We start from the raw sequence: 101,610 nt of genomic DNA on the forward strand, positions 1-101,610 counted from the left end.
GGAATCGTGTCAGTGCCTTTTTGTGGCCAGTGGTCATCAACCCAGGCACAGCAGAGCCACAGGGAAAAGGAAACAGCAGCAGGAATGGGTTTCTTTGTTCTTTTGTTTGTTTTATTGTTTTCATAAAAAAAAAACTTGTCTTTTTACCACTCACGTTTAATTTTTTTGCCAGGCTCTCTGTGCAAAATGTTCCTGAACTTCCAGGGTCCAGAGAAGCGTATGTCCATAGAGTTTTGTTATTGTTGGGGCTCCTAACTTTAGCTGCCACAACAGAAAAGATAGAATCATCTTCAGCACCGGCCCCAATGTGACCACAGGTATGAGACGTTACAGTACAACCCCTGGCAAAAATGATGGAATCACCGGCCTCGGAGGATGTTCATTCAGTTGCTTCATTCTGTAGAAAAAAAGCAGATCACAGACATGACACAAAATTAAAGTCATTTCAAATGGCAACTTTCTGGCTTTAAGAAACACTAAAAGAAATCAAGAAAAAAAATTGCAGCAGTCAGTAACGGTTACTTTTTTAGACCAAGCAGAGGAAAAAAAATATGGAATCACTCAATTCTGAGGAAAAAATGATGGAATCACCCTGTAAACACCCTGTAGACATCAAAGCGTCAAGACAGAAAACTTAAAGCAATATGTCTCAAAAACCGAAAATGCACAACAAAACAACTGGGACCGAACTGTAAGAAACCGCCTAAAGGAAATGGGATTTACATACAGAAAAGCTAAACGAAAGCCATCATTAACACCAAAACAGCAAAAGACAAGGTTACAATGGGCTAAGGAAAAGCAATCGTGGACTGTGGATGACTGGATGAAGGTCATATTCAGTGATGAATCTGGAATCTGCATTGGGCAAGGTGATGATGCTGGAACTTTTGTTAGTAGTCCGGATCTTAATCCAATTGAAAATCTTTGGTGGAAGTTGAAGAAAATGGTCCATGACAACGCTCCAACCTGCAAAGCTGATCTGGCAACAGCAATCAGAGAAAGTTGGAGCCAGATTGATGAAGAGTACTGTTTGTCACTCATTAAAGTATTACGATGTAACTTCTCAAAAAGCCCATTATGGAGCTCCCCCTACAGGCTTGGAGGTAATGTACGGTTAAGACACTGTCGTAAATCTCTTTCTCTTCCTTGCTTCATCAGTCAACGTCTTCTTCTGTTTCTTCGGTGCTTCTGCCATGATGATCGTACTGACAATGTTGCGCTAGCTTAGCCTTATACCTGGGAGCGTGAGAGGGGTCTATTTGTTTTTGCGGTAGGTGTGCCAGAAAGCAAGTCGAAGTACTTCTGCTCAGCTCCCGGGCCGGTCCAGCAAAGTTACATAGCGCAGTTTTTCCAACTCAGACCCCCGAAGGGCATAGGAGACAGGCTAATCGTAATATTAAAACTCATTCTAGCCGCACAATTTTTTTCAAGCTGTTATTTTAAGGTAGAAATGTTACATAGTATTATTTTAAGTCCATGCCTCAGAGACTGCAAGCTGTTATAAAAGCCAGAGGTGGTGCAACAAAATACTATTGATGTGTTGGAGCGTTCTTTTGTTTTTCACGATTCCATATTTTTTTTCCCTCTGTTTGGTCTAAAAAAGTAACCGTTACTGACTGCCTAAATTTTTTTTCTTGATTTCTTTTAGTGTTTCTTAAAGCCAGAAAGTTGCCATTTGAAATGACTTTAGTTTTGTGTCATGTCTGTGATCTGCTTTTTTTCTACAAAATGAAACAACTGAATGAACATCCTCGGAGGCCGGTGATTCCATCATTTTTGCCAGGGGTTGTAGAAACACTTGGAGGGCTCACAGTCTGTTGTGATTGTTTGGAGAATTTACCTTTATCCTGCCGCTCAATATGAAGGATTCCTGGGTGCTTTTGGGTACACACACTGCAATGCAAGCGACTGCGACATATTTTTTGCTCATGTGGCCTACTTTTAGGAAATCAAAACATATTCCCTTTTCCTTGATGAAATTAATCTTATCCCGATGTAATTTCATTCTAAACTGAGAGCAGTTATCCAGTAAGTGACTACTTTGTGAACAAAACAGACAACTTTGAATTGAGGAGGGCTTGATTTTATTTCCTGTACATTGAGTCATGTCTCCTTCCTTTATTGTGGTTACATTGGTAGCAAAACTGCTTTCCTTCTTCCTTTGCATGAAATGGCTGGTCTTGAAGGACCTGGATTTGGTAGGTGGCGAGTCTTGAGTGTTGCCAAAAAGCGGATCTGAGGCAATTTTGACTTCCTCTCAATAAAAGTGACAATATGGACAAATAGTGCTCTCTGACCTTTTTTCTCAAATAGGTTACAAGCAACATTCCTCCATCTTTCCCTTAGCTTGTATGGAAGTTTCATGATGATGCTTCTCATGTTAGAGGGCAAGTCCAGCTCTTTCATTTGTGTCATTTGCTCTGTTAAATTCGAACATCCTCGCAGAAACAGAGAAAACGACTGTAATGCTTTAACATCCAGTTTGAAATGAGTTGTTTTGGCTCCTGTCTCTTTAAAAGCAGACTTTCTTCTGATTGGCCAACTTCTGAAAGGCTTCTAAGGAGCTGCACAGCTAACAGATAGCAGCTAGCAGAAGAAACGTGATGCCAAAGAGTTGCTCAAATAGTTCTGCTGGAGTCAGCACCAAATACGAATGTCCGTGATGGTAAATCTGATGATCCCAGTTTGCACATCACAGCCGCAGCTGTTGACACAATCGGATTTAAAGGGATAGTTCGCCTCTTTTGAGATGAAGCTGTATGACATCCCATATTAGCAATATCATTTATGACCATTATTGAACATTGAGCCTCGCAGCTTGCTCTTTAAGGAAGAGAAACGTTTGGTTTCAGGGGGTTTATTTCTGACAGCATTAAAAAGGTTTCGGTAATTACGGCTCTCGCTGGCCTACTTGTTTTTAATAATCTAAACCGCATCGAGGCCAATGAAAAGACGGCCTTCCTGTAATCTGGGAAAACCACATTTTCGTACCTCAAATACAGTGTCTCACGGGCGGGCTGATGTTTTATTGTTTTGTACTCTTTACACTTTAACAGATATTCTCATATTTGCTTTGGAACCACAATCATGTGGTGTTTACGTCCCTTGAGAAACAGAAATATACTCCAAATATCCAGTGGTTTACTGCACCCACGTGTCTGCTATGGTTTAGAGCATTTTAGAGCACATTTAAATGGAGTCTGATGGAAACTGCTGCTTGTTATTCCGAAAGAAAACGGTTTGAGTCACGTAAACGGATATAATTTATTAATAAAATAAAGAAAGGCTGGAAACAATGTGCATTTCTCTGCACCCATTACATCTACTGTAACTCACTGAAATGCCCAAAGCCTGTGCTGATGATAAAATTAATCGTTTTTTTAAAACGATTAATTTTTTGGCAGTGAGAAAGGGAAGCAAAAACTGGCCTAGGACTGAAATAACACGAGGTCACGAGAATTCACAAGTTGAAGGTTGATTTTGTGATGCAAATGTATTACTCTTTTGAAAGCATATTGTTTTGAGAACCAGATCACTTTATTTTTTAAACCCCAGCCAAGTAGCCGGACTACCTTCATCAACACCAAAACGAGGCTGGAACTCGGCTCACAGGACGCAGCAGGGGGTAAGAAAATGTTCATAAAAGATATTGCTAATATGAGATGTCATACAGCTTCATGTCAAAAGAGGCGAACTATCCCTTTAATATTGTGTCACAAAAATAAATGAGAAACCGTAAAAAAAAAAAAACACTCGCTGATCACTAAGGTTTTAATACAAAGTCTGACATCGACGATATATTGTACATATTTACACACAAATATAGTTAAAAAAGGTCTGTAAACACTTCAGCTGCAGATGCCAGATCAGATGGTCCGTAATCTGGCAACGTAAACTCATTCGGTCCAAACTGCTGCCTCGTCACTTTGTTATTTGTCCCTGAATAAAGAAGAGAAGAATCCTCTCCCTCTCTCTCCCTTCACTTTCAAAGACTTGCTTCTGTGGAGTCCAACAGAGCCGTTGTTCTCCGGCCGGTTCTCCGCCTGCCTCGCCTCCTCCCTCTGCTGCACCTGTTGGCTGATGACCAAACGCATGTCCTCCTGTGCCCAGACACCAGTTCAGATGGAAGGAAATGATCGACCTGTTCAAACCTGACTGTTTTATATACACCTGAATATACAGACTCACCTGCCAGGCTTCGAGCTCCTGAGACAGCGCCACCTTGTGTTTGATGGTGTTGAGAAGCTGCTGAGTGAGAGACTCTTTCTCCTGCCGAACTGTGACCAGTTCGTTCTCTAGAAAACTGGATTTTCAAGTGAAAATGAGTAAAACACTTATATCTGGGGGTAGAAAAAAAGTCGGTTCAAATTTAAAGCAACATTAGGGAACATTTATGAACCATAAAACTGTGTTTCTGAAGAAAACTGACGTTTGAGGCACCGAGAGGCTGAAATTCCTCCCTGAGTTGCTTTAAGCGGTGGAGATTTGATGGAGATTTGTTGTCACGACAACCTATAACGTGGTTGTTACATCCCACAACTGTAGGGAGGGCCAAAAAAAGGAACAAAAAAATTCCAAATTCTCCTATTTGTGTGCGAGTGCACGACATTACCTGTAACTCGGCTTTTCAGGATCGCTTCTGAAAGGCTCAATTCCTTTCCTCAGAGCTTCGAGCTCTTCTCGTTGAGTTTGGAGCTGCAAAGTGAGGAAAAATAAAGAGTTTTAACTAGGGCTGGGCGAGTTAACTCGTTATTTAACGCCGATCAATATTTTTATCGCACATTAACGCAGGTTTTATTATTGTAAAAGTCTGTTGAATGCATCACATTCACACAGTTACAGCAAACACCACGAAGCATGGAGTGATAAAATAAAGATAAACCAGCAGGTAACATCACCGCTACAGGTGCTCCTCGGTCTCTGTGTGAAGCTCACGGAGCTAACCGGCGCTACTTCCTGTTTTACTTGTTTCAACATAAAAGCACGTATTTCAAAATAAATAATAATAAAAAAAACTGCTGCATTTACAGCCAAGTTGAATTGTCTTGTCAGCGTAGTAGTTCCAGTCTAAAATATCACTTAAAGGCAAAACACACAACTGATAGCAGCAAGTCATTCAAGGAAACAGACAGTGGAGCGAGGCTTCTACATAAAAACTACAGAAAGATGCTCATGTTAAAAGTGTGTTTGCGCAACAAATGTTATGGCACTTTCATTCATATGGCAGCACATTTAAAATAAAACTAAATGTTAAAAGCTATATACTACTTTTGAATTCATTTTTGGATTTTGCGTACAAATGCGATTAATCGTGATTAATTAGATTAAAAATGTTAATCGTTGCCCAGCCCTAGTTTTAAGATCTGAAATTCAAACCAACAACATGATAAACTGTAAAGAGGAGACGTCTTCTAATGATGTAAAGGTGGCATAAGGATGTCTTACACCAAAAGGAGTAGAAACCTGAGTATGCTCATATAATGTAACCATAGAAACAATAAAATAAGGATGTATGAATCCATTACTCTGACACAATTGCTTTATATGAGAAAATAAGTTATTCTGAGTGCTTTTATGCAGCCTTTTTTGTATAAATCCAAAAGCACTAACACTTGATATTGAGGACAGGATCCCAAATGATGCCATGAGGAAATCCATCTCAAACTTCTTTCCAGAAGTGAGTGAGAGTGGACAATGCTGGGGACTAACTGCGTCTCACATGTCCTTGTATAACCTACTTTAGTCCATTGAGCTCTATGAATAATATTACTTTGGATGAGACCATAACAGGCACAAATAGATGAGGTGTGTTCCCTCCCGAAGGGCAAACTTCACGAGGCATCTCCTTACCGACATCCGCCTCCCATGAGGAATAACACTGTGTGACGACACCTGCCTATACATTACAGTCAAGCACCTCCCAGGTCATGAAGAGTGGTGATAAATATGCATTTACCTTGGAAGAGCTGCAAAACCAGGTTCAATGCTGCAAATATAACTATGAACCAAAAGAAGTGACGTTTGGGAAGATGTTCAGCAGTCAGCTGATCCTTCAGCTTTTTAAAAACCATTAAATTAAACCAGGCCAGATAGAAAAGGCGCCGCTGGTTATAAACAGGTGAAATACTGGGTAAAATAAACCGAGAATGATGTCCCAGTTTAATCAATTTGAAGTAAAAGGTGAGGTAAATCTATCAGATGATGTCTGAAGCAACTAAATACACTCACCGGCCACTTTATCAGGCACACAATGATGATGACACTTTTATCTTTTTTCTTTTTTTGTCTTATTCGATTTTGTTGCATTTTATTGCTTTCACTGTTCTTTTATTGTTTTTATTTGTTTTTACTTATTCTTCTCTTTATTTATTACCTGCTGTAAAGCACTTTGGTTCATCGTAATGATTGTCTGTAAAGGGCTGTATAAATAAAATACATTTACATTTACACCTTAAAGCAATACAATGTAACTTCTCAAAAAACCCACTATGGAGCTCCCCCTACAGGCTTGGAGGTAATGTACGGTTACACTGTCGTAAATACAACACCCTTTCACTTTCACGTTTCACGTTTGTTGACGAACCGGCGAGGAGTCAGAAGGTGCAAGCTATGTCGACCGAGAAGGTAAGAGTAATCAAACGTACCTGGGAGCGTGAGAGGGGTCTATTTGTTTTTGCGGTAGGTGTGCCAGAAAGCAAGTCGAAGTACTTCCGCTCAACTACCGGGCCGCTCCAGCAAAGTTACATAGCGCAGCTATTACAACTCAGACCCCCGAAGGGCTAGCCTGGCGATGCCATCCTACGTACTTCCGCCCAAAGATTTTTGCTCCGCACATAGTCTGGCCAAATCCCCCTACCTCGGTTCGCTCAGTGTTTTGCCAATCAGCAAACAGTTGCGAGTGGTGACGCAGAACTCACGCGCGGAGTCCATTGTAGTCCATATAATTGTAGTTCAACCGCAGCGGAAATAAACATGGCGACAGAAGAACGCTAGAAGCTATCCATGAAGTTGTCTCAACTCTGGAGAGCATTACACAATTAAAACAAGAGCAAGAGGAATGCCTCGTCAATTTTGTTAGTGGCAAGGATGTCGTAGCTCTCCTTCCAACTGGCTTTGGGAAAAGTTTGATTTATCAAATGGTACCGGTATAATGAAAGCGGATGTGGGAAGCGTGATTCGCGAGCTAGAGCCTCGCGAGAGTAAGCATGAACCTCGGCGCATAACCTACGTCCTTTCTAAACATTACTGATTGGTTAAGGGAACTCCAATGAATTTAAGTTGCTGAGTAAGGTCCCACCCTCCATGGAAACGGATTCCTCTTGGGTTTCCCAGACTGTTTGACGGAGTCAACAGTCGGCTTTCGCCCAGGCTACCGAAGGGCATAGGAGACAGGCCAATCGTAATATTAAAACTCATTCTAGCCGCACAATTTTTTTCAAGTTGTTATTTTAAGGTAGAAATGTTACATAGTATTGCTTTAAAAGGTTGGACCCCCTTTTGACTTCAGAACTGCCTTAATTCTTCGTGGCATACTTTCCACAAGGTGTTGGAAACATTCCTCAGAGGTTTGGCTCCATTTTGACACGATAGCATCAGGCAGCTGCTGCAGATGTGTGAAAATCCCAGCAGATCAGCTGTTTCTGACACACTCAGACCAGCCACCAACAGCCATGCCACGTTCAAACCCCCTTTCTTCCCCGTTCTGATGCTCGGTTTGAGCTTCAGCAGGTTGTTTTGTAAATGTAAATGTAAATGTACTTTATCTATACTAGCCTGGGTGTCAGCCGAACTTAGCCCCGCCCATAAAAGTTTTGGTCGGGAAGTTCGTTCTGGCTCTGCTCAGTTGGGAAATCATTATGCCCGACCAAGAATCGGTCGACCCAATCAGATTGCCAGGGCGGGCTTTATACGATGATAGACAGATGATCAACAGGGACATTATCGACTACGTCACTAAAGAGCGCTTGGTTTGACTTCATTTGAAACAAACATGGCTGCCGCTGGAGAGCTAGGGTGTGTAGATTCTGCCATTGAGTCTGTTCTACAGGATCTCCACATTGCATTCATTTTGAAAGACGAACAGAGGAACGCGATAAAGGCTTTTATCGATAGAAAAGATGTTTTTGGCGTCCTTCCTACAACAAGTGTGTGTCGCTTAATCTACGTCACATACCACGTTGCTCTGATTGGTTGTAGGTCTATCCAATTGAGCGAAGAGGCATTTTTTCTCCTGGTTCGGTTGAAACACGCCCCATACCCAAAACTCTATTGAGCGGTATCAGACTCACATTCTGACTAGAATCGTGAGTATGACGTAGTCAGGCTATATCTATACAGCCTTTACAGACAATCCTTACGATGTACCAAAGTGCTTTACAGCAGGTAATAAATTAAGAGAAGAATAAGTCAAAACAAATAAAAACAATAAAAGAACAGTGAAAGCAATAAAATATAACAAAATCGATTAAGATAAAATAAGATAAAAGTGTCATCATACTACTGGGTATTAAAAGCAATCCTAAATAAGTAGGTTTTTAGCCTAGATCTGAAGAGGCCCAGGTCAGAAATAAGATGCAGCTGGGCGGGGAGCTTATTCCAGAGCCTGGGGGCAGCGGCGGAAAAGGCTCGCTCACCCCAGGGTTTGTATTCTGACCTGGGCACTTCCAGCAGAAACTGATCTGTTGACCTCAGAGCTCTACCAGGACTGTTAAAAGCTCAGATAAATACGATGGGGCAAGGCCGTTATTGAGCTGCAGCCATGCGATTGGCTGATTATCCTCGCTTTAATGAGGGCAACAAACTGATACTTTTTTTTAATCAAAACCAAGCTCCATTTCCTTGTTAAAACAGCAGCTAATGCTGTTATTATTTCCCCAGAAGGAGACTGCCTGTTGCTCTGTCGGCTTCTTTATGAATGAAATGTGTGTGTTAACGCAGAGTTTAACGAACCTCTTCCTTCAGTTGGTGTATTTCTTGGTCCCTCGCCTGCAGGACCGTGGAGTGAGCCAGCAGAGCCTCTTTAGCCTGGTGAGCAGCAGAGATCAGAGGGGTTAAAGCATCTTATCCCTGATCTTTGGGTCTGTTTGTGCAACCAGCGCACGTGTTGCTGCAGAGATGCTCGCATCTGTGGAAACTGGTTTGTATGGGTCGGCACGGGTTTTTGTTTTGGTTTGTTTGTTTGTTTGTTTTATTCAGTCACACAGTAAACAACAAATGTGTTCAGTACAATCATAGCATTTTTTTTTTTAAGTGACTGAAAAGGCCTACAGGCTGAAGCGTAATGCTTACATTTAAGCCTGTCCTGTTGAACAAAATTAAGCTACCCATCAACCTGTATTTTTACAAATACTAGAGTAAGAAGAAAAGTAATAGTAAAAAAAAATAGAAGAACAATGAAGCCCTCAAATGATTTAAGTAATTTAATGCTGCAATATCAAGTAAATTTTACTTACCATAAACATAACAGTTGTGAAGATATTAAGTAACATTTACTTAATTACATCTAAGTTTTAAGTTATATTTATTTAAACAAATTAAGTAAAGTCTACTTGTTTTTCATAGGGTAAACGACTAAATCTTACTCTTCCCCCATAATTCATGTATTACTTTAATAAAATGTTTAATTTTACTAAAGAAACTCAGAAACTCTTATGACAGTTACTCTAATAGAGTTTACTTCACCAAAAAGTCACTTTTTTCAGTGTAACTTTGAATTAGCTCTACACATTATTTGCAATATTTTGTAATATACCAGATCATTGAACTTCATAAACAGTGGGGGGAGTATGTGCATAGTAATGAACCTTATTAATAATCCGTATGGCTCGTTTCTGTAGGAGAACTGTTGCGTTAACAGTTGTTTTATGTGTGGAGCCTGGGGTCACAGTTAGTGTGAAGTTACTGTGCATGCGTGCTGCTGTGAGTACCTGCGATTGCTGAATTTCACTAAGAAGGGACAGAGGTTGTGTGTGTGTGCTATCCAGGATGCTCTCCTCTCCGGGGCACAGAGCTTTTTGCTGGAGAGAGCGATTCAAGGTGCGTAACTCAAACACCAGCCCCTGCTCCTGCTCTATCTAGGTGCACACACACACACTCACGTTAGTCATTTCTGTTAGTGATGATCCCCTGAGTCCTGACCCCGCCCCTCCAGTCAGTTCATTGTACAAATCCTCACCTCCGCCTCCTTCTCGCTCAGTTTCAGCTGCAGCTCCGACAGTCTGCCCCTCACTCTATCTCTGTCCAGGCGCAGCCTCTGGCTGCCGTCCTGGGAGGCTCTGAGTTGGGTTTCCATGTGCGACAGCCGCTCCACCAAAACCCTGTTCTGCACGAGAGGGAGGAAGAGAAGAAAACACTTAACCGTGCATCACTCCTCTGCAGGACAGTGACTGTCATTCATTTCAGGCTCAGAGTGTGATCAGTTTCACTTGATTTTGTATTGATCAAATCAAATCAAATTTATGTGTTGCACATTTCATGTACAAAACAATTCAAAGTGCATCACATAAAATAAAAGCATTTCAGCAGGGAGTGGAAGAACCATTAAAAATACATAAAAGAATATAAAGAGAAAGAAATAAAATAATTTAAATGAATTTAAAAACAAGCAACAGTCCAGATAAATTCAAAGATATCGTGCAGATTTCATGCATAGACACATGAGAAAAGAAATGTTTTTAACCTGGATTTAAAAATGTCTCCATTTGGTGAAAGTTTAAAGGGATAGTTCGCCTCTTTTGACATGAAGCTGTATGACATCCCATATTATCAATATCATTTATGAACATTGACTTACCCCCTGCTGCGTCCTGTGAGCAGAGTTCCAGCCTCGTTTTGGCGTTGACGAAGGTAGTCCGGCTACTTGGCTAGGGTCCCGAAAATAAAGCATTTTGCTTCTCAAAACAATATGCGTTCAACAGAGTAATACATTTGCATCACAAAATCATTCACCCAGAAAAAGTCAGACCTCACAATCGCTTGACCCTATTTTCTTTCCCTTCGTAACACTGCCTGCTGTGCAGACCGAGCAGCAAACACCGTAACAGGCGCGGCTGGCAGCAGCACGCAGTGATACGAAGGGAGAGAAAATAGTACCAAGCGATTGTGAGGTCTGACTTTTTCCTGGAGAACGATTTTGTGATGCAACTGTATTACTCTTTTGAACGCATATTGTTTTGAGAAGCAAGACGCTTTATTTTTGGGACCCTAGCCAAGTAGCCGGACTACCTTCGTCAACGCCAAAACGAGGCTGGAACTCTGCTCACAGGACGCAACAAGGGGTAAGAAAATGTTCATAAATGATATTGCTAATATGGGATGTCATACAGCTTCATGTCAAAAGAGGCGAACTATCTCTTTAATCTCCACTGGCAGTTTGTTCCACTTGTTTGCAGCATAACAGCTAAATGCTGCTTCTCCATGTTTAGTTTGGACTCTGGACTGGACCAGCTGACCTGAGTCCTTGGATCTAAGAGCTCTGCTGGCTTTATATTCTCTGAACATATCACAGATTGTAAACCATCAGCAGGCTTTTAAAATCTATTCTGTGACTGACTGGAAGCCAGAGTAAAGATTTTAAAGCTGATGTGATGTGTTCAGATCTCTTAGTCCGGGTTAAAACTCCAGCAGCAGTGTTCTGGATGAGCTGCTGCTCATTGGTGGCAGAGGTTGGGTCTCGTGGACCGTTTGGTCATCATTCTTTCTGCAGAAATGGTTGCAGACTGCTCCACATTTGCATTGGGAGTGTTATATGAATAACACTCCATCAAAACACACAACAAACTAAATTAAAAATTAATTTGACCAAGTATATTATTCCTATTATCTTTTGTAAAGCGTTGGCAATAAGATTGTTGACATAAAATGTTTTGGCAACAGTAATTACGGCTTGAGTTTCAAAAATTAATCACATTTTAACTACTGATTTTATCTATTGTTCTTATTTCTTTCTTTTTTGTTTAAAATTTAAATCATGCTTTTTATTTCTACTGTTTTAATGTATCTGTAAAGCACTTTGAATCACCTTGTTGAATTGTTCTGTACGGATAAACTTGCCTTGCCTTACGGAGGAAAGCTATGACTATCCCTAGCTACATATTTGAATAGATTCATAACCTGATACTGATACTAAGGGATGAGTTTCTAGACCTAAAATGTATTTGAAGCCTGTTTTATTTCAGCAGTTGGTGAATGCATCTGGAATACCTCTGCTTGCATGTTCTCCAGCTGTGTGAGGCTGATGGTTCGGCTGAAAGACGAATCTTCCATCTCTTCTCTGAGGGAACGGAGTTCAGTCCTCAACGAGTGCTCCAGTGTCACAGCCTAGAGGATGTGTGGGTGAAGAAAAGCTGAGAAACCTGTTTGTCTGCATCGTTGCCTGACTCAAAGCAGTCAGAAAAACAAAGGTTGCTCACCCACAGCGTGAACTAACCTCTGCGAGCTGCTCCACCAGTCGCTGGTTATGATTGGCTAAGTGAGCCAACTGTTCGCTCTCATCTTTCCGCCGGTCGCGCCCCTGATTGTGGTTTTTCTCCAGCTCAGCCCTTAAGGAAGCCAAATCTGAGGTGAGCTCTGCCTCCCTCTGCCCGGAGTCAAGTTCATTCATCTCCAGCTTCCTCTGGAGAATGTGCTTCTCCTGCCGTAAAGCCTGAGACATTAAACACCACGTCAACTGGTAAAGTGTCTATAAATATCAGATTCACCCATTTTTCTGTGTGTGTGTAAAAATGATGTCAAATTTCGTTCTTTTTGGACCAGAAATCCCCGGAAGTCTCCACAGGAGGAGGTTGTTTTGTGCTATCACATTTAAAGTCAAGTCAACTCTGCTTCACGTAGAAGACATGTTGAAGACATAAAGAAGAACCAAAATGGCGTCGCAAACATTGGAATAAATATGAAAGCAGAACAATAGAAGTAGAAATAAAAGAGGTAAACACAAGATGAAACGAGCAGCTTGTATATAAAGTATAAAGTTGTATTACTTTCATACTCATAACATTCAGAACTTCTGTTGTTTTCAATAGTCTAACCTAATAGGTTATGTCACACCGCGGTGAGGTCAAGTGGGTTTTTGTCTCGTCTCCATGTCATGTCTCAGCACCTGTTTTATTTTGAAATATTAACTCTCCCTCTCGTTTAAGGTCACTTGCCCTTCCTCTCGTGTTCCAATCTGATTGTCGTGTAAATGATTCCACCTGTTCCCTGTTATTATCCCTGTGTGCATAAGAGTCTGCGTCTCCCCTTGTCTTGTGCCAGTGTGTCGTATCTGTTGGTCTTACGTGCATCACTCTCGCCTGTTCCAAGCCTGTTCCAAGCCTGTTCCAAGCCTGTTCCAAGCCTGTTTCAAGCCTGTTCCAAGCCTGTTCTAAGCCTGTTCTAAGCCTGTTCCAAGCCTGTTCCAAGCCTGTTCCAAGCCTGTTCCCAGTCTAGTTCTAAGCCTGTTTCCAAGCCTGTTTCCAAGCCTGTTCCAAGCCTGTTCCAAGCCTGTTCCAAGCCTGTTCCAAGCCTAGTTCCAAGCCTGTTCCAAGCCTAGTTCCAAGCCTGTTCCAAGCCTGTTCCAAGCCTGTTCCCAGTCTAGTTCTAAGCCTGTTTCCAAGCCTGTTTCCAAGCCTGTTCCAAGCCTGTTCCAAGCCTGTTCCAAGCCTGTTCCAAGCCTAGTTCCAAGCCTGTTCCAAGCCTAGTTCCAAGCCTTTTCCAAGCCTAGTTCCAAGCCTACTTCCAAGCTTTGTTCCAAGCCTAGTTCCAAGCCTTTTCCAAGCCTAGTTCCAAGCCTACTTCCAAGCTTTGTTCCAAGCCTAGTTCCAAGCCTTTTCCAAGCCCGTTCTAAGCCTACTTCCAAGCTTTGTTCCAAGCCTAGTTCCAAGCCTTTTCCAAGCCTAGTTCCAAGCCTACTTCCAAGCTTTGTTCCAAGCCTAGTTCCAAGCCTTTTCCAAGCCTGTTCCAAGCCTACTTCCAAGCTTTGTTCCAAGCCTAGTTCCAAGCCTTTTCCAAGCCTACTTCCAAGCCTGTTCCAAGCCTGTTCCAAGCCTGTTCCAAGCCTGTTCCAAGCCTGTTCCAAGCCTAGTTCCAAGCCTGTTCCAAGCCTAGTTCCAAGCCTTTTCCAAGCCCGTTCTAAGCCTACTTCCAAGCTTTGTTCCAAGCCTAGTTCCAAGCCTTTTCCAAGCCTAGTTCCAAGCCTACTTCTAAGCTTTGTTCCAAGCCTAGTTCCAAGCCTTTTCCAAGCCTGTTCCAAGCCTACTTCCAAGCTTTGTTCCAAGCCTAGTTCCAAGCCTGTTCCAAGTTTACCTTTTTGTTGAATCCTTGCCATGAGAGTATTTTTGTTCTTGTTAACTTTGATAAAATAGTTGTGCTAAAGTACCACTTTAAGTTTTTCATAGCATTCTTGTTTTTCCTCGCAGTGGAGTAAGTTTTTGTTCTTTAAATTTTCATATTGTAGTGCCTTTTTTTTTTCAGGAGAGATTTTTGTTTTTCCTCCATAGCAGGAGTGATATTACGTTAAAGCTAAATTTTGACAGTCCTTTTGTTTCTTCCTCCTTATAGTGGAGTGATTTTGATTTTGATAAATTTTCATAGATATACTTCTCTCATTTTGGGAGAAGTATATATATATATAATACTTAATAACCTCCATAGCCTGTTTTGTTTCTCTCTGGAGAGACTTGAGAACTTTTGCTCCTCAAATAAAAGCTTTTTGGATATATTATCTCCTGCTCCTGCGTCCTCCACTCTTGGGCCTGACAGGTTAGCTTTATCCACCAGAACTACTCAGCAAAGCTGAGAAAAAACTGTGGTTTTGGTTCAATCTGACACTTTTTCAATGATCATCATGTGCTACCATATTCCATGTTATACCGTAGACAAGTACAGCTCATAACAGGCTCAAAATAAAACTGAGGAAAAGTTGAAAAGTGGGTTTATGTTTTAGAATATTTATTATTAGGGCTGGGCGAGTTAACGCGATAATAAGGAGTTAACACGATAATTATTAAATGGCGATAAATATTTTATGGCGCTTTAATGCTGTTTTTTTTTTTATTACTATTTTTATTTTGGGTTTTTTTTGTGCCTTTAATGGATTGAAAGTTCAGAGAGACAGGAAGCAGAGAGAGGGGGAGCGACACGCAGCACAGGGTCGTCTGATACGAGACTCGAACCAGGGTCAGCTGCAGCGAGGACTATAGCCACTTGTACATGGGGCGCCTACTCAACCACGGACCACCCCTGTTTTATTATTTATTTTATTATTGTAGAAGTCTGTTATTCCCAGGCTTTTATTCTGTAAAAGTCTGTTGCTCACAGGCTTTTATTTTTTAAAAGTCTGTTGCTGTCTGCTGCGAAACCGGAAAAGAAAGTAATCGGCGGATCCACCAAACATGGAGAAGGGTACGGAACTTTTACTCGGCCATTTTCATTTTAAAGTTCTTCCAGACAGCGGAGTCGACAGAACCAAAGTCATCTGTAAACACGGCCAAGTTGAATTGTCTTCTCACCATAGTAGTTCCAGTCTAAAATATCACTTAAAGGCAAAACACACAACTGATAGCAGCAAGTCATTCAAGGAAACAGACAGTGGAGCGAGGCTTCTACATAAAAACTACAGAAAGATGCTGATGTTAAAAGTGTGTTTGCACAACAAATGTTATGGCACTTTCATTCATATGGCAGCACATTTCAAATAAAACTAAATGCTAAAGGCTATACACTACTTTTGGATTAATTTTTAGATTTTGCGTACAAATGCGATTAATCGCGATTAATCAGGGAAATCATGTGATTAATTAGATTAAAAATGTTAATCGTTGCCCAGCCCTACTTATTATATTATACGGTTTGGTTGTCATTATTGGTGGATTAGCAGCCATAACTTCCACTGTCCTAAATGCCATAAACTGAGCGGTATTTAGTATTACTATGAGGATTATTCTAAGGAAGGCAGGTGAGAACAGTTCCTTACCTCCGTCTCCCTCTCCTTCTGCTCCAGAGACGCTGCCATCTCCTCGTTTTTCTCCAATAAAGCCCGGCCCAGCTCTGCAGCCAGTATCAGATCGGTCTCTATCCCTCCCTCACTGTCACCAGGAGACGATGAGGACGGAGGAAGGGCAAAGGAGAGAGAAACAGCCGAAGATGAAGAGAGGGGAAAGAAGGAGTCCTCCATGCTGGGTGAGGGGAGGCTGTTTTTCCGAGGGGTGAACATGTTGGAATCGGTTAGAAAGCGTCCATCCAGGCGCTTGAACTTGTGATCAACACTGAAATTAAAAATCCTTTGATATTTGCTGCCAGTCTGATATCGAGCGGTCGAGGAAGTTTCTGTGTTTTCCTCCCAGTGACGTTTGGATAGTTCAGCTCTTCTCTTCTCTTCTTAACCGATGAATCTGTAGGAAAGGGTTAAGTGACAGTGAGAATAGTTGGTTTTCTGCTGATATAATCTAACAAAGCCCATAAAAAAGGCCTTTTGTCTCACAGGTACTTCGGTTACTCTGACCGAAAAACCAGCTCGGCCATCATCATTGTTCGGCTCCCCTCCCTGAATTCCACAGACGCTTTACTTCTTAAAAATAGAACAAACGTGTTTAATGTTCCTTTAAACATTGTAGATGCTAAAAGTTTAGAATAAGGCCTAAATGAGGCTTAATAAGTTGAAGCTTCTACACATTATTCCCACACAGGACAGCAGGTGCAGCTCTGTTTCAGTAAACTAAATTAAGTCACTAAACAGTCGCCCTGTGAAGAATCACGAGTCTTCTCTGTAACTTATTTTACTGTAACTTCATCCACAGACAGACACATTTATTCCTCTCACTGTGGTGAAATCACGCCTTGATCTTATTTAAACAGAGAGCAAACAGAGCCCATTTAAATCAGACTGACTCTGAGGAAGCAAGAATTAAGCCCGTCTTACCTGACAGCTCCCGGCCAACTCAGGCCAACAGGTTCTTCTTCCTGTTTGGGGAGTGTGTTCGTGTGTCTGCGCATGTGTCTTTGTGTTTGGAAGTGTTTGCACAAGAGAGGCCCAGCTGGTTTCCTTGGATGAGGAAACATACAGCATGTAAATACAATCAATGGCCCCACCTCTTCCTGAGCCAAAAAGGTGGAGGGAAAAAAAGGGAGGAACAGGAAGATGAGAGCAGTGGATGAGCTGCTCAGACATCAGAACCAGAATAACTCTCACAAAGTAGGAACACGCTGCTGTTTTTGCTGGCCGTAACTCATGGTGAGAGATGGAAAGAGTGGAGAACACCCTCCTCTTCCTCATCCCCCCATCCTGTTTACCTGCTCGGAGGGCGACAAAGAGCCCTGTGTTCGTTTATGAGGACGGGGGTGGGGGAGTAGAAAAGGGGGCTGCTGTCACTGTACCTCCTCCTGCGACTCAGCAAACAGACCAAAGGGAACAAAAAGCCAAGCAGGACCTTCCCCAAGCACAGAAAAAGACTTGTGTTGGTGTATTTGTGCGTTTTACAGGCTGACATGGCTCGCAAATCCCTTTTTGCTCTTTCAGTGTGGCTTTTGCTGGTGGGCTGTGAAGCTGGGAGGCAGATGCCTAAACTCTCCAACAGGAAACTCTGCGCTGACTCTGAATGCAGCCGTAAGTAGCAACAGCTTCTCTTAGCAGCCAAGTTATTGACCTGCACACGCTGAGCCTTTTAATGTGCAGATATAACAAATATTACAAACTGCAAAGGCGTGATGCCATAATTCCATCCGTCTTCCTCCATATTCCTGCACAGACCCTATCTTAATTGCCCGTGCGCTGCAGGATTACTACCCCGGAGACTGCAGGTTCATCCCCATTCGACAGGGGCAGCTTGTGTATGTCTATGCGATGCTAAAAGACAAAGGGAACCTCTTCTGGGCTGGAAGCGTAAGTATGCATCTCATTAGCTGTGGGATATGGGTCTCAGATATAAAATCTCAGAGAGAATCAAGTTTTTTTGAGCATTTGCATCTTGAAGATGCAGATACACCGGCCACATTTAATGTAACTTTGGAGAATTTGGCAGTTTATTCGCTCTTTAGCTCCCCCTACATTTGTGGGATGTCACAATGTCGTCACGAGAACAGAATCTCCACGTGAGCCCTGCACATGGACAGGAATTTATCGTCATGGTGAAAGGACAAAAGAAAAGATGCCACCAAAGGCCCATGAAGATGTAAAACCACCATAAAGAGTTATGCAACCTGAGAACTAGCCATTTATATTAACAGATATCAAAAGTCCTCCTCTGTAGAGTGCTTAAAGGGATAGTTCGCCTCTTTTGACATGAAGTGGTATGACATCCCATATTAGTAATATCATTTATGAACATTTTCTTACCCCCTGCTGCGTCCTGTGAGCCGAGTTCCAGCCTCGTTTTGGTGTTGATGAAGGTAGTCCCGCTAGTTGGCTGGGGTTTAAAAAATAAAGCGTTTTGCTTCTCAAAACAATATGCGTTCAAAAGAGTAAAACATTTGCATCACAAAATCGTTCACCCAGAAAAAGTCAGACCTCACATCGCTTGGCCCTATTTTCTCTCCTTTCGTATCACTGCCTGCTGTGTAGACTGTGCAGACTGAAGTGCAGTCCGAGCAGTAAACACCGTAACAGGCGCGGCTGTCGACAGCAGGCAGTGATACGAATGGAGAGAAAATAGGGCCACGCGAAAAACAGCAACAGAACGATGAAGATAAAAAGTTAAGTTATAAGGCAACAAACATCAATGAAACTGAAAAATATAAAAAGTGGAATTATCCAAAACAAAATTCAACTTTTGTAAATAAATATAAATAAAAACAGAATTTAATGATTTAAAATCTAACAAACCAACATTTTATTCACATCAGATCATAGAAAAATGCTTTACTCTTTTATTCAAATGATCTGATGGCAGCAACATGTCTCATAAATGTTGGGACAGCTCCATGTTTCCCACTGTGCAGCATCCCCTCTTCTTTTAAAGGGACAGTTTGCCTCTTTTGACATGAAGCTGTATGACATCCCATATTAGCAATATTATTTATGAACATACGCAGGGAGAGAAAATAGGGCCAACCGATTGTGAGGTCTGACTTTTTCCTGGAGAACGATTTTGTGACGCAAATGTATTACTCTTTTGAACGCATATTGTTTTGAGAAGCAAAACACTTTATCCTTTAAACCCCAGCCAACTACCTTCGTCAACGCCTAAACGAGGCTGGAACTCGGCTCACAGGACGCAGCAGGGGGTAAGAAAATGTTCATAAATGATGTTGCTAATATGGGATGTCATTCAGATTCATGTCAAAAGACGCGAACTATCCCTTTAAAGGTTCTACAGCACACTAAGCACAGCCACTCTGACATGCTTTGAGAAGACGGTGAGGCACATATGCAATCATTAAACTCTCACACTTTGAGCAAGAGTGGGCGACAAGAATGAAAGAGGTTTGTAAAATGAAGACCAGATAAAGTAAACACACAGTTACATCTAAGACTTAGAAATCAGAATTTTACTGAGTGCCCAGAGAAGGCCGGTCCACATGCAGCACTGATGACCAAAGTTCATCACCTTCATCATCTGTTTCCAGGTCCAAGACTCTTACTATGGAGAACAGGAGGCTCGCATTGGCCACTTCCCCAGCAGCGTAGTGGAGGAGACACAAGTACTCATGCCAGCCACCACTGAAGTTAAAACAACGGTGGGTGCACCTAAACATTCACCCTGTGCACATGTACAGACTGCACATGCATTACCTAATGCCTTCTCCTCTGATTTATTCCAGAAATGGGACTTCTACTGCAACTGAAAGGACGGCAGCCTTTTTTTTTGGTCAGACATTACTCAGCAGCTTTTAGGATTTCATGTGAACTTCTGTTATTATGAAATGATGCACATGATATGATAGCTAACGGACAAACAATCAGCTTTTATCTTCCACAGATTAGTCTGTGTCCAACACCTTAAAAAGCATAAAACTTCAGACTATTTATATTCTGCTCATTTTGTCTGAGAGGTGCTTTGATTTCTCCAATATGAATGCCTGCTCTGTTGTTATCATTATTCTGCTCCCTTCCCAAAAACCCAGTGGCACTGCACTCTACTATTATAATACATACATATTCTGATTATACATGTGCATCCCCCTGGTGTTCTTTATCTTTGCAAAGCAATAAATTACTATAAAAAGAAATTGGGCCCATCTCTCTTTTGTGTGTCTCAGAATTCTCAGAGAATCATTGATCAATTAAAGAAAATTAAGGCGAGTTAACTCGTTATTATCGCGTTAACTTGTTAATGATTTAACCCCTATAAATATTTTTATCACGCATTAACGCAGGTTTTATTATCAACTGTGTGAATGCATCACATTCACACAGTTACAGCAAACACCACGAAGCATGGAGTAATAAAATAAAAATAAACTAGCACGTAACATCACCGTTGCAGTGCACCTCGGTTTCTGTGTGAAGCTCACGGAGCTAACCGGCGCTACTTCCTGTTTTACTTGTTTCAACATAAAAGCACGTATTTCAAAATAAATTTTTTTTAAAAACTCCTGCATTTACAGCCAAGTTGAATTATCTTCTCAGCGTAGTAGTTCCAGTCTAAAATATCACTTAAAGGCAAAACACACAACTGATAGCAGCAAGTCATTCAAGGAAACAGACAGTGGAGCGAGGCTTCTACATAAAAACTACAGAAAGATGTTGATGTTAAAAGTGTGTTTGCACAAACAAATGTTATGGCACTTTCATTCATATGGCAGCACATTTAAAATAAAACTAAATGCTAAAAGGTATACACTACTTTTGAATTCATTTTTGGATTTTGCGTACAAATGCGATCAATCGTGATTAATCAGGGAAATCATGTGATTAATTAGATTTAAAAAATGTAATCGTTGCCCCATGTACAAGACGCTACAGTCCTCGCTGCAGCTGGCCCCGGTTCGAGTCCCGCATCGGACGGCCCTGTGCTGCATGTCGTTCCCCCTCTCTCTGCCCCCTGCTTCCTGTCTCTCTAAACTTTTCTATCCTTTACAGGCACAAAAGCCCCCAAAAATTATATTAAAACAAAAAAAACCTGCGTTAATGCGCGATAAAAATATTTATCTGCGTTAAATAACGAGTTAATGCGATGATAATGAGTTAAGTCGCCCAGCCCTAGTTTTTTACCAATATTACCAAAATGTATGAGACACGTAATTTTCAGCTTCTCGTCAGATGTGCAGCATCCCGCAGAAGTCTTTGAAAAGTAAAAGAAGCACAAAACACCTTGAATTAGATCTTTCAACATTTATTCTATTTATTGTTTTCTTTGTTAGTGGTCAGCAGAGTAAAGTGAGATTCCTGCATCTACAAGTACAAATGCACTTACTATCACTGACAGGACAGTCGTACAGCTAACCCTCAGCAGCTCAGAAGTTCCCCACTTAGAAAGGAGCCCGGTGACAAAAAGCCATTGCAAAACATCAGTTCCTGTGCTCATCCATTATTATATCCCTCGTGCTCATCTGTGATCTGTCCCCTCTGCAGCAGAGCACACACCCTGGTCCCAAGTCCTTCTTTTAAATGATTAAAAACAATTGTAAATGCCCTCTCTGAACCCTCCTCACACATGCAGAAACCAAAGCTGTTCTCACAGGCTTTAATAGGGTTTGCAGTCTTGTTTGGGTTCTTAAATGCAGGGAGCATGGTGCAGACACCGTTTAACAAATGCCTCATAAAGGAACTACATAGATATGGATAAATTAGCGGTTATGTTTAGAACAGCTTATGATCTCAGCAGCTCCCGAATTTAGCAAATCATCTTAATAAGTCTGTAATAAGCTCAGATGTACTCAGTCAGATATTCAGACAGTGGTTGTAAAATCATCAGAATGATCTGAAGTAAGAAGTTAGCTGGTTTATTAGAAGGAATTGGGACTTTCGGACACAGAGGCCTGCCCTTTATATGCACTGTAATGCAAAGATAAGTACGACAGGTTAAATATAAAAACAGGTAGCACTGGCAGTTAGTAGCAGAACAGTGTCAAGGCTGTGGGCTCTCTGCTCTACATTTTCTGTTTCTGCGTCGCGTCCTCGTAGGAAATAGGGATGGCGCGCTCTGGTCCAGAAGATGACCGAGGAGCCGTGATTGTCAGCACACCATCAGCTGACAGATTGGAGGTGAATTCAGCCGCTGACGCACCAGACGGAAGCTTGTACTTCCTCAGAAACTCTCTTGACACGAAGCCGTGATCGTCCTGAAAACAGAGTTAGTCAGCAAATCAGTGTCAAGTGTCACCAATTGAAATCGTGTCTGCTTTTCCCGCTCATGTCATCGGGCCCTTTCCAACCTGTCTGTCTTCGTGTTTGGCGTGCACTGTGATCAGCTCGTCGCTGACGCTGACAGACAACTCATCGGGGGAGAAATGCTTCACATCCAGGTAAATGACGTAGCGATCCTTTTCCAAGCGCATCTGCACAGAGAACACAGCTGTGATCGAGGAGCAGTGCAACAGCAACAGCTGTTTTGCAAACAGCTCGTTGTTGTAAAAACTCTCTGAAGTGAATCAGTACTGGCTTCAGAGGGGCACGATAGTGTTTAGTGGCATTTATGATAGAGCTGGGCAACGATTAAAATCTTTAATCTAATTAATCACATGATTTCCCTGATTAATCACGATTAATCGCATTTGTACGCAAAATCCAAAAGTGAATCAGTTAATGCAGATTAACTGTACTCTACCTCACTGTGTCCATTATCCGGAAAGTTGGTCCAGCGCATCAAAGACGGGCGCATGAAGGGGAAGGAGAAGGAGTAGGGCATCATCATCTGCCAGTCAGTGAGAGATTCTGCCAGGGAGAGGTCAGAGAGGCGGTTTGGGAAGGCCCTGCGGTACCGGGGGTACTGGATGGGAATATCCATGGTGAGAAAACGATGGGAGCGAGTGAAGCTGAGTCCTGGTCTGACTTGGTTTTAGATGGGTGCAGCTATGCTTTCCCGCACCACATTTATACGCCTTTCCCTCCCGTCCCATCCCATCCAGCCCGTCTCTGTACATGTACTCATCCACCCTCCAAGTCTCCGTAACCTCCCATCCTCACTTGCACAGGGACTCTGCCAACAGGCTGATCTTTCTGGAACAATGATGTCAACTGTTTATCCCTCCATCTCCCCCATTTGTTTTGTCTGTCTGACTGCCACCAGTTGTCTGTCTCGCTCCCTCTCTCCACAACCCCGTGTCCTTCCCTGTCCTCTCGGCCGTGAGGTGACGCTGGCTGTGAATACTGCTGATGCCCCCATACTAATTCCCCAGGAAATGCCCCTGTCCGCTGTGTTTGTGTGTGTGTGATTTCGTCTGCGAAAGAGCAGACAGAGTATTAGCCTGCTGAGCTTTGAGTGCCAGAAGCTTTAGTCCTGCTTGTGGAGTGGATGTGTGCTTGAATAGGAATTGATGAGTTTGTCTGGGACAGCATTAGATGACACTGTGTGTGTATCATTTTGCTATGAGCTCAGATTTGAAACACGAAGTCCTTTCCAACGCTTTTTTTTTTTTTTTACCAACCATCTTCTTTCATTTTCTGCCTCATTCTACCAGTTATGTAGTCTCAAAAGTAGATGACACGACAAAATCTGCGTTCATTAAATCCAATAATCTTTAGAAACTTTTTAAATCATCGTGCCAAAAACTACTGTTCACTGTTTAAGTTTTCTCCACCGTCTATCCATTAAGAACTGCTCTTTTAAAACCACCATTAGAATAAAAGTGTAAGCGTGGCTTAAAGTCTGACAGTAATATAAAGTCACTCCTCAGTCTTTGCCTAAAAAAAACCATGGTTTGTAAAATGTGGGTTTGGGAAGTATCCTCATTTCTCTACATGTTTTTAATGATCTTTTTATTTTATGTTGCCGAGTTAACAAGGGCCCTCTCAGTTTCTTCTTCTTCCTCTTCACCAATGATAAAGATATTTAATTTATTTTACGTTTGTAGGCTGTGTGTTGTCTGCAGCTGTGTTTCACCCAGCCTGCCATTAAAGTGCTTTAAAGAGGGGATAGAGCCTTTTCCGCTGCTGGTTCTAAACTGTGGAACGATCTCCCATTTCACATCAGACAAGCCCCATCACTGTCCATTTTTAAAACTCGTCTTAACACCCATTTTTATTCCCTGGCTTTTAACCCAGCATGATACTCTGTTTCTGTTATTGTTTTATTGTTTAAATATTGGTATTGTTTATTATTGTTTTTACATTGTTCTTGTGTTTTATTAGCGTGGTGTTTTATGCCTTAGACTTCGTGTTGTTATTCATGTACAGCACTTTGCTTCAGCCACGGCTGTTTTAAAGGGCTTTATAAATAAAGTTGAGTTGAGTTGAGTTAAAGAGGAATACTTTGTTTACATTTATGTGTTGATATGTTCAAAATGAATAACATCATTTTATTTATATATATTTTTTTTATTCTTGTCAATCCACTAACAATGATCTACCAATAAAGGAGTATTTCATATCCTATTAGGTCTGTTTTGAACGTTTTTCTCCTACTTCCTGTCTACGCAGCTCCGTTGCCATGGTGATGTGACAACCGTTAGTTGTGACAGAAATTCAGGTTTTCAGTTGAGTCCGCAGAAATGGACTTACCGGCTACTTATTATGGTAAACTCAACAAAAGGAATCCGGTTATTTCAGCCTTCAAACAAGACGTGAACTCGTTTTTCACACTGATGAAAAAAGCGGCCTCTTCCGCCGAGCAAAACGGCGGCTGTTTGGCTAAAGGGTAATGACAACGTAAATGTTAGCTTATCGCTGTCACTGTGACGTCAGGAAATAAAAGAAGCTATAAATGATAATTAGCAAATGGTATTTAGCACTGCTAATTGTGGGCCACAAAAGAAAAGAATGCAGCTGTGGACTGGATATCATCTAAAAAAAATATATCCATCTAAAAAGCCTCTTCTTTTCTTCAGGACAGTGAACCAGGGGCACCTTAACTTCTCTGATGTGTCCAGGGTCTCAGTACTTTTCTGTTCTCCTTCCTGTTTGTTCTGTTCACCTTTAAAATGATTGTGTTTTTAGGATGAAAATTCTCCTGGAGGTACGGAAAAAGTACAAACACCGACTGCCTGAAAAGTTTTACCAGGAGCAGGTGTTGCAGATTGCAGATTTTCTCTTTGGATTAAAGGTAAGCGACAAATGCTGATAAAAGTGGGTTTCCACAGCTTTGCATCAGTATCATTTCAATAAGGGCTTTGTTATTTTATCAGTCAACATAAACAGGGTGGTGATTTTACTCCTGCAGAACTATCTCATCCACAGTTTGACCTCTGCTCTTTATCTTTAGCTGTACCAGCTGGCCCGGTGGCAGGGCTACTGTCTCCACCTGTCACATTTCAGCTCAGTGAAAATAAATGACATCAGAGACGTGGTCCACTTCATGGCCTGCTTCTTCCCTGAGGGTTTTGATACAGACCAAGACGTCGTGGCCATGAAGGTACTGCACTAAGCTGTGCTACTTGTGAGCTTGTTTTGCCATATGGAGAAATGTCATAGATGTTTTTAGGTATCTGGACCAAAATCCTGTCATAACTACAGTATAATATAATGCATATAATGTGTGTTTAGGTCCGTGCGATGCTTGGCTGTGCCCTTTGTGTGTTTGAGGAGGAGAAAAAGCTCAACGGTCTCAGCCGGAGGGGACTCGGTAAACTGCTGGGTGTGCTGAATTTCATACGAATCATGATGCAGGCGTTTCAGCAGCACGACCGCTTCTTTTGGCAGATACTTAACGGTATGTTAGAACAACTCGAATAACTCTGTTATTAGAGAGAAAATACACACAAGTAAGTTCTTCTGTTTGCACACTACTGGGAAACGTTTCAGTTTTTGTCCAGATATATTTAAAGAACAATTTAAAACATTAAAAATCTACTTTTCACTCAGAGGACTTTCTCTGAGTGCAAACTGCTCCCTGAAAAACGATTTCAGACGTTGGATATTAGTGACCTCACTCATTTAAATGCCTCAAAAAACTCGTAAAATATGATCAAGATGGTTTTGTTACCAAACATCATCAGGAAAAATCAGCCGTCAGTGCTGAGGCTGAGGATTCCTGTTTTTAATCTACCGAGCACAGCCCAAAGTCTCAGGACAGTGAGGTTACACAGCTCCTGTAGAAACAAATCCTGGCTGCATCCTTGGGGCGGCTGTGCGCCTCGTGTGAGGAACAGGTGAAGTCAGAAGCTATTAAGCTACAGGTAGAGAGGTAGAGATTCTTCTTTTTATGGCTGTGAATACAACCAGTTTCTCTGAGCTTCCTGTCTCATCCGCAGGTGTTAAACTACTACACTTCAGTTTCCCATCATAAACACAACAGAGGTTTTCATTTTTCAAGCGACTTCTTTGCAAATTTGACCCACGAGCAGCTGATACTAAACCAATTACAAAGTTTGATGCTTTTCCAACCAGGAGGCAGCGGGAGTACGAGCAGGCATGCTTTTAATGTGTTTAATCTTTCCTGCACTCCCACTGTGAGTCCGGGCTCTAAAGACCTGCCTCTCTGCCCTGGTTTCACCACTTCAGACGCCTGCTGGAGCACAAGCAGGTGTTTTATGTTTATGAGTTGTCCCTGATCATCATTTTTGGCCTCATCTCTGTTTGTTCTCTACAGTGTAAGCACAGCAGAGTGAATTGATCTGAGTTGAGACTTCTCTGAGATGTGGGCTGAGCTAGATTAGCACATTCACTACGAACAAGCATGTTTTATTGTTGATGCTGAAAGAAATCCATTGCACAGCCTTATTATTAGAGCTGGGCGAGTTAACTCGTTAATTATTTATTCATTTTATTATTATTTATTTATTTAAGACAGTGGAGCGAGGCTTCTACATAAAAACTACAGAAAGATGCTGATGTTAAAAGTGTGTTTGCACAACAAATGTCATGGCACTTTCGTTCATATGGCAGCACATTTAAAATAAAACTAAATGCTAAAAGCTATACACTACTTTTGGATTCACTTTTGGATTTTGCGTACAAATGCCATTAATCGTGATTAATTAGATTAAAGATTTTAATCGTTGCCCAGCCCTATTTATTATTATTCTCAAATATCTTCATTCTGTGTCATGTTAATTTTCTCTTTCTCATTTGACCAAGGCTCGTTACTCATCTACAACATCTGCCGTTACTTGATGATGATCGGATGCTGTGCACAGGTACCGTTAGAAAGCTGTTGCTTTTCTTGTTTAAACTTTCTTCCCAAGAGCTTTTTTGGGCGCTGTGATAAGCAGTGTGTGACACAAGATGTGAACTGCAAGAGTTTATTGAAGGAGATCTGCAGAGTCATGGCTGATTGCTGTAGGTCGGGTGGATTAAAGGGAGTTTGAACTGATTCGGTCTCTTAGGCACTTTGCAGGACACATGCTACTCTTGCTTAATTAACGCTGTATAAACTGCACCGCACCATCATTTTCTGTTGAATCCTTTATGACACGTAACGCCACCATTCATGCTCCCACCCAGGCGCTGGAATACCTCCTGTGGGCGAGCATCAGTGTTGAGCTGTCCGTCCCTCTGATGACGGCCAAATATCTGCCCTCCCTCGTCACGCTCTACTGCGCTGTCTGTCACTGTTACTATGACAACCAGGCTGAGGCGCAAGCAGAGGTGAAAGACGTGTGCATCCAGACAGAACACACAGTCACTAAAGAGTGTTCACAGGCTGATCTGATAAGTTAGAAATAGATTCCTTTGGATATGTGTGACAAAGAGGAATACTTTGTTTACATTTATGTGTTGATAGTGATCTATCTGCTGCTCAAAGACTTTACTGTTCCAACACGGGTTATCTCACTCTTAGCTTTTGTTTGGGGGTAATTATGGACCTTTCCATTTGAACTTAAATGTTGTTTTTTTGTATCTGGTTTCGATTTAAATGCCTTCAGAAATTTGCCCGAAGAGCCCTGGGAAAAATTAGTGAGATGGCAAAGCTGGAGGAGCAGAGTGAAGTTCCTGCCACCAGAGAGACTCAGAGAGCTTACAGAGAAGCCTCTATCAAGGCAGGACACTCTTGAACTGTTTCCATGGTTACTGTGGCTAATTCTTCATTTTTCACACCTCCGATTGACGCTGTTTTACCATCAAAAAGATGCAACTAAAATCTTTAAAATCCTACTGAAATATTTACAGTTAAATCACAAATTCTGAGTCTTTTCTTGTGTTTTTGTTTTTTTTTCAGCTGGGTGCGCTGATGTTCAAGGGAGCCGTGTTTGAGACCAGGACACACAAACATGCATTCAGAGTCAAAACCAAAAGTACCCTCAAAGACATCCCAAACGTACGAACATGCACTTAATTTGCTGTTAAATGTCATCCTTAACTGTACGATCACTTAAGACCGTTGTTAGAATTTAAACCAAAACACTGTTAACACTTTATAACTTATCTAATAACCGATACTTATTTTATTATTTTTAGGGCTGGGCCAGTTAACTCGTTATTATCACGTTAACTTGTTATATATTTAACACCGATAAATATTTTATCGCGCATTAACGCAGGTTTTATTATTGTAAAAGTCTGTTGAATGCATCACATTTACAGCAAATACCACGAAGCATGGAGTGATAAAATAAAAATAAACTAGCATCACCGCTACAGGTGCTCCTCGGTCTCTGTGTGAAGCTCACGGAGCTAACCGGCGCTACTTCCTGTTTGACTTTTTTCAACATAAAAGCACGTATTTCAAAATAAATAATAATAATAAAAAAAACTCCTTTATTTACAGCCAAGTTGAATTGTCTTCTCACCGTAGTAGTTCCAGTCTAAAATATCACTTAAAGGCAAAACACACGACTGATAGCAGCAAGTCATTCAAGGAAACAGACAGTGGAGCGAGGCTTCTACATAAAAACTACAGAAAGATGCTGATGTTAAAAGTGTGTTTGCACAACAAATGTTATGGCACTTTCATTCATATGGCAGCACATTTAAAATAAAACTAAATGCTAAAAGCTATACACTACTTTTGAATATTTTTTGGATTTTGCATACAAATGCGATTAATCGTGATTAATCAGGGAAATCATGTGATTAATTAGATTAAACATTTTAATCGTTGCCCAGCCCTAATTATTTTGGATTTTATAATCAGGTTAATTTAGCCATTTGTGATATTTTTTAACTTCATACTGCAAAAGCACATCTCACTACAGACACAAAGGTCTCTTACGGAAACTGGTTAAGCGTCTCGTGCACAGAGGCTTGAGGGCCGAGTCCCTTTGCTGCATGTCTTCACCCATCTCTGCGCTCCCCCTCCTGTTCACCTACTGTCAAATAAAAGCCGCAAGTGTCCAAAAAGCCTTTAAAAGATTTCATCAGGCTTTCTGTCAGCTTATTCTGTGAGTTCATGTTGTCCTTGTAACACAGTCTTATCTTTGAATGTGTGTCTGTGTGTGTCCTGCAGGGTCCTTGGCCTCACACCGCAACAGAACGCATGCTAACAGACCTGTTCGACTGCGGTGCAGGACAGTTCTTGGGCGTTTTGGAGGCACTTTGGCACAGCAGCACACGCCCTCTGCAAACGAGGATGCCAGATGACACGGAGCTGCAGGAGGTGGTCCTGGAACTACTGTCTGCTGGCATGAGCATCCTATCCGGTGAGTAGAAAAAAGATAAACCATACGGTCACAGTAGTAATGAGGTTGTTGGAGTCATGCTGTTGTTTGCTGATGTGTGTTAAGGAGTCGCAGGTACTGGTGAGAAAATGTCTGATGACCACCGATGCCTTTCTGCTGTTGTGCTGACACCGGCAGCGACTCTAATAGATTTAGCAATTACAGGTAAGTCCCAGTCAGTACGTTGAGCTGTGGAAAGGTGGTTTCTTTGCGCTGGTGTTCAGAAATCATTGTGCAGTGATGTGATGTGTGGTTTTACCAGGTGAGAAGAAAATTCCCATCCTGTCTGCAGTGAGGTTCATCAAACTGTTGTTCCAGTACAAGCAGCCAGATACGTTCAATGAGCTCACCGAAGAGATGCTGCCTTTACTGTGTGTGAGTGGCTCACATTGGAATCTGCTTTAATTCTCATCACCCAGAGAGGGGGGAAATATCTGCTGAAGTCTGAGTGTGAAAGCTTGTGCGTCTCTCTCTGCCAGGCTGTGGAAGGTCAGCCATTCAGGAAGGCCGAGCGGGAGCTGGCTTTACTTCAGCGCTTCAACAATCTGTTGCTTTCTCAAAGGAGACATCCCAGAGAGGACAGCACGAAGGAGGCTGACAACGGTAACAGTGACAATACAATTACATGTTGGAAAATGAGTACAGTTGTTTATTATTACAGCTGGTTATTATTTGATTACGTCAGGTTGTTTGTGGACTGCTGAATATTAGCTAATGCTAATTAAAACAAAGTGCATCCCTTTCTCCTTCTTTTTAATGTTTCCACAGACGAGTGTTTCTTCTTCGTGAGTGACGAGCTCACCTGTCTGGTGGACACCCTTCACATGTCTGTTTGTGGCTCCGCTCCTGTAGGTTTTGCACCCTTGTGTGTTGGTTTTTCTTACTGTTTCAGATTTTAAAAATGGGCAGGTGGAGGACCTTTTAACCCTTGTACATTCTTCACTTTTGGGACCCTCTGATGTCTCTCGGGTCAAATTGACCCGGGCCATATTTGGGGCTTTAAAAACATTTCTAACAAAAAATTTTACTTCATAAAAAACATTAACATATGTCTTTATCTCAATTTCAAACAGCTGAGATAACATATATGTTTAATGAATACAATCAGTCTCTACTAGAACACAGTTAACAATGGAAGTGTGACTACTCTTTTTGTCACAAGGTTATAATTGATGTAAAAAATCCACTATACTCAAGACTTGGGTGTCATAAATCATGCTTATCTTGGAGAATACATGGAATATATGGAAGCTCTCTCACTGGGGACGAAGACCATTTAATTTGTCCATTCTTAGACAAATATGTCTGTGAGGCTCTTCCAGCGGCCACCTGTGGTGCTCCTTGTGTGTGGCGCATATTCCGAGTGAAGGCAATCTTCAAATTCACTTTCAGAATCAGAACACTCTGAATTGACATCTAAATTATCCTCATATTCGGAGACATCTTCCTCTTCCACGTCGCTATGTGTCTGACTCTCTTCAAATATGAGCTCCAAAGCCCTCTGGCAGCTAAATCTTTTGGTCATACTGATGCTGGAAGACTGTAATTTAGAGGATAGTGCGAGAAAATAACATCTCAAGGAATAACATCTAAAAGAAGAAAGTGAGAACAAACAGCTTCTCTGTGCTTTGATGATAATAATGTAACATTGTGTGTCTGTGTATGCGGGTCAAACTGACCCGAAGACCATATGAAGGATGTAAATGTGTGGGGTCCAGTAGCATGTGTGTTTGTACATGTTTATCACAGAAAATAAGCTCAGGCTATTGAGTTTCAGGGAGAAAAAAATGTATACTTGTACCATTTTTCTTCTTTTGAAAATTTTAAACGGGTCAATTTGGCCCGAACACCATACAAGGGTTAAGTGTAGGGATGGGAATTGATAAGATTTTTACGATTCCAATTCCATTTTCGATTCTACTTAACGATTCGGTTTTTTATCGGTTCCCTTATCGATTCTCATTTGGAGAAAAAGGACAACAAACCGGTCGATTAGTATCAACTTTGTTTAGTTTAGAAGTAATACGAGTCATGACCTTACAAACCCAACAACGGTGAGGTCCACATTGGTCTATCATGGCCTGGGTAATTTAACTCTTCCCTGCTCTGGTGAAAGGAGAAGCTGGAGGTAGACGTGAACTGGGGGTAGTACCACCAGCCTCTGGCTCTGAGCCAGTCAGGCTCTGTCTCTCATGATTTCATCTAAATGTAATGCCTGAAAAGGCATTCATTTAACCTTAACCGTTACTAACAGCAGGTTTTACAATGAGGCAAATGGCGCTAACATGATAGGCAGTGTTTGTTAGTTAGTTAGTTACCTGCAGTGTTAGCCGAGGACATGCTAACGTTGCTAACGTTGCTGGGTTCAGATTCACCAACGTTAGTCCGGAGCGGATCGAAAACGCGACATTCATTCATAGTTATTGCATGTTGGTAGTATTTCCTCCCTTTGGTGAAATATTCACTTTGCAAGTTGCCCTGTTGTCGTCTTTTTTAGGGATGTGTAACCAAACTTTCGAGTGTTTGTACCGCTTGCGTGCCATGTTTACTGTTGACTGCTGGCTGCACTGGACTCGCCACGCAACGTTGCGTGGTGACGTCATTCGCGCCCACTGGAATCGATAAGGGAATCGTTTGCAAAATCGCCAAACGATTCCAAGGAATTGAAAAACTGGGAACCGGTTCTCAACAAGAACCGGTTTTCGATTCCCATCCCTAGCTAAGTGCGGAAATGCATCACATATACTGCATATCTGCATGTTTGTGCAGGAGCTGCAGCCAGACGGGGACTTGGTTTTGGACACCGTGTTATTTCTGTGGGATAAGGTGAAAGTGTTCATGCAGGATCGTCTGCAGAGTCTGGAGTTTACACGCTCCGTACAAACGGTAGATTATTATGACAAGGTACGTATTTAAAAAGGAAAGCATTGTCACAAATGCACATTGAGTTCATACTAGGGCTGGGCGAGTTAACTCGTTATTATCGCGTTAACTTGTTAATTATTTAACGCCGATAAATATTTTATCGCACATTAAGGCAGGTTTTATAATTGTAAAAGTCTGTTGAATGCATCACATTCACACAGTTACAGCAAACACCACGAAGCATGGAGTGATAAAATAAAGATAAACTAGCAGGTAACATCACCGCTACAGGTGCTCCTCGGTCTCTGTGTGAAGCTCACGGAGCTAACCGGCGCTACTTCCTGTTTTACTTGTTTCAACATAAAAGCACGTATTTCAAAATGAATTTATAAAAAAACTCCTGCATTTACAGCCAAGTTGAATTGTCTTCTCAGCGTAGTAGTTCCAGTCTAAAATATCACTTAAAGGCAAAACACACAACTGATAGCAGCAAGTCATTCAAAGAAGCAGACAGTGGAGCGAGGCTTCTACATAAAAACTACAGAAAGATGCTGATGTTAAAAGTGTGTTTGCACAACAAATGTTATGGCACTTTCATTCATATGGCAGCACATTTAAAATAAAACTAAATGCTAAAAGCTATACATTTTAATCGTTGCCCAGCCCTAGTTCATACGTATTGTGGAATACTGTATTTCTAACAGTGATGTTCATTTCTTCAGGGTAAAACCTGAATATGAACTGCTTTAACGGTATTACTCATGAACATGTTTGCAGTGGCTGTGGTGTCTGTCTGTGCTGTGTGAGGTGGCCCTCGTCTCTGAATCGGCCACTTCTGACTGCATCATGATGGCAGAGATGATCTACACATTGGGCATGCAGCTTGAGAGAGCATCTGAACCAGGTGGGAGCGTTTTCAATCATTAACACGACTGAAACTACCCTTTTTTTTTGCTTCTTTATCTCCATCAGTCACACAGACGTTAGCGGTGACAACATTATTATTGTCTTTTCCCAGCAGATTGGGAAGCAGGTGGCGACAATGTGAAGCTGAGCTCTTTCTCTGTTCTTGGGGTATTTGAGTGCACTATCAAATGAAGAGTCTTTATATATTGTGGAATATGGATCTGACTGAACAAATTACACACCAACAGTTTGGAAATGTGCATTTGTTTTGTCTGAGTTTTGTTTGTGTGTGTGTGCTTTGCAGAAGTCAAGCACAGAGCTGCTGAAGAAGGTGTGCCAGCTGGTAAAAACGGGTCTGGAAGCTTTAGCAAAAGGTGCAGCTTCACTACATCCTCACGGCTGCTCAGCAGTCACCGATTCTGCCTTCATGCAGGTTGGCAGCCAAGCCACTGTTGAGTTAGGATCTCTGGATTCATCTTTAATAAGTTGACCATAAATCCTCTTGCGGATAGAAATGGACCCCCTTTCATGCATCGAGTACCATAAAGAAGGGAAAGGAAACAGATGAAGCAGAATCAGACTGTCAGCTCGCTCCGTCTACATCTACGTTTCTGCTGGCTAAAGACCTCCACCTGGAGCTTGACATCCTTCACCACAGGGCTTCCCTCAAGTTACTGCAACTAAATGCAGGTCAGACTCCCTGCCACACTGACACACTGATTCTTGAAAAGAGTTTGTACTCATCACTATACTTCTGAGAACTGAAACGTCCTTATTTGTTTATTTTTTTTCTCACTATTTTATTGAATTTTTCACATTTTCACACACGCCCCATATAACCAAGGCAATCAACAAAAACAAGTGCCCTCTTTGGATACACATCTGCAGATATACATCTTAAATTGGCTCTATATGAATGAATTGGATTATTTCATAAATAATAATGATTACAATGAATTGAATTCCAATTGGCTTGAGTTGGACTTTATTATTTAAGTGCCTTGAGATGACATTTGTTGTATTTGGCGCTATATAAATAAAACTGAATTGAATTGAAATGTACAGGTGATAGTAGTTCAATATAGAGACTGTTGGCTCTTGGCATCCTTGCCCGGTCGTTCCTGTCCTTAGATAACCTCTTCCTCTTGAGACAAGTCCACCCCATCCACAAATGTCCAGAGGGGTCTCCATATGTTTTCGAATAGCTCACTTTTCCCTTTTAGGAGATATGTTATGCGTGCCAGGGGTAAGGTTTCCAGCATTTGTATGATCCATTGTTTGATACCTGGCGCTGTTGTTTTCTTCCAGAAGAGTGCAATCAGTCTTTTAGCTCGCAGTAGACACATGTCAATTAGTAACTGTTTACACTTGGTAAACAAAGTGTTTTTTGGGATACACACCTAGTATAAAAAACCCTGGATCCAGAGGAATGTCCTTCGAGACAAGATGTTCTATATTTTACTTAATTGTTTTCCAAAATGTTTGAATTTTCCTGCATTCCCAGAAGCAGTGAAATAAAATCCCTTTTTCTAATGAACATTTTGTGTATGTGTGAAATGTCCTTATTGATGCTGGAAATACGTGGCAGTGATTGTAGAAATGACAGAAAAAATTAGGTGTAAATGTGCCAGTTTGTCTCGAGACTTTTTGGTTTTGTTTTGTTTAGTCGCTGAGTCTGAACTGTTGGATCGGATCAAGAAGAACAAGTTGTCCAAAGCTCTTTTTCTGACCCAGAGGGCCTTGCTGGAGCACAAAAACAGCAGCAGCAGCAACACTCAAAGGCTCCTTGAGGTGACACAAACCAAACACACTTCCTGAGATACTCACACATTGTTTATGCATGCAATGGATAGTTACCTCACATCTCATGACTTTATGGTGCAGAAAACAGCAAAGTCTGTAAATTTACAAAGTGTTTAGCATCATTATTCTTTAAGAAGAAATACTGCATTACATGCTTAAAATAAACAGTGTTCTGTTGATAATGATTAAAGGGATAGTTCGCCTCTTTTGACATGAAGCTGTATGACATCCCATATTAGCAATATCATTTATGAACATTTTCTTACCCCCTGCTGCGTCCTGTGAGCTGAGTTCCAGCCTCGTTTTGGTGTTGACGAAGGTAGTCCGGCTAGTTGGCTGGGGTTTAAAAAATAAAGCGTTTTGCTTCTCAAAACAATATGCGTTCAAAAGAGTAATACATTTGCATCACAAAATGGTTCATCCAGAAAAAGTCAGACCTTACAATCGCTTGGCCCTATTTTCTCTCCCTTCATATCACTGCCTGCTGCCGCCTGCCGACAGCCGCGCCTGTTACGGTGTTTGCTGCTCGGAAGCAGGGGACTGCTCGGTCTGCACTTCAGTCTGCACAGCAGGCAGTGATACGAAGGGAGAGAAAATAGGGCCAAGCGATTGTGAGGTCTGACTTTTTCTGGAGAATGATTTTGTGATGCAAATGTATTACTCTTTAGAACGCATATTGTTTTGAGAAACAAAACGCTTTATTTTTTAAACACCAGCCAACTAGCCGGACTACCTTCGTCAACACCAAAACGAGGCTGAAACTCGGCTCACAGGACGCAGCAGGGGGTAAGTCTAATTTAATAAATGATATTACTAATATGGGATGTCATACAGCTTCATGTCAAAAGAGGCGAACTATCCCTTTAAATGTTCAGCTGCTAGTAACGATGATTTTCTGCATGCGTGGCAGAAACAGATATCCACGGTTAAAGTATAAAACAAAAACAACAGATCTTTTTCTTCCTGTGGGGATCTCCTTCTGTCACATATCTCTTGGTCTTCACAGGAGGCCTGGACCCTGATAGAAAAGGCATGTAAGGAGGAGAAAAAAGTGCATGTGACCGTTCCTAAGACTCCGGCTAAAAGGAGAGGTGAGGCAGCGAAGGGGGGAGGAGAAAACCCTCCGCCTCCTCCCATCCTGCTCTCACGCACTGACCACTCCTTAACCTTTGCCCCAGCCCCACATGGCACGGAGGAACAGGTGAGATTGGCTTTTAATTGTCATGATGATAAGACACAACCTAAATCGTTTTGATCTTTTCAGTTTTACCTTTGCTACCTCGCAGGTGTGTTGGTACCAGCTCTGCGGACGCGTCGTTGAAGTCGTTGACCGGAAAGTTCGCCTCGGTCACTGCAGCCTGCCTGGAACTGGGAACATGGTGCCTTTCAACTGTTCCACTAAAGAGTATAAGGTTTGGAGAGGCACGATTTCTCTCCTCATCATTTATCTGAATGCATATGAAACTGCGTCTCCAGGTGCCGGCCGTTTCTGGGGAGTGTGTGCTGACGGCGGAGGGTCTGCAGCCCAACCAGAAGTATGTGTTTGCAGTTGCAGCCTACAGCAGCCAGGGGAAGCTTCTGGGAAACGCTATAGGGGGGACAACGACCCCACTGCTGGCTTCCATGCCTGCCCCGCTGCTGGCCACATGGGCTCACCTGGCTCAGGTACACCGCTTACTATTCAATTCAATTCAGTTTTATTTATATAGCGCCAAATACAACAAATGTCATCTCAAAGCACTTAAATAATAAAGTCCAATTCAAGCCAATTGGAATTCAATTCATTTGTAATCATAATTATTTATAAAATGATCCAATTCATTCATATAGAGCCAATTCAAAAACACTTTCCTAGCTAAGGAAACCAACAGATTGCACTGAAACTTGTCTTTAGTCCAATCTCCCGGCCTTAGCGTGCCTGAGGAGACTGTGGAGAGGAACGACTCCCTTTGAACAGGAAGAAACCTCTGGCAGAATCAGAACCAGGAAGGGTGGCCATCCGCCTCGACCAGCTGGGGTTTGAGAGGACAGAAAAGAGGGGAAAAAACACTGTAACACCATTCAAAGGATACCTGTTGGAACAGGGAAACACCAGTTAATGACCACAATAATATCACATATACATTAAAGCTGCAGTCTGCAGGATTTGTTGTTGTCATACGTAAAGTCCTACTTTTTGGCATTTTAAGAGTTTACATGATCTATCAGAACGCTTGAAGTTGAAAACGGTGACCTCCGTAGTCGCAAAATGCAAGAAATGCTTATTTTTTAACCGAAAAATAAAAAGTTATTCAACTTCCTGTCCCGCCCCATCAAAACACGTGAGAACTCATGCACGTAGACGTGCACGCCAGATGCGCTTACACGACTCCTCATTCATCAACTCACCTGTCATTTGTGATCATGGAGACACAGTAAGTAGACTAGCCCGTAATGAAGTTCAATAGTCTAGATAAATAAGCGTGGGGACGAGCCTACCTTGTATCGCGCGTGCACAATCGGTGATTGACAGGCAGCAGAGCCCAGCTCGTAACCTGATTGGTTACCTTTTACCGGTCCGGTCTGCAATTTTGTAAACAAACCTGCTGGCTTTGGAGGGACCTAGCGGGACATATAGGGGACCTAGAGAACTCATTTTTTTTGTATTGGGGTATTTAATGTACTACTTTCAGAATCCCCGGACAGTTCCAGGCATTATGCTTGAAAAAGAGTTGCAGACTGCAGCTTTAAGAGAGTAAAGTGAGGAAAGGTGTGACAGATGAGGCCCCCCAGCAGTCTGGGCCTTTAGCAGCTTAACTATGGGATGTTTCAGGATCACCTGAGCCATCCCTAACTATAAGCTTTATCAGAAAGGAAAGTTTTAGGCCTGGTCTTAAAAGTGGAAAGGGTGTCTGCTTCCTGGACATTTACTGGCAGCTTATTCCACAAGAGAGGAGCCTGATAACTGATATTCTACACAAGCAGAAGCAGAGAAACGACAGGATTACATGTGCAGCTTTACTGGTTTCTTCCTCAGGTGGCGTTTCAAACGGAACAGTATGTCTTAGCTAAGAAAGCCTGCAGGGAACTTTGGAGCCATTTTACTGAGCCGGACTCTGGGTTCGGCAGCACACACGATGGAATCGCCGCCACAGGGTGAGAACAGAGACATTCCACACAGATCCATTCAAGGATTTGGTATTTTCTTAAATCTTCTTCCCGTTCTCCGTGTCTCAGGATGCATAAACGAACCCTCCAACACTCCTCTCCTCATCTATGCCAGTTGTTCCTGAGCTCCATCTTCATCGAGGCGGAGATCAACATTCAGCAGGGATCGCTGTACTGCAGCTCTTTCAGTGACGTTGGACCATTCTTTTGGGAAGAGGTAAAAACTGAGCTGAGCTGCACATGAAATGTATGTTTTCCAGATGAAGCCGCCCTCTACTTTCTTTTCTTCATTCACAAATGATCAACCTCAGGATTCTTTGCAGGAAGCCCGACTGGCAGAGTGTGAGCGGCTGCTGGTGGCCATGGACTTGGCCATGTTTTTGAATGATGGCCGCGCCGCTGTGCAAGCTGTAGTTACCTGCTACGGCCTGTTGGCGCCGCTAATCTTCCATCAGATCGCACACGACCCTGTGGTGCAGGTACGCAAAGTCCTCACACATACGAGTGTTGAGTACATACGATGGTAGATAATTACAGCTGTGTGCGTCTGTGTTCTCGTGTCCAGGTGCTGAAGAAATGTTTGGTGGTTTTGGAGGAAAATTCAGGTCTTCTCAAAGACAGATGGGCTGGGAACACCTCAGAATCCCTGATGCATATGATCGCCTGCATCACTTTCTACCTGTCAAAGGTGTGTGTGTGTGTGTTTACAGTTTTTAGAATCATTTCTATTAATCAAATCAAAATCAAATCAAATTTATTTGTATAGCACATTTCATGTACAAACAGTTCAAAGTGCTTTACATAAAATAAAAGCATTGCAGCAGGGAGTGCAAGAAGCATTAAAAATACATAAAATAATATAAAGAGAAACAAATAAAATCATTTAAATGAATTTAAAATCAGGCAACAGTCTAGATAAGTTAAAAGATATTTCATGCATAGACACATGAGAAAATAAATGTTTTTAACCTGGATTTAAAAATGTCTCCATTTGGTGAAAGTTTAATCTCCACTGGCAGTTTGTTCCACTTATTTGCAGCATAACAGCTAAATGCTGCTTCTCCATGTTTAGTCTGGACTCTGGACTGGACCAGCTGACCTGAGTCCTTGGATCTAAGAGCTCTGCTGGGTTTATATTCTCTGAACAGATCACAGATGCCTAAACCATCAGCAGGCTTTTAAAATCTATTCTGTGACTGACTGGAAGCCAGAGTAAAGATTTTAAAGCTGCTGTGATGTGTTCAGATCTCTTAGTCCGGGTTAAAACTCCAGCAGCAGCGTTCTGGATGAGCTGCAGATGTTTAATGCTCTTTTTGGGAAGTCCAGTTAAAAGAGCATTACAGTAATGGAGTCTACTGGAGATGAATGCATGGATGAGTTTCTCCTGGTCTTTTTGGGAGAGGAAACCTTTAATTCTGTTGATATTTCTGAGGTGGTAAAAAGCTGCCTTGGTGACAGCTTTGATGTGGCTGCTGAAAGTCAGATCTGAGTCTATCAACACTCCGAGGTTACGAACTTGGTCAGTGATTGTAAGGTTCCGAGTCTCAAGATATTTACCAACGCTGACCCTCTTCTCTTTGCTACCAAACAGAATGATCTCAGTTTTGTCTTCATTTAATTGTAGAAAATTATCTCTCATCCAGGTGTTTACTTCCTCCAGACACTGACACAGTACGTCAGCTGGGCTGCAGTCGTCCGGTGACACAGACACATAAAGTTGTGTATCGTCTGCATAACTGTGATAATTGATGTTAAAATTCTGCAATATCTGACCCAAAGGGAGCATATACAAGTTAAACAGAAGAGGTCCAAGAATTGACCCCTGGGGGACTCCACAAGTCATGGCCACTCGCTCAGATTCATAGCTGCCAATAGTAACAAAATAACTCCGGCCTTCTAAGTAGGACCTGAACCAGTTAAGGACCGCTCCAGAAAGTCCAACCCAGTTTTCCAGCCTGTGCAACAGGATTCTGTGATCTACAGTATCAAACGCAGCGCTGAGGTCCAACAGAACCAGGACTGAAACATTACCAGAATCAGTATTCAACCTAATGTCGTTTAACACTTTGACCAGAGCTGTTTCAGTGCTGTGATGACGTCTGAAGCCTGATTGAAACTTATCAAGACTTCCACTTTCATTCAGAAAGTCATTGAGCTGGTTAAATACAACTTTCTCAATAATCTTGGATATAAAAGAGAGGTTAGAGACAGGTCTGTAGTTGTTCATCATAGAGGCATCTAGAGTTCTCTTCTTTAGGAGTGGCTTAATGGCAGCTGTCTTTAGTGACTTGGGAAAAATGCCTGATGCCAGTGATCTGTTAACTATTCGTAGGAGATCGCTTTCTACTCTCTACTTTCTACCCTAATACTGTATCTGAGTTTTTTTCCCCAAAATTCTGCCTTGGTGCAGAATTACAGCCGGTCCCAAAAATGAGCTTTCCTTAGGATCCTCAGAATGAGCTGTTTAGTGGGGGTGTGGCCTTACTTACGCCCGTGGTACCATGCGCAAATGTTTTGTGAATCGCTATGGCACGTAGATGGCACGGCAGCCCTATGCCGTAAAACTAGTGAAACCTGTTGAAATGAGCTTACTTTGACAATATGAGGAACTGGTTGCTGAACAACTCTCCTAACACAGTCAAACATCAAGCAAGTGCTACACAAGACAGCAAAAAAGGCGTGCGTGAAGGGGAAAGCAGGAGTGAGGATTTTGACTTTCTCATCTGATTGCTGTGGTTTGCAAAGAAGCACGTAGCGCTAGTGCTGGAACCATGAATGAATCATTATCCTGATGAAATGCAGTGAATTTGCGGATTCATTGTTCTTCAGGAAGCTTGAAGTAGGGGGTTTTGGTCTAAAATGAGCGAGCTAACCATCTCATGGGCATGCAAACACCTCCCACAGCCCAGTTGGCAGAGATAAGTGCTTGCAGATGCTATTAGCTGCATAGCTAACGATACAGACACTTTCTTGTGGTAACAAGCTATATAACTATACTGTACATACAGGAAAGCAACACAATTATAGAGCGTTAAATTACTTACTCGGGAATGAGATCCTTCCCCAAGTGAGGGACGAATGGAGCAGGAGATTGACAGGCGGATCGGTGCGGTGTCTGCAGTGATGTGAGCTCTGCACCGGCCCGTCGTGGTGAAAAAAGAGCTGAGCCAGAAGGCGAATCTCTCGTTTTACCGGTCAATCTATGTTCCTACCCTCACCTATGGTCACGAGCTGTGGGTAGTGACCGAAAGAATGAGATCGCGAATACAAGCGGTCGAAATGAGTTTCCTCCGCAGGGTGTCTGGGCTCTCCCTTATTGGGCTCAGTATTGGCCCAAGTTCTGGAAACATTCGTCGGTGAAATGTTTGGCGCACACATACACAAATCTCTTCAGTTCTGTCGTCACTTTCCCAGAAAAAACAAAATCTGTCCACTGGCTCTTTAGAGGTTCTGATGCAGGAGCTCTAAACAGATTTTTTACATCCATGTACAGAGCAATGAGCTGGCCAAAGAGCTGTGGGCGGGGAAAGGCAGTTTTGGCAAAGCCATATATGGGCTCTGGGAGGAAACAACCTCCACGTCATAAGCGGCGGCTTTCCCGATCAGGCCATCTGCATGGTCACATTTCCAAAGGTGGAGAATAATTTCCAGTGCATGGTTTAGGTCTATCGTCATTTTTAGCCACTGGGGGACCGTAGGCAGGCTAGAGGAACTCATATTAATGTTAAACAACCTTAAAAAGTGAAAATTTCATGCCATGTCTCCTTTAAAGTCTTCATCTAATAGAAAGAAATAGATTTGGTTAGATTCCATATTTACATCCCATTTAACTGGATTTACAACTTAAGACACATGTATTTGTGATATATATCAACACAAATTAGCCAGAAAGTAAAGGCTCTGTAAAAAAGAACCTGCCACAGTATGCATTCATGCATATCTGCCTGTGTGCCTTTTTTGTGGTGACTTTGGTTTACCCAAAGAAATGGCTTGAGGAGGATAAGACTGACTCTTCAGTTCCTCCATGTAGGCCTTACGTGAGCTCAGGAAGCATCAGACGGCGGCTGCAGTGATGGACTGTGGTCGCAGGCTGCTTCAGGAGGTCCATGATGCACAGCTTCTCCTCCAAACTAAGGGTGTAAGAAACACTAAAAAAAAAATCACAATTATCTTCATTATTCACAGATATTAACGGTTTTAATTTGATATTATTTGCAGCTATATCTTCATACTCTTAAAATAAGAGTTTTATTTTCGGGTATCATTTAGTTTTAAATGACATTCTTAGTAATTTAGTGTGTTTCTGTGTTATTTAGTGGAAGAGAGTGGCTCACGCTGCAGTTCATGATCATACAAGCCTACAGCTGGAAGCTCTGCATAGGACAAATAAGGAAAAAGTCCCATCCAAGGCAGCTCTCAACACAGACAACGGTAATGCACATTGATCCAAACCGGGTTTCTTTCAGAGCTTTAAACTGAATCCAGATTTCTTTACGTCTGCAGAGATTCTGCAGCCACCGACGGGCTCTGAGGATCCCACCTCCCCGTACGATCTAATCTCCAGCGGCACGTTGCTGGACGCCTATCACAGCGGTAAGCTGCTTACCCTCGCATGCTTCATCTAATTCACTCCCTCCTGTCTTCTTCATGTTTGTGCGTTCTTGATAGTGATGAAGCTCAGACGCAAGCCCAAGTTTCTTGAGTTTGCTGCGCTGCTCCTCCAGAGGGCCACGGAAGAAGGCCAGCTGGACCTTGTGCTGACCTGGGGTCAAACCATGTTCCAGTTTCTCTCCAGGTCTCCTTTAACACACACAAGACAACGTAGATTAGAGATGTGTTGTTCCACACTCCTGATATGATGCATTTTGCTTTAAGATGTCTTTGTGTTACAGTAAATAAGTCATCTTTCCAATCCAATTGTATTTATAAAGCACTTTACAACAACCTCAGTTGATCGAAGTGCTGTACAGAAAAATAAAAACAAAAAATTAAAAGAATAAAATACAAGAATAAATTATAGATAAATTATGAAATGTATTTAATTTATAATTATAATAATTCTTTAAATGTATTTATATAGTTTAAATTATCTTTGTGTCAGGCGTGACGAGATGATGGGTTTATCCACAAAATATGGGAAAGCAAACAGCAAAAGTAGAAAGAAAGGTAGTTCCCAAGCTCCCAAAGGAAATGAAACGTCCCAGGTGAGGATAAAACCACACAAACACACACGATATTTAAATATCTGCAGGTTGCTATAGAGATACTGCTGATACCCGCCACATTTCTGAATGTAAAACACATAAATATCCTGAGGTGCTTTTTAAAGGAGAACCTGCTGAACCTGATGTCTGTTGTGCGACGCCACAAAAAGCATCTTCAGCTGAGGAGCATTTGCTCTGAGGAGAGCGTTTGGAGATCTCAGCTCAACCACTGCATGGCTCGGGCTCATCTGGCGCTGCTTTATCAGGACCAGCTGCACGGAGGACGCCTGCAGCACAGGTTCAAACTAGGGCTGGGCCAGTTAACTCGTTAATTATTTAACGCCGATAAATATTTTATTGCGCATCAACACAGGTTTTATTTATTTTTTTATTTAAAAAATTTTTTTTTTTAAATCTTTTGTGCCTTTAATTAATGGAAAGTTCAGAGAGACAGGAAGCAGGGGGAAGAGAGAGGGGGAACAACACGCTGCACAGGGCTGTCCAATGCGGTACTTGAACCGGGGCCAGCTGCAGCGAGGACTATAGCCTCTATACATGGGGCGCCTGCTTAACCCACTACCCCACGGACCATCCCTGTTTTATTATTGTAAAAGTCTGTTGCTGTCTACTGTGGAACCGGAAAAGAAAGTAATCGGCGAATCCACCAAACATGGAGAAGGGTACGGAACTTTTACTCGGCCATTTTCATTTTAAAGTTCTTCCAGACGGCGGAGTCGACAGAACCAAAGTCATCTGTAAACACTGCCAAGTTGAATTGTCTTCTCAGCGTAGTAGTTCCAGTCTAAAATATCACTTAAAGGCAAAACACACAACTGATAGCAGCAAGTCATTCAAGGAAACAGACAGTGGAGCGAGGCTTCTACATAAAAACTACAGAAAGATGCTGATGTTAAAAGTGTGTTTGCACAACAAATGTTATGGCACTTTCATTCATATGGCAGCACAGTTCAAATAAAACTAAATGCTAAAAGCTATACACTACTTTTGGATTCATTTTTGGATTTTTGCGTACAAAATGCGATTAATCAGGGAAATCATGTGATTAATTAGATTAATATTTTTCCTTGCCCAGCCCTAGTTCAAACACATGAAATACACACATATTAGCCGTTTCCAGCTGAATTTCCATTCATTTTGAGAGACAATATATTTCATGTGACTTTTGCTCAGGTACAGCCGGTGTAATCCCTTCATCTTCTCTTTGGCCTACTCTGGTGTCCTGGTGAGGAGGAACTCACATCGGCTGCACTCTGCTGACACCGTGTCAGAGAGGGCTTCCTCTCACTGTGGTCTTCGGGGCTATTCGATGACTCCGAACAAAGAGAGGAAGCAGGAGGGTGAGTCAAGTGGCTCACTCAAAAGGTTTGGGGGGAAAAAATCTGTAACTTTCATCACTTAACTGAGGCTTGTTTCCAGCAGTCGGAGTGGATGACTCTGTCAGTGAGGAGAATTGGAAGGAGGGAGAAAGCTCTGGTCACACTGTGGAACAGCAGATGCAGGCACAGAGATGCAATGGTGCCTCACAACTGGAGTCCCTCAACAAAGCTGCTTTACATGTTCAGAGAGCCATGGTACTGCAGATATGTACAAAAGACACAAATGGAGCCATATGAAAACCGTGAATCTTTTCAGCAATGCAAACATACTGCGCCACATGTAAAGCAGGTGTGACGTGTGTTCTTTGTGTGATCTTCTCAGGTGTTGGCTCATCGCGGCAGCCACTGGACGACTCTGCAGTGTGTGTGTCAGAGTCTGTGGGACCAAACCTGCAGAATCACCCTGATGATGCAGAGAGCTGCTCAGCCTGAAGCATCCTCCCTGGTCACAGCCGACCAGCTGCACGCCATCTTCACCCCTCTGCTGGTGCTGGCTACTGATCTCCTCATGGACATGCTGAACAGACTACAGGTCAGTGTCACACATACAGTAGCTACTTATTACCACAAATGTTTAATAAAAACTCATGCAGATCATGAATAGTAATCATAAGATAGTAATAAAAATATCCAGATGTTTTAAAGGTAAAAATAGTTAAGTGTTTATTGTTTAGTTTTCTTCTTCTTGGAATTAAAGCTGAAATTTTACAATAATCCAAAAGTCAAGGGTCTTAAAACAATACCCTAAATAAAACAAAAACTCCAAAACAAATAATTACATCTTAAAGTTAGAGAGTTAATTCAAAACTCAAAACAAAACCAAAACAAAATAAAACAAACCAAGAGGCTTCAAAACCAGTTTTAGTTAAAATAACATAAAACCAAAACACAGGATTCTTCAAAAACAACCCAGCTACAAACAGGTTCTAAAGTAGCCTTCAGAACATACAAAAAACATACGAAAAGTCACAGTCCAGCACAAGCTAATAAAGCTATCCAAATAATCAAACACAAAGGAACACAGCTGTGCCTTCTGGTAGGAAGTGGAGGTTTAAATAGGGAGGCCTCTTCAGCGATTGATTGAGTAGGACTCAACCAGGTAGTGGCAGGAGTAGAGCTGCATCCAGTTCCCTCAGTGGAGACGGCAGGCAGGAACCTACACTTATACAGGAAAAAGAAACATGCAAGGCCACGGGCCGTAACAGGAGTTCAGTGATTTTTCAACTAGAGACTGCCCGAGTCACATGACCTGCGGCTTTCATCTTCATTTTGCCCTCACCAGCTTTGGAGTTTGTATGATTCCGACTCGACCGAAGATGAACTGGAGTCCAGCCTCCACTTCTCGGCCCCCCTGGATGACAGCACCCGGGTGGACCTGCGCTGGGTTCGCACCTTGGTGTTGCACACTCTGGAGCGGCTGCATGACAGCAGCAAATGGGAGAGTCTGGCCCACTTCGCCTTACTCTTCAACTCATATACACGGTAAATAAGACCAGTTTTGTACAGAAATATTAAGATAGATGGGGATGATTAAAGAGGAGTTCAAAATCTCCAGAAGTTGGTGTGCTGTCAGGCTTTCTGTCGCCACCATGATATAAACACACACAAAAACAAAACACCCAAACTCTCAGCTGATGACACGGTTTCCCTTCTAAATGTCTGCCCCAGGGATCGTTACGCCCTGATCACAGTTCCTCTGCTGGTGCACGCTCAGAGGAGGCTGCTTGCAAGAGTTGGTTCTCTGGGAGGACCTGCGGTCCCACAACCACACCATGTGATGACCCAGAGAGTCACTGGCAAACAGGTAGCACAGACAGAACCCACACCCAGAAATGTAATCAGGTTTCATGTGATGCAGCACTGTGGTCAGAAGTCAAAATGCAGTCATTCAAACCAGCTATCACAATTGTTTCATAGAGATTTTTTTACCACACTGCAGGATAAATTCATCAATTTTTGTGTTTGATTTGTTTTTTCTTTCTTTCTAATATTTCAATAATTATTCAACGGAAGCTGTAAAAAAAAAACCCTAGTTGTCATTAAGCAGCACATAATCTCTTCTCTGTGTGTGTTTTTGGTGCTGCCTATCCTGCATTGCAGATAACGTACAGAAGTTACGCAGGCGTCCAGCTGCTCAGTGGGTGGACCCCTAACTCTGCAGAGCTGCAGTCCAGCCACAGAAAAGCAGCACGTACAGTCTCCACTCCCAGAGATGCTGGTTCGCTGAAAGGTTCGAACAGACAAGCAGATTCACTTATATAGAATTACATTTTAAACTCACACAAAAAGGTTTTTATTGTGGTCAAGTGTTGATCTCTGAAATAATTGGATGACACTGGATGATTTGAATGGTACGGAAGCCCAGAGCGACGTGGTACGTATAATTTTTTTTTTTATGGTTTTCTCGAGATAACGAGTTAATTTACCGATGGTTTTCGAGGCCACTTTTTCTCCCCAGTCCACCCCTGTTTATATGTGTTTATATGTGTTTCTGGCAAAGGAGTACCCATTTTTACCCCCTTTCATTGAAAACTGAATAAAGTAGCCAATGAATCAAGCATGGAATGTGGAGCGTTTGTGTAACATTTCTGCTGTGAAAAAGCACAAAGCAAATCCCGCTGGTGTGACAAGCATTTCGTTTTCTCAAGATAACGAGTTATTTATCTCGTTATCTCGAGAAAAAACAATAATGGCACCTCTGGTGCATCATTCGGTAACCATGGAGACGGCCTGGTTCCCTCAGCTGGTCACTGATGAAGTTGACTACATCAGCAGGATCACTGAGGTGTAAACGCCTGTTGAGCTGCAGTCGAGCCGGCCATGTCTTTAAATGAGGCGGGCTGATATGAAAGTTATCTCAACAAGACAAACAAACTGCAGTTTCAGCCTGTTAGACCTCGACAGAAATAAAATCTGATGCGTTGATCTATGTTCTCCAAAATCTGACATTTTCGGCTTGAGTCCGTTCTTGGAAAGGCTTTAAGAACACGGAGAAACTGATCATGAGCATTCAAGAAAAGATATCTCGTGATCTGTAAAAAGTTTATACGTACCACGTCCGCTCTGGGCTTCCGTAGAATGGTGCTGTTCTTGAATATAAAGACCAAACAAAGTGAAATGTTGTGTCTCTCAGGTGCAGAGACGCAGCGCTCTAAGACACTCGTGTGCGTTCCTCTTGATGTCGAAGACACGCTGAGTTGTTATCGTCAAGCTCTGGAGAAAAGACCGCATTGTCTTCAAGTTTTCCAACACAGTCGCTCATTATTGGTGCTGCTTCTGGCGTACACTCAGCCCTGTGAGTCCAATGCTGATTGACTAACACACACACACACACGCATGCAACCACAGTGAAAACTCTGCACTACTTGTGTCCCACTTCAGGCTTTGTGCCACATCACGGTCCGGCCAGAGGCCTCAGCCGCTCAGCAAGCCAGGTGGACTTCAGTCCCATGGTTGTACCCACTCCAAACATCCAACCCTGTGACCTCACTTTGGAGGACTTCAGTACTCCGAATGCCATCTATGGCCTTCCTATCAGCTCTGACCACATACCAACTGTTGCTGCCGCATACTCCAACTCAATCAGTAAGCACACAAAAATACTTTGTATAAATCAGGCATGTGCCTGAAAGTAGAATAGAAAAATACTTTATTCATCCCCCAATGGGGGAAATTCAAATTAGTTAAGAAGCTCAAAAAATTATTAATTTTTACAATGATTTTATATAAACAACAACAATAATAATAACAATTCTAATAAAAATACTACTACTGAATAATAATAATAATAATAATAATAAATGACTAAATAAATTTAAAACATTTATTTTAAAAGTAGGCAGCTGTTGGGATGGCGAATTATGAGTTTTACAGAGAAGTAGTTAAATGACAAAAGGTTCGAATTGGATTAATTATAGCTAATGATAGCTTATAAAAAACAACAAAATAAACTACCATAGCTATGCAGATGACACGCAGATATACATTACAATGTCACCAGGAGACCGAGGCCCCGTACAGGCTCTTGGTAAAAGCGTTGAGGAGATTAATGACTGGATATGCCACAACTTTCTCCGGCTAAACAAAAACAAAACTGAGGGAATTGTCTTTGGAGCCAAAGAGAAACGATTACACATCACCACAGAACTTCAATCTGTACACCCAGAAACTACCAACCAGGCCAGAAATCTGGGGGCAGTGATGGACTCAGACCTAAATTTGGAAAAACACATTAAGGCAGTAACAAAGTCAGCCTACTATCACCTTAAGAATATATCAATATATATATATATATATATATTACGTTAATGGAAAAGATTAGTACAATAAAAATGAATGTTTTACCACGATTTTTATTTTTATTTCAAAATATACCACTTTATATACCACATACAAGTTTTAAATACTGGGATAGCTTATTGAGAAGATTTTTATGGGATGAAAAGAAGCCAAGAGTTAAACTTAAAATTTTGCAACAGAGGAGAAGGGAAGGGGGGCTTGCGTTACCAAATTTAATTAACTACCACTATGCAGCACAGGTTAAATTAATTGTAACTATGTTGAACAAAGGACTGTGCCCAAAATGGAAAAAAATAGAGACATCCTTGGTTGGTAACTTAAACAAACTTTTCACCACAAAGCAGATGAAAACAAATAACTCTGTAGTAAATAATACTGTTAAAACTTGGAGAATAATATGTAAGAGTATAAAAATCAACGAAGGAGATCTGACTTGTTTAAGAGAAATACAGAATGACCCAGATTTTACTCCAAATAAACTGGATAATGCCTTTAAGAACTGGGGGAATAAAGGCCTCATTATGCATTGCCAAATGTTCAGTGACACTGGAGTAGATCCATTTGAAAATATAGCGAGAGTATATCAGCTTCAAAACAATCAATTCTATCGGTATCTGCAGCTCAGGAATTACCTTAATGAAAAAGTTCAGCTAAAAAGTTCTCAAGATTTACATTTACTAATACAATTCATGGCCAGAAAATGCCAGAGCGAGAACACTCAACGTGCAACTGGACAAATATATAACATTCTACAGGAATACGGGGCTGAAAAGTTAGATCACATTAAGGATAAGTGGGAGCAGGATTTGAACAAAACTATTAGTGAAGAGGAATGGAAAAGGTGTCTGAAAGATACCAACACCTATACAAGATCCCCCTACTGGCAGGAGTATGCCTGGAAGATAAATATTAGATACTTCTTAACACCATCAATAATAGGTAAATACGCACAAACCAATACCAGCTGCTGGAGGGAATGTGGTGTAAACTACGCTGATTATACACATATATTTTACTCTTGTGATAAACTTGACAAATATTGGCAAGCGGTTCAACATCTTATGCGAGAAAAATTAAGTAAGGAAGTGTCAATACAAGAACATTATGCTATTTTGGGCATAATACCAGAAGGATTGGAAAAGGAACACCTCTACCTGTTTTGGGTCTTTAGAATAACAGCACTTAAACAAATAACAAGAAATTGGAAAAAAATACAACCACCGAGTACAGATAAGTGGCTGGAAAGTATAGAAGAAATGAGAAATATGGAAAGAATAATGTATAGACTTAATAATAAAGAAAATGTATATGACAAAAAATGGGCCCTTTACAATGAGGAGCCATCTTAAACCACCCTCATGAGAAATTAATACTCAATACTCAATTCATATTTATGCATACCCTCTGCAGTGTATTTTGGTTAAATTGGTTACTTATTTAAGTTTTTCTTTTTTTTTTAGATTAATTGTTATTTTGTTTATGGGGGTTTAGACATGAGTGTGTTTGTATATAGATGGGCGAATGCATGTGTGTGAGTGTGTGTGTGTATGTGAGGGGGGGGGGGGTGCTAGAAAGAAGGGGAGGGATGGGGGATTGTGAGTGCATGTGGATGCATTTATGCTGATGAGAATGTGGGTGTAGGTGTGGATAGATGAACATATGCTGATGCATTTATATGGGTGTGAATGTGGGCGTATGCGTGGATGGATGGATGTATGCTTGGAGATGGGAGGGGAAGAGGGGTTAGAAGGGCGGGAGGGTTTAAGAGTGCATGTACATTAAAATGAAGAGGAATACTGCTAAGCACAGGTTAAATTGCATACATAGGTGCATGCATTGCATTGGTACATATTTATGTTTGGGTTTTTTTTTTTTTTTTGTGTTGTATTTAATGCATATTTTACTATTACTATGATTATTAGTATTTATTTTTTGTTTACTTATTTGTTTGTTTATCATGATTATGACTCATATTTTATTTAGTCTATTTCACGGGTGGGGAAGGTGGAATGCACATAAGGGGAGAAAAAAAAAAAAGAGAAAATGTGTTCACAAATGAATTATCATGACTGTTTGTGAAGTGATTGAGACCTGAATGAACACAATAAAGTATTAAAAAAAAAAAAAAAAGAATATATCAAGGTTAAAGGATCTGATGTGTCAGCAGGACCTGGAAAAACTAGTCCATGCATTCATCTTTACAGGTCTACCTAAAATCTGCAGCTCATTCAGAACTCTGCTGCTCGAGTCCTCACTGAGACCTCAGAGCTGGACCACATCAGTCCAGCTCTGAGGTCTTTACACCGGCTGCCTGTCCATCAGAGGATAGACTTTAAAGTTCTGATGCTGGTCTATAAAGCTCTGAATAGTCCAGGACCAAAATACATCAGTCACCTCCTGACCCAGTATGAACCTTCCAGACCCCTCAGGTCATCTGGATCCGGTCTTCTATCAGTTCCCAGAGTCAGGACCAGACATGGAGAAGCTGCATTCAGCTTCTATGCTCCACATGTCTGGAACAAACTCCCAGAAAGCCTCAGATCAGCTGAAACACTCAGTGTATTTAAGTCCAGGTTGAAGACACACCTATTTTCAGCTGCGTTTGAATAAAGCTCCAAATCTGAAGCTTGGTTTCACTGGAAAAAATGCCCCTCCAAAAATAAGTTAAAAAAACAACAAATACAAGACATTTTTGTCAAAAAAATCTGCCAATGAAACTAGTGAAAATCGGCTTGTCAAGATTTCTTGAAATAAGATGTGATATTTTAGCCTAGCAAGCCAGACCCGTACAGCAAAAAGCCCGGGAGCAAATTCAATTTGCGGTCGCTAGGGGCGTCTAGATTTCTAGGCTAGTGATATTTAGGACTTTTGAGATAAAAGTGATCTTGAAATTAGCTTAAAAACCTCTTCAAATGTGTTTCATATGATATGTGACTCAAAACAATTTGTTTTCAAGACTTTTTCATTTAACAAGATATTCCAGATGTATTGTCTTCAAACAAGTCCCTATATCTGTCTGAAATAGTACTTGTTAGGCATTTGTGTCTTATATTAAGTGTAATGAGATATTTTGACTAGAAATGAGACAAATATACTTGGTAAGACTTTGATTATTTTTCAGTGTTTCAAAACTTAATCAGATTTTAACTACTGATTACTGACTACTTATTTCTTTCTTTTTTGTTTAAAATTTAAATCATGCTTTTTATTTCTACTGTTTTAATATATCTGTAAAGCACTTTGAATCACCTCGTTGTTGAATAAACCTGCCTTGCCTAATCATGTGCTCAGTGATCTGACTTTTTCATCCAACTTTTCCTCAGAGTATCTCCAGGCCAATGGTCATGACTCCCTTCGAGTTCTGGCTCTGCATGAACTGGGGAACCTGCAGTTCTACACCGGAAACACACGGTTGGCAGAAACCTCTTTCCTGTGTGTGTTGGAGCGAGCCCGCAGCCTTTTTATTGGCTGAACGTGTAAACCGTGATCGTCCTTGTTTGTTTCTTCTCCAGGGCGGCGCACTCATGCTGGAGTAGAGCTGTAGATTGTGCCTTCCAGAGTTCAGGCGTTGTGGAGAAGTGGGACAGCGCGTCCTTTGGCTCCGTGCAGGAGACGGTAAAACAGGCTGGCGTTTGGGGGTGTCTGCAGGCTGCTGTGCTCACAGCAAAGATAGCGCAGTAGGTTCAGCTGACATGTGAAGGTGTGCGCTGCAAGCATGCGTCTCTTAAGCCAAACTGAGATATATTTTGATCTCCAGGTTCATTTTAACTTCTGATATCAGTCAGCGAACCAGGTGCTCTCTACTGTCTGCTCACCTCTTTAAGGTAATCCTTCCAACGGGTGCTGATATACGTTCTCACAGAGATGGTTTCTACCTGTGTTTGTGTCCATTTTCCAACTGTAAGCACTTTTAAATCCAGGTTAAAAACATTTCTCTTTCGGTGTGCTTATGGTTGAGTTTTGATTGCTTTTAACTGTGTTTTAATTTTTATTCTATTTTTTTCCTCTTTAAATTGCTTGTTTTTATGCTGTTCTTTTAAATGCCTCGTCTTTATGTAAAGCATATTGAGTTGCCTGAGGTATGAAATGCGCTGTATAAATAAAGATGCCTTGCCTTGGCTTGCCATTATGACATGTTTGTGTGTGTGTGACTAACCTCCTCAGAGCGTGCTGTGCTGCTCAGTGGCTCAGCCCCGAGCCGACCTCCATTATGCGTCCCACAACGTGGGCGATGAGCTCCTGCCTGGGGTCGACCTTTTCTCTGAGACCTGGAGGGTCCACCTCGGCACCACCGTAACGAGCCTCAGCTTCATTTGTAACTGGCTGTTCAATGCAGGCTACTGCGTCACGGTAAACGCGGTCTTTGTTTGAAGTTTCCGGTCTGAAGATAAACAAGTGGCCCAGTGTGAAGGTGTGTTTTTTTGTTGCAGCTTCTGCCCGTACTCGCCCTTTATCTTCACTTTGTGGGGCACGTGTGCAGAGATGTGCAGCGCACTGTTGAAGGCAGAATCCTCAAGGTCAGTATTTTCTTTCCACTGGCTTCCAGTCAGTCACAGAATAGATTTTAAAGGCCTGCTGATGTTCAGAGAATATAAAGCCAGCAGAGCTCTTAGATCCAAGGACTCAGGTCAGCTGGTCCAGTCCAGAGTCCAGACTAAACATGGAGAAGCAGCATTTAGCTGTTATGCTGCAAACAAGTGGAACAAACTGCCAGTGGAGATTAAACTTTCACCAAATGGAGACATTTTTAAATCCAGGTTAAAAACATTTCTGTTCTCATGTGTCTATGCATGAAATCTGCACGATATCTTTGAACTTATCTGGACTGTTGCTTGTTTTTAAATTCATTTCAATTATTTTATTTGTTTCTCTTTATATTCTTTTATGTATTTTAATGCTTCTTCCACTCCCTGCTGCAATGCTTTTATTTTATGTGAAGCACTTTGAATTGTTTTGGACATGAAATGTGCTACAAATAAATTTGATTTGATTTGAGTATTTGAGTTTTAGTCTGCCGGCTTTGTTCTGCAGGTTCGTGCTCTGACACAGCTGCGTCTGTTCACCGAAGCTCTGATGGAGGCAGTTCATCTCACACTGGGAACCGGTGTCTTTCTGCCTTATGGACCCTACATTCCCAAAACAAATCTCCACGTAGGTCTACCAGCGTTTTTAGGGTTCTTTTATTTTCCGTCCTTTTGTGTCCTGGTACTGGAGAAACTTCTGGACAGATTTGATTCCTTTAACTTGTGTTTATAATCTGTTGGTTTGTGTGTCTGCTTCTTTCTCTGAGGCATTCGTGCGCCCATCACTTTTGGATCTTTGTCTAAATTTGTCTTGTTCTGATATAAAAAATATTTCCATGCTGACTCTACCAAACTCTGCATACAAGCACAGGAAGCTTGCTTCTATATTCCATAATCGCAGCTTATTTTGTCGTTATGCAGCCTGTGAAGACATTCTACAGCAACAAGTCTCTTCTGGACAACATAGAGGTACTTTCTTCACGATTTCTTTAGATATAGAGACATTTCAGTGGGATTCTGTGAGGATATTCTCGGAAAAACGTCAAATTAAATCTAAATTAAGAATCAGAAATCCTCTTTGAAAGGAAGAAGCATTATGTGCCACTTTACAACCACCTGGTTTTAGTTTAGCAGATGTGCTGAGGTGGCTGCAGCTGGTAAGGTCCAGGCTCACTTATGTTACCTGCCCAGTAAATATCAGATCAGCTGACCACGTGGCCACAGAATTGGTTTCTTGTGGATGTAATTTGTGTGTTGTGTGTGTGTCAGGCTTTGGAAGAACTTGTGAGGTGTGACTTTACTCCAGAAGTGCGCACACTGTACGGTCCCACGCTGTGTGCCAGATTCAACCTCGCTCGCACTCAGCTCGTCCTGGCGCTCTCCAACTCCGTGCGTGGCTGTCCTGTGTCAGGTTTGTAAGGCAGAATAATTCTTCTATTCACATAATTAGGAGGATTTTATTGGTTGGATATTGTGACATTTCTGGAGTGAAACAAATGAGTTTGTGCATTAATAGACATAAATACTGCTCTACATCTGTGCACTGACTCTTCACATTCACCCTTAATATAACTCGTGCCCAGAGGTGGAAAGAGTGCTGACAATTTGTACTCAAGTACAAGTACTGTTACATTGCTTAAACTGTACTCAATTACAAGTAAAAGTACTAGTGTTAAAAAATACTTAAGTAAAAGTACAAATTTCACACAGGCTCACCAGAACTGGACAATAGAAGATTGGAAAAACGTTGCCTGGTCTGACGAGTCTCGATTTCAGTTGCAGTTGAATTATTGGCGGAACGGAAAATTTCCGCTTTCCGCGAACGCATCAATTTCCGCTAACGCGTAAACGGACCGGAAATTAAATTTCCGCTAGTGCTAGCCAATAGTAAGGCAAGGCCAGGCATCTTTATTGATATAGCGGATTTCATACCACAGGCAACTCAATGTGCTTTACATAAAGACAAGGCATTTAAAAGAACAGCATAAAGCAGCATAAAAACAAGCAATTTAAAGAGAATAGAAATAGAATAAAAATTAAAACACAGTTAAAAGCAATCAAAGAAGAGGGGAAAAAAGAAAAATATAAACTCAACCATAAGCACACGGAAAGAGAAATGTTTTTAACCTGGATTTAAAAGTGCTTACAGTTGTGGCTGATTTCAGTTCTGCTGGTAGTTTGTTCCAGTTGTGTGCAGCATAACAGCTAAAAGCTGCTTCACCGTGTCTAGTTTGAATTCTGGGCTCCACTATCTGACCTGAGTCAGCAGATCTCAGAGCTCTGCTGGGTTTATACTCTGCTAGCATGTCATTCATGTATTCTGGACCTAAACCATTCTGTGATTTGTAGACGAGCAGCAGAACTTTAAAATCTATTCTGTATCTGACCGGGAGCCAATGTAAAGACTTGAGAACTGGGGTGATGTGATCTGATCTCTTTGTTCTGGTTAAAACTCGGGCTGCAGCGTTCTGAATGAGCTGCAGCTGTTTGAGACTCTTTTGGGGGAGTCCAGTCAGAAGACCGTTACAGTAGTCGAGTCTGTTGGAGATGAAAGCATGAATCAGCTTCTCCTGATCTGTTTGGGACATGAAACCCTTCATTCTGGATATGTTCTTAAGTTGATAAAAGTCTGATTTGGTGACTAGTACCGGCTTAACTTGCCTTCAAAGCAAGAAATTTAACGTTTTAACGCAAAATTAGCTTTTTAGGAAAGATTAATGTTCTATACGTTCTATAAATGTTCTAAATATTCTATAAACATGTCAAACACAGTGAAGATGCCGTGTTGATGTGAGAGGTCAGAGGAGAATGGGCAGACTGGTTCCAGATGTTAGGAAGCAGATGAGGGAAAAGGACTGAAAATTTGTACTCAGATTTGTACAAAGTACTCTTCTCAAAAACTACTCAGAGTATTAATTACTTTTTAACCGATGGATATTTTATTGCATCGTCAGTAGCAGACATTTGATTGGATCCACCTGTATGAACCCCCCCACCGCTCATTGCTGACAGAGTGACTATGGACCCAAACGTCTTTTATGCACCAAGTGGAAATGTGTTTCAGATCCTGAGGAAGCTTTGGGCAACACAACGAGCTGTTTGGTGAACTCAGAAGGCCTTGAACAGGACAGCCTGGACTCAGAGGAGCCTAAAGGTTTCACTCTTTATCGTAAGAAGGAGAAACTCACCCCGGAAAGGATAAAGGTCAGACCTGTAGGAGATTTCAGTTCCTGTTATTAATGTTTTATTTTGCTGAAATGTGTTTTACACAATGAAGAACTAACTACAACTCTTACATCAATAGTAAAAATGTATTATAAATACATCCAGATGAACTTACAAGATGCTTTTTTATGGATGATCATTGATGTTTTAGATGAGTGATGATAGTTTATTCTTTTTTCATCCCGACATGAACTGTTGAATGAAAGAGAATTGTCCCACAATCTTTCTATTTTTGTATTAATTCATTACTTTTTCTTGGACAAAAACCTTTGTTTCTCCGTCTTTTCTACTTACCGTAATGTCACATGAGTTGTGTCCATCAGAATAAAGAGAATAATGCTGATCAGAGTTCAGTTAAGAAAGAAACGACACGCTGGGTCCTCCTCTGTTAGTGCTATCAGAGCTTTAAAAGCTTCAAATCACGTTTAAGGAAGGTGATAGATCCTGTGATGCATTACTCAGCCAAAAACTGTGCCAATGCTGTGCTGATGAAGTATTAAACCATCATTTAACCAAATGCTTCATGCTTTTTTCTGTAGTTACTGTTCCGCAGCGCTGCATCCTCGCTGGTCTTGCCGTGATCAGTCTCCTTTTGATGTTACAGCTAACGAGCGAGTTAAAGGATCTGCTGTCTCCATAGGGCCTTTCTTAGGGAGCCTGTATTGAGCTGTTATTCTTGGAGCCTTTCTGGCCCATGTTCATGCATATTCTTCACCTCCACTGTTGTAGTTTTTGCTCCTGGAAGGCGCGACCTCCATGTTGTGCTCCATCAAACAGCAGCTCGCATCTCATTCCTACAACGAAGCGGAGAACCTGGAGCTGACAATAGAATCCAATCTTCTTAAAGCGGACCTCTACCTGCAGCAGAGACAACCTGCACTCAGGTACAATGACCTTATATATATATATATATATATCTATATATATATAGATATATATATTCAATTCAATTCATTTTTATTTATATATAGCGCCCAATACAACAAATGTCATCTCAAGGCACTTAAATAATAAAGTCCAATTCAAGCCAATTGGAATTCAATTCATTGTAATCATAATTGTTTATAAAAGAATCCAATTAATTCATATAGAGCCAATTCAAAAACAGTTTCCTAGCTAAGGAAACCAACAGATTGCACTGAAACTTGTCTTCAGTCCAATCTCCCGTCCTGAGCGTGCCTGAGGCGACTGTGGAGAGGAACAACTCCCTTTGAACAGGAAGAAACCTCTGGCAGAACCAGAACCAGGAAGGGTGGCCATCCGCCTCCACCAGCTGGGGGCTGAGAGGACAGAAAAGAGGGAAAAAACCACTGTAACACCATTCAAAGGATATCTGTTGGAACAGGGAAACACGAGTTAATGACCACAATAATGTCACATGTACATAATATCATTTGAGAAATTAAACGGGGGAAAAAGAGAGTAAAGTGAGGAAAGGTGTGACAGATGAGGCCCCCCAGCAGTCTGGGCCTATAGCAGCTTAACTATGGGATGTTTCAGGATCATCTGAGCCATCCCTAACTATAAGCTTTATCAGAAAGGAAAGTTTTAAGTTTTAAGCCCCAAACTGGCAGCTGGTCCACAGAGAGGGGCCTGATAACTGAAGGCTCTGCCTCCCGTTCTACTTTCAGAAACTCTGGGAACCTCAAGTAAACCTGCAGTTTGGGAGCGAAGTGCTCTGTTGGGAAAATATCTTACAATGAGATCTTTAAGATATGATGGAGCTCGGTCATTTAGAGCTTTAAATATATGTATAATTATATATATATATATAAATATATGGGGGGGTTAACAGGTCTGAAATAACCATTTTGATGTGTTCCCTCAGCTCTGAAATCGCAGCCTCATCTTTGGTGCTGCTGCAGGCATCGCCCGTCATTCTGAGAGGATCCAAGCCTGAGAGTAAACAGGTACAACATTTATATGAATTAACTCCAGAATGAAACTGTTTCAGTTTGATGTAAAAATAAAACAACAACCATGACAACATCAGGAAAGTGGAACCTCTATGCCTGTTAGCGTCTGATATGTGATGGTGTCAGGTATTTTCCTTTAACGTCTCCACATTTACTGAAGCAGCTGAGTTTAGTGTATGCATGTGTTCACATGTGTTATATCCTGCCTAAAGGACACAGAAGACTGCAGTGTGTCAAACAACCTGCATGGGGACGACCCCAGAGCTGTGGAGGCCGGAGAGAGAGTTGGAACGTCTTTGTGGCTGCGCTGCCGCTTGGCTCTGATCCACAGCCTGGCTGCAAGCACCTCTGACACTGTGGCCTCTTTCCCTGGTCTGCTTCGGTGGTGGATTCCTTTGGGGTTTATTCAAACTACTGCTGGATCTTCACTTAGAAAAAACACGTCTGTTTTAGGTTGTTCATCACATAAAGATACATATGTGTATATATATATATATATATATATATTTATTAGGGCTGGGCTAGTTAACTCGTTATTATCGCGTTAACTCGTTAATTATTTAACGCTGATAAATGTTTTATCGTGCATTAACGCGGGTTTTATTATTGTAAAAGTCTGTTGCTCACAGGCTTTTATTTTGTAAAAGTCTGTTGCTGTCTGCTGCGGAACCGGAAAAGAAACTAATCGGCAGATCCGCCAAACATGGAGAAGGGTACGGAACTTTTACTCTGCCATTTTCATTTTAAAGTTCTTCCAGACGGCCGAGTCGACAGAACCAAAGTCATCTGTAAACACTGCCAAGTTGAATTGTCTTCTCAGCGTAGTAGTTCCAGTCTAAAATATCACTTAAAGGCAAAACACACAACTGATAGCAGCAAGTCATTCAAGGAAACAGACAGTGGAGCGAGGCTTCTACATGTCAGAACGCGGCTGGAAAGGAGGACTCAGATGCAGAAAATCCAAATAAGGCAGGGTTTATTTGGGATGTTTCAACCACCAATACGACATGATAAAATAAAGAGCTATGAAAATACTTTTATATATATATATATATATATATAAAACTTAATAAATAAAAGAGGAAAACAAAAATAACTAAATGCACTCCTACAAAACCGGAGGCTCTACAAAATCGAGAAACGTAATCTATAACAAAAATTCACTCCTATAGGAGGCAATCAAAAGGCTATGAAAAACTTAGACTAGATTATCAAACTTAATGAATAAAAAAATCACTCGCAAGGAGGCTTGAAATCGAGGCTAGGAAAACGCACGAACAAGGCAAGAATATCTTTGGCTATGGCAGGCTTGGGTGAACGAAAAGACGAAACACTCAGGCACAAGACAAAGGGAGACGCAGACTATAAGACACATGAGGGGAAACAGGTGGACACAATCAGGAATCAGGGAAGACACTCCAACAGGTGACACATGAGGAAGGACAAGTGACCTGAAACAAGAGGAGAGTTACTTTTCAAAATAAAACAGGAAATGACAAAACATGGAGACAAGACAAAAATCCCAACTTGACCTCACCGTGTGACGCTACATAAAAACTACAGAAAGATGCTGATGTTAAAAGTGTGTTTGCACAACAAATGTTATGGCACTTTCATTCATATGGCAGCACATTTAAAATAAAACTAAATGCTAAAAGCTATACACTACTTTTGGATTCATTTTTGGATTTTGCGTACAAATGCGATTAATCTAATTAATCACATGATTTCCCTGATTAATCACGATTAAACATTTTAATCGTTGCCCAGCCCTAATATTTATATGTTGAATCAAACTGAAAACCAAGGATTTTAAGGACCTTGAAATTACAATGTAATAAAATGTGGTTAGTGTTCAATCTTCTTATAAATGCTACATAGTGGTTGTAAATAAGTGTGATTGAATTAGTTTTTATTGTGTGTGCGTTGGAAATGGTCTTTTACAGGTATGAACACTAATAAAGACTTAGCTCGCTTGTTAAGAGAGGGTCTCGATGAATGTGTACGATGGGGAGACCGTGATAACCGAGCCCTGCTGATGGTGGAGGAAGCAGAACTGGAAGTGCGCAGAGGCCAGACGGATGGCGGCATAGCAACGCTGCAGGTGCGATCACAAACACGCCTAAAGTAGAATTCTTTTGTAGAAATTAAGAAAATCACATCGCAGCCTATGGTACACATGGGTTTCCCATTCATGTTCATAATTCAATTCAATTCAGTTTTATTTATATAGCGCCAAATACAACAAATGTCATCTCAAGGCACTTAAATAATAAAGTCCAATTCAAGCCAATTGGAATTCAATTCATTGTAATCATAATTATTTACAAAATAATCCAATTCGTTCATATAGAGCCAATTCAAAAACAATTTCCTAGCTAAGGATACTGCCCTTGAATCCTTTCATTTCAATAACAAACAATGAAGAGGTCCATCTCTTCCCTTCTTCACCTGGTTTGATCATTTTGGTTAAAATGAAAGATTTTCACCATTTTTTTTTAATTGATTTTCCCATGTCGGCATGTAATGAAACTTGATGCATCATCAGTTTTTTTTCTACAGATGACAAATAAGAACATTAAGAAATCTGCAGCTTGCTGAATCTGACTGTAACTGAAGGGATAAACGTATAATGCAATCACTTTTATTATGCATTAACTATAAGATGAACGGTTTAAACGGGCCAGAAGCCAAAATCTTATTTTATTTGTGTTTATTTCACCGAACGAAACTTTTTCTGCCTGCTGTTCAGGCACAGAAATGTGGGTTTTTTTGTATTTACAGAACTGTTCAAACTGTTCAATGATCAGAAACTTAACTCGTATGAGATAATTAATGCAACTCAGCTGCTCCGTGTGTCCGCCTGCATGCAGGAAGCAGTGAGGCTGCTGTCAGGACGGACATGCATGCCTCCGGGTTGCATCGTGACTCTGGCTCGAGCCACTTTGATGCTCAGCCATCTGAGAGGAGTGAAGAGCAGGAGTCTTCTCCAGCTGACGCAGAAACTCCTGTTGAAGCAGGTGCACCATCAGACATTCTGTCAGTGCTTTGGAAGGAGGCAAATTCAATAACATCCACGTTCAACTGTCTCTCTGCCTCTTTCAGCTGTGTGTCTTTGGTCAAAGTGTGATGGTGGCTGATGGGAACGTTTGTTTCTCTCCTCCTGGACCCAGCAACATCTACCTCCCTTACCTCGACGTACTGAATGAAATCACTTTGCAGATTGGTAAAAGTTTAATTGGTTAAAGTTTTACCGGTTCACAGCTTTGAAGGGGTTTAAATGCTTAATTTTTAGTATATACAAAGACAACATCAAACTTAAAGAACATTCGACGAACGACATACAAGAGGCGGTCTGGTGTTGGATGACTTAAAGGGACAGTTCGCCTCTTTTGACATGAAGCTGTATGACATCCCATATTAGCAACATCATTTATGAACATTTTCTTACCCCCTGCTGCGTCCTGTGAGCAGAATTCCAGCCTCGTTTTGGCGTTGACGAAGGTAGTCCTCAAAACAATATGCGTTCAACAGAGTAATACATTTGCATCACAAAATGGTTCTCCAGGAAAAAGTCAGACCTCGCAATCGCTTGGCCCTATTTTCTCTCCCTTCATATCAGCCTGCTCCCGACAGCCGTGTCTGTTACGGTGTTTTATTCCTCGGAAGCAGGGGACTGCTCGGTCTGCACTTCGGTCAGCACGGTCTACAAAACTACACAAAGAAAACGGCTGTAACGACTCATCATCCAGAGAATTTGAATGCAACATTTCCTGCAGTCCTTTCTGTATGTAACTAACCCACCAAAGGAGAGCCGGCGTCCCTCCTACTGCGTACGCTGCTAAGGACGTAAACTAACCACATTTTAACCTCAGTCAGGTGATTGTTACTGTCTGAGAGCCAGAAGTGTGATAGTTTCATGTAGCTTGCTTTGATGAATTCTCCCAAACCTGAAAAATATTCATTGATCTCTTAATTAACTTCTTACAAATGGAAACTAGTCAATTTGGGGGCATTATTGCTTGAAAAAATGTCCGAATTTTAGAAATGATTTTCCTCTCAGACACACCAACTGCATCTGTTTCTGCAGGTTCCATCTCCAATCTCTGCAACATGGAAAGGCCTCTCTCTGTCCAGTCATCACAATCCTCTCTCAGGAAGAGTCCAAACCTGACCGAGGCGGGCTCTCAAGCCATTTCTTCTCTGAGCAATCCAAACACTTCCGGTCCTCAGTGACATTTCTCACCTCGTGGTGCTCCGACTATGGACTCAAATCCACTGTATTTATGTTGTTTGTTAAGAAAAACAAGATTTTTATGAGCAACCTTGTGTCATGACAGTGTTGTGCTTGGTTCCAGGCTATAACAGGTTTGTTACTGATATACTGGAACAATGAGACAGAAATCATAATATTGATCTGAAGACCGGTTCTGGTCACCTTTAGAGAAAACACTGAAGTTCTACATGTTCATAGGTCTTATTTACATGAGACAACAACAAGAGCTGGAAATAAACATTGTCTTTAGATATCAGTTGAGCTACAAAGCAAACTGGATCTTAGCTGGTTAAATTATTCACATTGTGATGGACCTGAACCAGCCAACGACGTGACTGTAAAAACTGAATAAGAACAGCGTTAAGTGCCTTTGGGAAAACTTGTGATACCTGCTGTTGGTTTGAAACTGCAGCATGGGAGTCTCATAATTTGGAAAAGACGATGATTTTGTGGGTCCGTGATATGTAAAATACTTGAAAGAGACCAAATGGCAACAAAGAGATCCAAAACTGTCATAAAGGAACATGATTTCCCAAAGTAGACACAGAATGACGACAGGAAGATAAAAAGCATGCTACAAAACAAATGATTCAGTATTCATTCAGATTCAAAAGTGATGAATGAACCACAGAAAATATGATGATGCAAGATGTCCGCAAAGATATACAAAAGGAGGAATATTAAACACAAAAATGAGGCAAAAATCATCATTATAAGATTAAAATAATGTAAAAAAGAAAACTTCTAAATGACTCCAGATGGATGCAAAATGGCAGATTAATTGAAACAAACGCCCAGAATACAGATTATATGGACCCTTCATAATGGCGGTGCTGGGTCAGAGGGAGTGTGGTTGCCAGAACTCAGCCACATATCCACCAATAATGGACTGAAAACATTTTCTTTGGTAAAGAATGATAAAGGACATAACACCATCTCTTTGGGAAGAAGTGACCAGAATATCCCAGATTAAGCACACACATGTTTTTCCTATTAGGGAACCAAATTACCACTTTGTATTTATTCCCTATTCCTCCCTTCCTGATTGGTCAGTTTAATCAGCTTGTTTCCCCACAGAGAAGAAAAACTAATAATTTATAGTTGTTTTAAATTCTCCTCAGGCAAAACTCTTATGACTCACGGGTGTTTTTGCAATTTAAATAGTCCTTATACACGACCCATCAACTCCTGATGTTGCACCCGAAAACATGACGGCTGATTCCGGAAGTATAAATTAAACGCTCTTATTTTGAAACCGGAAGTTGCGCCGCCATCTTGGCTCTGTGACTTTACGATAGTCTGCCGGGCAGAGTTAACGGTAGCCATATCCGAGCCATCAATTGTCTGCGTGTGTTGACGTTTGTTGGAGTGCAACAGTCGTTAGTAATGGGGGTCCGCCCGTTGTTCAGGCTCGTGGTGTGACATAAATGGCTTTTCCAGTTAAAAGATGATCACTTCACTCTCAAGAGGAAGTTTGCTGGATGAGGTTCTTCATGGAGGCTACAAAGAGGTAACGTTTACTGGTTTTACTGTTCGTTTTGTTTGGGGAGCTACAAGTTAGCAAAGCGAAAAATGGCAAATTCTGTGATAAAGTGTCATAAAGTTAATTTAAAAATGGCGAATTTAACCTCAGTTCCAGCTCGCGGACGTTAATGAGTTGTTTTGAGCTAAAAAAAAACAAAAAAAACCCACAACAATGAGGTTAACAGGTCTGAAATAACGTTTAGCGAAAGGTTGTCAGAATTAAAGGGGGCCATATTGCTTTAGTAGGGCTTTTTAAAACAACAAAAAGCCAAATAACAAGTAGCGTTAAAAGCAACTTTAAAATGAACATCTCTGCGTTGTGTGTAAAATGTGTGAGTTCTTTGTGCGGTATCCCGGACAACGAGCTGTCACGTGACACGCCGGTAAAGGTGGAGCAGACAGTGTTGGAGTGAAATAAATGAGCGGTCCGCCCAGTTGGACCACAGGCCGAGCACAGGCCGACCCTGCCCCCATCTCCCCTGTCCCAATATAGTAAACAAAGGCTCTCATTTGTCTGCGCGTTCCGTGGCCCCATCTCTAAGCCCCAGACTGGTGTGTCTGTTTGTCTGTGGTGTGTTGGATTGTGTGCATGTGCTTGATGATTTGCAGCAACAGTTGGCAGCATATGTGTCCTGGGTGAACTCTCAGCTGAAGAGGAAACTGGGCCTGAAGCCAGTCGCGGACCTCAGGCATGACCTGCAGGATGGGGTGGTGCTGGTGCAGCTAATAGAGATAGTTGGTAACTACACACACACAGACACACAGAAGCCCCACACAGTTTTCAGTTAACTCCAAACCAACTGAAGTTTCTCCCTCCGTTCGGCAGCCGGAGAGGTGCTGGAGGGAGTGTACGTGCCTCCCCAAAACAAAGAGGAGTGCAGGAAGAATGTGGAGGAAGTCTTGCAGTTCATTTCCTCCAGACATATTTGCATGCCTCGCATATCCGCCAGAGGTAAATGACAAACAGTTGTGGGTTTCTCACCCTCTTCCTGTGTGTTTCAACAGCAGGTGTCCCTGACATTTTCTGCATTGTAGTCTGGAGATTTGATTTACTTTCAGACCTGTGAGCTAATGACAAATGTTACAAATATCCTTTTAAACCTCTGATTTAACTTTAAACCGTGCTTCCCACCCCCCATGTCAGTGGCCAGTACAGCCTGTTACACTCCAGCTCACTGAGCCGTCATGCAAACTCCTCAGACCCCGATGCAGTCAGGTCTGTGCAGAATCCAAACAGGGGCGAGCCCACAAGGCTCAAAGGATCTGAAGCCAGACACCACAGTGTAACTCCGACCGGACAGAGCAGATTAGCAGTGTCAACACAAGTTGCTTTTTGTGCATATTCAGCTTTTATTGTGATTCATCTTTTTTTTTCCATAGGATGCCACATGTGTTCCCAGTGACTGAATATGTTGCACCCCATTTCACCCTAATTTTCCTTTTATTTTGGTACATTTTCCCTTTTATTATAGATGAGAATCAGACAGCTTGTTGGCATTTATCTTCCATCACAGCTGTTGCTGCTGAGTATGTTTAAGAAGCAGATCTTTCAGATGTTTGAGGGTGAGATCCTTCCACTTTTAGCTGTAGACGCAGTCGTTGGAAAGCTTTTATTTCACTTTGCTATCAAATCAAATTTATTTGTAGCACATTTCATGTAGAAAACAATTCAAAGTGTTTTACATAAAATAAAAGCATTGCAGCAGGGAGTGGAAGAAGCATTAAAAATACATAAAAGAATATAAAGAGAAACAAATAAATGAATTTAAAAACAAGCAACAGTCCAGATGATGGAACAAGTTGACCCGGCCTGCCTCTGCTCGGCACACATCCTCGGTGTGAAGCCCTTGAGAATGATGGTGAATCTCGTCTTCTTTATCACTGGATCACTCTTTCCGTTTCAGATATCGTGGATGGAAATCTGAAATCTGTAATGAGGATCATTCTGGCGCTGGCGGCCCACTTCAAACCCTCGGCCAGTCACAGGACTGCTTCTGGAAGGGGGGGGGCCACCGTGAGCCATAACCCTCACTCTACCGTTGCGCTGGCTCAAGGTGCGGCCGCGGCGCTGGCGTCCGCTCGACTGGACGCCTCCGTGCCCACACGGGCCGCACGGATCCACAGGTGTGCCAGTCATCCATGTTCCCATCTGCTGTAAGCATAGCCCCACACACACAGACAAACTCCTGCAAATACACTTCTGTACTCCGGATGCTGAGTCCCACTGAGCTCTGTTTGACCACGTAGCTGCTGCGGTTCAGCTGGGAAAACAAACAGCATCAGTTCCCATCCCCACCTATGGGTCCACATGGCCAAAGTTAAAGTTTTTAAGTCGTCATGACCTTGAGAAAGCCCTCCATGCCCTAAAAAGTTCAAGGTCAGACTATTGCAATGCACTTTGTGTCAGCGTCTCCCAGTCTTCTCTCAGTCGCCATCAGCTGGTGCAGAACGCTGCTGCCCGTCTTTTAACCAACACCAACAGACGTGTGCACATCACTCCTGTTCTTAACTCCCTCCATTGGCTTCCAGTCCTTTTATAGAATTGATTTTAAACTTTTAATGTTTGTTTTTAAAGCTCTTAACGGCCTCGCCCCATCGTATTTATCTGAGCTTTTAACAGTCCTGGTAGAGCTCTGAGGTCAACAGATCAGTTTCTGCTGGAAGTGCCCAGGTCAGAATACAAAACCCTGGGGTGACCGAGCCTTTTCCCAAAGCTGCCCCCAGGCTCTGGAATAAGCTCCCCGTCCAGCTGCGTCTTATTTCTGACCTGGGCCTCTTCAGATCTAGGCAAAAAACCTGCTTATTTAGGATTGCTTTATTTATTACCTGCTGTAAAGTGCTTTGGTACATCGTAAGGATTGTCTGTAAAGGGCTGTATATATAAAATACAATTATATTTACACATGTTCATGAATAAAACTGTGCTCCAGATAGAGCTCATGATTTATCTACTTCCCACTTTTCTGTCATCTTTTAGCGGCAGGGGTTTGGATGGGGAAAAGAATGTGTGTGTTCGGACCTTGGTTCAGCAGTATGAGAAAGGAGCTGCAGACGAGCAGGACACCTCTCAGCCTGGCAGGTAATCCTCTTACATAAACCCAGGTTAATTCTGCTGGTATAGAATCAGCCGTCAGCTACAAACTGGACCTTTTAAAGGTTAAAGGGATAGTTCGCCTCTTTTGACATGAAGCTGCATGACATCCCATATTAGCAACATCATTTATGAACATTTTCTTACCCCCTGCTGCAACCTGTGAGCCGAGTTCCAGCCTCGTTTTGGTGTTGATGAAGGTAGTCCGGCTAGTTGGCTGGGGTTTAAAAAATAAAGCGTTTTGCTTCTCAAAACAACATGCGTTCAAAAGAGTAATACATTTGCATCACAAAATGGTTCTCCAGGAAAAAGTCAGACCTCACAATCACTTGGCACTATTTTCTCTCCCTTCGTATCACTGCCTGCTGTGTAGACTGTGTATTACTCTTTTGAATGCATATTGTTTTGAGAAGCAAAACGCTTTATTTTTTTAAACCCCAGCCAGACTACCTACATCAACACCAAAACGAGGCTGGAACTCGGCTCACAGGACGCAGCAGGGGGTAAGAAAATGTTCATAAATGATGTTGCTAATATGGGATGTCATACAGCTTCATGTCAAAAGAGGCGAACTATCCCTTTAACTTCACTGGCTGCTTTATTTTGAAAAGTGCTAAAAAAAAGTGGGGCAAGCGGTCAAATGGGGAGAGAGGGGGCAAAGGGGGATTATGTGTGAGGCAGCAGGTCTTCTGTGCCCAGGTCAGAGACAATAGAGAGACAACAGGCTCAACATGGCAGACATTAGATGTGGATGAGGGGACCGGTGTTGTCTCGGACCCCAGTAATCCCTGAGGCTGAAGCTCTGGGAGCCCAGACAGAGAGGATGGAAGCCTTTTTCCTAAAAAGTCTAGATTCATTGGACTGAAACGAAAGGTGAACCAGGTGCAGCGTCATCATGACATCACAGTTACATTCAAACTGTGCGAGATATCCTCAGATAGAGCTGAGGAGCTGTGCTTTTTCCAGGCGACTCGGTCCTGTGCTGCGTCCTCCAGCCGCTGCGCTCCTGTTTTAAACTGATTTAAAACACTTAGAGGCTTGTTGAGTCACAAGAGGATTAAACGCTTCGTCACCGAACAGTCACTTGATGCAACTGGCCCTCCAATAAACGGGTTTCAGCGAGCCGTTCACACCGAGGGTTTGAGTTTAAAATGGTTGGAGGCGAATGTCCTCGCTGACGTAAGCTGCAACAGTAAATATTCCCACACAAAGAGTCTTCTCTTGGGTCCCTTTGTACAGAGCGAATGGAAGAAACGGGCCAGTTCCATTTAGGTCAGCCGGGATCTTTTACTCTAAGAATATTAAATCAGCCTGTGGAGAGAACACACTCCACTTTGTGATTAATTCTATTCTATTAACGCCTCCAGTTGTGTTCACTATCTGCCATCTTTAGCTCTAACTTCTCCACACTTTGCAGATGGAAGAATGCATTCTGCGTGTGTTTGGATCCCTGAAAGAGCACATGACTCTGTGTTCAGAGACATCTGGGCAAACCACCGTCTTTATTTCTTCCAGTCACATGTCTGCTTCAGAGTTGTTCCCGGGTGTGTTTTGGCTTCCACCTCCATTGTTTGTGTGTGTTACAGCTTTTATCTTAGAAAGTATTTGGTTCATTTACTAACTAATGAAGGTTATTTTGGGAGAAACAACCTGATGCTGACATCGTTCAGGCAGCTGCAGTGAGAGATGCTAAGTTATATGTGCTGCGTCGGTTGCCATGGTTACCTGCGGCCCGCTTCAGGGTGAGGGGCGGGGCTTCGGTAGCGTAAGGAGAATCGCAAATTGTCATGAGTTTTGGGAGCTGCTGAGGCTGCAGATGCAGACTTGAGAGGATCGGAGGTTCTGTGGAAGAGTTCTGAGCAGGTCGAGCCCCCCGTGGTCCACGATGGGGGCGGCGCTGATTAAATGGTAAGAAGAAACGCTTTGAGGCTGAACTCTGCACGAGTCTTTGCTTTGTTTTTACAGTTTTACCTGTTTGTGTGGTGTCCATTTTACAAGGAGACAGAATTTCAGCGGATACGCCCGTAGCTGCAAAGCGCTGCCAAAGAGGCATTTTATTTTCAGCGGTTTCCATTAATCCTTCGTCGCTTTGACGAGGGTTTTTGCACCCGGTCGCCGACGAAACAGGAAACGAGTCCATGTTGAACTGAGAGAAACTGCACACGCCATGCAGTGAAAAGCATTCAAACAGTCTCATCAGGACTGAGCAGATGATGCAAAGAGCAGGAAAATCCCACTATTTTCTGTCCAGAATGTAAAGGATGCTGAATAAGGATCCTGACTTCTATCATGTGTCGATATAAAGCTCATAAATCTGGATTTATATGTAGAATAGACAGAAAAGTGTAAAGTTCTGTACAGTTTTCATGGTGATGAACTTCTCTGCTCCTTCTTAAGCCTATCTGGACGTTTTCTGGACTTTATTCCAGTGAGAAACTCTGGAATACCTCATCTAGATGGCAGCAAACGCTCTGGATGATCGTTAAGTTTGGGAGATAAAGGCTGCTGCTTCTTCTTTCCACCCTCTGATATCAAACTGTGGTCACAGAAGCGGTTTCATGTTTCAGGGCGCATAATTCTGCAGGAAACCAGCAAATACTGGCGTAATTTACAAAAAAAGATGCCCACAGTTTTATAGTTTTGCTTTGTTAACGAGTTTTTTCATTGATGATTTTCTGGTTTGAATTAATCCGTGTTTTGTCCCCCATGAGCCTCAACTCCGTCAGTCCACTCTCCTCACCACAAGCTCAGCCGAGCAGCCACTCGGACCGACTGCAGCAGGAGGGCGGCGGTACGTTCTGTGACGCTCGTGAGCAGACATCAGAGCGTTTCCACCTGGCTTGTGTTAAGTGTGTGTGTGTGTGTGTGTGTGTGTGTGTGTGTGTGTGTGTGTTTGTGTGGAGCAGAGGCCTCTCGAGTGGGAGTGGAGGCGGCTTGGGAGGATTCCCTCAGAGACACTTTGGAGATGGAGGTGCAGGAGACTCGTAAGATGGTGTCTGCACTGCAGGTTTGTGTGTTTTGGGGGTTGATTTGGATTCTGCTGACTCTCTGTGTGAAGATTTGAAGGTTTTCAGTTTAAATAATTGAGCATTTTAATTCCACCTCATCAAAACTGTGACACAGTAGTTCGGTGATGCTGATTTAAAGCCATCAGCCGCAGGTTAAACACAGTAACTCCATTTGTACTCTCAGAAGCAGCGAGCCGTCTGGTCTCTTGTGCATGTGTCGTATTGTCCAGCCTGCCTTTTATTTTGATATGGCAGGTTTATTTGTATAGCACAATTCAACTACAAGGCGATTCAAAGTGCTTTACAGATACTTTAAAACAGTAAAAATAAAAAGCAAGATTTAAATTTTAAACAAAAAAGAAAGAAATAAGAACAATTGATAAAATCAGTAGTTAAAATGTGATTAAGTTTTGAAACTCAAGCTTCAGATGTGGAGCTTTATTCAAATGCAGCTGAAAATAGGTGTGTGTAAGACGTGTCGTATTGTGCAGCCTGCCTTTTATTTTGAAAAGACGTGTGGTTTTGTGCTGCCTGCCTTTTATTTTGATAAGACTCGACGCTCCCTCCAGACGATCTGCGGTCACCAGACCTGCTCGCTCTGTCTGTGACTGAGCTGCAGCACAAACTTGTGTCTCTCTGGGGTGTTGCAGGCGCTGCTGCTGCAGGAATCGCTCCCCGAGGACGGACAGGACGTGTTTGTGACTTTGGACCCGAGCAACACTGAGCAGCAGCTGGTAAATCTTTCAGTCTTTAACTCGATCTTTCAGTCTTTAACTCGGTTTTCAGCCTTCTTTCGGTCTCCATTTTGTGTCTGTTATTATTCCCCTCCTGCGGGTCATGTTACTTTGTGTGAGTGTGTGTGTGTGTGGTGTATCAGTTTCCCTTTATTTTCACTCCGTTGTGGCTCTTTCTCACACATCTGAGTTTCTGTCTCCAGGTCGTCGTTCGCAGTCGTTTGGATCAGAGTATGGAGGAGGTCCGGGAGCTGAAGGTAAGAATGAGTTTATCAGACTTTTTCTCCAACAGACTGAAGCTGTGGGGTGATTAATGTTTGATTAAATGCTTTTACTGTCTGCACCAGAGGGAAGTGTTGCGCTGTAAGCAGGAGATGAGGAACCTGCAAGGAGTCAAGGTAGGAAAATCAAACCTGCGTCTGTTGTTTTGCTGTGCTGCAGAGTTCAGGTTGTAACTCCATGTGCAGGATGCCCAGCAGCAGCGGCTGTGCTCCCAGGAAGCAGCCATACTGCAGATGAAGCAGGAGCTTCTGAGAGCCGGCATGACCAAGGATGAGCTCGGCAACCAGAACGTACGAAAAATCCCCTTTTCCTTCGATCAAAATCTTTAAAGAAACGTTGTTGGGTACAGCTTCTTCTCTCCTCCCGTGATTCTGTGCTGCAGGCGGAGCTCCAGTGGAAGCTGGAGGAGTGCAACAGGCTGCGGGGCGAATGCAAGGTGACGCGCCCTCAGTTAACCTTTAACCGTCCTGACTTTGTTGCACCGTGTCTGTCTAATGAGGTTGATTTCCTGTCTGGGTACAGAAGGACAGGCTGCTGCAGCAACTGAAACACAGGCTTGAGGAGAGCCAGAAGCTCCAGGTGGGTCAGCCGGCTCTTGGATGAGATAAGTCTGTGTGAGGCTGAGCTCACCTTTTTAAATCCCTTCCACATCTTTCTGTGTCTCTGACAGACTGAGCTGCAGAGGGAGCTGGAGCATAAAAACAGCCTGCTGCAGGAGCTGATGAGCAGACCGGTCCAGCAGGTAACCCGGGCTGTGTTCGAAACCGCATACTACATACTACATACTTCCATACTACATACTCATCGATCAGACAGTATGCAGAGCGTTTACCCACAATGCATTTCGCTCCTACCCGAGCCGAAATCAGCCGGCCTGAAGCTGATTTCGCTTAAGCTCTAAACTCTGTAAACTTTAGCAACATTTGAAACATTTTCAGGCGAGAAAGTAGTCGTTTAGATCCCCAACGTGTTGAAAACCTGACAAAATACCGGCTATTTACAATTTTGTTCCCACGAATTCGGCGCTACTAAAGCTAGCCGCAGTGAGCAACGCACTTCCGGTTATTTTCACAAAATAAAATACTTGTTGCCTTTTATCATAGGGAAAGCCATTACGATACATTCGGTTCTTTTGTTTTGAAAACAGGAAGTGAACCTACCCTCGTTCTAGCTAGCTTGAAACTGCCGTTTTGACAGGAAATGACGATCGGCGACGTCACGTTACGTTGCATCTTGGGTAGTTTGAGTATGAGTAGTAACCTCATGATGCATACCCAACATTTTGGAGAATCTAGTATGCATCCGGGAAAAAAGTCAGTATGAGTAGTGGGAGTAGTAGGAGAAGTATGAGGTTTCGAACACAGCCTCTGTCCCTGTTCTGAGTCAAGCCAAGCTACACATTACACAGCTCACGGCTCTCCCTTCCACCTTTATCAGGCCCCCACCAGCCCAGAGAACAACGGATACCCCTGCGGCCCCTCCATGTCAGGGGTGAGGACTGTTTGCCCTGCAACACAATCACATCCATTCTGTCTTTGGGAGCAGAAGCGGGTTAGACGGTTGCTTTTTGTGTCCTGTCAGCAGGCAGAGGAGGTCCAGCTGCTCCGAGACGCTCTGAGGAGTCTGAGGAACAACTTCAGAGACCACGACCCTGAACACCACACGCTGGACACCCTGGAGCAGGGCATCGTGTCGCTCATCGACAGGCTGCACATACTGCACACGCACAGGGTAAAGAGGCTCTCTGAAGTGTTGCTGTGGTCTCCACAGCTGAAAGGAATGATCAGAAGTCTGAGAAAAGAGACTTAAACTGCAGCTCCTGATCCGTATAAAACCAGATGTGCACATTTACATCTATTTTTTTTTTAGAAAAATGTAGAGATTTAAACGCACATCTTTGTTCACGTGTGCAGGGAAGGGGGAAATCTCCGAGACGCAAAGGTCAACGCCCGGACGTGGACTCCTGGCCTTCCACCAGTAGGACACTTTGACCACGTAGAAGCATCCACAGAGTCTTCCAAGCTCTTTCTAACGCTGCTTTTCCTTGCAGAGAATGGTCAGTCCCACAGCGGCTCTCCTCCTTCGACTAAAATCCTTTACTTTGCTGGAAAATGCCCGACACCTTCCATGATCAACATACCCAAGAGGTTAGTGTGTGTGCTGAGGTCTTTGCTTCTTCAGACGTGAATAAAATGTTCCCTACACATGAACTTAGGCTGCAACACACAAGGTGATGAACCCACCTGTAGGAGCTATTTGTAAAGTTAGTTTTTGTTTTTTGGTTCTAGTTTTAAATTTAATTTGCTACTTATGAGTATCTTTTTTTGATTAGTTTCAGTGCTTTATTTAGATGAGATTTTTTGCTAATATTCTTTATTAGTTATTTGTTCAGAATAGTTTGGTAATGGGGTCACACTGGGCACCTGGAGTACCAGCATGCACCTGGGTGGGACAATGTTTTTTTTTTTTTTTTAACCAGGGAAAATGAGAGAGCAGCAGGCATGGGTTTCTTTTGTTTGTTTTATTGTTTTGAAATAAGTCATCAGAAAACGCAAGAATTCATCTTCTTTTGCCGGCGTTAAACCACATCCCCCATGGTGCATCAGTGGCCTTTTGATTTTGTTTGGTTTAAGTTCAATTTGTTTTTTTTTTTATGGACAAATGGTCACTACACCACCCGTAAGCTGTCACAGTCAAATCAAATTTATTTGTAGCACATTTCATGTACAAAACAATTCAAAGTGCTTCACATAAAATAAAAGCATTGCAGCAGGGAGTGGAAGAAGCAATAAAAATGCATAAAAGAATATAAAGAGAAAGAAATAAAATAATTTAAATGAATTTAAAAACAAGCAACAGTCCAGATTAATTAATGTGAGGGGCTTGTCTCGGTCCTCCGTCCACAGGCTGGGCGAGGTGACTCTGAAGGATGTGAAGACGGCTGTCGATCGAGAGGGAAACTACAGGTACCACTTCAAGGCTCTGGACCCGGAGTTTGGAACTGTGAAAGAGGAGGTAAGTCCAAACTGGGGCTCAAGGTAGATAACGTGACGGGAGCTGCAAAGGTGTAAACGTTCCTGCCTGCAGGTGTTCCTGGACGGAGCGATCGTTCCAGGCTGGGAGGGGAAGATAGTAGCCTGGCTGGAGGAAGACTGTGCTGAGCAGAGGTAGCAACAGAATTAGTAGTAGTATTTTTTTTTACTAGAATTGGTATTATTATTGTTGTTGTTAATATACAATCATTGTAAATATTTATACATTTTTTTGAGCTACTTGACTAATTGGAATTTCCCCCATTGGGGGATGAATAAAGTATTTTTTTATTTCTATTCTATTTCTAATACGCTAAACCGGCATCTCTCACTTTATTCAGCCAACTCTCTGTGACGAGGAGCTCATTTTGCTTTCTGTCTCAGGCTACTGTAGATTATATGTGGAGGATCCGGGTTCCTCTGATCCCAGAGGCACATCGAACAGCTGTTCAGGAAAAGGCACAAGAGCGAAGAAGAAGAAGAAGAAGAAGAGAGATTTGGGCTGATAACTCACAGGAAGCCCGACACACTCAGGATGCCGCGCAGATCTGCCGTGTAACTCAGTGCCTTATGAGGAAAAGCTTTTTCCATCTCGATCTTACCGTTGTCAGGCTGCAACTGTCGTATCTAAACGGGACTCGAGTCGTCGAGAACATTGGTTAGAATTTACTGTATCAGAAACCGCTGTAGTGTTGCTGCTCCGCCTCCTCGTGAGGCCAGATGTTTTCATCAGGACCTGAAAAAAAAAGACATTTTCCAGTGTTTAGCATCAGTTACGCCTTCAGAACACGAACCACAGCATTACGAGTCGTTTGTGTTACTCTGGTTCAGTCGTGTTAAGTTAAATAAATAGAGTTGTGTTCTGTTTCAAGACCTAAAATGAATTTTTAGTTGGAAACAAGTGATTTCATTCATACAAATGTTCGAGGAACAGAACGAATCACTGACCCGTTTAAGGGGCTCAGAGGCTCCTCCTCCAAGCTAAATGATGCGAGTTTGATGGCGGTCTGTAGCACACGAGCACGCTGAACCAGTCGCTGTAAACTGGAACTTTTTAGTTCTTTTTTTTTTCTCTTGTTTTGTAATTATTTTAAAATACGGAAAGTATTTTATGTTTACGGCTCTTGTTATAAAAGAGAAGAATGTGCAGAGGCCTTTGCTTCTGTTGAACTGTGGATGTGATTGTTGTGTTGGAGGTTTGAAGGAGACCATCCTGCTATTTATGGCGTGTTTGTGGGCTTAAACTGACTGTAACCGACTGCCCTCCCAGTTTGGATCAAAGTGTTTGTCTTCACAAACAAGCCAACAGAAATATGTGACTGAGTGAGATGGTTATTTTTCTTTTTTTACTTTTCAAATAATGGATGCTATGTGTTCAAGACCTTTGTTCAATGTGTAAGACAGATCATTTGAAATTAAACCTCCCTGAGTTTTGTTTTTAATATGGATGTCAGTGTTTCATTATAAACCGTGGACTATATTTTAACAGTAATGAGTGTTGTAAGACCGTCCGACATTACTTTCATGTCACCTGTGATGGACTGGAACTGCCAGTCGGCCCATTTCCATTGGATTAAACCGGATAAACAAAGAAAAAACAGAAAATCCTTGCTTTGGAGATTTTTATCTGTGTGCAAACACAGTTATTACAGATTAAATGTAGTATCTTCCTTGTTTTCTTGGCTGTTAAATTAAAAAAATATATATATATTTTTATATATATATATATTTATGTTTATTTGTATTTAAATATGTATATATATATATTTAAATATATATGTATTTATATTTGAATATTTAAATATTTATTTATATTTATATATATACATATTATTTTTATATATGTATATATAATGCCACCATGCGGCCATCGATGGGACTGCATTAAAATGTCACGACGCAGATCTGGAATAATTTATTGATTTTAACTATTTGACCTAAAGGTTTGAAAGTGGTTCTATAAATTTAGATTAGTTTTTCTTGGGTTTGTTGTTTCTTTTATTTGAATTTTAGGGTTTTAGTTGGTTGATTTTGTGCAACTATGATTTACGACACCTCCTTGTGACTCGACGGCAGGACGAGGACAAGAGCCGGAAAGCGTCGTGTTTTGGACTGGAGGAGGTCATTAGAAAGTGAGGAGTAAGTACGTTCTGGTTCCCGGGGATCACGGAAACTCAGCGCCGGTGTATTTCTAATGCTGGAGTAAGGAAAATACAATCTTCATCAGCTCTGTAAAGTATTTCAACCGCTGCGAAATGCTTCGTCTAATCCTGCGGCTGAGGCCGTCCGCCGGCCGCTCCTGTCCCCGTGCCCTCCCGGCTGGGCCTGCTGCGCTCAGCTCCCGCTCCGTGCCCGGAACCGGCGGTCTGAGGCGGCTTCACTGCGGAGCGGGAGCCCGGACCGTGACCCTGGGCTCAGGCTTCACCCACAGAGCGACTCTGCTGCGGTATCCCCAGCTGGCAGGAGGCTGTCAAAGCGGGCGTTTCTACAGCCTGCCGCCGCACCAGAAGGTAAGGACCGGCTCCCAGGTGGCGGTAACACGGTTACAGCTAGCATGACCTACCGAGCTAGCACCAGCCAGAGGCTGCCTGCTACAGCACCGAGCTGTCACCGCTGTAGCACCGAGCTGTAGCACCGAGCTGTTACCGCTGGAAAGGCGGCTTCACTTAGGATATGGGGACCACAGCAGGGGATGTTATGGGATGTTATGCCACTAAGGTCATTCAGGGCTGCTGCGTGTGTCCTGCTTCCATGCTGCTTACAAACTGCAGGCAGCTACTCACACTGTAGTACTGAGTACTACAGAGTACTACAGAGACTGTAGTACACAGACTGTAGTACTGAAGTACACAGACTTAAGTACAGAGACTGTAGTACTGAAGTACACAGACTGTAGTACTGAAGTACACAGACTGTAGTACACAGACTGTAGTACAGAGACTGTAGTACAGAGACTGTAGTACACAGACTGTAGTACACAGACTGTAGTACAGAGACTGTAGTACACAGACTGTAGTACTATAGTACACAGACTGTAGTGCACAGACTGTAGTACTGTAGTACACAGACTGTAGTACTATAGTACAGAGACTGTAGTACACAGACTGTAGTACTGTAGTACACAGACTGTAGTACAGAGACTGTAGTACTGTAGTACACAGACTGTAGTACAGAGACTGTAGTACACAGACTGTAGTACTGTAGTACACAGACTGTAGTACAGAGACTGTAGTGCTGTAGTACACAGACTGTAGTACAGAGACTGTAGTACACAGACTGTAGTGCTGTAGTACACAGACTGTAGTACAGAGACTGTAGTACACAGACTGTAGTACAGAGACTGTAGTACTATAGTACACAGACTGTAGTACACAGACTGTAGTACAGAGACTATAGTACACAGACTGTAGTACTGTAGTACACAGACTGTAGTACTATAGTACAGAGACTGTAGTACACAGACTGTAGTACTGTAGTACACAGACTGTAGTACTATAGTACAGAGACTGTAGTACACAGACTGTAGTACTGTAGTACACAGACTGTAGTACAGAGACTGTAGTACTGTAGTACACAGACTGTAGTACACAGACTGTAGTACTGTAGTACACAGACTGTAGTACAGAGACTGTAGTACTGTAGTACACAGACTGTAGTACACAGACTGTAGTACTGTAGTACACAGACTGTAGTACTGTAGTACAGAGACTGTAGTACAGAGACTGTAGTACTGTAGTACACAGACTGTAGTACTGTAGTACAGAGACTGTAGTACTGTAGTACAGAGACTGTAGTACTGTAGTACACAGACTGTAGTACACAGACTGTAGTACACAGATTGTAGTACACAGACTGTAGTACAGAACTTGGATCAGCTTAATTTCCTGCTCCAGATGTGCACCTTTGGGTAGGAAGACGAAACATTTGTGGCCGTTTTAAGGCAGCAGAAGGTTTTAATCTCAGAAACCGTGAACATGGCTCCACATTGAATTTTGTTCTGTGGTGTCGGAGGATAAACGTCATTTCATTTCAAAGCAGACAGATTTTCTTAGAACTGCCATAAATCCTGTTTTTGTGCCACCGGTCTGGTTCGGATGCATCTGCTTTATCAGCCTCCCAGCTGGTAGCTCGGTCTTACCTCTGCTCCCAGATGTTACTCCACCTCTGCAGATAGCGCCGGGTTTACAGATGTGATGAAACCCGGGTCAGTCATTGATCTGTGGGATGAGGTGATGATGATGACGCAGCGCCTGACATCTGGCGGTATTTCGACAGGTGGACCTTCCTGCGCTCTCCCCCACCATGCAGACGGGGACCATCGCCCGCTGGGAGAAGAAGGAGGGCGACAAAATCAGCGAGGGCGACCTGATCGCTGAGGTGAGCGGCCGCGTGTGTGGGCGCGCCTGTTCCCATGGTAACCACATTACCCCTCAGAGTTGTCCGACGAGCCTTCTTCTCCGGTTCCGCAGGTGGAGACGGACAAAGCCACCGTGGGGTTTGAAATTCTGGAGGAGTGCTACATGGCCAAGATCCTGGTCCCTGAAGGCACCAGAGACGTCAACGTTGGATCCGTAATCTGCATCACGGTGGATAGGTGGGTGTTTACGTTCATGTGAGGGGCCGTTCCAGGCCGTTCCAGGCCGTTCCAGGCCGTTCCAGGCTTCCTGTCACTCTTTCTGCAAATCTAGGCTAAAAACCTACTTATTTAGGATTTTAATACCCAGTAGTATGATGATGCTTTTATCTGATTTTATCTTATTCGATTTTGTTGTATTTTATTTGTACTACTGAGGCTAGTACTACAGTCTCAGTAGTACTCAGTACTACAGAGTACTAACAGTCTCTTAACAGTCTCAGTATTGCTTTCACTGTTCTGTTATTGTTTTTATTAGTTTTTACTTATTCTTCTCTGTATTTATTACCTGCTGTAAAGCACTTTTGTACATCGTAAGGATTGCTTGTAAAGGGCTGTATAAATAAAATACATTTACATTTACTAATACCCGAGGGTGTGTCCCCCCCCCGCAGCCCGGACCTGATCGCAGCCTTTAAGGACGTAACGTTGGACTCGTTAAAATCTGCCGGCGCCGCTCCCCCAGCCGCCGCCGCCGCCGCTCCTCCCCCCGCCGCCCCAGGCAGCTCTTACCCAACACACCTGAAAGTGAGTGTGCTCTTGCATAAAATGCTCCCATGTGTGGGGTAATAAGAGAGCAGCAGAGCCCTGTTTACACTGGCAGGATGAGGGCAGATTCCCTGCAGGTTGGGGCTGTAGGAGCTATTTGTTATTTTGTAATATTTGGCTCACTTATTATTTAATTATCTTTTGGGGGTTTAGTTTGGGGAATGCACCTTTTTTTTTTTTTTTCAGTTGTTTATGATATTTATCAAATCAAATTTATTTGTATAGCACATTTCATGTACAAAACAATTCAAAGTACTTCACATAAAATAGAAGCATTAAAAATACATAAAAGAATATAAAGAGAAACAAATAAAATAATTTAAATGAATTTAAAAATAAGCAACAGTCCAGATAAATTCAAAGATATCGTGCAGATTTCATGCATAGACACATGAGAAAAGAAATGTTTTTTACCTGGATTTAAAAATCCAGGATTTTAAATCTGGATTTAGTATTGTTTGAGTTAATTTGGGTATTTAATTATGCTTTTATTTTGAAAGCACTGGGAGAGTTTACTTAAATGGCAGGCAGTCACAGGTGAGCAGGCACCTGGGAGGGCTAATGTTTTTTTTTTTACCAGGGCAAGAGGCCCATTGTTCTTTGTTCGTTTGCTTGGTTGGAGCAATAAACCTAAAGAAACCTCATTTTTTGCCTGGACAATGGACTCATTTTACCTGCGTAAATTCACTCCCTAGGTGTCTCAGTGGGCGTTTGATTTGATTTAGTTTATTATGGTTTTGACATTTTTTAGTTTTGATTATTGGCACAAGAGGACGAATAGCCATTACAGGGGGTATTCACCTGCTGCGTACTCTTCTTCTCCTCGTCTCGTTCCAGATCACGCTTCCCGCCCTCTCTCCCACCATGACGATGGGCACGGTGCAGCGCTGGGAGAAGAAGGTCGGCGAGAAGCTGAGCGAAGGAGATCTGCTGGCTGAGATTGAAACCGACAAGGCGACCATCGGTGAGCCCAGACAGCCCGACGTTAGCAGACCTGTCAGCGGCGGACCTGGCTAGATTTACGCCCTGGCGAACCATTCCTCACCCAAAAAAAAAGACTTACCCCGCCACCAACACAACAACATATTATATTATTTTATTATAAATAATATTAAATACTAAAAGATACCACATGTAGCTTACAAAATGCCATGTCGATGTATATTAGAAGTTATTTCAGTTATTTAATTTAGCATATAGCTCATAACAATAAAAAAAAATCCACAGTCAGGACTTCTTGTTGTGTTGCAAACACAAACTACACCAGGTTGCTTTTGGGTGAAATTAGTTCCATGACATGATGCCTCAATTCTAATTCTAGTTCAGCAAAACTAAAAATCAAACACAGTCGTGGCTAACAGACAGCCTGTAGCCTACGTCACTCATAGAAATCTGCATCCCTTTATCTTTTGCCCGTTTCTCCTCTTCTTCTCTTTGTAAACTGTTCACCTGATGGCTTCTTTGGTCTTTCACCATGATGACTCCACATTATCACCTTTGCTTTTCCCATTAACGCCGTCCGTTCACCCGTCAATCAACCGGAGTCACATGATGTAAACACATTCACGTAGATGACTGCACAGATTTATTTATTTATATATATTTTTTTACATTTTTCACATAACCCAGTTAATTGCATGAAGGTATTTGGGTCTATGTTCATTTTAGGAATGAAATACAGTTTATTTGGATTGGAAGCAGTTTGTGTTGTGGCCTGGGATCAGTCCCCCCCACCGCCCCCGCCCCCGCCTCTTCTGACACACACAACCTGTAGGACTCTCAGCAGCAAGTTAACGTGACAATGAGGCGCCCCACAGCCCGCTGCACTAACTTGACATGGAAATGAGCGGTAGTCTAGAAAACTGGCGATTATTCTTTATTTTTTTTAGATGGCGCTCGTGCGCCCTTACATAGAGTGCGTCCTGGGCGGTCGCCCACATTGCCCATAGCAAAAACCGGCCCTGAGACCCGTGTTATATAATCATCTCTGCTAGCTTCGTTTTCTGTGATGTTTGATTTCGCTTCCTGTCCCTGCAGTTAAGAATAACTTGAGTTGTCTTTTCTGCTGAATTCCACGTGCTCATGTTCAGGCTTCGAGGTGCAGGAGGAGGGATATCTGGCTAAGATCATGGTGCCGGAGGGAACGCGGGATGTTCCTCTGGGAATGCCGCTTTGCATCATCGTGGAAAAAGAAAGTGACATCGCTGCCTTCAAGGACTACGTAGAGACCGGGGTGGCGGACGTGTCCACACCGCCTCCTGCTCCCGTGGCGGTGAGTTTATTTGTTTATTTCAAGGATAGCCCCTTGAGATGCATCATCCTTACAAAAACATATATATAATCATCAGTAGTATGAGATCATAATTAAAGGTAAGTCCAAAACAAGATACAAAACATTTAAACACAAAAATACCCTCAATCACTCACACTCAATGCTCCCCCATGCCTAGCCATCCACCAACCAGTACCTATGCACACATGTACATAGATATGCTTACATACGATACAGTACATACACACATTGTGTACACAACATCAAGGCATAAAGTAAAGCACAGTACAAAAGGTCTAAATCTAAAGGTACCAATTTCTTTCCTGATTCTTGGTGTACAGAAAAATAAATGATCAGGATGCCTTAGGCTGTATTGTGAATGGAAAGGTATAAGATACTGTTTTAAATACTGAGGCAAATTAAAATAGATACTCTTAAAAGTAAATAAAGACCAATGAAATTTCCTTCCTTCCGTGTTCAGACGGTCTCTGAAGGACTGAATCTCTGTGTGAGACGCATTTATCAGACAGAATGGCCAGAAACCTTCTTAAAAGCATCACTGTAACTTGGTTGTTTTGGTTTTCACCTTGTTCTGCCTCCTGTGTGCGTTACCCAGGCAACGAACAGATTGGCTGTGTTCGAAACCGCATACTACATACTAGGGATGCAAATTATCGATTAATTCATTAATCATTAGTTGACTGATCTTATCGATCGACTTACGATTAATTGATAAGCGGCGTTTTTCACCTGAATTTCAGTGTTTCAATAGGGCCTTTAAAAATATCAGCTAGTTAAAACACTGAATTCAAAAAGTATATATTATATTATGATAATTATATTGTATTATATTATATTACATATTCCTCAAGTAATTATGCATTAGGAAAAGAAAGCAGACATGTTTTTTTATGGTATAACAAAATACATTCTTTAATAAAAAATGTTTTTAAAAAAAGAAATAAATTAAGGGAAGGGATATTGTAGCCTGGCTCTAGGATCGCAATGAGATCCTGAAATCCTGCACCGTCAACTGTGTTGATTGGCATCAAATCTCTCTCGATCATGCTGCATATGCTCTCTGTAATGCCCTCCGCCCTTCTCTCATCACACGCTCGCCTTCCCAGTGTAGCTTTGATTGTAGGTTGACCAGGTGCACGGGTGCCATGCAGGACAGCTCCATGCACGGTGTTCAAATGATAACTGAGTGAGCTAGTTGAACTGTTGTATTTCAATACCGCGTGACACAGCGAACATTTGACTTCTTTGCCTGCATTAACAATGTTGAAATGGTCCCACACAGCACTTCTTTTCGCCCGCTTCATTTTGTCTTCAACCCTGGTCCCTTCACTGAACACATCTCGCGAGGGATCACTGTTCACCTCTCGTTCTCACGCTCTGTTCAAGTTACTACAGACAGTAGCGCCCTCTAGCGATTAATCGTGATATTTTTTTTTTTTTTTTTTTTTTTTTTCACGATTAATCGTGATTAATAAATTTTGTTCGAGCAACCTCTTGATCGACAATTAATCTAAAATCGATTAATCATTTGCATCCCTACTACATTCTGCATACTCATCGATCAGACAGTATGCAGAGCGTTTACCCAGAATGCATTTCGCTCCTGCCCGAGCTGAAATCAGCCGGCCTGAAGCTGATTTCGCTTAAGCTCTAAACTCTGTAAACTTTAGCAACATTTGAAACATTTTCAGGTGAGAAAGTAGTCGTTTAGATCCCCAACGTGTTGAAAATCTGACAAAATACCGGCTATTTACAATTTTGTTCCCACGAATTCGGCGCTACTAAAGCTAGCCGTAGTGAGCAACGCACTTCCGGTTATTTTCACAAACTAAAATACCCGTTGTCTTTTATCATAGGGAAAGCCATTACGATACAGTTGGTGCTTTTGTTTTGAAAACAGGAAGTGAACCTACCCTCGTTGTAGCTAGCTTGAAACTGCCGTTTTGACAGGAAATGACGATCGGCGACGTCACGTTACGTTGCATCTTGGGTAATTTGAGTATGAGTAGTAACCTCATGATGCATACCCAACATTTCGGCAAATCTAGTATGCATCCGGGAAAAAAGTCAGAATGAGTAGTAGGAGTAGTATGCGGTTTCGAACACAGCCATAATCTCCTGTTGTTTACTTTGTGACTAAGAGCACCGAATATCTCATCCAGATAATCCTTTGGTGCAGTAAATTTGCATATGTCTCTTAAATTCTACTTTAATTCTGTTTGTTTGTTTCGTTGCTAACATGATGCGACAGGCTGCAGCTCCAGCTGCTGCAGCTCCAGCCGCTGCCACCCCCAGCCCCGCTCCAGCCGCCGCCGCCCCGGCAGCAGCCAGGAAAGGTCGCGTGTTAGCCAGCCCGCTCGCCAAGAAGCTCGCCGCTGAGAAGGGGATTGACCTGGCACAGGTCGGCGGTAAGTGACTGAGCTGATCTCCTTCAGCCCTTCTGATGGGATGTTAGATAAAGAAGTTGGTGAATCAACGGCCTGATTTCCTTTTTCTGTTCAGGTTCTGGTCCTGATGGACGCATCACCCGGAAAGATATAGAGAGCTTTGTTCCACCTGCGGCTGCTCCGGTAAGTGAGACTCCCCCCGTTTGGTCTCCACCTTCAGTCTTATTGAATCAGACTTAATATTTAACTCCTCATTTAGTTTATCTGGTTTGAATTAAATGAGAAACTCTAAATGTTCCTGTTCTGCGTACATCTGAGCATTTGTTGCAGTGTGTCCTTGCACCAGTTAAATCCCTTCCTTTGGCAGGCTGCCCCAGCTGCCCCCACACCTGCTGCTGCCCCAGCTGCCCCCACACCTGCTGCAGCCCCAGCTGCTCCAGCTGGCACCTTCACAGACATCCCCATCAGCAACATCCGCAAGGTGAGCACCAGCGCACGCCCTCATGGCTTTCCTGTCATGAGTGGCTCCTTCTGCACAGGATACAGAGCTTCTGCAGAGCTTCTACAGAGCTTCTACAGGAGCTTCTGCAGAGCTTCTACAGAGCTTCTACAGGAGCTTCTGCAGAGCTTCTGCAGAGCTTCTACAGGAGCTTCTACAGGAGCTTCTGCAGAGCTTCTACAGGAGCTTCTACAGAGCTTCTGCAGAGCTTCTACAGAGCTTCTACAGGAGCTTCTGCAGGAGCTTCTACAGGAGCTTCTACAGGAGCTTCTGCAGAGCTTCTACAGAGCTTCTACAGGAGCTTCTGCAGAGCTTCTACAGAGCTTCTATAGGAGCTTCTACAGAGCTTCTACAGGAGCTTCTGCAGAGCTTCTGCAGAGCTTCTGCAGAGCTTCTACAGGAGCTTCTGCAGAGCTTCTATAGGAGCTTCTATAGGAGCTTCAGCAGAGCTTCTATAGGAGCTTCTGCAGAGCTTCTATAGGAGCTTCTGCAGAGCTTCTACAGGAGCTTTTACAGAGCTTCTACAGGAGCTTCTACAGGAGCTTCTGCAGAGCTTCTACAGGAGCTTCTGCAGAACTTCTGCAGAGCTTCTACAGGAGCTTCTGCAGAGCTTCTACTGTACAGGAGCTTCTGCAGAGCTTCTACAGGAGCTTCTACAGGAGCTTCTGCGGAGCTTCTACAGGAGCTTCTGCGGAGCTTCTACGGAGCTTCTACAGAGCTTCTACAGGAGCTTCTGCAGAGCTTCTACAGGAGCTTCTGCAGAGCTTCTACAGGAGCTTGGCAGAGCTTCTACAGGAGCTTCTGCAGAGCTTCTACAGGAGCTTCTGCAGAGCTTCTACAGGAGCTTCTGCAGAGCTTCTACAGGAGCTTCTACAGGAGCTTCTGCAGAGCTTCTACAGGAGCTTCTACAGAGCTTCTATAGGAGCTTCTGCAGAGCTTCTACAGGAGCTTTTACAGGAGCTTCTACAGGAGCTTCTGCAGAGCTTCTACAGGAGCTTCTACAGGAGCTTCTGCAGAGCTTCTACAGGAGCTTCTACAGGAGCTTCTGCAGAGCTTCTACAGGAGCTTCTGCAGAGCTTCTGCAGAGCTTCTACAGGAGCTTCTACAGGAGCTTCTACAGGAGCTTCTGCAGAGCTTCTACAGGAGCTTCTACAGGAGCTTCTGCAGAGCTTCTACAGGAGCTTCTGCAGAGCTTCTACAGGAGCTTCTGCAGAGCTTCTACAGGAGCTTCTACAGGAGCTTCTACAGGAGCTTCTACAGGAGCTTCTACAGGAGCTTCTACAGGAGCTTCTACAGGAGCTTCTACAGGAGCTTCTACAGGAGCTTCTACAGGAGCTTCTGCCTTCTCTGACCTGATGTTTTGCCCTGCAGACTCACTGTATTCCCTTCCGGGTTCAGCTTCACATCATGTGTCTCTCCTGCAGGTCATCGCTCAGAGGCTGATGCAGTCCAAGCAAACCATCCCCCACTATTATCTGTCTGTAGATGTCAACATGGACCAAGTGCTTGAGCTCCGAAAAGAGCTCAACGAGGTGAGGTTTTTTTTCCTTTCGGAAGGATGTGTGATGGAGTGAAAGGCAGCCGGCTTTTTTTTTTTTTTTTTTTGAAGACTGAGATAAATACTCGTCTTCCTTCTACAGGAGGTGAAAGCCCAGAATATCAAGCTCAGTGTGAACGACTTCATCATCAAAGCCAGCGCCCTGGCCTGCCTCAAGGTTCCTGAGTGCAACTCCTCCTGGATGGAGACAGTTATTCGCGAGTGAGTGGGGGAGGTGTTCTTTTGTTTTCCATTGTAAGAAGTACCGCTTCAGTGGTACTTTGATGGTAAAACGTCAGCCGAGGTTCTAAGTAAGCTGAGCTCAGGAGTCACTCAGTGGGGTTACATGGCACCGAAAGGATCGGATTATTGGCTAAATTACAATCAGACTGAGTTATTAAGTTCATGTAGACACCTTATTCTGACTAAGAATTAGATCGGATCGGATTAAGACCCCGAGATAACTCGGTTGAAAGTCACACTAAACCTGCTTGTAGACGCTGAAGCACGTGGCGAATTAGACTTTGCGTTCTGCGCATGCTTGAGATTTTTTCCCGGGGTCGTGACCCGGAAGTCAAAGGAGACGATATTACTGTTGTCGCCGTCAGAAAGAAACAAACAACACGATGGAGAATGCTCCGTTGTGCATCGCGTTTGTGCAACAAGCAGCTCATCACAGACCAAATGTAGAGGGACGTAGCTTCATCTTGCTCTGCGTTCTCCATCTTTCTCCAATGCCTGAGTTTGTTGTTGTTGTTGGTGGTGAAGAGGTCAACAGGAAGTGGCTCTATTAGCAATAGTTGGAATGGGTACAGCGCCACCTATCATACCGGGGTATGACATGCTTTGTGCCTCTGATTCCATTCATTCACTGCCATATATCCAAGGAGAATTACCCTTCCTCAGCTCATTCTTATTGTAATTTAGCCAATTATCCGATCTTTTCAGTGCCATGTGACCCCACTGAGTGCTGATTAGTCAGAGAGGATCCCCACCCATGGGGTTAAACTACAACATCTTTGTGCAGATAATCTAAAAAACAAATCCCAGATGGATCATATGCGTGCATGATTTGCATGTTATCTGCATGTTGCACGTAACGGTTAACAGATCCTTCTGTTTTTTTTCTCTCTGCTGACCAAAATCTTGCTCAGTTTTTATAATGTTTCCCAAAAGATATTCCAACTCTCTCAGTAGCCCTCTTTGCCCTCGCCTGTGTGTCCCTTTGGACAGAAGTCCTAAGCGTGCACACGGAGCAGTAACTCCTGTTGCTTCAGAACAAGAATGACCCGTTTGTTTCGGTGGTCTCCAACAGCGTAGCTTCACATCTGTGCCAGCAGAGGGCGCTCAAAGCGCGTCAGTCACCAGTCCCACTGACCTCACTCACTTGTTTAACTCCTAACAGGAATCACGTGGTGGACGTGAGCGTGGCGGTGAGCACAGCCAGCGGGCTCATCACGCCCATCGTGTTTAACGCCCACACCAAAGGCCTGGTTGCCATCGGCACCGACGTGTCGAGTCTCGCTGCCAAAGCCAGAGAGGGAAAGCTGCAGCCTCACGAGTTCCAGGTGCAGCACGGAGTCTCACTCTTCTGTTTGTTTGGGGTCGCTGGGGTCACAGTAACAAACTGGAACCTCCTCTTTCTTGTTTTTCTGTTTCCTCCAGGGAGGAACGTTCACAATCTCCAATTTAGGGATGTTTGGCGTCAAGAACTTCTCGGCGATCATCAACCCGCCTCAGGCGTGCATCCTTGCGGTGGGAGGCTCAGAGAAGCGTCTCATGCCCGCTGACAACGAGAAAGGGTCAGTGTCACTCCGGCTTTAAACTCCGGCTTTATACTCCAGCTTTAAAGGGATAGTTCGCCTCTTTTGACATGAAGCTGTATGACATCCCATATCAGCAACATCATTTATGAACATTTTCTTACCCCCTGCTGCGTCCTGTGAGCCGAGTTCCAGCCTCGTTTTGGCGTTGATGAAGGTAGTCCGGCTAGTTGGCTGGGGTTTAAAAAATAAAGCGTCTTGCTTCTCAAAACAATATGCGTTCAAAAGAGTAAAACATTTGCATCACAAAATCGTTCTCCAGGAAAAAGTCAGACCTCACAATCGCTTGGCCCTATTTTCTCTCCCTTCGTATCACTGCCTGCTGCCGACAGCCGCGCCTGTTACGGTGTTTGCTGCTCGGTCTGCACGGTCTGCACAGCAGGCAGTGATACAAAGGGAGAGAAAATAGGGCCAAGCGATTGTGAGGTCTGACTTTTTCCTGGTGAACGATTTTGTGATGCAAATGTATTACTCTTTTGAACGCATATTGTTTTGAGAAGCAAAACGCTTTATTTTTTAAGCTCCAGCAAACTAGCCGGACTACCTTCGTCAACGCCAAAACGAGGCTGGAACTCAGCTCACAGGACACAGCAGGGGGTAAGAAAATGTTCATAAATGATATTGCCAATACTGGATGTCATACAGCTTCATGTCAAAAGAGGCGAACTATCCCTTTAAACTCTGGCTTTAAACTTCACCCCTAAAGCTGAACCTTTCTGCCTTTCTGCAGGTTCGACGTCTCCAGCATGATGTCGGTGACGCTGAGCTGCGACCACCGGGTGGTGGACGGGGCGGTCGGCGCCCAGTGGCTCGCAGAGTTCCGCCGGTTCCTGGAGAAACCCGTCACCATGTTGTTGTGATCAGACTGTACTGCCGCTGAACCGCAGCAGGCCGCGGCCTCTCACCGGAGAGATCCCATTGGTCCGGATCCTCCAGTGATGGGCCGGCCCGCCACCAGCTCACTCCTCGTCACCCTGACAGCAGAGGGGCAGAACTCACTCCGCTAACTCACTCTCTCTCCGACTCGATTCTTATTTATTGTGGCCCCATCTCATAAGAGACCAGAATTAGGTGGATTTAATCCTAGATTAGAGGCCGTTGGTGACGGTTTAGACAGGGAAGTGTTGCACGTCCATCTTGTGTGTGTGTGTGTGTGTTTCTGTGTGTGTGTTTCTACACACTTTCATCTGTGATAAAGCCCACAGGAAGCGGGTTCCAGTCTTTGAGTAAAGGGTTGTAATTTAGTTAGTTAGTTAAATGTAAGTTAATGCTGAGTTACACACACACACACACACACACACACACGTGACATGGCTGGATGCGACGGTGTGTGTGCTCTTCACTGCGATGAACGCAGTGCTGTATATTTCTGTACATGCAGGTGAAATAACCGAGCTCCACGGAGACCTCGCCTCACGATTTAAAAAGCGTTTTAGTCTCTGAACGGTTACAGACGCTCTTACAGCAGAAACTGATCGGTTTTGCCAATTCTCTCTTCAGTCTGTTTTATTTTTTAGTCTCAGAGATCTTGTGTAAGTTGCAGCTGAAAGACCGGTGCTGGATGTTTGTGTTGTTGGAATAAATTGGGACATTACAACCTGGTGCTGCAGACTCACTGGCTTGACTTGTATTAAGTAGACTGCAGAGTGCCGTTTGGAGACGGAACTGACCGAGCTCACAGCGTGGCTGCTCATATGGAAGTTTGTGAAGTTTCAGACTGGGGTCATCGCTTTTCATTCCTTTCAAACCAATGCTGTGAGGATCAGGAGCCACGACTGATTCATGTAGACCAGAGGTGTCAAACTCCAGTCCTCGAGGGTCCTGCAGGTTTGAGATGTTTCCTGCTCCAACTCACCTGATTCAGATCGATGCCTCATTAATATATATATATATATATATATATATATATATATATATATATTAGGGCTGGGCAACGATTAAAATGTTTAATCTAATTAATCACATGATTTTCCTGATTAATCACGATTAATCGCATTTGGACGCAAAATCCAAAAATGAATCCAAAAGTAGTGTATAGCTTTTAGCATTTAGTTTCATTTTAAATGTGCTGCCATATGAATGAAAGTGCCATAACATTTGTTGTGCAAACACACTTTTAACATCAGCATCTTTCTGTAGTTTTTATGTAGAAGCCTCGCTCCACTGTCTGTTTCCTTGAATGACTTGCTGCTATCAGTTGTGTGTTTTGCCTTTAAGTGATATTTTAGACTGGAACTACTACGCTGAGAAGACAATTCAACTTGGCAGTGTTTACAGATGACTTTGGTTCTGTCGACTCCGCCGTCTGGAAGAACTTTAAAATGAAAACGGCCGAGTAAAAGTTCCGTACCCTTCTCCATGTTTGGTGGATTCGCCGATTACTTTCTTTTCCGGTTCCACAGCAGACAGCAACAGACTTTTACAAAATAAAAGCCTGTGAGCAACAGACGTTTACAAAATAAAATAAAGAATAAAACACGGGTGGTCCGTGGCGTAGTGGGTTGAGCAGGCGCCCCATGTACAGAGGCTATAGTCCTCGCTGCAGGTGGTTCGAGTCCCGCTTCCGACGGCCCTGTGCTGCGTGTTGTTCCCCCTCTCTCTGCCCCCTGCTTCCTGTCTCTCTGAACTTTTCTATCCATTAAAGGCAGAAAAGCCCCAAAATTATGTTTTTTAAATAAAACATGCGTTAATGCGCGATAAAAACCTTTATCGCCGTTAAACAAGTAATGCGTTAACGTCATAATAAGGAGTTAACTCGCCCAGCCCTAATAAATATATATATATAATGCTTATATATGCTGTGTGTGTATATGTATATGTGTGTATATATATATATACACACACACACACAGCATATATAAGCATTGGCAGTAGCTGTTCAGCTCTGAATGTTGTGGAAGGACGTCAGTAATTCTCCACAAACTAACAGTCTTTCACAATAAAACGCAGATAAAATTCTAACGGGGTGCAAACAGCATGACGCCATCAAAGTGTTTACATCTATTTTGACCTTTATTATGACGGGAGAAGGTCGGCGTGGCTCAAAGGAAACGAGGAGGAAACGTCAAAACACTGGCCCAGAACCAGCCAAGAGTGACGACCCATGGTCGGACCCCTGCGCGGCAGCGAGGCCGAGAGGAGCAGCGGTCGCTATGGAAACGCGGCGGATGCAGAATGTAAACATGGCAGGAGTGGGAACGACCTGCAGGAGTGGAAGTGAAACAGCTGCTGTCGGTGACAGGAAGCCGACACAAAAGGTCAAGTGTGGACGTGGGAAAAGGTCACGTGATGCTTTTTAAAGTCATTTAGCTCCTGCTTCCATGGCTGCAATTATAAAATTCATCCATGTTCTGCTGGCTGACATGCACTGAAAAAGATTTCCTCTGTGAGAAGCTCGCGCTCTAAATGAAGCTCATTAAATCTGGCACATTGACTGGCTTAAAGATTTCGCTCCTGTGGCATAGCTGCGAGCCAAAGTGTTTGTTTTGATGGGAACTTGACGCGTTTGAACGTTGCAGGCGGATCGACTTATGAGTCGCAAACGCATTTGATGTAAATCCATCAAAAGGCGGCTCAAACTGCGTTTTGTTTGGCCCGCAGGTCGGAACCGGAGGACCTTCTTATCACCGCATGCTGTTCGTGTCAACAACTTTGAACATCTTTGAGCCTTTCTTCACATCACAGACAAGCTTAGATCTTTCGCTGCCTTGGATCCAACAATGACAGCAGTTTGTTCCTGATTTTAAAGGGATAGTTCGCTTCTTTTGACATGAAGCTGTATGACATCCCATATTAGCAACATCATTTATGAACATTTTCTTACCCCCTGCTGCGTCCTGTGAGCCGAGTTCCAGCCTCGTTTTGGCGTTGATGAAGGTAGTCCGGCTAGTTGGCTGGGATTTAAAAAATAAAGCGTTTTGCTTCTCAAAACAATATGCGTTCAAAAGAGTAATACATTTGCATCACAAAATCATTCTCCAGGAAAAAGTCAGACCTCACAATCGCTTGGCTCTATTTTCTCTCCCTTCGTATCACTGCCTGCTGTGTAGACCGTGCAGACCGAAGTGCAGACCGAGCAGTCCCCTGCTTCCGAGCAGCAAACACCGTAACAGGCGCGGCAGCAGGCAGTGATACGAAGGGAGAGAAAATAGGGCTAAGCGATTGTGAGGTCTGACTTTTTCCTGGAGAACAAGTGCATCATAGTCCAGGAGGGGGCAATGACCCGGAACATGTGGGGAAAGCAACCCAAACAAGCTGCAAAACTCAAGTCAGAACAACACAAACAACAACTGAAGAGCAACTGGAAGGAAGTCCTGGCAAAGCAACTAAGTCTTTGGTGACATTGGTGAGATCCAGACATAAATTGATCCGGTTAAGGTTTCAAAACGAGATAAATTCAGTTTCCATGCAGACTATGATCCTGCAGATCTCTTATAGGCTCAATATCAAATCAAATTCAGAACAAATCAAATATATTTGTAGTACATTTCATGTACAAAACAATTCAAAGTGCTTCACATAAAATAAAAGCATTGCAGCAGGGAGTGGAAGAAGCATTAAAAATACATAAAAGAATATAAAGAGAAAGAAATAAAATGATTTAAATGAATTTAAAAACAAGCAACAGTCCAGATAAGTTCAAAGATATCGTGCAGATTTCATGCATAGACACATGAGAACAGAAATGTTTTTAACCTGGATTTAAAAATCTCTACATTTGGTGAAAGTTTAATCTCCACTGGCAGTTTGTTCCACTTGTTTGCAGCATAACAGCTAAATGCTGCTTCTCCATGTTTAGTCTGGACTCTGGCCTGGACCAGCTGACCTGAGTCCTTGGATCTAAGAGCTCTGCTGGGTTTATATTCTCTGAACATATCACAGATTGTAAACCATCAGCAGGCTTTTAAAATCTATTCTGTGACTGACTGGAAGCCAGAGTAAAGATTTTAAAGCTGCTGTGATGTGTTCAGATCTCTTAGTCCGGGTTAAAACTCCAGCAGCAGCGTTCTGGATGAGCTGCAGATGTTTAATGCTCTTTTTGGGAAGTCCGGTTAAAAGAGCGTTACAGTGATGGAGTCTACTGGAGATGAATGCATGGATGAGTTTCTCCTGGGACAGAAAACCTTTAATTCTGTTGATGTTTCTGAGATGGAAGGAACAGTAGGAAGTTCTTTCCATGCAGCAGCTGCAGTTCTTGGTGCTTTAGACAACAAGGTGACTGTTAGTTTGCTCAGCTTAACTTACCTGATGGGTAAGTATTACGCGTATTTTCCAAGCAGAGAAAATAAAAGAGGAGTGAAGATAGGGGAGGGCCGGGGCTGATGGCATCGCTCAATAGATTAATCATGCATGCCTGGTTCTTCTGGCCACCAGTTTGTAGGCAGACAGAGATGGTTGCCGCTCTGTCCCCCCAATAAACCATGGCTTCCTCCAGGATGTGGACGCTCTGGACCTGGTTTGCATGCTTTTTTACGGCTCAGGAGATTGGTGAGTAGGCCTGTCTGCTACCTTGGGACGAGGATGGATAGCATTAAGAGTTAGCAGGGAAACAGCTTGAAGAACGACGGCTGCTTTTCACAAGATACAACCATGTTTGTACATTTATATTGGGGGCTAAACCTTACCAGCATTAATGGGTATTTACCTAAAAACTAAATCTGATTTATCCTCAGACTGAGCTCAGAGCTCATCCAGCAGCCGAAGCTTCACACAGGGTTTAACTGTATTAAAACTAACACATCTTGAGTCTTATTTAGAGAGATTCTCTAAAGACGGATGTTTTTTTTAAATGGTTTATAACTTGAAAAGAATGCTGTGAACCAGTAAGTTTCCACAGAGCCATCCCAGTGAAGCGAGCTGTTGTTTCCCTCGTCTGTCATCGGTTTGGCTCACCCTCAAAGCTGTCGAGTGTAATTAACAGCCGATATGCACACTGAGGCTCCCCCACCCTCCTCCACCCGCACACACAAAGGCCTGGGGTGGCAGAGAGGAGGAAGACGGGCTCATTACTGCAGTAATGAAGGGAAGTGGAGGAACCAGGGGAGTTCAGAGCAGAAAGACTAGAGAAGTGAGAGGATAACTCTTCATGTTGCTGACAGGTGTCTTCTTCTTCTCCTTCCTTTGGACTCAGCGGCCCTCAGTGTAAGCATGAGAGAATCCAGCGTGGAGGTGGTTCGAGGGGACTTTGCCATCCTGCCCTGCTCCTTCTTCAGCTCCTCCCGCCTCTCCAGACTGAACGTCATCTGGACTCTGGCTCCTTTCACCAGCCCAGAGAGTCCGATGCAGGTCCGGCTGCCCAAACACACCGACACGCCAGTAAGGCTGGAGCAGGCTGTTCAGTGGCAGCAGCCTCAGGGGCAGCAGCCTCAGGGGCAGCAGCCTCAGGGGCAGCAGCCTCAGGGGCAGCAGCCTCAGGGGCAGCAGCCTCAGCGGCAGCAGCCTCAGCGGCAGTGGCAGCCTCAGTGGCAGCCTCAGTGGCAGCCTCAGTGGCAACAGCCTCAGGGACAGCCTCAGCAGCAGTGGCAGCAGCATCAGGGACAGCCTCAGCAGCAGTGGCAGCAGCCTCAGGGACAGCCTCAGCAGCAGTGGCAGCAGCCTCAGTGGCAGCAGCCTCAGGGACAGCCTCAGCCTCAGTGGCAGCAGCCTCAGCGGCAGTGGCAGCCTCAGTGGCAGCAGCCTCAGTGGCAGCAGCCTCAGTGGCAGCAGCCTCAGCGGCAGTGGCAGCCTCAGTGGCAGCAGCCTCAGGGACAGCCTCAGCAGCAGTGGCAGCAGCCTCAGTGGCAACAGCCTCAGGGACAGCCTCAGCGGCAGTGGCAGCCTCAGTGGCAGCAGCCTCAGTGGCAGCAGCCTCAGTGGCAGCAGCCTCAGGGACAGCCTCAGCAGCAGTGGCAGCAGCCTCAGTGGCAGCAGCCTCAGTGAAAGCCTCAGCAGCAGTGGCAGCCTCAGTGGCAGCAGCCTCAGCAGCAGTAGCAGCCTCAGTGGCAGCAGCCTCAGCAGCAGTGGCAGCAGCCTCAGTGGCAGCAGCCTCAGTGAAAGCCTCAGCAGCAGTGGCAGCCTCAGTGGCAGCAGCCTCAGCAGCAGTAGCAGCCTCAGTGGCAGCAGCCTCAGCAGCAGTGGCAGCAGCCTCAGTGCCTTTACAGTGTCTGCTGTTTTTAAATCCCCTCCAGGTGATCGTGTACGACCACGGGCAGGTGATTGAAGACCCCTCCCTCACTGGGAGGGTGGGTTTCACAGGTACCATACTGCACCGAACGGGTAAACAACTCAAACCTTTGCCTCTTTAGTGCATTTCCTCTTTAAAAATCAGCCTTTTCTCTCCACGGATGGCAGGTCTTCCCCTGAGTGCAGACATCATGCTGAACCACACGCGGGTGTCGGATGCTGGGACTTACCGCTGCATGGTCAACAACCCGCCTGAGACCGCAGACCCCGGCATAGGCGAGCTGGTGCTCAGTGTTCTCGGTAGGTGGTTAAAAGCCCCGACCCCTGACCTTTGAGGACAAGCTCCAGATGCTGCCATCTGTTTTCCTTTGCAGAGCCACCCTCCCTGCCTGTGTGCCAGTGGGATGGAGATATCGACACGGGAGGAAGTGTCAGGCTGTCCTGCTCGGTGGCAGAGGGCGTCCCCACTCCAGAAATCCACTGGGAGAGAGTGAATCCACAGGAAATCTTACCTCCCATCAACATGGAGGGTCAGTACTCACACATGGAGCCAGGACTCCAGTAAGGCTGCATCTGCTTAAGTCTACTTAAGGTGTTAAAGGCACTGAAAGGTGTCATGGTTGAATCTACAGAGCGCTGCTGAGAGCATTTAGAATAAACTTTAGGGATTAGCTGTTAGCAGCAGCGTCATATTTCACTTCATCCATCCATTAATGGCAGTAAAATCCTGCTGAATATACCAATTATTTGTGGATTTAATGCTGATAAACAGGATTTAATCCATCTTGGACTATTTTGCTCAAGAGAATAAACCCGAAGCCGCTTCAGAACAGTTGGAGAAGGACGTTTGAGACACATGCTGAAGTATTCAGGATGTACATGCTGAAGTATTCAGGATGTGCCACAGTTTCATCTTTTCCTAATAAACAGACATAGCAAACACTGACCTTCCATGAAATGTGAATTATTTCTCCTGACATGAAAAATACATCCAGTTAAAAAGTAAGACCTCAGCCATTTCTTCCTTTTTAACCAAGACAACGAGCTTTATTACACTTTGAGGTCCTGTTTCAGATGTTTTGCCTCCACTGGAGCCGGTATCGCCCCCTCTCTGATCATCAGCCTTCATTATTTGGCTCAAACAGTTTTTTTCTCTGTAAAACAAAACTGTGTTTTTCAGAAATTTAGGAAAATTATTAGGGCTGGGCGAGTTAACTCGTTATTATCGCGTTAACTTGTTAATTATTTAAAGCCGATAAATATTTTATCGCGCATTAACGCAAGTTTCATTATTGTAAAAGTCTGTTGCTCACAGGCTTTTGTTTTGTAAAAGTCTGTTGCTCACAGGCTTTTATTTTGTAAAAGTCTGTTGCTCAAAGGCTTTTATTTTGTAAAAGTCTGTTGTTCAAAGGCTTTTATTTTGTAAAAGTCTGTTGTTCACAGGCTTTTTTTTTGTAAAAGTCTGTTGCTGTCTGCTGCGGAACCGGAAAAGAAAGTAATCAGCGGATCCACCAAACATGGAGAAGGGTACGGAACTTTTACTCGGCCGTTTTGACTTTAAAGTTCTTCCAGACGGCGGAGTCGACAGAAACAAAGTCATCTGTAAACACTGCCAAGTTGAATTGTCTTCTCAGCGTAGTAGTTCCAGTCTAAAATATCACTTAAAGGCAAAACACACAACTGATAGCAGCAAGTCATTCAAGGAAACAGACAGTGGAGCGAGGCTTCTACATAAAAACTACAGAAAGATGCTGATGTTAAAAGTGTGTTTGCACAACAAATGTTATGGCACTTTCATTCATATGGCAGCACATTTCAAATAAAACTAAATGCTAAAAGCTATACACTACTTTTGAATTCATTTTTGGATTTTGCGTACAAATGCAATTAATCGTGATTAATCGGGGAAATCATGTGATTAATTAGATTAAACGAAGAGACATCAACTATCTGGAAAAGCAACAAAAGAAATCTGCAGTTTCAGTCTCCAAAAAACCCTAAAAGCGTTATTCAGGAGCTATTTCTGCCACACTTTATTCTGGAAGTTAAAGTATTTATTTTTTTCATAGAAAAAGGTGATGTGACTCTTTTATACTTTTATGGCTGCATGACACCAGCGGCCTCACAGCTCATCTACACTAACATTTCAGGGGAGAAGTTACCTTGAAATCCCAGGTGTGTGTTTTCTAAAAGAAACATCTGAGCTCACAGTTCTCTAACTGAGGGGGAAGTGCAGTGAAAACATCAGATTATGGGATGCGTCAGGTTGTGGGGAGTCCTCACTTACACTCCCTGCAGAGGGCGTTACACAGATGTTCACAGATGTTCACAGATGTTCACAGATGTTCACAGATGTCCACAGATGTCCACAGGCTGAGTGGATGCAGGTTAGACCTCTGCAACGTCGCACTCTTCTTCAGGTCTTTTATCCTGTTCTGAACCCTCTCTCTGAATGTGTCTCCTCTATCTCAGACGACCCGTCGGGCTCGGTCCAAATCGTCAACGTGTCCACTCAGACCTCGGGCCTGTATCGCTGCTCGGCCACCAACGTGCTGGGAACGGAGAACTGCTACGTCAACCTGTCCATTTACAGGGGTGAGGGCACGTTTGGACACCTGAGCTGATTAAAGGGATAGTTCGCCTCTTTTGACATGAAACTGTATGACATCCCATATTAGCAACATCATTTCTGAACATTTTCTTACCCCCTGCTGCGTCAAAAATACATTTGCATCACAAAATCATTCTCCAGGAAAAAGTCAGACCTCACAATCGCTTGGCCCTATTTTCTCTCCCTTCGTATCACTGCCTGCTGTGCAGACCGTGCAGACCGAAGTGCAGACCAAGCAGCAAACACCGTAACAGGCGCGGCTGTCGGCAGGCGGCAGCAGGCAGTTATACGAAGGGAGAGAAAATAGGGCCAAGCGATTGTGAGGTCTGACTTTTTCCTGGAGAATGATTTTGTGATGTAAATGTATTACTCTTTTGAACGCATATTGTTTTGAGAAGCAAAACGCTTTATTTTTTAAACCCCAGCCAACTAGCCGGACTACTTTCGTCAACACCAAAACGAGGCTGGAACTCAGCTCACAGGACGCAGCAGGGGGTAAGAAAATGTTCATAAATGATATTGCTTGTATGGGATGTCATACAGCTTTATGTCAAAAGAGGCGAACTATCGCTTTAATGTGTGGAAGCCGTGTGGTAACACCCACCTGTGTGCCTCTGTGTGCCCCTGCAGCCCCGGACAGCCCCTCGGGCATCCTGCAGGCCGTGCTGCTCACCTTGGCAATGAGCCTGGTGCTGCTGGCCCTGCTGGTGCTCGTCCTGTGGCTGCATCGCACGGGGCAGGACGGGAGGGGCAGGAAGGCAGAAGATGAGGAATGTTACAACGAGATCCGCTACACCCCGTCCCTGATGAAGCGCTCCTTTGTCTGACTTTCCACCAGCAGGTATAAACTTTAAACCCCGACATCACACAAGAGACTTTACGGATTCTTTTTAGATCTGTGCAGAGCGGGAATTTCCACGTGTAGTTGTGCAGCATCATGTTTTAAAATAAATGTCCAAGTTCTGACAGTTGTGGGTTTTCATTCGCAAGAAGGATCTACGGTTCTGCTCTAAAGAGCATCCAAGCTGCCATCTTTAGGTGTCCCACATCCCATCCTCACATCATGAAATAAGAAAAATCTGTCACTTTGGCTGAAAAATCAAAGACTCACCAGCCAACACACATCCAAACACTGAGGAGTAATTAGGCTCAGTATCAAATCTGTAAAAATGATCCCATCATGGTTCCAAACACCACCTGAGGTCATGCTCTAAGACTTTAGGATGCTGCAGCGCGCCGAAGAACACGGCTCTGAGAAGCTGGCAGTGCGCTCACAGCTGTGTGCCGGAAACAACCCGACAGACATTTCTCACTTTCTTCCAGCGATGCCATCCTCCTTTTTTCTGTGAGATGTCATCTGCTTTTCACTGGCTGAGAAAACTGATTTGCTGCGTTGGATTGCGTGAAAGTCGTCAGCGCTGGAGGCTCCACTGTGAGGCAGGAAGTTGGAAATGGCAAACAAACTGCCTCCTGGACGCCTAAACTAATCATAGAATAGAATAGAAAAATACTTTATTCATCCCCCAATGGGGGAAATTCAAATAAGTCAAGTAACTCAAAAGATTATTAATTTTTACAATTATTAACGATATTAACAACAACAATAATAATACCAATTCTGATAAAAAAAATACTACTACTAACTAATAATAATAATAATAATAATAATAAATGACTAAATTAAAAAAATAAAAATTAATTATTAAAAAAAATAAAAAATTCATATATATGAGTAACTTTGTTTCTTTTAATAATGGACACTGCTGTTAGCAGTTAACCGAAGCTATTGGCTGCTAGCCTTTGCTAACTGGTTAGTTTCCCCAGTTGTGTCCTTCTACTCGGTTCATGCTTCATGCTGAATGCAGTTTTATATCATATTTAAACTCTAACTAACCTATCCTCCGTTCCCTTGGCCTGGAAGTTGTTTCCAACCCCTTGAAGTACCTTAAGAAGACAGTATGTTGAGGAAACACAGGTGCAGAAGTGTTTTATCCGTATGAAGAATAAATCCCACCGCTCGTGCATCTGGGGGAATGAAAGCAGGTGCACCAGAAGCGATGAAGCTGGATCATTAAACTTTAAGACTTTACATACATGAGAAACGATGATGATGCATTGAGAGTGATAACAGATCCCAAACTGCAGCTAAAGCAAAGCTGATGAATAGGGCTGGGCGAGTTAACTCGTTATTATCGCGTTAACTCGCTGATTATTTCACGCCGATAAATATTTTATCGCGCATTAACACACTTTTTATTATTTATTTTATTAAAAAAAATATATATATATATCTTTTTTTGGGACTTTAGTGCCTTTAATGGATAGGAAAGTTCAGAGAGACAGGAAGCAGGGGGCAGAGAGAGGTTGAACAATATGCAGCACAGGGCCGTCTGATGTGGGACTCGAACCAGGGCCAGCTGCAGCGAGGACTATAGCCTCTGTACATGGGGCGCCTGCTCAACCCACCACACCACAAACCACCCGTTTTATTATTTATTTTTATTATTGTAAAAGTCTGTTGCTCACAGGCTTTTATTTTGTAAAAGTCTGTTGCTCACAGGCTTTTATTTTGTAAAAGTCTGTTGTTGTCTGCTGCAGAACCGGAAAAGAAAGTACTTGGCGGATCCACCAAACATGGAGAAGGGTACGGAACTTTTACTCGGCCGTTTTCATTTTAAAGTTCTTCCAGACGGCGGAGTCGACAGAACCAAAGTCATCTGTAAACACTGCCAAGTTGAATTGTCTTCTCAGCGTAGTAGTTCCAGTCTGAAATATCACTTAAAGGCAAAACACACAACTGATAGCAGCAAGTCATTCAAGGAAACAGACAGTGGAGCGAGGCTTCTACATAAAAACTACAGAAAGATGCTGATGTTAAAAGTGTGTTTGCACAACAAATGTTATGGCACTTTCATTCATATGGCAGCACATTTAAAATAAAGCTAAATGCTAAAGAGTCGGTCAGGGCACAGAAAAGGGAGTGCCGGAGAGCCGAACGGAAATGACGCAAGTCAAAGCTCCAGGTTCATTATGAGACTTACAAAGAAAAGCTATGTGTGTTCAACCAGACTTTGCGTAGAACAAGGGAGAGTTATTTTTCTGAAATCATCAAAAACTGCAGTAACAACTCTCGTGTCCTGTTTGCTACAGTAAACAGATTAACAAACCCTCCAGTTTCACTGCCTTTAGAACTCATTTCTACATCTAAGTGTAATGAGTTTGCAACATTCTTTAATGACAAAGTTCAAGGCTTTAAAAATGCAATAATTTCCACAACACAA

At 42.9% G+C, this 101,610-nt stretch overlaps 6 protein-coding genes and 1 pseudogene across 9 annotated transcripts; 5 read left to right on the plus strand and 2 right to left on the minus strand.

The window, feature by feature from the left end:
* Positions 1-3,752: 3,752 nt before the first annotated feature.
* Positions 3,753-16,993, minus strand: bicdl2 (BICD family like cargo adaptor 2). 2 transcript variants are annotated; one of them, XM_075487667.1, is made up of 10 exons: positions 16,895-16,993; positions 15,950-16,367; positions 12,428-12,643; positions 12,202-12,318; positions 10,175-10,321; positions 9,927-10,073; positions 8,950-9,024; positions 4,613-4,695; positions 4,189-4,303; positions 3,753-4,100 (listed from the first exon to the last, which is right to left on the minus strand). In XM_075487667.1, the coding sequence occupies exons 2-10, from the start codon at positions 16,187-16,189 to the stop codon at positions 3,930-3,932; spliced, it is 1,311 nt and encodes a 436-aa protein (XP_075343782.1). In that variant the 5' UTR covers positions 16,190-16,367; positions 16,895-16,993; the 3' UTR covers positions 3,753-3,929. The 2 variants fall into 2 exon arrangements, with proteins under 2 accessions (XP_075343782.1, XP_075343783.1); XM_075487668.1 differs by lacking the exon at positions 9,927-10,073.
* Positions 16,994-17,135: 142 nt separating this feature from the next.
* On the plus strand, positions 17,136-20,286 carry mia (MIA SH3 domain containing). Its single transcript, XM_075487145.1, has 4 exons — positions 17,136-17,578; positions 17,721-17,854; positions 19,537-19,647; positions 19,732-20,286. Exons 1-4 carry the CDS (start codon positions 17,461-17,463, stop codon positions 19,753-19,755), a joined length of 387 nt encoding a protein of 128 aa, XP_075343260.1. The 5' UTR covers positions 17,136-17,460; the 3' UTR covers positions 19,756-20,286.
* Positions 20,287-21,229: 943 nt separating this feature from the next.
* Positions 21,230-23,019, minus strand: LOC142401681 (alpha-crystallin B chain-like). The gene is made up of 3 exons (XM_075487146.1): positions 22,680-23,019; positions 22,288-22,410; positions 21,230-22,194 (listed from the first exon to the last, which is right to left on the minus strand). The coding sequence occupies exons 1-3, from the start codon at positions 22,857-22,859 to the stop codon at positions 22,003-22,005; spliced, it is 495 nt and encodes a 164-aa protein (XP_075343261.1). The 5' UTR covers positions 22,860-23,019; the 3' UTR covers positions 21,230-22,002.
* A 1,516-nt stretch (positions 23,020-24,535) lies between these two features.
* On the plus strand, positions 24,536-63,273 carry LOC142402153 (cilia- and flagella-associated protein 54-like; annotated as a pseudogene).
* Positions 63,274-64,470: 1,197 nt separating this feature from the next.
* On the plus strand, positions 64,471-76,278 carry LOC142402154 (dixin-like). Of its 3 annotated transcripts, none has more exons than XM_075487669.1 (21): positions 64,471-64,675; positions 65,299-65,428; positions 65,516-65,641; positions 66,594-66,843; positions 67,667-67,768; positions 70,492-70,571; positions 70,687-70,787; positions 71,439-71,522; positions 71,726-71,779; positions 71,870-71,920; positions 71,990-72,094; positions 72,187-72,240; positions 72,327-72,383; positions 72,475-72,546; positions 73,242-73,295; positions 73,386-73,535; positions 73,718-73,781; positions 73,855-73,951; positions 74,711-74,819; positions 74,892-74,971; positions 75,221-76,278. In XM_075487669.1, exons 1-21 carry the CDS (start codon positions 64,613-64,615, stop codon positions 75,228-75,230), a joined length of 1,893 nt encoding a protein of 630 aa, XP_075343784.1. In that variant the 5' UTR covers positions 64,471-64,612; the 3' UTR covers positions 75,231-76,278. The 3 variants fall into 3 exon arrangements, with proteins under 3 accessions (XP_075343784.1, XP_075343785.1, XP_075343786.1); XM_075487670.1 differs by having other exon boundaries at positions 66,594-66,813; XM_075487671.1 differs by lacking the exons at positions 65,299-65,428; positions 65,516-65,641 and having other exon boundaries at positions 64,595-64,675.
* Positions 76,279-76,912: 634 nt separating this feature from the next.
* On the plus strand, positions 76,913-90,154 carry dlat (dihydrolipoamide S-acetyltransferase (E2 component of pyruvate dehydrogenase complex)). Its single transcript, XM_075487672.1, has 14 exons — positions 76,913-77,346; positions 79,112-79,213; positions 79,306-79,430; positions 79,865-79,997; positions 80,856-80,982; positions 82,109-82,290; positions 84,563-84,719; positions 84,814-84,881; positions 85,066-85,179; positions 86,622-86,729; positions 86,838-86,956; positions 88,140-88,302; positions 88,400-88,536; positions 89,288-90,154. Exons 1-14 carry the CDS (start codon positions 77,092-77,094, stop codon positions 89,415-89,417), a joined length of 1,920 nt encoding a protein of 639 aa, XP_075343787.1. The 5' UTR covers positions 76,913-77,091; the 3' UTR covers positions 89,418-90,154.
* Positions 90,155-94,590: 4,436 nt separating this feature from the next.
* On the plus strand, positions 94,591-99,230 carry LOC142401684 (immunoglobulin superfamily member 11). The gene is made up of 6 exons (XM_075487148.1): positions 94,591-94,842; positions 95,724-95,790; positions 95,887-96,018; positions 96,093-96,248; positions 98,191-98,313; positions 98,960-99,230. Exons 1-6 carry the CDS (start codon positions 94,705-94,707, stop codon positions 99,154-99,156), a joined length of 813 nt encoding a protein of 270 aa, XP_075343263.1. The 5' UTR covers positions 94,591-94,704; the 3' UTR covers positions 99,157-99,230.
* The last annotated feature ends 2,380 nt before the right edge of the window (positions 99,231-101,610 follow it).

This window comes from Odontesthes bonariensis, chromosome 16, assembly GCF_027942865.1.
Source record: "Odontesthes bonariensis isolate fOdoBon6 chromosome 16, fOdoBon6.hap1, whole genome shotgun sequence".
Classification (NCBI taxonomy): domain Eukaryota; kingdom Metazoa; phylum Chordata; class Actinopteri; order Atheriniformes; family Atherinopsidae; genus Odontesthes; species Odontesthes bonariensis.

Excerpts from the sequence above, each read along its gene's own strand:
- LOC142402154 (XM_075487669.1), top strand. The coding sequence starts at position 64,613 with ATGATCACTTCACTCTCAAGAGGAAGTTTGCTGGATGAGGTTCTTCAT. Across the intron at positions 64,676-65,298 it reads TTCATGGAGGCTACAAAGAG|CAACAGTTGGCAGCATATGT; the intron begins GTAACGTTTACT and ends GATGATTTGCAG. Across the intron at positions 65,642-66,593 it reads GCCTCGCATATCCGCCAGAG|ATATCGTGGATGGAAATCTG; the intron begins GTAAATGACAAA and ends TTTCCGTTTCAG.
- mia (XM_075487145.1), top strand. The coding sequence starts at position 17,461 with ATGGCTCGCAAATCCCTTTTTGCTCTTTCAGTGTGGCTTTTGCTGGTG. Across the intron at positions 17,579-17,720 it reads CGCTGACTCTGAATGCAGCC|ACCCTATCTTAATTGCCCGT; the intron begins GTAAGTAGCAAC and ends ATTCCTGCACAG. Across the intron at positions 17,855-19,536 it reads ACCTCTTCTGGGCTGGAAGC|GTCCAAGACTCTTACTATGG; the intron begins GTAAGTATGCAT and ends ATCTGTTTCCAG.
- LOC142401681 (XM_075487146.1), bottom strand. The coding sequence starts at position 22,859 with ATGGATATTCCCATCCAGTACCCCCGGTACCGCAGGGCCTTCCCAAAC. Across the intron at positions 22,411-22,679 it reads CGGATAATGGACACAGTGAG|ATGCGCTTGGAAAAGGATCG; the intron begins GTAGAGTACAGT and ends TTCTCTGTGCAG. Across the intron at positions 22,195-22,287 it reads CCAAACACGAAGACAGACAG|GACGATCACGGCTTCGTGTC; the intron begins GTTGGAAAGGGC and ends CTCTGTTTTCAG.
- LOC142401684 (XM_075487148.1), top strand. The coding sequence starts at position 94,705 with ATGAGAGAATCCAGCGTGGAGGTGGTTCGAGGGGACTTTGCCATCCTG. Across the intron at positions 95,791-95,886 it reads TGGGAGGGTGGGTTTCACAG|GTCTTCCCCTGAGTGCAGAC; the intron begins GTACCATACTGC and ends CACGGATGGCAG. Across the intron at positions 96,019-96,092 it reads GCTGGTGCTCAGTGTTCTCG|AGCCACCCTCCCTGCCTGTG; the intron begins GTAGGTGGTTAA and ends TTTCCTTTGCAG.
- bicdl2 (XM_075487667.1), bottom strand. The coding sequence starts at position 16,189 with ATGTTCACCCCTCGGAAAAACAGCCTCCCCTCACCCAGCATGGAGGAC. Across the intron at positions 12,319-12,427 it reads TGGTGGAGCAGCTCGCAGAG|GCTGTGACACTGGAGCACTC; the intron begins GTTAGTTCACGC and ends CACATCCTCTAG. Across the intron at positions 10,074-10,174 it reads TGAGCGAGAAGGAGGCGGAG|ATAGAGCAGGAGCAGGGGCT; the intron begins GTGAGGATTTGT and ends GTGTGCACCTAG.
- dlat (XM_075487672.1), top strand. The coding sequence starts at position 77,092 with ATGCTTCGTCTAATCCTGCGGCTGAGGCCGTCCGCCGGCCGCTCCTGT. Across the intron at positions 84,882-85,065 it reads TTCCACCTGCGGCTGCTCCG|GCTGCCCCAGCTGCCCCCAC; the intron begins GTAAGTGAGACT and ends TTCCTTTGGCAG. Across the intron at positions 88,303-88,399 it reads TGCAGCCTCACGAGTTCCAG|GGAGGAACGTTCACAATCTC; the intron begins GTGCAGCACGGA and ends TGTTTCCTCCAG.